Below are 144,179 nucleotides of genomic sequence, written 5' to 3' on the forward strand. Positions count from 1 at the left end.
AATGTATAATAACATATATAAAGGTATATTGGAATTCTTCTCCCTTGTTATTTACTCATTCTTTTATTTATGTCAGTATGAATTCATGAATAGTTATTTTATACTGTGTGTTATAATCCAAGACTACTTTATTTTGTTGCTCAAATGGTTCCAGCTTGACTACTGGGAGCACTTTCTTACTTTCTGGTGCGTTAAAATGTTCCAGACTTATCTTGTGCTGTCCCTGTGCCAGCAACAGACTCAGTCATTTCTGCAAGGAACTCTGGCTCCTTTTAGTGGAGAATAGTATTGAGAAGCAAGATCTGAGCACATTCATTGCTACTGGTATGTCTTTATATCTAGGTCTTCTCAGTGGACAGAGCTAAGATATAGATATGTAATAAAAATGAGTTCATAGTGATACTTCCAATTCCAATCCAACATGAAAGGGTATATTCTACTCTTTCCCTTTCCATACTTATAACTCCCTTCCCCAATAGTGGGAAACCTGGCTCCCATTACCTTCAATAAATTTAGTCATTTGCTTAAGCCTAAAATGCACAAAAGATTGTTTCAATGGAATATAACAATGCAGAACTCGATGAGTCCCATCTCTGCAACACAGGCGGTAGAGGAAGGAAGTTATGCATAGTTCTGGAGTTAGACCTTGAATCTATCATTTCCAAAGTGTTTAACTTTGGACAAGTTATGTCACTTATTCAAGCCTCAATTCCTCCATCTATAAAATGATATTATCTACCTTACTGGGTTGTTGTGAGGATTAAATGGGCCATTGGATGGTGGCTATAGTAGGTATTCAGTAAATGGGGGCTAAATGCTGTTTTTGGTACATTTAGGGAACCTTCTTTAATATACTGTGTAGAGTGAAAAAAGCAAGGAACAGAATGGGATAATCTTTAGGCCTCACTTGTGCCTAGACATTTTCTAGACTATTACCAAAGGAACTGTTAACATGGGGATAAAAATGAAACTCACTTTTCATGGCACAAACTTCCTGTGATGTTTAAAAGTTTTGCCATGTATTTGTGCTCCTTTTATATTTAGAAAGACAAACTTCATCTTAAAAGGTTATTTGGGGGCTTCTCTGGTGGCGCAGTGGTTGAGAGTTCGCCTGCCGATGCAGGGGACACGGGTTCGTGCCCCGATCCCGGAAGATCCCACATGCCGTGGAGCGGCTGGGCCCGCGAGCCATGGCCGCGGAGCCTGTGTGTCCAGAGCCTGTGCTCCGCAACGGGAGAGGCCACAGCAGTGAGAGGCCACAGCAGTGAGAGGCCCGCGTACAGCAAAAAAAAAAAAAAAAAAAAAAAAAAAAAAGGTTATTTGGTTAATTAAAAGTTTGATTTAATATCTCAAATAAAAAGTTTGAAGACAATGTCTGTGAATCTGGTTTTCCTGAGATGCAGTGCTGAGCACCCTCTGTGTCCTGGCCAGCCTGGGAAGTTGGCCCTGCATCATGGCCACAGTTAGGATCCATATCCTACTGTTTTATGGCATTAGAAAGAAATACTGATCTGCTAGTAATGTTCCCTTCATTATGTTCTCTCTCTCTTTGATTTACTTATTTGTTCACTCAACAGATGTTTACTGAGCACCTATTTGTTCCAAGTACTACTGGATACACTGGGGATACAGCAGTCAACAAAACCAGTAGATATCCTTGTCCTCATGGAGCTTACATTCTAGTATGGGAATGTTTCACATATCTATTGCTGCTTAATAAACTACCCCAAAACATAGTGTCTTCAAGCAAACTTTTTATTTCCTCACAATTCTATGATTTAGGAATTTAGGGCCTGGCTTGACAGTTCTGTTCATATCGTGTCAGATGATGGGTCATTCACTTGACTCCATTCAGCTGATGGCTATGATGGGCTAGAAAGTTCAAGAAGCCTTTGCTCAGTCTGGAGTAAGACTTTACCCATGTCTGGAGCCTTGGGGTACTCATCCATATGTGGCTTCTCTCCACTAGCTTGGCCTTCCTTAAAGCTTGGTGGTCTCAGGGTAGTTGGTTTTCTTATGTGGCCACTGGCCTCCAATGGAAGCATTCCAAACATGGAAGACAGAAGCCCAGAATCAAGTGGAGGGGAAACAGACTCCATTTCTTGAAGGGTAGGGGGAGCAGCAATGTCACATCAGAAAAGAGTATGTGAGATGGAAGTTAATGTGGTTATACTTGGAAGCCATCTATCTCAGAGGGATTGATAACTAGTAAGACAAATAAGTAAAAATGAATTCTAAGGAGAAAACTGAAGCAAGGAAGGGTGTAGAAAGTATGAGCTTGGGAATAGAGTAACAATTTTAAGTAGGGTGGCTAGGGAAGGACTCATTAAGAAAGTTACACTTAAATTAAGACTTGAAGGAAGGGAGGATAAGTCGGGCAAGAACATTCCAGGCAGAAGAAACAGCAAGTGCAAAGGCTCTGAGGCAGGAACATGCTTGGAATGTTCAAGACAGCAAAAAGGCCAGTATGTCTACAGCAAAGAGAGTGAGGTGTCTCAAGAAGAGCAGGAGATAAAGTAAGAGAGGTAAGGAGTCAAGATACCATGTAGAGTCTTACAGGTCATTTGGCTTTTACTCTAAATTGAATGGGGAGCCTTGGGATGTTGTTGGGGTTCTTTTTAATAAACGTATTTATTTATTTATATTTATCTTTGGCTGTGTTGGGTCTTCGTTGCTGCAGGAGGGCTTTCTCTAGTTGCGACAAGCAGGGGCTACTCTTCGTTGCGGTGCATGGGCTTCTCATTGCGGTGGCTTCTCTTGCTACAGAGCAGGGGTTCTAGGCACGCGGGCTTCAATAGTTGTGGCACATGGGATCTTCCCAGACCAGGGCTCGAACCCATGTCCCCTGCATTGGCAGGTGGATTCTTAACCACTGCCCCACCAGGGAAGTCCCTGGATGGTTTTTGAACATGGAAGAGATATAACTGAATTGTGTTTTCACAGGATGCCTGTCTGGTATACTGATTATAGACAACAGGAAGCTAAAGAGACGTGGGGAGAACAGTTAGAAGACTATTGCAACAACTCAGGCAACAGATGATGGTGGTTTGAACTAGGGTGGAAGCAACAGGGATGGCGATAACTGGTTGGATTCCTGATATATTTTTAACATATACCCAATAAGATTTGTTGATGGACTGGACATAGAGTAGGGAGGAAAGAGAGAAGCTGAAGATGATTTCAAGATTTTTGACCTGGGCAACTGGAAAGATGAAGTTGGTATTCACCAGATGGAGAAAACTGGGGACATCAGGATTGGGAGAGAACAGCAGAAGGTCATGTTAAGTTTGGAATGACTATTACATTTCCAAGTATAGCTATTTAATAGAAAGTGGAACATATAGATGCATGTGTGTGTGTGTACATGTATACACACACATACTTTAAAATGCTTAGAAAATTTTTTTGTAATATATATTAAAAACTGTTAATAGCTACGTCTGGGTAATGAGAATCTTCAAAAGTGGCACTGAGATGTGAGAGGAGGGAGTAATACATATCTTTTGTTTGTTTTTAAAATTTAACACCAAGACTTCCGGGTAAGATGGTGGAAGAGTAAGACGCGGAGACCACCTTCCTCCCCACGGATACACCAGAAATACAGCTACACGTGGAACAACTCCTACAGAACACCTACTGAACGCTGGCAGAAGACCCCAGACCTCCCAAAAGGCAAGAAACTCCCCACATACCTGGGTAGGGCAAAGTGGAGAGATCCCCACACAGAGGATCGGTGCCGAGCGGCACTCACCAGCCCGAGAGGCTTGTCTGCTCGCCCGCCGGGGCGCGCAGCGCTGGAAGCTGAGGCTCGGGTTTCGGTCAGAGCGCAGGGAGAGGACTGGGGCTGGCGGCGAGAACTCAGCTGGAAGGGGGCTAATGAGCCACAGCTAGCCGGCAGGGAGTCCAGGAAAACTCTGGAGCTGCCGAAGAGGCAAGAGACTTTTTCTTCCCTCTTGGTTTCCTGGTGCGCGAGGAGAGGGGATTAAGAGCGCTGCTTAAAGGGGCTCGACAGATGGGCGCGAGTCGCGACTGAAAGCATGGAGCCCAGTGACGGGTGTGGGACGCTGGGGCTGCTGCTGCCGCCGCCAAGAAGCCTGTGTGTGAGCGCAGGTCACTGCCCACACCGCCCTTACGGGAGCCTGTGCAGCCCGCCACTGCCGGGGTCCCGGGATCCAGGGGCGGCTTCCCTGGGAGAACGCACGGCGCGCCTCGGGCTGGTGCAACGTCACGCCGACCTCTGCCGCTGCAGGCTCGCCCCGCACTCCGTGCCCCTCCCTCCCGCCCTGTCTGAGTGAGCCAGAGTCCCCAAAGAGGCTGCTCCTTTAACCCTGTCCTGTCTGAGCGAAGAACAGACGCCCTCCGGCGACCTACACACAGAGGCAGGGCCAAATCCAAAGCTGAGACCCAGGAGCTGTGAGAACAAAGAAGAGAAAGGGAAATCTCTCCCAGCAGCCTCAGAAGCAGCGGATTAAAGCTCCACAATCAACTTGATGTACCCTGCATCTGTGGAATACAGGAATAGACAACACATCATCCCAAATTGAGGAGCCCGGAGTCAGTGCTGTGCCTCTGAGGTGGGAGAGCCAACTTCAGGACACTGGTCCACAAGAGACCTCCCAGCTCCACATAATATCAAACGGCGAAAATCTTCCAGAGATCTCCATCTCAACACCAGCACCCAGCTTCACTCAACGACCAGCAAGCTACAGTGCTGGACACCCTAAGCCAAACAACTAGCAAGACAGGAACACAACGCCACCCATTAGCAGAGAGGCTGCCTAAAATCATAAAAAGTCCGCAGACACCCCAAAACACACCACCAGACGTGGACCTGCCCACCAGAAAGACAAGATCCAGCCTCATCCACCAGAACACAGGCACTAGTCCCCTCCACCAGGAAGCCTACACAACCCACTAAAACCAACCTTAGCCACTGGGGACAGACACCAAAAACAACGGGAACTACGAACCTGCAGCCTGCAAAAAGGAGACCCCAAACACAGTAACATAAGCAAAATGAGAAGACAGAAAAACACACAGCAGGAGAAGGAGCAAGATAAAAACCCACCAGATCTAACAAATGAAGAGGTAATAGGCAGTCTACCTGAAAAAGAATTCAGAATAATGATGGTAAAGATGATCCAAGATTCTATTTCCAAGATCCAAAATCTTGGAAATAAAATAGACAAAATGCAAGAAACAGTTAACAAGGACCTAGAAGAACTAAAGATGAATCAAGCATCGATTAAAAACACAATAATTGAAATAAAAAATACTCTAGATGGGATCAACAGCAGAATAACTGAGGCAGAAGAACAGATAAGTGAGGTGGAAGATAAAATAGTGGAAATAACTGCTGCAGAGCAAACTAAAGAAAAAAGAATGAAAAGAACAGAGGACAGTCTCAGAGACCTCTGGGACAACATTAAACGCACCAACATTCGAATTATAGGGGTTCCAGAAGAAGAAGAGAAAAAGAAAGGGACTGAGAAAATATTTGAAGAGATTATAGTTGAAAACTTCCCTAATATGGGAAAGGAAATAGTTAATCAAGTCCAGGAGGCACAGAGAGTCCCATACAGAATAAATCCAAGGAGAAATACGCCAAGACACATATTAATCAAACTGTCAAAAATTAAACACAAAGAAATCATATTAAAAGCAGCAAGGCAAAAATAACAAATAACACACAAGGGAATCCCCATCAGGATAACAGCTGATCTCTCAGCAGAAACTCTACAAGCCAGAAGGGAGTGGCAGGACATAATTAAAGTGATGAAGGAGAAAAACCTGCAACCAAGATTACTCTACCCAGCAAGGATCTCATTCAGATTTGATGGAGAAATTAAAACCTTTACAGACAAGCAAAAGCTGAGAGAGTTCAGCACCACCAAACCAGCTTTACAACAAATGCTAAAGGAATTTCTCTAGGCAAGAAACACAACAGAAGTAAAAGACCTACAATAACGAACCCAAAACAATTAAGAAAATGGGAATAGGAACATACATATCAATAATTACCTTAAATGTAAATGGATTAAATGCTCCCACCAAAAGACACAGAGTGGCTGAATGGATACAAAAACAAGACCCATATATATGCTGTCTACAAGAGACCCACTTCAGACCTAGAGACACATACAGACTGAAAGTAAGGGGATGGAAAAAGATATTCCATGCAAATGGAAACCAAAAGAAAGCTGGAGTAGCAATTCTCATATCAGACAAAATAGACTTTAAAATAAAGACTACTAGAAGAGACAAAGAAGGACACTACATAATGATCAAGGGATCGATCCAAGAAGAAGATATAACAATTGTAAATATTTATGCACCCAACATAGGAGCACCTCAATACATAAGGCAAATACTAACAGCCATAAAAGGAGAAATCGACAGTAACACACTCATAGTAGGGGACTTTAACACCCCACTTTCACCAATGGACAGATCATCCAAAATGAAAATAAATAAGGAAACACAAGCTTTAAATGATACATTAAACAAGATGGACTTAATTGATATTTATAGGACATTCCATCCAAAAACAACAGAATACACATTTTTCTCAAGTGCTCATGGAACATTCTCCAGGATAGATCATATCTTGGGTCACAAATCAAGCCTTGGTAAATTTAAGAAAATTGAAATTGTATCAAGTATCTTTTCCGACCACAATGCTATGAGACTAGATATCAATTACAGGAAAAGAGCTGTAAAAAATACAAACACATGGAGGCTAAACAATACACTACTTAATAACGAAGTGATCACTGAAGAAGTCAAAGAGGAAATTTAAAAATACCTAGAAACAAATGACAATGGAGACACGACGACCCAAAACCTATGGGATGCAGCAAAAGCAGTTCTAAGAGGGAAGTTTATAGCAATACAATCCCACCTTAAGAAACAGGAAACATCTCGAATAAACAACCTAACCTTGCACCTAAAGCAATTAGAGAAAGAAGAACAAAAACATCCCAAAGTTAGCAGAAGGAAAGAAATCATAAAATTCAGATCAGAAATAAATGAAAAAGAAATGAAGGAAACGATAGCAAAGATCAATAAAACTAAAAGCTGGTTCTTTGAGAAGATAAACAAAATTGATAAACCATTAGCCAGACTCATCAAGAAAAAAAGGGAGAAGACTCAAATCAATAGAATTAGAAATGAAAAAGGAGAAGTAACAACTGACACTGCAGAAATACAAAAGATCATGAGAGATTACTATAAGCAACTCTATGCCAATAAAATGGACAACCTGGAAGAAATGGACAAATTCTTAGAAATGCACAACCTGCCAAGACTGAATCAGGAAGAAATAGAAAATATGAACAGACCAATCACAAGCACTGAAATTGAAACTGTGATAAAAAATCTTCCGACAAACAAAAGCCCAGGACCAGATGGCTTCACAGGCGAATTCTATCAAGCATTTAGAGAAGAGCTAACACCTATCCTTCTCAAACTCTTCCAAAATATAGCAGAGGGAGGAACACTCCCAAACTCATTCTACGAGGCCACCATCACCTTGATACCAAAACCAGACAAGGATGTCACAAAGAAAGAAAACTACAGGCCAATATCACTGATGAGCATAGATGCAAAAATCCTCAACAAAATACTAGCAAACAGAATCCAACAGCACATTAAAAGGATCATACACCATGATCAAGTGGGGTTTATCCCAGGAATGCAAGGATTCTTCAATATACGCAAATCAATCAACGTGATACACCATATTAACAAATTGAAGGAGAAAAACCATATGATCATCTCAATAGATGCAGAGAAAGCTTTCGACAAAATTCAACACCCATTTATGTTAAAAACCCTGGAGAAAGTAGGCATAGAGGGAACTTTCCTCAACATAATAAAGGCCATATATGACAAACCCACAGCCAGCATCGTCCTCAATGGTGAAAAACTGAAACCATTTCCACTAAGATCAGGAACAAGACAAGGTTGCCCACTCTCACCACTCTTATTCAACCTAGTTTTGGAAGTTTTAGCCACAGCAATCAGAGAAGAAAAGGAAATAAAAGGAATCCAAATTGGAAAAGAAGAAGTAAAGCTGTCACTGTTTGCAGATGACATGATACTATACATAGAGAATCCTAAAGATGCTACCAGAAAACTACTAGAGTTAATCAATGAATTTGGTAAAGTTGCAGGATACAAAATTAATGCACAGAAATCTCTGGCATTCCTATATACTAATGATGAAAAATCTGAAAGTGAAATCAAGGAAACACTCCCATTTACCATTGCAACAAAAAGAATAAAATATCTAGGAATAAACCTACCTAAGGAGACAAAAGTCCTGTATGCAGAAAATTATAAGACACTGATGAAAGAAATTAAAGATGATACAAATAGATGGAGAGATGTACCATGTTCTTGGATTGGAAGAATCAACATTGTGAAAATGACTCTACTACCCAAAGCAATCTACAGATTCAATGCAATCCCTATCAAACTACCACTGGCATTTTTCACAGAACTAGAACAAAAAATTTCACAATTTGTATGGAAACACAAAAGACCCCGAATAGCCAAAGCAATCTTGAGAACAAAAAATGGAGCTGGAGGAATCAGGCTCCCTGACCTCAGACTATACTACAAAGCTACAGTAATCAAGACAGTATGGTACTGGCACAAAAACAGAAAGATAGATCAATGGAACAGGATAGAAAGCCCAGAGTTAAACCCACGGACATATGGTCACCTTATCTTTGATAAAGGAGGCAGGAATGTACAGTGGAGAAAGGATAGTCTCTTCAATAAGTGGTGCTGGGAAAACTGGATAGGGACATGTAAAAGTATGAGATTAGATCACTCCCTAACACCATACACAAAAATAAGCTCAAAATGGATTAAAGATCTAAATGTAAGGCCAGACACTATCAAACTCTTAGAGGAAAACATAGGCAGAACACTCTATGACATAAATCACAGCAAGATCCTTTTGGACCCACCTCCTAGAGAAATGGAAATAAAGACAAAAATAAACACATGGGACCTAATGAAACTTAAAAGCTTTTGCACAGCAAAGGAAACCATAAACAAGACCAAAAGACAACCTTCAGAATGGGAGAAAATATTTGCAAATGAAGCAACTGACAAAGGATTAATCTCCAAAATTTATAAGCAGCTCAGGCAGCTCAATAACAAAAAAACAAACAACACAATCCAAAAATGGGCAGAAGACCTAAATAGACATTTCTCCACAGAAGATATACAGACTGCCAACAAACACATGAAAGGATGCTCAACATCTTTACTCATTAGAGAAATGCAAATCAAAACTACAATGAGATATCATCTCACACCAGTCAGAATGGCCATCATCAAAAAATCTAGAAACAATAAATGCTGGAGAGGGTGCGGAAAAAAGGGAACACTCTTGCACTGCTGGTGGGAATGTGAATTGGTACAGCCGCTATGGAGAACGGTATGGAGGTTCCTTAAAAAACTACAAATAGAACTACCATATGACCCAGCAATCCCACTACTAGGCATATACCCTGAGAAAACCATAATTCAAAAAGAGACATGTACCAAAATGTTCATAGCAGCCCTATTTACAATAGCCCGGAGATGGAAACAACCTAAGTGTCCATCATCGGATGAATGGATAAAGAAGATGTGGCACATATATACAATGGAATATTACTCAGCCATAAAAAGAAATGAAATTGAGCTATTTGTAATGAGGTGGATAGACCTAGAGTCTGTCATACAGAGTGAAGTAAGTCAGAAAGAGAAAGACAAATACTGTATGCTAACACATATATATGGAATTTAAGAAAAAAAAATGTCATGAAGAACATAGGGGTAAGACAGGAATAAAGACACAGACCTACTAGAGAATGGACTTGAGGATATGGGGAGGGGGAAGGGTAAGCTGTGACAAAGTGAAAGAGCGGCATGGACATATATACACTACCAAACGTAAGGTAGATAGCTAGTGGGAAGCAGCCGCATAGCACAGGGAGATCAGCTCGGTGCTTTGTGACCGCCTGGAGGGGTGGGATAGGGAGGGTGGGAGGGAGACGCAAAAGGGAGGGGATATGGAAACATGTATATGTATAACTGATTAAATTTGTTATAAAGCAAAAAATAAATAAAATAAATAAAATAAAATAAAATTTAACACCCTTCTATACCATGTATTTATACACACACACACACACACAAACACACAAAACTATCTTCTATATTATTTTTATGATTTAAAAATTACACAAAATTTGTGTGGTTGGTGAAATGAATCAAGTCACCCAAGTAAGTATCATCAGGAAAGCCCATGTTGGACCAGGTTATCAACAATATCCTTTCAAGCTCTGATATTGATTTCTACGACTGGGAATTAACTGCTAATTCTTACCCTCACTTCCTCCTTAAGCTTCTGTGAAATTTGGAGTGTGTAAACAGTCTCTCTAATTCACTTGCCTCATCTTGAAAACAGTACCAAGAGCTCTCAGCGCTTACCTACTTCACAGGAAATTTGAGGTTGGATTAGATAAGGTGTTCAAATACTTTGACTTACCACAAAGACAGGTGCTCAAGCAGGCAGGATATTATGAGTCCTGGAATATTAAAAGACATAGTAAAAAGAAGCTTTTTCTGCCTTTTGATCACATAGGCATTTTGATACTTTTGAACTATTACTTTTCATTTAGTCTGCCGTAGAATGAGGATTTCTTCCTAAACAGTATTCATTTTAGCATTTTTGTTCATGATTTCTGTCAAACAAGATTTCCTCAGCCTTTGATTTTTATCAAGATTTACTTGAGTTTATTCTTCAAAGTATTTAATTCTGTTCACTCTATCAGTGGGTAGATTAGTTGAGTAACTGAAATAGCAGTATTAAATGCCATAATAGTTTGTTATAATATTTCGCTTCACAGGAGATACGCTTACCAGAGTCATATACTAATGAACAATGAAGTGGCTGTGTAAATAGCAGACGTCTTTAAAAGAAAGTTACCTGTAAATGCTGAATGGAAAATAATAAACAGCGACAGCTCTACAAAACGTTCATTCAATGCCCCTTAAGAATTGTTCTAAAGTCATTATTATGTGTCAGGTACTGTATTAGGTGCTAAGAATACAAGAATAAAACACATGTCTTTTCCCTTATGAAGCTTATATTCTGCCAGAGAAATGCCATATTGTATTTTAAATTTTGTGCAGCCGTTTTAATATAGTATTTGAGATGCTATGTGAAGAGGAATTTGAAGACTGCTGGCAGTACCTGTTTCTGGAGATTATGTAGTTGATTATTATTTTGAAAAAAATCACCTTTACTCCCACAAAGGTGAGGAGAAAACCAGAAAGTCACTGCCAGTCAGAATCACAAAGGGGAGTCAGAGGAAAGCTGCAAGTTTCAAGAAAAATGAGCCATCAAAATATGTAAGATGACCTTCCTTAGAACTGGAACTTACAAGAAATCAGTCTGAATATTCTAAACACAAACAATCTAAAAAGTAAAAAACAAAAAAATCTTGTCAACTAGAAGCTGGCACACATGGATATTATGGGATAGGGAAATGCTTCTGCCTTGGGAAGGAGGTTGGAGTATATTGCCTTTGAGGTTCCTTTCCAGCCTAAGGAACTTAAAATAAGTACAGCGATTGTGAAGTTATATATTCTCTAGAGAAAGATTTCTCAAAAACCAAAGACACTCAAGATGTTAGCACTCTGTTTATATTTTATTATTTAATGATGATCTCAAACCAGAGATGAGTTAAGAAAACAAACAGACCTTGTTAATTACTGAAGAGAGAATAAAAGTATAGGTTTTAGCAGATGTTCTCTTCCCTCATAAGGAATCTTACCATTCACTGGCCAAACGCCTGTCAGATTTAATAGGTAAACCACTGGTCAATGGTCAGTCCAGGCTCCCCCACCATCACCATCCCCAACTCCCCAGAAATCTTGCTAAAATCTTTCCCATTGCTTTTGCCTCCATGTTCTAATTAATTTTGCCACCGACATATCTGATTTAAGTGTCAACTTCAGATGACTCTTGTTTTGTCTTATGATAATTTAACTTGCCATTTCTTGCTTCTAGAAGTTATCATAAATATGACCTCCACAGTAAAAATAAAAACTCACATTTTTGAGTGGCAGCCTCTCCAAGTTGACTGGCACTTAGGCACTGAGTCCTAAGCTAATAAGCATTTGATTCCATCAGTTCCTCCACCTCTGATTCAGACACTGCTTTTGGAGCAAAAATAAACAAATGGGACCTAATCAAACTTACAAGCTTTTGTACAGCAAAAGAAACATAACATAAACAAAACGAAAAGACAACCTACGGACTGGGAGAAAATATTTGCAAGTGATGCGACCAACAAGGGCTTAATTTCCAAAATATACAAACAGCTTATACAACTCAACAATAACAAAAGACAAACAACCCAATCAAAAAATGGGCAGAAGACATAAACAGACATTTCTCCAAAGAAGACATACAGATGGCCAACAGGCACATGAAAAGATGCTTCAAATTGCTATTAGAGAAATGCAAATCAAAACAACAATGAGGTATTACCTCACATTCATCAGAATGGCCATTATTAAAAAGTGTACAAATAATAAATGCTGGAGAGGGTGTGGAGAAAAGGGAACCCTCCTACACTGTTGGTGGGAATGTAAATTGGTGCAGCCACTATGGAAAACAGTACGGCAGGTCCTCAAAAAACTAAAAATAGAGTTGCCATGTGACCCAGCAATCCCACTCCTGGGCATATATCCAAACAAAACTATAACTCAATAAGATACTTACACCCCTACGTTCATAGCAGCACTATTCACAACAGCCAAGACATGGAAACAACCTAAGTGTCCATCAATGGATGAATGGATAAAGAAGAGGTGGTAGGGCTTCCCTGGTGGCACAGTGGTTGAGGGTCCGCCTGCCGATGCAGGGGACACGGGTTTGTGCTCCGGTCTGGGAGGATCCCACGTGCCGTGGAGCGGCTGGGCCCGTGAGCCATGGCCGCTGGGCCTGCGCATCCGGAGCCTGTGCTCCGCAGCGGGAGAGGCCACAGCAGTGAGAGGCCCGCATACCAAAAAAAAAAAAAAAAAAAAAAAAGAAGAGGTGGAAAATATATGCAATGGAATACTACTCAGCCATAAAAAATAATGAAATACTGCCATTTGCAGCAACATGGATGGAGCCAGAGATGATCATACTAAGTGAAATAAGTCAGAAAGAGAAAGACAAATGCCACATGATATCACTTATATATGGAATCTAAAACATGACACAAATGAACCTATCTATGAAACAGGAACAGATTCACAGACACAGAGAACAGACTTGTGTTTGCCATGGGGGAGAGAGGGTGGAGGAGGGATGAATTGGGAGTTTGGGATTAGCAGATACAAACTATTATATATAGAATAGATAAACAACAAGGTCTTACAGTAGAGCACAGGGAACTATATTCAATATACTGGGATAAACCATAATGGAAAAGAATATAACAATGAATTTATATATGTTTATAAATGAATCACTTTGCTGTACAGCAGAAATTAATACAACATTGTAAATCAACTATACTTCAATTTAAAAAAATTCTTTTGGTAAAGACTTGCCTCACTTTCAAACTGTAGTGAGACTTCAAAGGACGAGTTCTTGGGTTGGTTTTCAAGGAGGAGTCCAGGTGAACCTAACAAGAGAAGCCATGGTACCTGACCAGTGGCTCCTTACCTTGCAGCCACCCCAAGCTGTGTTGTTTCCTAAACAGTGTATCAGGTATTGCTCACGCCCAGAACCACCTCAGTGGCTGCTATACTAATAATAGCCTTAGTAGCTAACATTTATTGGACACTTACTATTTTCCTGGAACTTTACAGATAGCTTTACATACAATTTCTCATTGAATCCTTGCAACGACACCCTGAGGAAGGTTCTATTATTACCATTTTACAGGGTCTGAGGCTTAGCAGAGTTAGGTACTGACCTAAAGCGGGTCAGTGAAGGCAGCACCTTTGGGACTGGAACCCAGGGTGGTGCACTTTTAGCACTGCAATGGAAGTAGACTGTAAAATGTGACCAGCCACAGGAGGGAGCTGGGCCATCACACCTTTGCTTTTCTCCCCTCCATGCCTGACTGCCCTGCCTAGGGGATCTCACTCTCACCTATTCTTAACATACAAACTTTTATTTTGTGTTTGTTTTATTTTACATTGGGGAAATATTCTATAATTCAGTTAAAGTTTCTACTTAATGCATCTAGATATTGAGAAGTTCCCCCAAAAGTTCCTCTCTACAAACCCATGTAAAGTTTTGCTTAAAGGACACGTTAAGTGAGTGATTTACGAGAAACAGAATTGATGAGGGAAACTGTTCTTGACTTGAAGGGGACAAATATGGAGACTTTGCAACCATGGAGGCAGACAGGACACGGTGAACATCTTTGCATTCTTCTACCTGCTAACTGGAATGGGCATTGGTACAACAGGGAATGTGGCTACCAGCCCCGACAGAGAAGGACTTGTGTGGTTTAAGGAGATACGTTCTCTCCTTGATTCATGGCCCTGGGAATCAGGTGACGGCTACTGAGTGGGGAAGGAAGCCTTTGGAAGACTTCAAGCACTGAAAATTTTGGTGCCCTCTTCCCTCCACCCTATATAATTAAAAAACAATACTATACCAACCCATAAAATATAAATATTATACTTGTGATGGAATTAATATAGTTTCTTTTTTTCTTATTAAAAAATCTGGTCTCTTTCTTCCGTGTGTGTGTGTGTGTGTGTGTGTGTGTGTTGTTGGATTGAGCGTTGCTTATTTTTGCCTACTGAGTAATCCGGTACTGAGCAGTCAAAATGTAAGGTCCTAAAAGACCAATTAACTGCAAAAAGAAAGAAGAGTTAATCTATAGCTCATCAGCTTCTAAACTGAATGTCTAGCAATACTTCACCAAGACTCAAGCAATGCACTAGATCAGCAGTTTTCAAACTGTTCTGGGAAACCCCAAGGTCCTACAGAGAAGATTCTGGGACTGCTAGGAGGTGAAATGGGTGATGAAGTAGGATAGGAAGCCAAGGGCTCCTCACTCCCTTCCCACTCCAGACTAGCTCCACTTTGACCTGTTTTGTGTATTAAAAGGCCTACATAAAATTTTATTTGGAAACAGGGCTCTGCTGCTGAAACAAAAGTAAACCGTTGTACTATTGTCATTTCAATGCTGGTTATTGATCAGAAAAATACTTGTTTTTTTTCTGACACTGGAACTAAAGCCCATGAATCAATCCAACTAATCTATACACTCTGTGAGGACAGAGACTAGCCTTCATCTTCATCTTCATATGCCCAGGCAGCTAGCAGAGTCCTACCTATAATGGCGACTAGCAAAGTGTTGGCTGAATACATGTTGTTTTTCTCCCCAAAATAATATATAAACAGAACAAGTTATCAACTACTTCCCAGGAAGTTCACGGCAGAAAATTAAACAGACTATTTACACTGGAGTTGATAAGACTTGTTGTACATTTAGTCCTATACTTTCTGAGTTCTCCAGTCTCAGTTTTTTATTTTAGTAATTGATTTGGGTTGAAATCCATCTCAAGTGTAATCATATCTCCAAATTTTTACTGAATTTAATTTCTTGGGATGTTTGCTACATGACATCATAAAGGTGTTGAAGTACACCAGGCATGCTATTCTAATTTCCCTGAGAAACTCTGAGTGATTGATTTTGGGATGATAACAGCTCCGCTCTCATAATTGACTATTTAAAAAACACTTTTGGTATTACAAATGATAAAAACAAGCAAACAAAACCCCACCCAAACCAAACAAAATACACAGTTGAATTTCCCCCAGCAGGGAGCAGGAATCATGGAATCCACTCAAAGCCCTTGGCGTGGACGCATGCCAATGAGGTTTGCTCTGCGCCCCTGAATGTTTCCTCCCTTCAATCTGTTCACCCCTCTGTGTCACTCTTCACAGCCCTTCAGGCCTCTCCTTCCTTCTTGCCTACTGAAAAGAGAACTTGATAAACCCAGTCATGCTAAGATGCTGCAGGTGGAAGCAATTTAATGTGTCAACCTCCCCTTGCAAAAAGGCTGGCAGGTAAGAAAAATCAACTCAATGATGTCACATTAGTGACCTGGACACCTGTGAGAGGTTTCTCTCTTCTTCAAAAAAATTTTTATAAAGCCAGGGGAGGCCTGATCTTCTCAGCACCTTTATATTGACAAAGCATGACAGATAAAATGGCCCCTGCACTCCATGAACTTAACATGTAGTGGTGACATTTATAGGTTGTTTTTCTTCTTCTAGAGACAATTTAATGATGTTCATGAACCCCAATACTAATTGTAGTTACTTCTGCCCTTGTTACTCTAACAGAGAATAAGCCAGATGTGATCTGGATATACTAAGCCCATATGGCAGATTTCTTCAGCTACCAAATAAAAGGTAAATTCTTCAGCCTGACATTCAAGGCCTTCCATCATCTGAGTTCACCTGCCTAGTCAACCTTATTTCTCACTAGTTCCCAACCATACACAATTAAACCATTTCAAGCCCTTGGCATACCCCATGTGTATATATATATATATATTTGTGTGTGTGTGTGTGTATGTGTGTGTGTGTGTGGTACGCGGTCCTCTCACTGTTGTGGCCTCTCCCGTTGTGGAGCACAGGCTCCGGACGCACAGGCTCAGCGGCCATGGCTCACGGGCCTAGCCACTCCAAGGCATGTGGGATCTTCCCGGATGGGGGCACGAACCCGTATCCCCTGCATCGGCAGGCGGACTCTCAACCACTGCGCCACCAGGGAGGCCCTATTTTTATGCTTTTTAAAAATATATACTGCCATGGGAACAAATACCCCAAAACCTACTGGTTAAAATAATAAACATTTGAGAGACTTTCAAGATGGCGGAGGAGTAAGACGCAGAGATCACCTTCCTCCCCACAAATACATCAGAAATACATCAACATGTGGAACAACTCCTACAGAACACCTACTGAACGCTGGCAGAAGACTTCAGACCTCCCAAAAGGCAAGAAACTCCCCACGTACCTGCGTAGGGCAAAAGAAAAAAGAAAAAACAGAGACAAAAGAATAGGGACGGGACCTGCACCTTTGAGAAGGAGCTGTGAATGAGGAAACGTTTCCACACACTAGGAAGCCTCTTCACTGGCGGAGATGGGGGGTGGGGGTGGGGGTGGGGGAAGCTTCGGAGCCACGGAGGAGAGCGCAGCCACAGGGGTGCGGAGGGCAAAGCTGACAGATTCCCGCACAGAGGATCCGTGCCGACCAGCACTCACCAGCCCGAGAGGCTTGTCTGCTCACCCGCCAGGGCGGGCGGGGCTGGGAGCTGAGGCTTGGGCTTCAGAGGTCAGATCCCAGGGAGAGGACTGGGGTTGGCTGCGTGAACACAACCTGAAGGGGGCTAGTGCGCCACAGCTAGCCAGGAGGGAGTCCGGGAAAAAGTCTGGACCTGCCCATTGTTTCGCGGTGCATGAGGAGAGGGGATTCAGAGCACCACCTAAACGAACTCCAGAGACGGTCGCGAGCTGTGGCTATGAGCGCGGACACCAGACACGGGCACGAAACAGTAAGGCGGCTGCTGCAGCCACCAGGAAGGCTGTGTGTGAGCACAGGTCACTATCCACACCTCCCCTCCCGGGAGCCTGTGCAGCCCGCCACTGCCAGGGTCCCGTAATCTAGGGACAACTTCCCCGGGAGAACACACGGCGCGCCTCAGGCTGGTGCAACGTCACGCCGGCCTCTGCCGCCTCAGGCTTGCCCCGCACTCCGTACCCCTCCCTCCCCCGGCCTGAGTGAGCCAGAGTCACAGAATCAGCTGCTTCTTTAACAACATCCTGTCTGAGCGAAGAACAGATGCCCTCAGGCGACCTACACGTAGAGGCGGGGCCAATCCAAAGCTGAACCCCAGGAGCTGTGTGAACAAAGAGAAAGGGAAATCTCTCCCAGCAGCCTCAGGAGCAGCGATTAAATCTCCACAATCAACTTGATGTACCCTGCATCTCTGTAATGCCTGAATAGACAAGGAATCATCTGGAAATTGAGGCGATGGACCTTCTTGTGATTTTGTCTGCATAGCTTTGCTTTTACCATTTGTCCTAAGGTTCTGTCTGTTTTTTTTGGTATAGTTTTTTAGTGCTTGTTATCATTGGTGGATTTGTTTTTTTGGTTGGGTTCATCTCTTCTTTCTTTTTTTAAAATTACTTTTCAATTTTTAAAAATTTTTAATAATTTTTATATTTTTTATTTTATTAATTTTTCCTTCCTTCCTTCCTTGCTTCCTTCCTCCCTCCTTCCTTCCCTCTCCCTTTTCTGCTGAGCCGTGTGGCTGACAGGGTCTTTGTGCTCCACCTGGGTGTCAGGCCTGTGCCTCTGAGGTGGGAGAGCCGAGTTCAGGACACTGGTCCACCAGAGACCTCCCAGCTCCACATAATATCAAATGGCGAAAGCTCTCCCAGAGATCTCCATCTCAATGCTAAACCCAGCTCCGCTCAACAACCAGCAAGCTATAGTGCTGGACACCCTACGCCGAACAATGAGCAAGACAGGAACACAACCCCACCCATTAGCAGAGAGGCTGCCTAAAATCATAATAAGGTCACAGACACCCCCAAAACACCAAGGGACATGGTCCTGCCCACCAGAAAGACAAGATCCAGCCTCATCCACCAGAACACAGGCACCAGTCCCCTCCACCAGGAAGCCTACACAACCCACAGAACCAACCTTACCCACTGGGGGCAGACACCAAAAACAATGGGAACTATGAACTTAGAGCCTGTGAAAAGGAGACCCCAAACACAGTAAGTTAAGCAAAATGAGAAGACAGAGAAACACACAACACATGAAGGAGCAAGGCAAAAACCCACCAGACCAAACAAATGAAGAGGAAATAGGCAATCTACCTGAAAAAAGAATTCAGAGTAATGATAGTAAACATGATCCAAAATCTTGGAAATAGAATGGAGAAAATACAAGAAACATTTAACAAGGACCTAGAAGAACTAAAGAGCAAACAAACAATGATGAACAACACAATAAATGAAATAAAAAATTCTCTAGAAGGAATCAATAGCAGAATAACTGAGGCAGAAGAACGGATAAGTGAGGTGGAAGATAAAATAGTGAAAATGACTACCGCAGAGCAGAATAAAGAAAAAAGAATGAAAAGAATTGAGGACAGTCTCAGAGACCTCTGGGACAACATTAAATGCACCAACATTCGAATTGTAAGGGTCCCAGAAGAAGAGAAAAAGAAAGGGTCTGAGAAAATATTTGAAGAGATTATAGTAGAAAACTTCCCTAACACAGGAAATAATCAAGTCCAGGAAGCGCAGAGAGTCCCATACAGGATAAATCCAAGGAGAAACACGCCAAGACACACATCAATCAAACTATCAAAAATTAAATACAAAGGAAAAACATTAAAAGCAGCAAGGGAAAAGCAGCAAATAACATACAAGGGAATCCCCATAAGACTCACAGCTGATCTTTCAGCAGAAACTCTGCAAGCCAGAAGGGAGTGGCAGGACATACTTAAAGTGATGAAAGGGAAAAACCTACAACCAAGATTACTCTACGCAGAAAGGATTTCATTCAGATTCGACAGAGAAATCAAAACCTTTACAGACAAGCAAAAGCTAAGAGAATTCAGCACCACCAAACCACCTTTACAACAAATGCTAAAAGAACTTCTCTAGGCAGGAAACACAGGAGAAGGAAAAGATCTATAATAACAAACCCAGAACAATTAAGAAAATGGTAATAGGAACATACATATCAATAACTACCTTAAATGTAAATGGATTAAATGCTCCAACCAAAAGGCTGGCTGAGTGGATACAAAAACAAGACCCGTATATATGCTGTCTACAAGAGACCCACTTCAGACATAGGGACACATACAGATTGAAAGTGAGGGGATGGAAAAAGATATTCCATGCAAATGGAAATCAAAAGAAAGCTGGAGTAGCAATTCTCATATCAGACAAAATAGACTTTAAAATAAAGACTATTACAAGAGACAAAGAAGGACACTACATAATGATCAAGGGATCGATCCAAGAAGAAGATATAACAATTGTAAATATTTATGCACCCAACATAGGAGCACCTCAATACATAAGGCAAATGCTAACAGCCATAAAAGGTGAAATCAATAGTAACACAATGATAGTAGGGGACTTAACACCCCACTATCACTAATGGACAGATCATCCAAAATGAAAATAAATAAGGAAACACAAGCTTTAAATGATACATTAAACAAGATGGACTTAATTGATACTTATAGGACATTCCATCCAAAAATAACAGAATACACTTCTCAAGTGCTCATGGAACATTCTCCAGAATAGATCATATCTTGGGTCACAAATCAAGCCTTGGTAAATTTAAGAAAATTGAAATCATATCAAGTATGTTTTCTGACCACAATGCTATGAGACTAGATATCAATTACAGGAAAAAATCTGTAAGACATACAAACACATGGAGGCTAAACAATACGCTACTAAATAACCAAGAGATCACTAAAAAAATCAAAGAGGAAATCAAAAAATACCTAGAAACAAATGACAATGAAAACACAATGACCCCAAACCTATGGAACTCACCAAAAGCAGTTCTCAGAGGGAAGTTTATAGAAATACAATCCTACCTCAAGAAACAAGAAACATCTCAAATAAACAACCTAACCTTACACCTAAAACAATTAGAGGAAGAAGAACAAAAGAACCCCAAAGTTAGCAGAAGGAAAGAAATCATAAAGATCATATCAGAAATAAATGAAAAAGAAATGAAGAAAATAGCAAAAATCAATAAAACTAAAAGCTGGTTCTTTGAGAAGATAAACAAAATTGATAAACCATTAACCGGATCATGAGAGATTACTACAAGCAACTATATGTCAATAAAATGGACAACCTGGAAGAAACGGACAAATTCTTAGAAAAGCACAACCTTCCGCAAATGAACCAGGAAGAAATAGAAAATATAAACAGACCAATCACAAGCACTGAAATTAAAACTGTGATTCAAAATCTTACAACAAACAAAAGCCCAGGACCAGATGGCTTCACAGGTGAATTCTATCAAACATTTAAAGAAGAGCTAACACCCATCCTTCTCAAGCTTTTCCAAGATATAGCAGAGGGAGGAACACTCCCAAACTCATTCTACGAGGCCACCATCACCCTGATACCAAAACCAGACAAAGACGTCACAAAGAAAGAAAACTACAGGCCAATATCACTGATGAGCATAGATGCAAAAATCCTCAACAAAATACTAGCAAACAGAATCCAACAGCACATTAAAGGATCATACACCAGAATCAAGTGGGGTTTATCCCAGGAATGCAAGGATTCTTCAATATATGCAAATCAATCACTGTGATACAACATAGTAACAAATTGAAGGAGAAAAACCATATGATCATCTCAATAGATGCAGAAAAAGCTTCTGACAAAGTTCAACACCCATTTATGATAAAAACCCTCCAAAAAGTAGGCATAGAGGGAACTTACCTCAGTATAATAAAGGCCATATATGACAAACCCATAGCCCACATTGTTCTCAATGGTGAAAAACTGAAACCATTTCCTCTAAGATGAGGAACAAGACAAGGTTGCCCACTCTCACCACTCTGATTCAACATAGTTTTGGAAGTTTTAGCCACAGCAATCAGAGAAGAAAAGGAAATAAAAGGAATCCAAATCGGAAAAGAAGAAGTAAAGCTGTCACTGTTTGCAGATGACATGATACTATACATAGAGAATCCTAAAGATGCTACCAGAAAACTACTAGAGCTAATCAATGAATTTGGTAAAGTAGCAGGATACAAAATTAATGCACAGAAATCTCTTGCATTCCTATACACTAATGATGAAAAATCTAAAAGAGAAATTAAGGAAACACTCTCATTTACCATTGCAACAAAAAGAATCAAATACCTATCAATAAACCTACCTAAGGAGACAAAAGACCTGTATGTAGAAAACTGTGAGACACTGATGAAAGAAATTAAAGATGATACAAACAGATGGAGAGATGTACCATGTTCTTGGATTGGAAGAATCAACATTGTGAAAATGACTATACTACCCAAAGCAATCTACAGATTCAAGGCAATCCCTATCAAACCAACAATGGCATTTTTCAGAGAACTAGAACAAAAAATTTCACAATTTGTATGGAAACACAAAAGACCTCAAATAGCCAAAGCAGTCTTGAGAAAGAAAAACGGAGATGGAGGAATCAGGCTCCCAGACTTCAGACTATACTACAAAGGTACAGTAAGCCAGATTGTACGGTACAAAAACAGAAATATAGATCAATGGATCAGGATAGAAAGCCCAGAGGTAAACTCATGCACCTATGGTCACCTTATTTTTGATAAAGAAGGAGAGAATACACAATGGAGAAAAGACACCCTCTTCAATAAGTGGTGCTGGGAAAACTGGACAGCTACATGTAGAAGAATGAAATTAGAACAGTCCCTAACACCATACACAAAAATAAACTCAAAATGGATTAAAGAGCTAAATGTAAAGCCAGACACTATAAAACTCTTAGAGAAAAACATAGGAAGAACACCCTATGACATAAATCACAGCAAGCTCCTTTTTGACCCACCTCCTAGAGAAATGGAAATAAAAACAAATGGGACCTAATGAAACTTAAAAGCTTTTGCACAGCAAAGAAAAACATAAACAAGACGAAAAGACAACCCTCAGAATGGGAGAAAATATTTGCAAATGAAGCAACTGACAAAGGATTAATCTCCAAAATTTACAAGCAGCTCGTGCAGCTCAATATCAAAAAAACAACCCAAACCAAAAATGGGCAGAAGACCTAAATAGACATTTCTCCAAAGAAGATATACAGATGGGCAACAAACACATGAAAGGATGCTCAACGTCGCTAAACACTAGAGAAATGCAAATCAAAACTACAATGAGCTATCACCTCACACCCATCAGAATGGCCATCACCAAAAATCTACAAACAATAAATGCTGGAGAGGGTGTGGAAAAAAGGGAACCCTCTTGCACTGTTGGTGGGAATGTAAATTGATACAGCCACTATGGAGAACAGTATGGAGGTGCGTTAAAAAACTAAAAATAGGGCTTCCCTGGTGGCGCAGTGGTTGAAAGTCTGCCTGCCGATGCAGGGGACGCTGGTTCGTGCCCCAGTCCGGGGAGATCACACATGCCGTGGAGAGGCTGGGCCCGTGAGCCATGGCCGCTGAGCCTGCGCGTCCGGAGCCTTTCTCTGCAACGGGAGAGGCCACAACAGTGAGAGGCCCGCGTACCGCAAAAAAAAAAAAAAAAAAAAAAAAAAAAAAAAAAAAACTAAAAATAGAACTACCATACGACCCAGCAATTCCACTACTGGGCATATACCCTGAGAAAACCATAATTCAAAAAGAGTCATGTATCAAAATGTTCACTGCAGCTCTATTTACAATAGCCAGGACATGGAAGCAACTGAAGTGTCCATCAACAGATGAATGGATAAAGAAGATGTGGCACATATATACAATGGAATATTATTCAGCCATAAAAGGAAAAGAAATTGAGTTATTTGTAGTGAGGTGGATGGTCCTAGTGTGTGTCATACAGAGTGAAGTAAGTCAGAAAGAGAAAAACAAATACAGTATGCTAACACATATATATGGAATCTAAGAAAAAGAAAAAAAAAAGGTCATGAAGGACCTAGGGGTAAGATGGGGATAAAGCCACAGACCTACTAGAGAATGGACTTGAGGATATGAGGAGGGGGAAGGGTAAGCTGTGACAAAGTGAGAGAGTGGCATGGACATATATACACTACCAAACGTAAAATAGATAGCTAGTGGGAAGCAGCCGCATAGCACAGGGAGATCAGCTCGGTGCTTTGTGACCGCCTGGAGGGGTGGGATAGGGAGGGTGGGGGGGAGACACAAGAGGGAGGAGATATTGGGATGTATGCATATGTATAGCTGATTCACTTTGTTATAAAGCAGAAACTAACACCATTGTAAAGCAATTATACTCCAATAAAGATGTTAAAAAATAATAATAATAAATATTTATTATCTTATTATCAATTTCTGCAGGTCAAGAATTTAGGAGGTGCTTAGCTGGGTGGTTCTGGCTTGGAATTTCTCCGGAGGCTGCCATCATGCCTAGGTTTGTGGATCCGCTTCTGAGTGCTCATTCGAAAGTTGGTGCTGGTTGTGGGGCAGAGGTCTCAGTTTCTCTCCACATGGATCTCTTCCAGGACTGATGGAGTGTAGTTGCTGGCTTCCCTCAAAGTGATCCAAGACAAGAGTGCTTAGGTATAAACTCTCTTTCATATCCTAGCCTCACAAGTCACACAGCATCACTTACACCATACTCTCTTCATTAGAAGTGAATCCCTAAGTCCAAATTCAACGGGAGGAGAATTACATTCTACATTTGAAGAAGTGTGAAAGAATCTGTGGACATATTTTAAACCACGATGATCCTCCTGCCCCATTGTTCTTTCTGTTCCCTGTTCGTAATGCCCTTTCCCATATCTGCAGAGCCCAATCCTACAAGACTTAGCAGCATCCCTGGTCTCTTCCTGCCAGATTCAAGCAGCGCTCTGAACCTCCATCGGGGCAATCAAAAATGTCTCCAGGGCTTCCCTGGTGGCGCAGTGGTTGACAGTCTGCCTGCCGATGCAGGGGACACGGGTTCGTGCCCCAGTGCGGGAAGATCCCACATGCCGTGGAGCGGCTGGGCCCGTGAGCCATGGCCGCTGAGCCTGCGCGTCCAGAGCCTGTGCTCCGCAACGGGAGAGGCCACAACAGTGAGAGGCCCATGTACCGCAAAAAAAAAAAAAAATGTCTCCAGACACTGCCAAGTATTCCATGGTGAACACAAATTACTCCTGATTTAGAACCACAGTTCTAGATGTTAAGTTCTGTGATTCATTTTTTCACCCTGATATTAAAAAGTTTTAACATGTTGATGTAGTCACTACTTTAGGAGAATAAAACTTTATTCTTTCAAACTTTATGTTGCTGAGGACCCTGACTTGTCCTGCCCAACCTTCTTTAGGCCCCCTTCATTCCTCTGGATGATTCTAATAGCCTTTCAATAAAGTCCCCCACCAGTTTTGCTGTTGTTGCTTTTGCTTAAGTTATCACCTGTTGCTTTTTTACCAAAAAGATATGTAATTAATGAAAACCAACTCATACTACAAGCCTGGCTCAAATACCCATCCTCCCAGATGTTCCTGGATGGAACTTATCTTTTCCTCCCTTTCATATTTCTATTATAATGCTCTCCACAGCCTGCTAGTAGAGTCAGGTTTACATATACCCAAACCTCCCCCGCAAATGGCTCCCAGGGCCAGACATGATGCCCAGAATAGTACAGCCTGGATGTAACTGTGAATGAAACCGATTTTCATGGAGGGCTTTAATACAAAGAGATACTCCAAGTGATCACATCACTAGGGAAAGAGTTTTCAGGCTAGGCTGGCAAAACCTGCTCTCAATTTTTTTTGTTATTTCATGTTTATTAGAGGTTGTAGTACAATGAGGAGGTTGATCACTCACTTTGGATGATGACTGATTACTTTCAAATCCTGTCTCATTCACCATGAGACCTTGGGCAAGTTACTTAACTGTTCTGTGCCTCAAATTGCTCATCTGTAAAACGGTGGCTATTATAACACTACCTCATGGGGTTTAAAATTAAACAGATCAACTTGGAGCTGCTCTAGCTGATTCAGGAGGTTTAGGAGAGGGAGCCCCAGAGACTCACTCACTTGGCATCACCCCCACTGGTTGCAGCCTCTAAGGGCATCAACTCAGGAACCTAGGGCTCTCTAGATGAGCTTCAGACAAACACCAACAGCCATTTCAGTGGTTCTACTGATAATGAAGTTGAACTGGTAAATAACAGCTTACCCAAGGCAAGATGGCTAGTTAATTGTAAACCAGGGACTAGAATCCAATTCTCCCAATTCATAAGCTGCGTGCTCTTTCCACTAACTCTGCCAACTCTAGTCCTGTTGTCAACTACTCCTACTTAGTTTAACTTATGTTTTTGAACTGGCATTAAGGTCCTGCATGTGGTCCAACATACCCTACCTTTCCCCTACTGCCACTTTTACTTCAGCCATGCTAATCTGCTTGTTGATTCTTAACAATAGGCTAACTGCCTATCCAATCCATTCCTTTCCACAGACTTCCATGACAACTAATCTCCCTTAAATCTGAATGGTATAAAATTAAACTCCTCCAGGAGCCTGTTGGATAAATTGACTTCTATTTCACTTATTTCCTCTAGATTTGAAAAATCTTCCTATTATGACTTGTTCTCACAGCAAAGATATTCATAGTATATAATTTTGCACTGCTTAATTCATCATTTTAGTAGTAAAAAGATACAAGGCCTTTTGCTCTTGTCGAAAAATTGCTGTGTAAAAGTTCTCATACCCCTCACGGATCTCTCATAGCACTTAAAATCATATGCTTAATTGTGTTACACTGACTGTTCTTTTATATTGCCCACTGTTATTTTATGTATTATTTAATCTTTTCAACTAATTTTTTAAGTTCACTGATGGTAGGTAGGGATTGTTTTAAATGTCTGTATACAGATCTATTTATGTTATATATACAGGAGGCAAGTTTAAGCAGTAATCCGTATCGATATGTGAACTTCTCTGGAATAAGTATTCTTCTTAATCTTATAAACCCCAAGAGTGCATAACATAGGGTTTTTATATTAGGACAGTGAGTATATGGACATATTTTAGGTATCTCTTAAATTCTTATGTACTGTAATTCCAGTATGTTCTCATCAAGCAAAAAATAAAAATGGGACAAGGGTTATAATTTCTTTTAAGAATATATGTATGTATATACACATATCACACACATATATATCAGCTGTATCTTCTCATTCCTTCCTTTCTACATTTGTTTCATGCTACATGTCAGGTCGTAAAAACAATTGAAGGCCCTGGGCTATGTGTTACATGCATTATCTTTTTGAGTAATCACAACTATCCTATGAGGTAAGTACTAGTTCTAACTTAAAGATTTTTTTTAAAAAACAAAAAAACCCCCAAACTTAGATGAGGTTAAAAAAAACCCAGCCCCATCACACAGCTAGGTCATGGCAGAGCTAGAATTTAATCAAGGTCTAATTCCAGAAATCACACTCTTAACTACTATGCAATGTGACCCAGGGCAAGTCTCCTACATTACATTTGTTTAGTGGGGTTACTAGGAGGACTATTTTAAGGATTAAATGAGTTAATTCATGTGCTTAGCACAATACCTTACACATAATAAATACACAATAATCCTCCCTCATTACTATTATGACAGGGTTAAAAGTCAAATAAGACATGCTCCCTGCCCTTGAAAAATCTAACTAGCGGTAGGTGGCAGAATTTTTAAATGGCCCCCAAGATTCCCTGCCCTATGAATATGATATCATGCCTACGACTATGTTACATTATAGTCAAAAGAGATTTTTCCAGATGTAATTAAGGTTACTAATCAGTGGACCCTGAATTAATCAAAAGGGAGATTATCCTGGTGGGCTACATCTAATCACATGAGCCCTTAAAAGGCAGTTTTCTCCAGTTGATTGTGGATAGGAAAGTCAGACAGATTCAAATCCTCCTTAAGGAGAATTTGGATGTGTCAGGTTTAATGAGCTGTTACTGGCTTTGAAGATTGAGGGGGCCACGTACAATGACTGGAGGGTGGTCTCTAGGAGAGTGACCCTTGGCCAATCAACAAGCATGAGAAACTGAATTTTGCTGACAACCTAAAAGAGACTGGAAGCGGATCTTCCCAGAGCCTCCAGATTAGAGCCTAGCCTGGCTGACACCATGATATAAGCCTTGTGGGATCCTAAGCAGAGAACCCATTGAAGCCATCCAGACTTCTATTCCAAAGAAATGAGAGATAATGAAAGGGTGTTGTTCTAAGTTGATGGTAATTTGTTATGCAGGAGCAACAAATTCATAAAATTAATACATAGGGGAATACAAAAATACAAACAAGGACTTAGGCTATAGAGGTACATACAAAGCACAAGGAAGGAGTATAACTCCACCTAGATGGAGAAGTTGAGGAGGGTACAAAGTCTTTGTGAATTTAGTGGTGCTACCATTTTGAAGAATGAATAAAATTTGGTGACTGTGGGTTGAGAGGAGAATGCATGAAGAGGAGGAGCAGAAAAGATACTCTAGGCAAAGAGAGGACAGCATAAGAAATGAAGAGCAAGTAGAAACAGCACAGATTGTTGAGGCAATGTCCAAAAGATGAGAGCCATAAGAGGAAAGTGCCTACAAGGGTATGGCAGTCGAAGCTGGGTTGTGATGTTTCCTGTGAACTGTGGAAAGAGGTTTGGACTTTGACTCTGCTAGCACTAGCAGCACATTTTTAAAGAATCTTTTAAAATTAACTGAAAATATCTGGATTGAAGATTTGACAGGGTACATGTACGTATATGTATGTATACACTTCTACTTTTATATGTAATAAATATAAAACATATGTTTTAATACTTAAGGTGAATAGATGGATAACTCTTGATACTTTTTCTCCCCTTTAAGGTAAAATTAAAATTGCTGCAACTAATTAAGTTGAAAATATGTTTCTCAGTTGGCTAAATTCAACAAAAATATATCCATTCACAAAAAAAAAATTGTCTCCTTTTGAGTAAACAAAAATAAAATATATCTTGATACAACACTCAGAAAAGTATTCATTTTCAGCAAAATGATCTATTTTGATATCTTGCAACATGTTTATGATACAGCATAATTATGTACATATAAGATCTTTTCAATCTATCTCTCCTTTAGTAGTTACATTAAGAGATGGCCACATCTCTCAAAGCAAATTGCTGCAATTTAAAACACAATTTTAGCAAGATTTGGAATGACTTTGCCTATCAAACATGCCAGGATTGGTATTTTTTCCTTTCTTGAGATAAATCAAAATGTTAATATTTCTTTAATAGTTAAATTTATGTTATTTGAACCTTAAGGTATTTTGTTTATCTGAGCACATTAATTAGCAGTCCTCTCTCCCTAGAGAAAGGGACATTTCTTCTAAAAAGGAATGTTAAGTATTTCTGGTCACACTACAGATTTAGAAGTAAAATGCTGAAATAATATATTTGAACCAGGATTGCTCATTTCTCTCCCTCTTCCCTGAGGTGCTCCATGGGAATAAATTAAGTACTGAGGGAGGTGCATTAAAATGAGTCTCCTTGTGGCTAACAGCAACTGAGTATCCTAAGTCCCTAATTTATTATCAGAGTAACTTAAGCTCTGGGGAAATTATGCACCACTAACCTAAAAACTAAGGTTACATCAATGGATTTTCAGAAGAATACAGTGTAAGAGGATTATATACAACATTGTAATAAATGTAAGTTATACCAAGGCTATTGAATATTAGTCTTACAATAATTAGCACCAGCTGCTGGGTAGTATGTCTTTCTCTGTTTAACCTGATTTCACAACACTGTTTACTTCTATCAGTCTATAGCCCAGTCTGTTTTCCTTTAGGGGGTACCTAAAGGAAAAATCTAGAAAATGTTTTCATGAATCACTTCTTCTAAAATATAGAAGTTTTAATCACATGACCTTGGCTTCCTTTTCAATCTCTAATACTTAAAAAAATATATATATAAATATATATATATATGTATCCATGATATAATACTTTTTAATCCAGAAGCTTGACCCACATTTAATTAAAAAATAAAAATTATAAACAATGCCAATGATACAAGTATGTCATAGAAAATAACATATCTGACCATATTTTCAACTGAAATCTCGTCTCTTAAAAATTCAAAGGTAACAATTTTCTAGTATTAACTTAGAATATGCATGATACAGAATAAACCATTTTTATTATAACTATTATTAGCAATGAAGCAGTTACACATAAACATGTAAACATTTACAAATAGTAATGTCTTTGAAATGTAAATGCAAAAAGTCAACTCTATCTACATTGTAGTTTAAGACTAATAGAACACCAAAGACAACTATGAGAATATAAATGGTCATCAGTTAAAGTTTAAGTACTGTTCAATAATTCACTCTTTAAAAAGACAATGAGTTTTGGGCTTCCCTGGTGGCGCAGTGGTTGAGAGTCCGCCTGCCGATGCAGGGGACACGGGTTCGTGCCTCGGTCCGGGAGGATCCCACATGCTGCGGACCGTCTGGGCCTGTGAGCCATGGCCGCTGGGCCTGCGCGTCCGGAGCCTGTGCTCCGCAATGGGAGAGGCCACAACAGTGAGAGGCCCGCGTACCGCAAAAAAAAAAAAAAAAAAAAAAAAAAGACAATGAGTTTTGATAAATTCTAACCACAGGGACAGATATTTTTCCTGCCAAAGCACTTCTCTTGCTCATGGTGCAGCATTCTATCTCTATCTAGTATGGTTGTTCCTCGTTCAAGGTAACACAGGTGATTACATTCAAATGGCATTTAACATAAACTGCACCAAACTGCCCTATAATTTCATTTTGTACTGAATTAATTAACTTCTCAGTAGGTGGCTGAGGAGCTGAACATAAGCCTAAAGAAATACTTGACTGCTTAATCTACCTTACGTGAACTGTCTTTAAATCAAGGCAGCTTCCATTTTAATAAACAGTACCCGGTAAAATACATTTAGTAGGAACCTAAAGGGTAAAGATAAGGCATTTATAATAAATGGATTTAGTTTTCCACATACATGCACATCCATTTAAAAGAAGTCAGGGGGGCACTGCAGACAGTTAGGGAGGATTTAACAAAACTAACCAAGAGTTGGCATGCCTGATATTTTTAAAGACTGTTTACCTTAGGAGGTGTGCATTTATAATAACAAAATGCTTTCTTTGTCCTTGCAAGATGTTTAAATAAAAAGCTCATTACTTTGTAGCAATTAAAATACTATCTTAATGATGTTTTAAGTAATTTATATCCCAGAGCTTGAAATGTAATTTTCTAAGATATTATTATCAGATCATCTGAATTATAATAAAATACCTATTCTCTCTATTATGTATCTCCAATTATAACATTATTATCAAGATCTGACAGCTAACTCCTTGTTTCAAGTATATAGTCTTCATATATCAAGAAACAAATGAAAAGGACAAACAAGGAATGTAAAAAGCCAGCTCATAAAAAGCTGAAATGTTTTTATTACATGGTATATTTTTCTCTGTCATAAACTTCCGGTTTAGGAAATGAGAAAACAAATAGTTCTTTTGACAAGATCCTTGACAAAGTGTTTAACTCAGTATTTTTAGATTTTTGTTTAACTGTGGAAGGAAGGGAGAGAGGGAGGGAGGACAGGAGGGAAAGATCCTTAACTTTTTATTATACCTTTCGAGGGGAGTGGAGAGTGGGGAGAACTAACATCTAATGAGTACCATGTCAAAAGAAGTACAGCTGAAGACTACAGTCGGATTTTAAAGGCTTTGTAACATACAGTAAGATGGGACCCCAGAAACAGCCTAAATAATTTTGGGGGGAGGTGGTCCCTGGTCAGGCTTCGCCTAAATGTTTCTAGGAAGATGGGCTTCAGGCTTGTTTCAAAGTGCCCACTAAGGGCACAACTGCTAGGTAATTTCTCTAAGAACAAATTCTGTTTCCTGTACAACTTAAATCCTTCTTGATATAATACGCATAAGGAGAAATGACAAGAATATAATTTGGAAGTTTTAACACTGGTTTGTTCTAAGAAAGGCTTTAACTAAAAAATAAACAAAAAACAAAAAAACCAAGAATGCTTAGATGCTAGTTTCAGAAACAATTTTTCCTGCAGCATCTTCTAGCTCAATAATTTAATGGCAACGACAGTCAAAATGCTGTCAAAAACAGCAGTGAGGTTTAAAAAATAAACAAAATAATACCCATTAGATTTTTAATGTCATTTACTGAACTGGCAATCACAACTGAGATTTACGAGAGCCTTCTAGTTAGAAAAAACAAATTAATCCTACCTTTTTAGGTTTTCATACACTTGATTGTCTCTAAATTCTATCAGGCAAGCATATAAGATTTCCTTCTCATCAAATGCTATGTCTATCCTGGTGTCGACAGTCACAAGAGACCTTTTGTATCATTACTCCCTTGAGTCCCAATTCTTACTAGGAGTCCTGGGTAAACACAAAAGTAACCTGGCAGTTACATCATTCTACATAAATGAAAAAAGACTCCGCTATCTAAAAATAATGAAAGGCTCCATTTAAATTAATGTTATTTTTTGTCAAGTGTTCATTTTACTTTGAAATAATGTAGTTCTGATCCAAATAGAGTTCCTACAAGCTTTAAAAAGATCTCTAGAGATTATACACAGGGCAGTAATTTAATTCTTATATTTTCATTTGTTGCAATGACATTTAGGGTTCAGTGTGATTTGAGATTTTTAGTGCTGTTGCTGACACCTTATGGAAACTGTTTCATTTTACTTGGAAATTCTGATTAGATTTTTAAAATTGTCTAGCTGTTGCTTATAAGAAGCATAATTATTAAGAAAATTGATTTTTTTGTTCCTTTGAGGTATTCATTCTGTTGCTATTTATTCATCACTTGATTTCATAATCTTGTTTGTGTCACTATGATTAGTTGCTATGGAAATTACCTCCTATGGAAATGATTCCAATGTTATTATTGTAAGAGTATGACTTTTAATGACAAATATCAGTAGCAGACATGAACCCTTACTAGAAAAAGGAAATCTAATTAAAATTTTTTAGATGGATTAATTCTGAAAATTATTATCATGGCCAACTTTTCTGATATTTTGAATTGGCCATCTGCTTTTTAAATAAGTACTGAATGAATCTTAAGGTGTTAATCAGCTACTCACTTCCCCAAATGCCAAAGTCACAGTAGAAATTAGTACCATGCATAGAAAAGTGGGAGTAAAGTACATTTCATCTACCTGTTCCTTAAACTAAAAAATGTTTTGCTTTACTTATGAGAGTTAATGTCAATAGGATTTCAGGGCTCATCAAGGAAACAACTTTGAACAGCACAATACATATTCCCTTTAAAAATGAAGAATTTAATATTCCAAAATTTATCTCAGGAATCTGAAAGGTCACTGAGTTAACTAGTGAGTTAAACAATAGATGAGAGCCAGTGGACCATTAGATGAGAATTCCAGAATGCTAAGAAGAAATTTTCTTGGGTGGATTCTATAATTTGTGGTTTGAATAAAACTTTTGAAACATTCCATTAGTATTAAAATTCTCACAATGAGAATATGGCACTTATTTAACACATTTTAAATTACTAGACAGTCCCTCCCCAAAGAAATTTTAATGCTTTCTTCTGCCTAGTGCTTGTTCATTGCCTGGTACTAACTTAGGAATAAATTAACCCTTCCAACAATTGGGATATTGTCTAGAAACTGCCTCCTGCACTCTGTTAGAGAAATCCATTTCTTCATTATAAAACATTTTTTACAACTAATAGCTTATTAATTATTGATGTAAATCACTGTCATATTTACCTACATAATTACATATTACTACATCTATAGTGCTTCTGAATTAAGCCTCACAGTTACAGATTTTGTAAAATGTCTTAGACATTAAGGGTTTTCTACACATGTGCCGGCAACCATGATCTAGGGTCCAAAATGTGTTTGATAGATTTCTGCCGTGGAGCTGGCACTGGCTTGGCTTCAAAACTGGTTTTAGTGTCTGTGTGCTCACCATCAGTTAAACTATTTTTCCTGGGAGGAAGAAGTTTTCGAGGAGCAGCCATTGGTTTCTGTAAGTGATGCATTAGGGTTGATAATTTGGTATCCAAAGGCGAGGTCTGAGATACGCTTGTTTTTTCCCGGTTGTCCTTAACCAATTGATCTGTGTTGCTCTGTGTTTTTAAGCCGAAGGCAGCTTTACCAGAAGGAGGAAGGGGAGCTCGTCTCTTTTTCCCTTTCCCATCATGTAACTGCTTGCTTGCAGGAGATAATACCTTTTTCTTGATGACAACTTGGTGATTACAATCAAAGAGTGTGGCCCAAGGAGGTGGTGAGGATTCTTCATGCTGACCAATAAGGAACTCTCCATTTGTCTGTTCAAATTTTTTTTGTATTATATCAGTTAAACTTTCAAGTTTTATAGGTGAATCAATGCCTGTAATAATTTTAAGAAAAAATACATGGGAAAAAATTCAAAAGCAGTATATGCTTTGCCCAAGAAAGTTATTACAATGTTATCTAAAATAGTTATCAAAAACAGACTAGAATAAGCAAGTGCTTTTTTTTTTTTTTAATGTGTTTACTTGTAAAAATAACCGAACTAATGGAACCAAAAAATAAGACCAGGCTTCCCTGGTGGCACAGTGGTTGAGAGTCCGCCTGCCGATGCAGGGGACACGGGTTCGTGCCCCGGTCTGGGAAGATCCCACATGCCGCGGAGCGGCTGGGCCCGTGAGCCATGGCCGCTGAGCCTGCACATCCGGAGCCTGTGCTCCGCAACGGGAGAGGCCGCAACAGTGAGAGGCCCGTGTACCGCAAAAATAAATTAATTAATTTAAAAAATAAAATAAAATAAAAATAAGGAGATCATGTACTGTGCACTGCACACACACACACACACACACACACACACACTTAAAGATAAGCCTAAACAAATGTGTAAAATCCAGCTTTCAAAGGAGTGGAGCTACGTCAGAATTTTTTTGAATTCTACAGGTTAAGTATTTATAAAATATCTTTTGTTGGATTTAAAATCTATTCTGACTTCTAGGTAAGAGTGGATTCCCTTTTATAAAACTCTGATATGTAAACTGGGAAAATGTAACTGGATTAGTATTCTTTCCTGTAGACCAGCAGTCTCTGTAATAGGGGAAAAATCCGAAACAAAAAACCCATGGAAACAGAGTGAAGTCCTAATACCACTTTGGTTATGATCCTTGGGAAAAATAGAACACAGATAAACGTCTATTACATGATATATTCAAATGTGTAAACTCAAATGTTTCATTTTAAATCCAACATTTTAAGGTATATGTAAGTGCAGGGACACTGGTGGAAAAATACACGAGAATTTAGCTCTGACTGTGCTTGTTCACAACACTATTCACTGAGGCAATCCCACAAAGACAAATACCCTTCAAAGTGTGGGAAAATGGAATATTAATGAGTCTAGAAATTTAAAATTTTCCAAAGTATTAAACTTAACCAATTTTTTGGCCTGAGATGAAAGGGCCCATTTATTAATATTAATTTATCAATGCTACTTTAAAATAAATTTAATAAAATATGGAAAAAAATTACTGAACATAATTATATTTTAGAATCTCAAGTTTACATTTCAGAATTTTCATCAGCTACTCAGCTAATATTTATTTTCAGTGCACCCTTATTCATTTTGAAGCCTTAACATTTTTGTTTGATCTTAAGCATTCAAACTATGAAAAATGTGTATTCATTAATTTTGTATTAATTCATCTATTAAACATGAGTTCCTTAGACTATAATCATAGTCTTTTTTCATTCATTTTGACTGTGCCCTGAAAATTTTAGCATTTTAATGTCAACAGAATAAGCTGCTTGAGTAAGGACAATGTTGTTTTTGTTACCCTGCAGCTTAGAAAAGACAAACCCCACTTACTCATATCATGGTAGACTGAGGTTGCCTCTTTTGTCAAGAACAAAGGTGGTTTCCGTGGTGACATACTCTCAATTTTCATAAGTTCTTCACAACAATGCTTCCATTGGCCTAAGAAAGACAGAAAAAGGCACGCTAGTTTAAAACATAAATGTGAAGATGTATATTTAATTTTCAACAGACATTAACATATTTTTTGCTTTGAAAAGTAAGTGAATTTATAAAGCATTATCTTAAAGAAGCTATAAAATCCTAGTACTTCCCATGATTTCAAAGTCTAAGTCTAGGCATAAAAGTACTCTATTTTAAATATAAATCTCTATGAACAGATATTAAGCTAAGATCTGTAGGCTATTAAATACTATACTACTCCACTAGATGGTCAATAACTAAAATGTCTGTTTACAGCAAAGGTTGGTATAAATTCTCTCATTTTAAATATTAAATAAAAACATCCAGGGTGGGAGGGAGACGCAAAAGGGAGGGGATATGGGAACATATGTATATGTATAACTGATTAAATTTGTAAAATAAAAAAAAATAAAATTAAATTAAAAAAACAAACAAACAAACAAAAAAAACATCCAGTATTTAAGACAGTTGAAAGGTAAAAATTAACTGAAATATAGTTACCTAGAAGGAAGTAGAAAAAAACGTAAGGAGTAGTGGTTCTCAAAAATGATTTTAACTTTGAAAATTTTAATTAAGAAATAAGAGTTGCTTATAGAAAAATGACCTCTTAAGATGATTATCATGCCCTTTCAAAAATCAGGAAACTAGAAAAATGCTGTATTTTCATTTTAGTTAGGGTATATAAAAACCTGTTACTATAAAGACAGATCACTCAAAATTCTAACTGGATCTAATCTGTTTTAGGAAGGACACTTTAAATAAAGCCATTAGGCATTCAGAATAATAATAAAAATACTCTTGAATAAGTTGTTTCAATTAAGTTAAATTTTAAAAGTGTGGACAACATTAATTTTTCTTGTAATTATGTTTTACTATGTTCATCTCAAAATAAAATTCTCAGATTTATTTCTCCTGAGTGGGTGTAAAAAAAATTGAACCTTTCCGTCTTTATTGTGGACCTGCATGCTGGGTAACAGCTGTGCTAGAAACTTTGTGTCTATATATTCATTATAAAAGTAAGTTATGGAGGTTTACCATTCTTATATTCTATCTTACATTAGCAGAAAAGTAAATGTAATATACAGGTGCCTTTTATACTGATTTATGATCTATATTTCTCTCTTATTAATTCTCAACCTCCATATTCAATATCCAACTTATTTTCCGTGGCTTAAAAATTAAAGACACTTCATGTTTAGTCAAATTATCTATTTTTGTTGTTTTAAGTCCAATTTACTGTCATGTTAATAAGGTAATATATGCATAAATTTTAAATCCACCACCTAATAGTTAAGAAACATAAAAAAAACCTTTCAGTATGCTTAGAAACATAAAAAATAGTTAAGAAACATGAAAAAAAAACTTTCAGTGTGTTTTATTACAATGCTAAGTATAGAATATGGTAAAATTTTCAAAATAACTCACACAGCAATTTATAAAGGGAATAAAATCTTGAGTTTGAGGCTTCAGAGGTTGCTCTGTAGAATTTAAATCTAGTAGGATCTGAGATCTGATAACTTATTCCTCCTTTCTACTTTTTTAGATGAATATGTAAAAGCCAGCCTTTCCTTCTTGGGGGCAGGAAAAAAAGGCCTTATCTACTGGGAAAGTAATGAAACACTTTAAACCAGCAAACAATTCTCTGTCAAACCCTAGACAAGTTATGTAGTGCAGTATTTTTTTCTCTATTGATAGATGAAAGCTTCTCATTGTTAAACTGATAGCAGAATACTAACCATGTTGAAAACTGGAATATAAAGCCACATTATCCCATGTATTACAGAGTCATAGGTATAAATGTGGTATGTTCACTGGTCAAGATGTTACAATTAAACATTTATTTTACCAGTAAATAAATTTTACCATGCACAGGTAAATGTAATACTAATATGCTAACATAAAAATAAAGGCCCAATATGAAATATTAAATGGATACATTTTGTTCACATAAAATCTGTATATTGAAGATGTTTCCCACCATATTTATTGTTACAATGTTCCCAGTCAAGCTGCTTATTTAACTCAGTATTTATATTATTAAATATTTGAAAAAAATCTATCTTTGACTCACCATTCCTAGCTCTACCCTATTTGATCGTCCAAAGCAAGTGTCATTCCTCTTTTACATGTTTGTTAGCTCTCAAATATTAAAAATTAGCTATTACCTCCCCCTTGCCTCCCAACCTTCACTCCTTAGGCTGTTCTTCCACAGGCTAAACACACCGAGTTCCATTAGTGTTTTCTCATGATTTCCAGTTATCTCACCCTCACGATTTTATACTCTTAAGCTAAGTCAAGTAATTGAAATTTGTTCTAAGTATTAAATTACTGTTACTTTATTCTGCCCTGGATATCTATCCTCTACTTTGTTCTACACATCATATTTCACCTAAGATCACAAGAGGCTACACTTATCACTAGGAGGGTAAAAATTTTTAAGTACAAGTCAATCTTCAGGATAGTATAAACCCTTCCATCTTTGCTTCATACCTTCATATCTTACACAATGAATTCTAAACAGCAAATGTAATAGAACTTATACTTTAAAAATTAGATAGATTGGCAGATTTTATCCCCAAAGCATTAAATACTAAAAAAGTAGCCAGACCTGAGAACCTAGTCGTCATCACTTTCTTATCACTTTGACAGTATAAAAATGTCATGAGATCCTTATCCCTCTAAGTCCCTCTTTTAGCATGATAAATTATTTTACATAATTTGGGGAATGAAAACATGAGATCATCTAGTAGTAGTTGATATCCAGACTATAATATTCTGGCATTTTTACCTTCCTTTACTCCTCCTTCCTGTTTTTGTCTACATAAAAATTATAAAATGCCAGAATCATTTCTAAAAGTAACACAGTCTTTTATAAGACAGACTCTCTAAATCAGAGCATTTAGGAGAGCGGTTAAAGTTTTAGCTGTGATCAGCAAATGAAAGGAAGTTGTTGTCTTTTAAGTTACACACCTAAGATCAGCTGAAATTTTAAAATAAAGAAATGTAGCGCATGCTAATAAGCCTGGAAAAAATATTTAAATATCTACTGAGTGCCAAAGGACAGTACTTAAGGAAAACAAGTTCTAAAGAATCCAAGAAAGCCATGGAGAGAGTCCTCTGGTTCCCTGCAATAAACCTGTAATCTTTTCAGGCCTCAATTTTCTCATCTTTAGAGCAGTGGGAAAAAAATTCTACCTCACTGGGTTGTTATGAAAAATAAATGAAGCCATATGGTATGTGGAAGGTAATCAATAAATTTAGATCCCTTTTCTTCCCCCTCCTCAACCATCAGTGTAATAACTGACCAGGCCATGGATCAGAGAAGGCTTATAAAAATTAATCTGAGGACTGCAGATATTAACTGTTTTTAGAGTTCTCAGTAACAGCTCCTAAGATGTCCTAAAATATCTCCAGGATTATTTCTAGGAGTTGCAGAAATAACTTTCTATTGCTTGGAAATGGCTCTACTTTTCAGTTCTGTAGAAAAGTATTCTTAAGACATAAAATCCTGATTGAATCTACAGTAAGCTTAGTTTGCTTAGAAACAGCCATTATCAATAGTCTACACCTTCAATATACAATTTCAATATTTTCCTGTTGATAAAATTCCTCCTTAAATTGCGAATATTAGAACTTCACATATTTTACATACTAGGACTCTATTACGTTACTATCACATTGTTTTTATAATCCATGCCATTGAACTGTATTATTGAAACGGAAAAACCATATGTGCAGTTAAAAAAAAATCTCTTTGGATGATGTCCAAAATGATATAATAATGAATTGAGAGTTAACAGAAGCCTACATAAAAATGAATCTCCTTTTGAACATTTCAATATTTTATGATCATCACTACCCTAGAGAAGTTTTTTACTCCTCATGTAGTTTATTATCCCTTTGATCAAACACACTGCCTTAAGTAGTTTGACCGAATATTTTGAAAAAATGTGGTCTAGTTGTTTTAGGGACCAGAAGAACTTAAAAGTAACAGGTAAGTATACTAGGAATTCAAAGGTATACTATACTATAATCAGTCATGCACTGGGGAAAGATTGAGAGAAAAAAGCATCAATGCATTGATGATATACTACCACTTCATTCAAGAGCATAACAAATTCTTGATACAAACTATACAATTACAATATAATCTTAATATTTAGATTGCTATGTACATCCTTTCATGCTACATGAATATACTACTAGAAAATCCAAATGTCAACTTACTAAGATCAAAGAGATGCTGCCAGAAGGCTTCCATCCACTTCTGAAGATCTTCTCTGTTGTCAGCTGCAAAAATATGAGTTGTAGCCTGTCCGGCAACAGGGTTGATGACAGAGAAATTATGGATCCTTTTCTTTTTATCCTTATCCACTGCCCGAATTCTGGTTTCCTAAATATTAAGACAAAGCTGTTGTTTTACAAGAGACTATTTCTGTAATGATCGAATAAATGTTTTATTGCTTAGCTACCATATTTATACCAGATGCAATTACAATCTTATTGCTGATCGTCTGAAATTTAAAATATGTAATTTTGAGAATTTTCAATATTCAAGCTCATATCTAGAAGGTTATTTTTTAAATGCTTAATATTAAAAATACTGAGTAATATTTCAAAGTATACTACATATAGCACTTATGTTAAATTACATGAGATTAAAACATAATCTGTGTCTATCTCTTAGTTTAAGTAGGAGTTTGCTGTCTTTTATATATGTCTTAAAATTTGCAATAAAACAAGTACAGTATGTTATAACTCTGAGTTATGTTAACTGTATTTTCAACAGTAATATAATAGAAGAATCAGTAAAGTATGTTTCTTATTCTAATACTCATGCATAGTATACAGTGTTATCAATTAAAGCAGTAAAACCATAAATTAATGTTTACTACAGCAAACAGGCTTTCATCATTAACACTTATTTCATATGTAACATTCATCTACAAAGCTCATAGGTAAAGATCCATAAAGTAATATAACCTTTATAATGGTAAAAATTATTTTTTAAAATGATGAATGCAACATTTTACAACAAAGGCAATGGTTTCATACACGTTGATAGTCTAAACCTTTTTTCTGAGTGGTACTAGGTATGACGTTGTGTGATCCTTCTTGTGTCTATGTGCAGAAGAGACTATTCCCAAGTCACACACAGGCACTGCTAAGTCACATGATAAGCGAGCAACTACATGTAGTTTCCAAGGAATCGTGGAAAGAAAGTCTGGAATAGACCTATCTATTAAGCAAAGATAGTGATTTGGCTGCCTGGATAATGATTGACATGACATTTTCTACAGCAATGCTGTTTGTTAGAAATATAATGTGAGCCATGTAAGTAACTTAAGATTTTCTAGTAACCACATTAAAAAAGGTAAAATGAAACTGGTGAAAATAATTATGTAATTATTAATTAATATATTATTTTAAAATAATGTATTTTTTGTAACCCATATATTTAAAGTATTATTTTACCATGTAATTGATAAGAAAAATTTGAGATATTTTACATTCTTTTTTCACACTACACTGCCAAAATCCAGGCTGTATTTTGTACTTACAACATATCTCAACTTGGACTGGCCACATCCTAAGTGCCTAACAGCCACTGGTAGCTAGTGGCTACTGTATCAGGTAGAGCAGCTCTAGAGCAGTATGGTTAAGCTTACTGTAATGCATGTAGAAGAATACTTGGCTAGCAGTTACAAAAGCTGATTCAGAGTGGGAAGAAATTCTTCACTTCATTGAGTTTAGAGTGAAGAAAGTCTGTGTGCAGAGTCACACACCAAAATACACATTTAATGATGTCTATGTGGACACTATAGAAGTAGGAAAAAGTTTGGAAGAAAAGCTGTTCATTCCCTGAAAAACAGGTAAATATGGGCAGGTGAACACCATACAGGCTACATAAGAAGTTCTTTTCTGAAGGAAGGAACTCCTATTCAAAACTCACTTGATAAAAAATGTATGCTATATAAAGTAGCAACATAACTTTGAAATTTTCAAGTATTCCCAAATATAAGGATTGATAACTTAGAGACAGTCTATCCTGTCATTTTTTAAAAAGCAGGAATGTGAGTGTCTTCAGAGGATTGTTAACACTAATGGCCAACACTGTAATTTTATCATAATAGGGTCTTTTTATACTCCTTTATACTTTATACTCCTTGGTAATAAACTTTGTGAATTAACTTTTTAAAGTAATTACTTATACAGTATTTAAAAATGCTGCCTAAATGGCATCTTTGGAGCCTGATAACATGTAATCAACCTCTTTAAATATAAAGTTTATTATCACTAGCAGAGAATGACTTAAGCTCTCAGAAGAATCTTTGATATGCTTCTTTCAGACTAAATGAAAGCTGACTCAGAGATGGAGGGCTGGGGGGACAACCCTCTATTGCTGTATTAAAAAAAAAAAAACCTGAATGATAAAATATGAAGTATTCTTGTTGCTGAAATTGTGATTCCCTCCACCCAAATCCATTTTAATATAAATTTCTGACTACCTTTTGTATATAGAATTAGAATGGATTCAACTTTTAAATAAGTTGAAATTTTTACAGATGAATAGGTACAATTATTAATAATACCAGGATACCATTTCAAACAAAAATAACTATGTAGAAAATCTGACAAACTGGGTCATTTATATCCTTCTAATAGAAAATAATAAAACGGATACACCAGAAATACTGCTACACGTGGAACAACTCCTACAGAACACCTACTGAACGCTGGCAGAAGACCCCAGACCTCCCAAAAGGCAAGAAACTCCCCCACATACCTGGGTAGGGGAAAGCGGAGAGATTCCCGCACAGAGGAGCGGTGCCGAGAGGCACTCACCAGCCCAAGAGGCTTGTCTGCTCGCCTGCTGGGGCGGGCGGCGCTGGAAGCTGAGGCTCGGGCTTCGGTCAGAGCACAGGGAGAGGACTGGGGCTGGCGGCGAGAACTCAGCCTGAAGGGGGCTAATGCGCCACAGCTAGCCGGGAGGGAGTCCGGGAAAACTCTGGAGCTGCCGAAGAGGCAGGAGACTTTTTCTTCCCTCTTGGTTTCCTGGTGCGCGAGGAGAGGGGATTAAGAGCACTGCTTAAAGGGGCTCCACAGATGGGCGCGAGTCGCGGCTGAAAGCGCGGAGCCCAGAGACAGGCGTGGGACGCTGGGGCTGCTGCTGCCGCCGCCAAGAAGCCTGTGTGCGAGCGCAGGTCACTGTCCACACTGCCCTTCCGGGAGCCTGTGCAATCCGCCACTGCCGGGGTCCCGGGATCCAGGGGCGGCTTCCCTGGGAGAACGCACGGCGCACCTCGGGCTGGTGCAACATCACGCCGACCTCTGCCGCTGCAGGCTCGGCCCGCACTCCGTGCCCCTCCCTCCCGCCCGGACTGAGTGAGCCAGAGTCCCCGAAGAGGCTGCTCCTTTAACCCTGTCCTGTCTGAGCGAAGAACAGACGACGCCCTCCGGCGACCTACACGCAGAGGCGGGGCCAAATCCAAAGCTGAGACCCAGGAGCTGTGAGAACAAAGAAGAGAAAGGGAAACCTCTCCCAGCAGCCTCAGAAGCAGCGGATTAAAGCTCCACAATCAACTTGATGTACCCTGCATCTGTGGAATACATGAATAGACAACAAATCATCCCAAATTGAGGAGCCCGGAGTCAGTGCTGTGCCTCTGAGGTGGGAGAGCCAACTTCAGGACACTGGTCCACAAGAGACCTCCCAGCTCCACATAATATCAAACGGCGAAAATCTTCCAGAGATCTCCATCTCAACACCAGCACCCAGCTTCATTCAATGACCAGCAAGCTACAGTGCTGGACACCCTATGCCAAACAACTAGCAAGACAGGAACACAACACCACCCATTAGCAGAGAGGTGGCCTAAAATCATAAAAACTCCACAGACACCCCAAAACACACCACCAGACGTGGACCTGCCCACCAGAAAGACAAGATCCAGCCTCATCCACCAGAACACAGGCACTAGTCCCTTCCACCAGGAAGCCTACACAACCCACTAAACCAACCTTAGCCACTGGGGACAGACACCAAAAACAACGGGAACTACGAACCTGCAGCCTGCAAAAAGGAGACCCCAAACACAGTAACATAAGCAAAATGAGAAGACAGAAAAACACACAGCAGGAGAAGGAGCAAGATAAAAACCCACCAGACCTAACAAATGAAGAGGTAATAGGCAGTCTACCTGAAAAAGAATTCAGAATAATGATGGTAAAGATGATCCAAGATTTTATTTCCAAGATCCAAAATCTTGGAAATAGAATAGACAAAATGCAAGAAACAGTTAACAAGGACCTAGAAGAACTAAAGATGAATCAAGCATCGATTAAAAACACAATAAATGAAATAAAAAATACTCTAGATGGGATCAATAGCAGAATAACTGAGGCAGAAAAACGGATAAGTGAGGTGGAAGATAAAATAGTGGAAATAACTGCTGCAGAGCAAACTAAAGAAAAAAGAATGAAAAGAACAGAGGACAGTCTCAGAGACCTCTGGGACAACATTAAACGCACCAACATTCGAATTATAGGGGTTCCAGAAGAAGAAGAGAAAAAGAAAGGGACTGAGAAAATATTTGAAGAGATTATAGTTGAAAACTTCCCTAATATGGGAAAGGAAATAGTTAATCAAGTCCAGGAGGCACAGAGAGTCCCATACAGAATAAATCCAAGGAGAAATACGCCAAGACACATATTAATCAAACTGTCAAAAATTAAACACAAAGAAATCATATTAAAAGCAGCAAGGCAAAAATAACAAATAACACACAAGGGAATCCCCATCAGGATAACAGCTGATCTCTCAGCAGAAACTCTACAAGCCAGAAGGGAGTGGCAGGACATAATTAAAGTGATGAAGGAGAAAAACCTGCAACCAAGATTACTCTACCCAGCAAGGATCTCATTCAGATTTGATGGAGAAATTAAAACCTTTACAGACAAGCAAAAGCTGAGAGAGTTCAGCACCACCAAACCAGCTTTACAACAAATGCTAAAGGAATTTCTCTAGGCAAGAAACACAACAGAAGTAAAAGACCTACAATAACGAACCCAAAACAATTAAGAAAATGGGAATAGGAACATACATATCAATAATTACCTTAAATGTAAATGGATTAAATGCTCCCACCAAAAGACACAGAGTGGCTGAATGGATACAAAAACAAGACCCATATATATGCTGTCTACAAGAGACCCACTTCAGACCTAGAGACACATACAGACTGAAAGTAAGGGGATGGAAAAAGATATTCCATGCAAATGGAAACCAAAAGAAAGCTGGAGTAGCAATTCTCATATCAGACAAAATAGACTTTAAAATAAAGACTACTAGAAGAGACAAAGAAGGACACTACATAATGATCAAGGGATCGATCCAAGAAGAAGATATAACAATTGTAAATATTTATGCACCCAACATAGGAGCACCTCAATACATAAGGCAAATACTAACAGCCATAAAAGGAGAAATCAACAGTAACACAATCATAGTAGGGGATTTTAACACCCCACTTTCACTAATGGACAGATCATCCAAAATGAAAATAAATAAGGAAACACAAGCTTTAAATGATACATTAAACAAGATGGACTTAATTGATACTTATAGGACATTCCATCCAAAAACAACAGAATACACATTTTTCTCAAGTGCTCATGGAACATTCTCCAGGATAGATCATATCTTGGGTCACAAATCAAGCCTTGGTAAATTTAAGAAAATTGAAATTGTATCAAGTATCTTTTCCGACCACAATGCTATGAGACTAGATATCAATTACAGGAAAAGAGCTGTAAAAATACAAACACATGGAGGCAAAACAATACACTACTTAATAACGAAGTGATCACTGAAGAAGTCAAAGAGGAAATTAAAAAATACCTAGAAACAAATGACAATGGAGACACGACGACCCAAAACCTATGGGATGCAGCAAAAGCAGTTCTAAGAGGGAAGTTTATAGCAATACAATCCCACCTTAAGAAACAGGAAACATCTCGAATAAACAACCTAACCTTGCACCTAAAGCAATTAGTTAAAGGAGAACAAAAACATCCCAAAGTTAGCAGAAGGAAAGAAATCATAAAATTCAGATCAGAAATAAATGAAAAATAAATGAAGGAAACGATAGCAAAGATCAATAAAACTAAAAGCTGGTTCTTTGAGAAGATAAACAAACTTGATAAACCATTAGCCAGACTCATCAAGAAAAAAAGGGAGAAGACTCAAATCAATAGAATTAGAAATGAAAAAGGAGAAGTAACAACTGACACTGCAGAAATACAAAAGATCATGAGAGATTACTATAAGCAACTCTATGCCAATAAAATGGACAACCTGGAAGAAATGGACAAATTCTTAGAAATGCACAACCTGCCAAGACTGAATCAGGAAGAAATAGAAAATATGAACAGACCAATCACAAGCACTGAAATTGAAACTGTGATAAAAAATCTTCCAACAAACAAAAGCCCAGGACCAGATGGCTTCACAGGCGAATTCTATCAAGCATTTAGAGAAGAGCTAACACCTATCCTTCTCAAACTCTTCCAAAATATAGCAGAGGGAGGAACACTCCCAAACTCATTCTACGAGGCCACCATCACCTTGATACCAAAACCAGACAAGGATGTCACAAAGAAAGAAAACTACAGGCCAATATCACTGATGAGCATAGATGCAAAAATCCTCAACAAAATACTAGCAAACAGAATCCAACAGCACATTAAAAGGATCATACACCATGATCAAGTGGGGTTTATCCCAGGAATGCAAGGATTCTTCAATATACGCAAATCAATCAACGTGATACACCATATTAACAAATTGAAGGAGAAAAACCATATGATCATCTCAATAGATGCAGAGAAAGCTTTCGACAAAATTCAACACCCATTTATGTTAAAAACCCTGGAGAAAGTAGGCATAGAGGGAACTTTCCTCAACATAATAAAGGCCATATATGACAAACCCACAGCCAGCATCGTCCTCAATGGTGAAAAACTGAAACCATTTCCACTAAGATCAGGAACAAGACAAGGTTGCCCACTCTCACCACTCTTATTCAACCTAGTTTTGGAAGTTTTAGCCACAGCAATCAGAGAAGAAAAGGAAATAAAAGGAATCCAAATTGGAAAAGAAGAAGTAAAGCTGTCACTGTTTGCAGATGACATGATACTATACACAGAAAATCCTAAAGATGCTACCAGAAAACTACTAGAGCTAATCAATGAATTTGGTAAAGTTGCAGGATACAATATTAATGCACAGAAATCTCTGGCATTCCTATATACTAATGATGAAAAATCTGAAAGTGAAATCAAGGAAACACTCCCATTTACCATTGCAACAAAAAGAATAAAATATCTAGGAATAAACCTACCTAAGGAGACAAAAGTCCTGTATGCAGAAAATTATAAGACACTGATGAAAGAAATTAAAGATGATACAAACAGATGGAGAGATGTACCATGTTCTTGGATTGGAAGAATCAACATTGTGAAAATGACTCTACTACCCAAAGCAATCTACAGATTCAATGCAATCCCTATCAAACTACCACTGGCATTTTTCACAGAACTAGAACAAAAAATTTCACAATTTGTATGGAAACACAAAAGACCCCGAATAGCCAAAGCAATCTTGAGAACAAAAAATGGAGCTGGAGGAATCAGGCTCCCTGACTTTAGACTATACTACAAAGCTACAGTAATCAAGACAGTATGGTACTGGCACAAAAACAGAAAGATAGATCAATGGACCAGGATAGAAAGCCCAGAGTTAAACCCACGGACATATGGTCACCTTATCTTTGATAAAGGAGGCAGGAATGTACAGTGGAGAAAGGACAGTCTCTTCAATAAGTGGTGCTGGGAAAACTGGACAGGGACATGTAAAAGTATGAGATTAGATCACTCCCTAACACCATACACAAAAATAAGCTCAAAATGGATTAAAGATCTAAATGTAAGGCCAGAAACTATCAAACTCTTAGAGGAAAACATAGGCAGAACACTCTATGACATAAATCACAGCAAGATCCTTTTTGACCCACCTCCTAGAGAAATGGAAATAAAGACAAAAATAAACACATGAGACCTAATGAAACTTAAAAGCTTTTGCACAGTAAAGGAAAATATAAACAAGACCAAAAGACAACCTTCAGAATGGGAGAAAATATTTGCAAATGAAGCAACTGACAAAGGATTAATCTCCAAAATTTATAAGCAGCTCATGCAGCTCAATAACAAAAAAACAAACAACCCAATCCAAAAATGGGCAGAAGACCTAAATAGACATTTCTCCACAGAAGATATACAGACTGCCAACAAACACATGAAAGGATGCTCAACATCTTTACTCATTAGAGAAATGCAAATCAAAACTACAATGAGATATCATCTCACACCAGTCAGAATGGCCATCATCCAGAAATCTAGAAACAATAAATGCTGGAGAGGGTGTGGAGAAAAGGGAACACTCTTGCACTGCTGGTGGGAATGTGAATTGGTACAGCCACTATGGAGAACAGTATGGAGGTTCCTTAAAAAACTACAAATAGAACTACCATATGACCCAGCAATCCCACTACTGGGCATATATCCTGAGAAAACCATAATTCAAAAAGAGACATGTACCAAGATGTTCATAGCAGCCCTATTTACAATAGCCCGGAGCTGGAAACAACCTAAGTGTCCATCATCGGATGAATGGATAAAGAAGATGTGGCACATATATACAATGGAATATTACTCAGCCATAAAAAGAAACGAAACTGAGCTATTTGTAATGAGGTGGATAGACCTAGAGTCTGTCATACAGTGAAGTAAGTCAGAAAGAGAAAGACAAATACCGTATGCTAACACATATATATGGAATTAAAAAAAAATGTCATGAAGAACATAGGGGTAAGAGAGGAATAAAGACACAGACCTACTAGAGAATGGACTTGAGGATATGGGGAGGGGGAAGGATAAGCTGTGACAAAGCGAAAGAGCGGCATCGACATATATACACTACCAAACGTAAGGTAGATAGCTAGTGGGAAGCATCCGCATAGCACAGGGAGATCAGCTCGGTGCTTTGTGACCGCCTGGAGGGGTGGGATAGGGAGGATGGGAGGGAGACGCAAAAGGGTGGGGATATGTATATGTATAACTGATTAAATTTGTTATAAAGCAAAAAAAATTTTTTAAATAAATAAATAAATAATCAAAAAAAAAGAAAAAAAAAGACCAAACAACCCAATCAAAAAATGAGCAGAAGACCTAAATAGACATTTTTCCAAAGACATACAGATGGCTAACAGGCACATGAAAAGATGTTCAACATCACTAATTATTAGAGAAATGTAAATCAAAACCACAATGAGGTATCACCTCACACCTGTCAGAATGGCTATCATCAAAAAATCTACAAATAATGTTGGAGAGAATGTGGAGAAAAGGGAACCCTCATACACTGTTGGTGGGAATGTAAATTGGTGTAGCCACTATGGAAAACAGTATGGAAGTTCCTTAAAAAACTAAACACAGAACTACCATATGATCCACCAATTCCACTCCTGGGATATACCCAGAAAAAACAAAAACACTAATTTGAAAAGATATGTGCATCCCAGTGTTCACAGAAGCACTATTTACAACAGCCAGGACATGGAAGCAACCCAAGTGCCCAAGCAACAGACTACTGGGTTAAGAAGATGTGGAACATGTGTATGTATATGTGTGGAATATCACTCAGCCATTAAAAAAAAAAAAAGAAAATAATACAATAGTATATAAACACTGTACACTCCATTAACTCTGGTAACCATAAATACCGCTAAAGTTTTACAACACGAGAGGTTTTTAAAAGGTGCAAATGAAACACAGATCATCTGAATTAACCTCTATATTTTATCATCCAAAATAATTTAACTAATGGGAAATTTTTTCAACCAAAAAAACTGCATGTCAAAGAAAAAGTGAGTAAACAAAGTTTCTGATAATGTCAGAAAGTTAGTGCAATTTTTTTTTTCACTGTGGGCAAAGTATCAATAATAGTGCTCAGGTCTTCACTTCCCAAACAAGGAATGGATTAGAAAACACAAGATGAATTTTAGGACTGTTATCATTATGGGCTCACACAATGTATAGATAAGTATCTCCTCTCAGCAGGGTATGAAAGCAAGCAACTTGGTATTCTTGCCCCCTTATTTACACCAACTAAAATACTGCCTGGTACCCACTAAGTGATTGAAAAACATTTGATGAATAAATGAATAACAAAAGAATAACTCAGATAATGATAAAAAGTTTTACATTGATAAACTCAGATCCTAGAGATAATCCACCACCCACTCTTTAATTTATAGATGAGAAAACATGTTCTGAGATAAGCCTTCTCTCCAAGGTCAGTTTCTTGTTTTGCTTTTGCTAATTCCAAACCTTTTTAGTTGATTTGGGAGGCTTTAAAATCAACTCCTATTGATATGTAGATAGATTTGAGATTATTCACGATGAAATTTTCATCCTTGGCTGGCTCTACTTTTGTCAATCGGCACATATTGAACTACAATTTTCCACTGCATGAGACGATGGTTACCCCGAGAAGGCCAAGTGAAGTCAAGAAAAGTACAATCTGAGAAGTTAATTTTGTAACAAAATATAATTAACTCTGAAGTCAAAGGAAAGTTTCTTTTAGGTTTTTCATTATTTTTGAATTAAAACTGTATTTCAACCTCTCCATTTCTGTAGTAATGGAAAATTACCAGATCAGAACTAGATTTATAAATTGTTTCCTACTTTACTTTTGACTATATGACTTTAAAAATGTCTACTACATACCCAGATTATAGTTTCTAAATACTCTTTCCTACTAAAAGGAATCAGAACTCTTTAGAGAAATGGCTTATTCCCAGCCTGGGCCAGGAAATATATAGGATGAGCCTGGAACATCTTGTCCTACCAGAAATCAAAGATTAGTAGGGTTGTACCAAAAGGACTCAAAAGTAAACTTGAAGAGGCTTCCAGTAGCCAAGGATGGGACAATCTGAACATCAATGAGAATTACAATGGTAATGGACTGATGCATGACAAGTCTTTAAATCCACAAATTCATAATGATATTTAAAAACTAACTCATTGGTCACCTCTGAAGGATGCTAGGGAACTGCCTCATAGTTTTGGTAACTAGTATATAAATGCAAAAAATCAAGCCTTTATCCTGGGTTTCTTGTAAAAACTGTCCTCCAACCTAACAGCTGATGAAGTAGAGGTGTCCCAGCTAATAAATGAAGAAAGAATGTTAAAATAGCAGCAGTTTGCAATCCCTAATGAAATAAAGAATCTAAGCAATGTTCATCAGTGGATGTTAACATGAGTGGGAGACCCAGACGTTATTATACACCTCCTGAAAAAAGTACTAAGACATATTCTTACTAACCAACCAACAAACAACCTAAATCTGATTCAGAAATAGAAGAAAAAAGACAACTTGAAGATGCAATCAGCAAATTCTAGACTCCGAAAAACTCTGTAGGATAAATGACCAAATTTCTTCAACAAACAAATTGTGTGTAATTGTGTGTGTATATGTGTAGGGGAAAGAGAGAGCGAAAGAAAGAGGGGGGTAGAATAAAAGCCAACAGACTAAGAGATTTAAGAGAACTGATCAATCAATGCAATGTATGGTCCTATTTGGATCCTGATTCAAAAAGTTGCTTAAAAAATTACAAGACTGAGACATTTGAACACTGTCTGGATTTTTGATGATATATTGACTTTATGTATGGCTATAAATTTTAAGTACAGCAGTTGTAATGTTTACAAGTAAAATGATACGATTGCTAGGATCTGCTTCAAAATAATCTGACGGTGGAGGAAATGTGTGAGGGTACAGATGAGTTCATTTATACTATTCTTTCTATAGATTATCTTGAAATTTTTCAAAAAACAATTAAAAAATAAAATACAAGTACAAAAAACTAAGAGCCTGCTTTCTTATCTATAATGCAGAGATAATATTTCACTAATATTTCACTCACACCTTTCTCTCAAACATGTTGTAAAGATAAATGAGTTCTTTGAAAGGTGTCTGGTCTAAAGTCTTGTTAATCAGGGATGAAGACAAAATTGTTGATGGCTAAAAACAAGCTTTAGACCTTATATGTATTCTAATGACAAAGAAAGCATACCTTCTACAATATATGACAAGGAATGTTTGAAGTATATAAAGCATGACCATAAATTAAACCAAGCATTAGGTCTGATTAGTATTAGTGATATAATTATTTTCAATTTATGTCAATGAAATCAGATGTAAACTCTTAAAGGAAAAGACTGCTTAAAAAATTCTTTTTGCTGTATTTAATAAGGGACAATCTGAATAGGTGATACATGCATTAAGAGGACTAACATAATATGAAGAAAATCCCATGTACTTCATGGTAATTTTACTTGCTAGGGTCCATGATAAATGTAATGGTTAAAAACAATTTCAAGACAATTTAACAAAGGACTATCACACCAACTAGTGTTATTGACTTGTTTGGTACAGATTTTATTATTCATTAAAATGAAGTGATGCATACTATTTAGATCAAGAAAAGACTATTGATCTCAAAGACTCACATTTCTTTTCCATTCCACTCCCCACCCCACTGGCAATGGATATAACTTTGGCTAATAAAATGCTTTCTACAATGTATAGGAGATTCAGTGGCTCCAGTTAAGTACCCCTTATTGAGAATGTCTAGCTCAACAACATTCATAGGGAAGTTTTTTGAAGTTGAAGCAATCACTTTGAAGTAAATCATCCTTTCAAATTTGGATTGAAAAGAGGAGGGGGATAGCTTTTAGGCTTTTCTTTCCTTAATGTGACTATTTCCACAGATGGCTCCCTCTGAAAATTAATGAACTGACTTAGCCTTACAGGAAATGCCATTTAGAAGGACAAGAATTATAGTCAGAGAACAGATCCTATGATCAAAATAGCAGAACTATTATTTATATACCTTAGCAACTGTAAAATTCATGTTTTCACATAATTTTTAAAGCAGCATTAAGCAAAATTATTATTTTCTAAATCATGAGAGGAGAAATACAACCAAAAGAAAGAAACTTTGTATTTAATATTTAACATTATTAAGCATAAAAAGATCTCAGAGACCCAGCACTGGAAATACACTAAAAACTGAAACAAAAACACTATCCAACCAAGTTGGCATTTATCAATGATCCCCTTTATTTAAGAATACTCTAAGAGTATATGTCCCTTAGAAATTTACAAAGTAAGCAAAATAATTAAAACATCTACCTTATATTTAAAAACCAAGTAATTTAAAACACTGAGTAGATTGAATAGATTAAAATCTATGAGTTTATCATAATATTGGAGGTGGTGTGGGACAACAGAAACGACACTCATGTGCTACTTCCACAGGGGGTAACTCCACTCCAATACATATTGCCAATAACAATACAATGTCAACATGTAATAACACAACTCCTTACTCTGAAAATTGGTCATTAACATTAAACATTTACCCAGCCTTTTCAGGAAAGACTGTAATTCATTCCTAGTTGATAAGAAAAAGTCCTTTACAAAAGAATGCCAGCTAACACATACAGAAGGAAGGACAGTAGTAGAAAAACATGTGCAATCTCCAATGTAATGACCGATTCAGGTAAGGGCAATCAGTTCAGTAAAACCATTATGTGAAAGCTTGTTGGACAATAAAGATAGTCACGCTGTGTCTAGGCATCACCTCATTGACTACTCGCTAATTGTAAAGACAAAAATTTGCCTTTATAGTGGAGAGAGCTAGTGGTAACCACCTTAACCGAGTCATTAAACCTGGCATTGCCAATAGTAAGACACTTGACATCATATGCCTCTGAACAGAATTCTTCATAAAGTACTTGTAATTATCCATGAAATATTCTCATAATAATGTTTAAAATGAATTTAATCAAGCCCCTAGACCTAATTTACAGTTTAGAGGACGTACAAAGGATGCACAAGCTTTGAATAGTCCTAGATTGAAAACAAGAGCTAAAAGGACATTTTGGAGACAATGGGGAAACTTGACTATGGACTAGATATTAGATGATATAAGAGAATTACTGTTAATTTGCTTAGCTGTGATAATGGTATTGTAATTATATATATATATATATATATATATACACACATATATACATAATTTTATATATATATAAATTTACATAATTTGAGAGGCTCCTATTTTTAAAAGGTAGATGTTGAAGTACTCAGGGATGAATTATCAATGTTGGAGACTTATGTTCAAATGGTTCAGCAAAAAATATAGAGAAGAGACTTTATAAACTTTCAGCTAAACAAAACAAAACTTTCAGCTATAAGATAAATAAGGTCCAAAGATCTAACGTAAAACATGGTGACTATAGTTGATAACACTATTGAATAACTGACATTTTCTAAGAAAGTAGACTTAATGTTCTCATAAAAAAGATTTTAAAAACTATAATCCAATAATGATTATAGTAATGATTACACAACTGTATATTATTTGTGAAAGTTATCAAACTGTACCCTTAAAACTGGTGAATTTTATTTTATGTAAACCATACCACCATAACAGCCGATTAAAAAATTAAATAAAATATAAAGTGCTTAAACCCCTCCCAAAAAAAAGAAAAATAGATAAAGCAAATATGACAAAATGTTAACGGTTGAATCTGGGTGGTATACAAATGTTCACTGTAGTATTTTTTGCAACTTTTCTATAAATTTGAATAATTTTATAAGCTGAGAAAAATAAGTAAAAATTACTTTAATAGAAGATATAATTAGATAACAGTCATGTTTTTAGAAGTAACAAATAGATTTCTTGACTGAGATGGTGTTTGACATAGTTAAATAACGAGACCAGTGGCATTTACTATTAAGAGTGAAGTTTTCAGGTGAATGGAAGGGCTCAAAGGAAACCTGAGATAAAAGTAGGAAATGCTCCAACCACACATTAAAAGGATCATACCCTATGAGCAAGTGGGATTTATCTGAGGGATGCAAGGATTCTTCAATATACACAATGTGATACACCACATTAACAAATTGAAGAATACCATATGATCATCTCAATAGATGTGGAAAAAGCTTTTGACAAAATTCAACACCCATTTATGATTAAAAAAAGCTCTCCAGAAAGTGGGCATAGAGGGAACCTACCTCAACATAATAAGGGCCATATATGACAAACCCACAGGAAACATCACCCTCAACAGTGAAAAACTGAAAGCATTTCCACTAAGATCACAAACAAGACAAGGATGTCCACACTCGCCACTTTTATCCAACACAGTTTTGGAAGTTCTAGCCACAGCAATAAGAGAAGAAAAAGAAATAAAAGGAATCCAAATTGGAAAAGAAGAGTTAAAACTGTCACAGTTAGCAGATGACATGATACTCTACATAGAAAATCCTAAAGATGCTACCAGAAAACTACTAGAGCTAATCAATGAATGTGGTAAAGTTGCAGGATATAAAATTAACACACGGAAATCTCTTACATTCCTATACACTAACAACGAAAGATCAGAAAGAGAAATAAGGAAACAATCCCAATGACCATTGCATCAAAAAGAATAAAATACCTAGGAATAAACCTACCCAAGGAGGCAAAAGACCTATACTCAGAAAACTGTAAGATACTGATGAAAGAAATCAAAGATGACACAAACAGATGGACGATATACCGTGTTCTTGGATTGGAAGAATCAACATTATCAAAATGACTATACTACCCAAAGCAATCTACAGATTCAGTATAATCCCTATCAAATTACCAATGGCATTTTTCACAGAATTAGAACAAAAAAATTGTACAATTTGTATGGAAACACGAAAGGCCTTGATTATCCAAAGAAATCTTGAGAAATAAAAATGGAGCTGGAGGAATCAGGTTCCCTGACTTCAGACTATACGACAAAGCTACAGTCATCAAAACAGCATGGTACTGGCCCCAAACCAGAAATATACAGCAATGGAACAGGATAGAAAGTCCAGAGATAAACCCACACACCTATGGTCAACTAATCTATGACAAAGCAGGCAAGGATATACAATGGTGAAAGGACAGTCTCTTCAGTAAGTTGTGCTGGGAAAACTGGACAGCTACATGTAAAAGAATGAAATTAGAACACTCCCTAAACCATATACAAAAATAAACTAAAAACTGATTAAAGACCTAAATGTAAGGCTAGATACTATAAAACTCTTAGAGGAAAACATAGACAGAACACTCTCTGACATAAATCAAAGCAAGATCTTTTTTGAACAACCTCCTAGAGTAATGAAAATAAAAATAAAAATAAATGAATGGGACTTAATGAAACTTAAAAGCTTTTGCACAGCAAAGGAAACCATAAACAAAAAGACAACCTACAGAATGGGAGAAAATATTTGCAAACAACTGACTGACAAAGTATTAATCTCCAAAATATACAAATAGCTCATGCAGCTCAATAATAAAAAAACAGGGCTTCCCTGGTGGCGCAGTGGTTGAGAGTCCGCCTGCCGATGCAGGGGACATGGGTTCGTGCCCCGGTCCGGGAAGATCCCACATGCCGCGGAGCGGCTGGGCCCGTGAGCCATGGCCGATAGGCCTGTGCGTCCAGAGCCTGTGCTCCGCAGCGGGAGAGGCCACAACGGTGAGAGGCCTGCGTACCACAAAAAAAAAAAAAAAACCCAATCAAAAAACGGGAAGAAGATCTAAATAGACATTTCTCCAAAGACAAAGATGGCCAAAAAAGATGAAAAGATGCTCAACATCACTATTAGAGAAATGTACATCAAAACTACAATGAGGTATCATCTCACAATGGTAAGAATGGCCAACATCAAAAACATTTACTAACAGTAAATGCTGGAGAGGGTGTGGAGAAAAGGGAACCCTTCTACAGTGTTGGTGGGAATATAAATTGGTACAACCACTATGCAGAATGGTATGGAGGTTCCTTAAGAAAACTAAAAACAGAGCTACCATATGATCCAGCAATCCCACTCCTGGGCATATACCCAGAGGAAACCATAATTCGAAAAGATACATGCACCCCAATGTTCACTGCAGCACTATTTACAATAGCCAGGACACAGAAGCAACCTAAATGTCTACTGACATTTGAATGGATAAAGAAGATGTGATACATATATACGATGGAATATTACTCAGCCATAAAAAAGAATGAAATAATGCTATTTGCAGCAACATGGATGGACCTAGAGGTTATCACACTAAGTGAAGTAAGTCAGACAGAAAAAGACAAATATCATATGATACCGCTTATATGTGGAATCTTAAAAAATGGTACAAATGAACTTATTTACAAAACAGAAATAGTCACAGAGGTAGAAAACAATCTTATGGTTACCAGGGACGAAAGAGGGGGAGGAATAAATTGAGAGATTGGGATTGACATATACACACTACTATATATAAAACAGATAACTAATAAGGACCTACTGTATAGCACAGGTGACTCTACTCAATACTCTGTAATGACCTATATGGGAAAAGAATCTAAAAAGAGTGGATATATGTATATGTATAACTGACTCACTTTGCTGTACAGCAGAAACTAACACAACATTGTGAATCAACTATACTCCAATAAAAATTAAAAAAAAAAGAAGTAGGAAATGCAAAGGGAAAAGTTTCTAAAGAGAAGGGGCAGGAATCAGTGCTGGAATCGGCACTGGAGAAAATTAAGATGGAAATATTGCAAAGCTACAGAATGTAACACTTTGTCATCAGTTTAATCTTTGAGGTAAGCAACTAAATTATATTATTCTTCCCAACCTTAACCTTACCTCATGGTTTAATGTTAAAATTCTTTTTGGTAGTTTAGACAAAAGTCATATTAGATGGAAGAGATATTTATGTCATCAGTCCTCAGGGTCAAATACAGCCCACGCTGTCCCCCCAAGTCTAAGGTCAAGTCTATACAAATTACTAGACAAACCATTTTCCTGTGAATTTGTAAAGCTCAATAGTGGAGCCACCACTGGGATTTCTAGGTACACTGATTTCAGTCATCTTAATAATGGAGTTGATTGACTACAGAATCCCATCAGTTGCCAGGCCATCGGCCTTTATTACCACAAGGAAAAATGAGTCAACTGAAAAAGGTCAATTTAGTCAGGCCATGTAGATCCTGTTAACTACTTTTCTGGAATTAGACCCTTGTCATCAAATAATAAAATAAAGATGCACTGACTACAATAACAGAGGAGTTCTATTATAACTGTCCTCTTAAATTTAAATGGTAAAGATTCAATACATGCCTAAGTCATTGCCTACCGGTAACTTGGCTTTGGACTCAGAACTTCATTTCAGAGTTACTTTTTACTTTCAAAACTGATTCAAAGTGGATATGGAGATAGGGAAAAGTCTAATTTTGCCTTCCAAATCTAGTCTTGCAGTATGTCTATGAAGAAACAGAAAAACAATCCATGAATTTTTTTTTTTCTACCCATTAGGAAAGAGTAAGCCATATAATTTTACTTACTAGCTAAACAAGTTCTATCTGATCTCTGAGTATGTTTTGTCACTTGTAAAACAGAAATAAGATACCTGTAAATCAGGGCTGACCTACATGCTCTGCCTCCCTTAAAGGGCTGAGATAGGTAAAATGAACACTTTGAAGACTGTTTTCAAATCAAACTTTTAAAATATCATTTGCTTAGATTATGTTTTAATTTGGTTTATAGCTATCCATATTCCATTGTACATCATGCAAGAAAAAAATTGGTAGGATTCCATTTTTACTACCTAGTGAAAATAAGGTTAGACAAAATCATCTATGTAGAACTCCAGCCAAAAATACTTAACATGAATCTAGCGAAACAATTAGTCAAAAACAGATTTGGGGACTTGCCTGGACTTTTCAAAAATGTCAGTGTAATAAAAACCAAAAAAAAAAAAAAAAAGGCAAGAGAAGGGCACAATTTAGGTAAAAGGGAAACAAAAGTGATCAGATGCAATCTGTGACCCTTGATGGGGTCTTGGATGAAACAAAAAATAAAAATCAGAAAGAATATTTTGGGAATAACTGGGGCAATTCGCTCTGTATCTTAGATAATATTATTTTATCAACAATAAATTTATTGAGTGTGATAATAATATTATGGTTATGAAAGAAATGTCCTTGTTTTCAGGAGAAACATGCTGACATATTCTAGGAAAGAAATGTTATGCTGTATGCTGCTTACTTTCAAGTGGTTCGGAAACAAATTTTTTTTAACTATCAAGAGAGAAAGCAAATGTGGCAAAATGTTAATAGCTGAAGAATCTAGGTGATGGGTAGTATCAGGTTTTACTTTTCTATTCTTTCAACTTTTCTGTACATTTGAAATTTTCAAAAGACTCTGGGGTGGAGTGAACACTGCATAAACAAAACAAAACAATGAAAAAATTGTATCAGTTTTCCAATAATAAAATTATACTTTCATTAACCTAATTTTCTAAATGAAAATAAATTCACTATGTTATAATATTGAGGTATATTATTTAAGAGCAACATTAATCTTTCTTGTACACAAAACAGATAAATTAAGTGGACTTAATTACATAGTAAAAAGGTCTCACTGAAGGATTTCCTTTGAGTAAAAAGTAGTGTCATTTCTAAAAGTAGGATAGAAACAGATCAAATGTTACTATTGCAAAGATCATAGAAATTAATTAAATCCTTATACACTAGCAGACCAGTATCTACATGTTTTTTCAGGACATATAACTTTACATTTTTCCTCAAAAAATAACTTAAAGGCAAGTAGAACATGTATCTTACAGTTAACAGATGTGATGGCTCATATTTTATTATATACTTCACTTCAACCATTCTGAAGGCAAGCAAAGTAAAAAAACTAAAACGATTAATTACAGTCCATAGGCAGAAAACATGACATTCTACTCTAGAAATGCCATTTTAACTCTAGAGTAGGAATGCTATAAAAAGAGGGGAAAAACCTCTCTAATAAACACTAGACTTGGACGATAGATGAAAACAAATTTAAGATTGTGAGATAAAGAAAATAAGCCTGCCTTAGACTGAAAACTTTTCCTACAGATTTTTGGGTGAAAACTTTCTAACTAAAATTTTATAATCTCCTTTGTATCAAACCAGTATATTTATGTATATGTGGTATTCTAAACAGAATGTGAGGCTTTCTTGTTCTGGCAGAAGGTTGAACAACTGCCCATTAGCCCCATAAGAAATCAGAAAGTATACTCAGGAATTTCTTTTTATGGGTTCATTTAAGTATTAACTAGAAAGAGCGTCATTGTAACATGAGCTAACAATTTATGTTTTTATAATCTCTTAATCAAATAAATTCCTAAAAAATTTAAATACCCTGTTAATGTGAAGTTACATTCTCTGCTTTAAAATCTGTTTGCTAGTATAGATTCCTATTACTACCTTTTCATAGGAAATATATAGTATTTCCTTTACCAGATAAGCTCTATAAATGGAAAGAAAAATAAGAATATCTTTACAAACTAACCTAGTTTTAGCAGTCTTTCGTTTTTTGTAAATAAGATGACAACAGTGTGAATTGTAATAGAAAAGAACAAACTTCATAAAATGTTATACCTTTATTTTCAAAATAGCATTTTATTTACCTTGTTAATGGACACTACCAAAGCTGGTTCCACTTTACCTTCGATTTCTTCTGGAGTGTAAAAACAATAGAGTTTACCCCCTCTTAAAACACAATACAATCTTCTCCAACAAATCAGACCTTCTACCATTTGCTGAAAAAGAAAAATCAAGAAACTCTCAACTTTAAATCATTATTTATCATCTTAACTCTAAATTCAACAAAATACTTGAATTAGCAAAGTTAGTTTTTTGAAATGTTTTAATGTGATAGTTACCCATTGATTTACTATACAATAAGTCAATAGCCCAAAGTAAAAAAGTACGTACTATCAGAGAAGAAAGGTGTGGAATTCTCAAAAGGATTAAGCAAAATAGAGGTAATAATTATCACATAACTTTTATATACATAAAATCATAAATCAATGCAGTTTTAGAGAAGCTAGTCTATTAAAAATTAGTGATTGGAATTCCACAGCAATTCACGTAATGACTCAAGAGAAGTATAAAAATAACTGAATATTCAAAATAATTGAATATTCAAAATATTCCCTTACTGTTCTCAGAACACTGGAAAATGTTGACTTCCCTGTAAGAATGCAAATTTTCTTTCCTCTTAATGGAATTTTTTTTAAAAGCTATTGATTCATTGAAGCCCACAATTAATTATTTACTGAATACAAATAACTATGGTTATAAATAAATTAGGAGTAGGTGGCACAGAGGCAGCTTTGGAAGCCCAGAGGCCTAAACTGTGCCAAAAGCTGTCTGCCAGAAAGGCCTTCATGTGAAAGGTGTTGAGCAGTCCTCATCAGTTTCCACAAGGAGTCCTCTGGTACTGATTATCCTGTTACTGCTATTAATGAAGCAGAGGAACCTGGAGGAGGTAGCCCCTTAGCCACCAAAACTGCATCAGACCCCTCCCCTTCCCTACCTTCTCACTCCCAGCTGCACCCTCCCTCCACATTTGATGTCTAACAAGGAGAAAACTGTCATTTAGGAGAAGACTTTATTAAAAAAAAATACTTCACAATATCAGAATGCCAAACAACTGCCAGGATATTAAGATCAAAATTAGAGCTATAATTGTTGCAGGATATTTAAAGTTCTCTAACCTGCTGATTAAGAAATCCTGCAAACGCATCCTCATTCATACAAGCTGGTTGGGCGACTAATCGGCAGCACATGTTGCCATATAAGGGAAGCCAAAACGAAGACTCTTCTATTTAAGTGAGAAAAAAATCAAGTTATAAATATGTTTATTTAAGGTCATTATACATTTTGATTATTTTCACAATTTTTTTTGCTTTATATAAGAACATATGTAAAGGTTCATCCTGCTCAAATTACTGTATTCAATGACAAAATCAAATAAAAGAAAGCAGTCAGGACAGGATGATATTAAACTGATAGTTCACAGCATGCTATCACCTGGAGTAGACATGGAACTTTTAGTCTCTTGATCTCTTGTTCGATCTTAAAGTAATTAATCAATGGAGGTAGTTCAGGGCATATAAGTAAACTCATGTAATTTAAAAAACATCCTAATAAAGTGATTTTTGTTTGTCAAATTCTACTTTTTGCTCTGATTTTCACTATAATAATTAGCAAAGTGATGCTCTGAATAAAACACTTCAGGGCACAACTTTATGATAAACATTTCATAATAACCCTTTTGACCTTTCCCCTTGTCCCTTCCCTCACTGAACAACCTCAGGTGTAAGTCATCATGTGGAGTCCACCACAATGGGCATCTGTGCCAGGAGTTGGGCAGGAGGTGGGTGGGAAGCAGTAGTGTGCCAGAGCTGGGTGCTGGGGCCAGTCAGGATAAGGAGGTGAGTGGGAGAGCTGCCTGGCATGAGGAATCAGAGCCTGAAGGGTCTCTGCTCAGTGGCCAGCCTGGCATGGGGAGGAGGGGCCAAGGTAGAGTAAGGAGGGTATCTGTGTGCAGTGATGCCCAAGTGAGGTGTCAGAATTCAGGGAAATTAAGAAGAGTGTGGGGGGCAGTCCAGCCACGGGAGTCAGTTTGAGAGTAGCGAGGGGACCATTCACACATTTGGTGACCCAGAACAGTGTGTCAGAGCCCGGGGAGATGCAAATGCAAGCAGAGGGACAGCCGGGTATGGGGTGTCAGAGCACAGGCAGGCTGAGGACGGTGTTCACATGGGCTGAGGAGGGCAGCCCTGGGTGGGCTGTATGAGCCTGAGCAAGGTAAGGAGTATCCACGTGGGGCATGGGGCAGCCCAGAGGGGAGTCAGAGCCCCAGCAAGGAGAGAAAAGCAGTTATGTGAGAAAGATGGAAAAATGGTTGCTTTTAAGGTGACTGACCAAAGAATAAGAAGCATTAAAGATAATAGAAGACAGGTTTCTCACTGTCAGAGAAAGGAATTACGAATGTGCGGAATGAACTCTTTGGTATTGGATTAGAACTAGACATACTGGTGTGAACTCATGGTTTTCAACATACAGAGATTAAGAAATGCATGACATACAGAGTGAAGTGAGTCAGAAAGAGAAAAAAAATACCGTATGCTAACATACATATATGGAATCTAAAAAAAAAAAAAAAAGATGGTTCTGAAGAACCTAGGGGCAGGACAGGAATAAAGACGCAGACATAGAGAATGGACTTGAGGACACAGGGAGGGGGGAAGGGTAAGCTGGGACGAAGTGAGAGAGTGGCATGGACATTTATACACTACCAAATGTAAACTAGATAGATAGTGGGAAGCAGCCACATAGCACAGGGAGATCAGCTTGGTGCTTTGTGACCACCTAGAGGGGTGGGATAGGGAGGGTGGGAGGGAGATGCAAGAAGGAGGGGATAAAAAATGGGCAGAAGACTTAAATAGGCATTTCTCCAAAGAAGATATACAGACTGCCAACAAACACATGAAAGAATGCTCAACATCATTAATCATTAGAGAAATGCAAATCAAAACTACAATGAGATATCATCTCACACCAGTCAGAATGGCCATCATCAAGAAATCTAGAAACAATAAATGCTGGAGAGGGTGTGGAGAAAAGGGAACACTCTTGCACTGCTGGTGGGAATGTGAATTGGTACAGCCACTATGGAGAACAGTATGGAGGTTCCTTAAAAAACTAAAAATAGAACTACCATATGATCCAGCAATCCCACTACTAGGCATATACCCTGAGAAAACCATAATTCAAAAAGAGACATGTACCAAAATGTTCATTGCAGCTCTATTCACAATAGCCCGGAGCTGGAAACAACCTAAGTGTCCATCAACGGATGAATGGATAAAGAAGATGTGGCACATATATACAATGGAATATTACTCAGCCATAAAAAGAAACGAAACTGAGCTATTTGTAATGAGGTGGATAGACCTAGAGTCTGTCATACAGAGTGAAGTAAGTCAGAAAGAGAAAGACAAATACCGTATGCTAACACATATATATGGAATATAAGAAAAAAAATGTCATGAAGAACCTAGGGGTAAAACGGGAATAAAGACACAGACCTACTTGAGAATGGACTTGAGGATATGGGGAGGGGGAAGGGTAAGCTGTGACAAAGCGAAAGAGAGGCATGGACATATATACACTACCAAACGTAGGGTAGATAGATAGTGGGAAGCAGCCGCAGAGCACAGGGAGATCAGCTCGGTGCTTTGTGACTGCCTGGAGGGGAGGGATGGGGAGGGTGGGAGGGAGGGAGATGCATGAGGGAGGGGATGTGGGAACAGATGTATATGTATGACTGATTCACTTTGTTATAAAGCAGAAACTAATAAAAACAATGGAAAAAAAAAAAAAAAAAAAAAAAAAAAAAAAAAAGAGACATGTACCAAAATGTTCATTGCAGCTCTATTCACAATAGCCCGGAGCTGGAAACAACCTAAGTGTCCATCAACGGATGAATGGATAAAGAAGATGTGGCACATATATACAATGGAATATTACTCAGCCATAAAAAGAAACGAAACTGAGCTATTTGTAATGAGGTGGATAGACCTAGAGTCTGTCATACAGAGTGAAGTAAGTCAGAAAGACAAAGACAAATACCGTATGCTAACACATATATATGGAATATAAAAAAAAAAATGTCATGAAGAACCTAGGGGTAAAACGGGAATAAAGACACAGACCTACTTGAGAATGGACTTGAGGATATGGGGAGGGGGAAGGGTAAGCTGTGACAAAGCGAAAGAGAGGCATGGACATATATACACTACCAAACGTAGGGTAGACAGATAGTGGGAAGCAACCGCAGAGCACAGGGAGATCAGCTCGGTGCTTTGTGACTGCCTGGAGGGGAGGGATGGGGAGGGTGGGAGGGAGGGAGATGCATGAGGGAGGGGATGTGGGAACAGATGTATATGTATGACTGATTCACTTTGTTATAAAGCAGAAACTAATAAAAAAAATAGAAAAAAAAAAAAGAAGGAGGGGATATGGGGATATATGTATATGTATAGCTGATTCACTTTCTTTTACAGCAGAAACTAACACACCATTGTAAAGCAATTATACTCCAATAAAGATGTTAAAAAAAAAAAAGAACAAATGCATGACAGGACTTCCCTGGTGGTGCAGTGGTTAAGAATCTGCCTGCCAATGCAGGGGACATGGGTTCGAGTCCTGGTCCGGGAAGATCCCACATGCCATGGAGCAACTAAGCCCGTGCACCACAACTACTGAGCCTGAGCTCTGGAGCCTATAAGCCGCAACTACTGAGACTGCATGCCACAGCTACTGAAGCCCACGCACCTAGAGCCCATGTTCTGCAACAAGAGAAGCCACCACAATGAGAAGTCCACGCACTGCAACGAAGACCCAACACACCCAAAAATAAATAAATAAATAAATAATTTTTTAAAAAATGCATGACAAAATAGATATACATGTATGTCCACTGAGAGGGCCTAGGAAAAGTGACACCTAATAGTGACAGTCTAATAGCAATGAATACACCTATAGCTCAGATCATGTCTTCTAAATATTATTTCTATTAAAAAGAACCAGTCTTCCTTGGAGAAATGGATAACTCCAGGACAGGCAGGGAAAGCACATGATGAGCCTGAAATATCTTGTTATGCCTTAAGCAAGGAAGTACTCAATGAATGAGGACATGTAAAAAGACACAGAAGCCATCTTGAATGTGTTCCCATTGGCCAAAATGGAGACAATCTGAATCTTAAACAAGATATTAGCAGATTATAATGTACTGAATAAAACTGTAAAACATGAGTCCATGTTGATATAAATAAATCAATGAATAAGTTGAAAGTCTAATAAATATACTTAGTTTTAAAGTATCCCCCTCCCACACACAAAATATGTATTAAGTACAAAGAGGAAGACAAAAAGAGTAACTTAACAGTAGAGAAGCTTAACAGACACCGCCCTAATCAAGTGAACATCATCAGTAATGGGATGAATCAAAAGATGCCACCTGATAGAATGCAATGAGAACGCAGCATCACCTCTGTGATATTTCTGCCGAAGATGCATATCCTGAGTCTCAGCCCAAGAAAACATCAGACCAACCCAAACTGAGGGAACTTCTACAAAATAACTATGAAATTTAAAAATGTCAAGGTTATGAAAGCCAAGGAATGACTGGAGAACTGATCTAAATTGAAAGAAACTAAAGAAGCATGATGATTAAATGCAATGCGTGAATCTGCACTGGATCCTTTTGTCATAAGGGACATTAGTGGAGTAACATTTGAATGGTGTCTGTATTAGTAGAAATAATAGTAATGTATTAATGCTGACTTGAATAGCTGTAGTGATGTAGCCAGATGTCTTTTAGTAGGAACAGGTATTAACATATTTGGGAGTAATGAAGCATCAGGTAAACAACTTGTTCTCATGTATTTTTTGGAGGAAAAAATCTTGATATTCAACTTTTAACTGTTCTGTAAGTCTGAAATTGTTTTAAAAAGTTCTTTCAAAAAACATTGATAGGGGCTTCCCTGGTGGCACAGTGGTTGAGAGTCCACCTGCCGATGCAGGGGACACGGGTTCGTGCCCTGGTCCGGGAGGATCCCACGTGCCGCGGAGCAGCTGGGCCCGTGGGCCATGGCCACTGAGCCTGCGCGTCCGGAGCCTGTGCTCCGCAACGGGAGAGGCCACAACAGTGAAAGGCCCGCGTACCGCAAAAAAACCCAAAAAACATTAAGATAGTCCTTTAATGTAGTGTGCAGGTAGGTATACAACCTTTATAACTGTATGGAAGGAAAGCACTGCATAATTTATTCTGTGTATTGGGGTATAAATAAAAATGCAACATATGGTCCTATGTTCACACTGGACCACACAAAAAATGTCTGTAAAGTTTTCACTGCACCCATGTTGGTAAGTGCCTGTTAAATGACTAACCATTGGCTATTACTATCATTGACCAAAAGGTCTTAGTAAGTCCAGAAAATAAAACATTTTTTGTAAAAAAAGAATTATTTAATATATAGAAGCAGTGTAGCCAAGGCTTGACACATCAGTTAAATGAAAAAGACCAGCATAAGTGAAGAGCACAAAGTTAAAGCAAAAACAGTTTTTTAACAATTTACCTGCTCAACATTCTACTAAAGAATAGCATACCACAAATTGTCTGGGACTATTCAACTCTTTGTTAAAGCTGCTATCTTTTAGAAACAAAGGGTTTGATCTGAGATAAATAAGTGTATAAATACAATACAGTCAATGATTTAAAAATGCAGACACGGGCTTCCCTGGTGGCGCAGTGGTTGAGAGTCCGCCTGCTGATGCAGGGGACACGGGTTCGTGCCACGGTCTGGGAAGATCCCACATGCCGTGGAGCGGCTAGGCCTGTGAGCCATGGCTGCTGAGCCTGCGCGTCCGGAGACTGTGCTCCGCAACAGGAGAGGCCACAACAGTGAGAGGCCCGCGTATTGCAAAAAAAAAAAAAAAAAAAAAGGCAGACATAAATAAATAAATGAGAATCTCCTTTTCTAAAATAGGCAGGAAATGAAATAAAAATTCTATAAAAGCATGCATCTACATAATACAATTGAAATCACCCTTGTGATTTATGAGTTTAAAGTTTGAAAGCGAATTTCTTTACATAGCAAACCCAGATTTATGAATGGCTTGTTTTTAAGTTAGGATCCACCTCCTAAAGAATCAGAATCATAAATGATTAGTTTTTCAGACCAGTCACAATCAATAATGTATCTGGAACCTAAGTACCACATGTAACAGTGTGCTTCTCTAGTAAAATAAGTTCAGATTTCATGGGACACCAAGAAAAATAATTCCTTCCTCATTGCAGACCTTGAAAAGGGACACTGGATGTAAAATTCTTTGCTCTACAGATCACGTGCCACATACACTGCAATCAACTTTTACTTCCTACATAGGTTTCTCTACAGCTCATGACCACTGTAGAATAACGCAGAGTCACAGCTTCTTCTCCCTACTTCTGACAAGAAATACAGCATCTAGGCTATTTACTTAACTTGCCCGAGTATCAATTTCTCATTCTTAAAATACTACCTATTAAGTACTAGGGTTGCTGTGAAATCACATAAGATAGTGTGTGCATGACATTTGTTGCTGTGTCTGGCATGTAAAAGATGTTTCTCATAATTTCATATCCAGGGCACTCTCACTCCCCAAACCATATCCTTTCCATTTCTCAATGCTGTCTTTCTGCCCTTGTGCAACACATTTAATCAAAATACTTAATTCTTCTTTTCTAATCAAAGGTGGTATTAGGACAAGATGAAATGAAACAGGAAGTGAAAGAGCAGTTTGACTTTTCATTACTTAAAGATTTTATCTAATTCATCTGTAGTTTCAGATGGGGAGCAAAATGGAGTTTAAAAATGACAGCAACAACAAAAACAAAACACAGGCAAGAGAAAGAATCGATAACATCTCAGTTCCGTGTGAGTCAATCTTTACAATGTGGTTTCATTGTTTTATAAAAAGTATAAAAATTTCTTGATGACAAATATAAGCCTTAAGATATCATTTTGGCTTTTTCCTTAAACTAGTACAAGTAATAAAGTTGAGTTATAAATTTCAAAAATCTTGTATTTCCTCTTTATTTTATAGTATTTGGTAGACATTGATATAAATTTATTTAGGAAACCCTATTAAAGATAGATTTATTAATGAATAAATCAGAGGGTGGCTTTTTTCTGTATAAAATTTTGTTTCTTTTTAATTACAAGCTTTCCTTTTTTTCAAAATATAATTGATTTACGAGATTTTAATTTATACACATTTCTAGAGATATACCTATCACATCAAAAGGGTTAGGCATATAGGTTAGTGTTCTTAAAATTTTTTTCTGTGGAATCTACAAGTTCCAGTGTCAACAGTTTTTGGGTATTATTGCTGTAAGCACAGGTCTTTTCACAGTCTTTAACATGCTAGTCTTTATTGTGTTTCTCAAAGAAAGAAGTATACCACATAGTTCCCATGCTTATTTGCTCAGGAGTATTTTATTAAAGGAGAATCTAGTAATATCTTATAGAACACTGAAGACAAGTGACACTGCTAAAATCAATGATTTCTTTGTGAATTTTATTCCTTTCCACAACCTTCAGGTGACTTGGTTGAAAGAATGGGACCTTTCATCATCAATTCCATTATTCACACATCGATAGTATTTTGAGTCTTTAGGTGCTTTATCAGTAATCATGCCTAACCGGAATGCATAGCAGAAAGAGCCCAGCCTTTCCTGGATTACTTAAAGTCTGGCTCGACCACTGGCTAGCTACATAATCTGGTATGTTACATTCTCTAAGCTGTATTTTACTCATTTGTAAAATATAAATGATAACAAAATGAGGAACTTGTGAAAGCACAGAGCTAGCCAGTGTTAGAACTAGAATACGAATCTAAGGCTGATGGCTCCACAGTCTCCACTGTTAATCACTTCACTGTGATGCTCCCTTATAACTACGTCTCACAGAGACTAAGAATAAAAACTGCTTTAACAGTGTTCATTTATTTATTTATATTTTATTGTGGTATGAACATGTAATAGGAGATGTACTCTCTTAACAGATTTTTAGTGTACAATACAGTATAGTTAACAAATGTTATAATGTTGTACAGCAGATCTCTAGAACTTATTCATCTTGTATAACTGAAGCTTTAGATCTGTTTATTAGCAGCTCCTCCTTTCTCCTTCTCCTAGCCCCAGGAACTGCCATTCGACTCTCTGCTTCTAATAGTTTGTCTATTTTAGATACCTCATATAAGTGCAATCAGGTAGTATTTGTCCTTCTGTGACTGGCTCTTTCAGTTAGCATAATGTCCTCAAGGATCATTCATGTTGTCACATATTGCAGAATTTCCTTTTTCAAGGCTGAATAATATTTCAATGAACAATGTCTGGCACATAATAGGCACTCAACATATGGTGATAATATTGTTAATTCTAGAGAAATAACACAAATAGAATTAAACAAACTTAATTTGCCAAGTTTTCTGATAAAATTGACAATGCTAATACTATTGCAAACTTCAAGTTTTGGATGATAGAAGGCTTGATTCGATTGTTCAGACCTATCTTCCCACTGAAAACTACTAAAAATGCTGAACCAAATATATTTTAAAACTTTTCCCCAGAGCAACAAAGAGGTAACAAAACTATAATAAACTATCAGTACAAATCTGATGTGAGAACCAGTGAGTTAAATGAGCACAGAAGCTGTGTTTGTCCTGAGAGCATTTGCCAATCCCAGAAAATCTCAATTTATGACTTAATGATCCTGCAAGACGAGGGAAACAGAACAGAAATCACAGTCTAGGACCTGAACAATGTAGGCAGATTAATGGGAGGATTCTCCTCATATTAAACTGATATCCCAAAGGAATCACCAACAGAGTAGTGGTGAACCATAAGTAAACCAACTGAACTGCCCAGGATTCCCATTGCCTGGAGGTAGGGATGCAAAGAAACTCAGACATGGTCTTTGGATAAAGTGAGCCCAGAATGATAGTCTCACCAGGTGCCTGCGAGATGCAAACAGAGACACCGAGCATTAATTTATTCCTCTATGTAGACTTTCAATTACAATGACAAGCACATGAAGATAACTAGACATGCAAGGAATTGAGACATCATGAGTGAGAACCAGTTAAAAAAAAGAGAGAAACTGATCAAGAAAGACTTTATATATCTGAATCATTAGCCATAGACTATAAAACAGCTATGCCTACTCTTTTAATAAAAACCTAAAAGATAATATTAACAATATATGCAGAGAATAAAAAGTGAAAAGTGGCATAGCAGATTTGAAAAAGCCAAACAGAACTTCTAGAAATAAGAAGTACAATAAGTGAAATGAAGAACTTGGTATACAGATTTATCAGCAGATCAGACAGAGCTGCAAAGAGAATAAAGGAAATAGAAGATAGTGCATTAAAAATCCAGAAAAGCAGCAAAGACAGACAAAAAGATGAGGAATACATCATAAAGGGTATTAAATATAGAGGATACAGTCAGAAAGACTAGCATAGGTGTACTAGGAATGCTACAGGGAGAAAGGCAATAGAATGGATCAGAGGCTGCCTGAATAGACAAGTAAGATTTTGTCCAGAAATAATAAAAGACATCCATCAATTTAAAGAAGTTCAAGGATTTCCAAAAGCAGCAAAAATAAAATTAAATTCTACACCTATAGCATGGTGAAGCTTCAGAAAACCAAAGACAAAGAGAAAATTAAAAGTTACCTTCACAGAAGCAACACACTGACAAATGATTTTCGACAGACAGTACAAGATGCCAGAAGGTACTGGAATTATATCTTTAATATTCACAAAGTAAAATATTAAAGTGCTGAACTTCTACATCATGTAAAAAATATCTTTCAAGAATGAAGCTAAACAAAGTCATCTTCAGACATACACAAAGAAGAACTAAGAAGTATGATATTAGCAGAACATACTAAAATAAATTCTAAGGATTACACTTCAAGTAGCAGGAAAATAATACCAGATGTAAGGTATAAGACACAAGCAGTACATGGAAACATGCAGGCAAATCTAAACAAATATTAAGTGTATAAAACATCTTGTGAAACTTAAAAACCAAACAGAATTATATAACAACAGCACATAGGTCAAAGAAATGGAGTTTATTCTAAAGTCCTTGCAGGATCTAAGAAAAAGGTAAAATTATCTTTTAATTTTAGACTTAAGTATGATTAATAAAATTTCTAGAGGTAATGTCTAAAAGATGAGAAAAAGAATTATAACTTTAATTACAACAAGGAAAAACTGAAATGATAAAACTATCAATCCTTAAAGACACAAGAAAGGGAAAACCACCATGGAATAAGTAAGACAAACAGAAAACACAGAATATGATGGTAGATTTAAACTCAAATACTTAATATCATATAATATGGGTTATAAACTATTTGATACTGAATGCAAAATACTGGTTTATCTTGGTTTTTAATATACAACCATCATAGACCAGAGATATCTCTCACTAGCCAATGCTTTTGTCAGTGTTTACACATATACTGACGTAACGAGTGATCCACAGAATCACTCATGCCTACCTTCTGTTGGTAGCAAGCAGAGGATATACAGGAAGGTAGGGCTAAATTAATCTTAAACCTTTTTCTCTAGATGATAATTTGTAGTTATAATTTATTAAAAAGAAATATATAGCAAGGTGAAGAAGGGAGGTAAGTGATTAGAAGATTTGTAAAACAGCAGGAGCACTCTCCACGCTCCAAGATTATTTTTACCTATGATGAAAAATATAGAGTAGTGTTGGTAAAGTCGTTTGGAAATATGATTTGGGTTACTTATTCTTTTTCATTTTTTGAAGTATAATATATAAAATTATATACTACCTTCCTTATACCTTTTGTTGTAAAGATAGATGGCTCTGTACATTTTTTAAGTTTCGCACTAAAAAATTACATTCAAAATAGAGAAAAGTTCATAAAATATAAATGTACGGTTTAACAAATAACTATGAGATGAATATGTGCATAACCATCTCTGTGTCAAGAAATAAAACATTGGCAACACTACTTCTCCTCAGTTACCTAGGTGTAAATATGACCTAACTTGTATGGTATTCACTTCCTTGTGTTCTTTATGGTTTTACCACCTATGTGTGCTTCCCTAAAAAATATAATTTAGCTCTTACTGGTTTGAACTTGATGTAGATGGAATCATATTATGTCTTCTTAGTGACTTTTTGCTCATCATCAAAATTTTTTTATGTATGTTAAAATTTTTTTGTCAAGTTTTGGAGAAAAACATAAATTTTCCTGTGTAAACACTGACAAAAATATTAGCTAGTGAGAGATCTCTCTGGTCTATGTTGGTTGTATATTAAAAACCAAGATAAATCAAACCAATAAATCAAATGCTTTAAGCCTTAAACTTATACAGTAATGTATGGCAATTATTTCTCAATAAAACTGAAAAAAATACCCAAAACCAAGAGGCATTCTCCCAGGGAACAACATTCCATGCAGTATGCCATTGTTTATTAAAGAAGTGCGTGCATGCATTGCATTCCTGCTACATGTATATATATTTTTTGTGATAGAGATTTTATTACATATTTAGTAAGAGACAAAGAAGGTTTATGAAACATATCACCTGGCCCAATTAATAAAAATTCTCATCAGACTTTACATGGTAATTCTATTTTTAATTTTTTGAAGAATGACCACACTGTTTTCCACAGTGGTTGTACCATTTTACGTTTCCATCAGCAGTGCACAATGATTCCAGTTTGTCCACATCCTGGCCAATACTCGCTATTTTCTATTTCTTTTTATTTATTTATTTTTAATAATGGCCATCCTAATGGGTGTGAAGTGCTTTCTCATTGTGGTTTTGATTTGTGTTTTCCTAAGGATTAATGATCTTGAGTACCTATTCATGCTTTTACTGGCTTCCTCAATTTCAAATTTGAAAATAAGATACATCTTTGACAACTAGAAGAGTGGTAAAGTCACCAATTTCAAGTCAAAGACAAGGATTCAGAATATGCAAAACCTTTCTGTTCTCACCAAGCAAGCCTCACAAACAAACCTCTAGTAAACAGTAGAAAGAGAAAAATAAACTTTCTGCTTTTGGGGAAAAGGGACAGACATATTTTCAAGAATCCACAGAGTCACTCGTGCCTACATTATTTAAGCCAATAACCACTTCAGGGGAACATATTAAAATTAGAAATTATTACTGTCACCACACATATATTGACATAACATGTATAATAAGTAAAATATAGACTGTACTTACCATCCCCATTAATAGACAGATTATGGGTCTTGAAGCTATTCTCAGCACTTTCCAAGCTCAGGGTAGTATGAGCTAGCAAACTGTACTTTGCACCACTAATAGTGAGAAAAAAGACATGTTTTAAGTATCTTAGTATATTTTCCACTACATAAAATATTTAGATGTTCAACAACAACAAAATAAACAACCCGATTAAAAAACGGGCAAAGGTCTTAAACAGACATTTCTCCAAAGAAAATATACAAATGGCCAATAAAAACATGAAGAGATACTCAAGATCATTAATCCTTAGGAAAACACAAATCAAAACCACAATGAGAAAGCACTTCACACCCATTAGGATGGCCATTATTAAAATAAATAAATAAAAAGAAACAAAGCAACGAGTGTTGGCCAGGATGTGGACAAACTGGAATCATTGTGCACTGCTGATGGAAACGTAAAATGGTACAACCACTATGGAAAACAGTGTGGTCATTCTTCAAAAATTTAAAAATAGAATTACCATGTAAAGTCTGATGAGAATTTTTATTAATTGGGCCAGGTGATATGTTTCATAAACCTTCTTTGTCTCTTACTAAATATGTAAAAATCTCTATCACAAAAAATATATATACATGTAGCAAGAATGCAATGCATGCAGGCACTTCTTTAATAAACAATGGCATACTGCATGGAATGTTGTTCCCTGGGAGAATGCCTCTTGGTTTTGGGTATTTTTTTCAGTTTTATTGAGAAATAATTGCCATACATTACTGTATAAGTTTAAGGCTTAAAGCATTTGATTTATTGGTTTGATTTATCTTGGTTTTTAATATACAACCAACATAGACCAGAGATATCTCTCATCAGCCAATGTTTTTTGTCAGTGTTTACACAGGAAAATTTATGTTTCTTTCTCCAAAACTCGACAAAAAAATTTTAACAAAACAATGCATGAGTAGAATTTTAAGTTACATTCTGAATACGATTGGTATAATTCAGACTCCTATGTAGACTACTGGGAAAGTCCACTAAGTATCAACAAATCTCCACTGTTGCTAGAGCTAAGAGGCACTAGCCTCATTCTCAGTGTGGGCCATTCTCTGCTATTTTCACTTATCCTGAACAAATTTCTATAGTGTTTCCATAATTAGCTCTTATTTTTCCCTACTGTTACATAAAAAGTGCCCCCCCAAAGTGGAGGAAGTATTTTTAAAAACTGTGGAGAAAGAATAGGAGCAATTGAGAACAGCAATTTGAATGGAAGAGTAAATATTACTACACACAAAACTATTAACCATCATATGAGTTGTTTGGTGATCAGGGCACAATGTGTTAAACATGATCTCAACATGATAATTTGTCACTGATACATAGGTTTTATGCAACATTACAATTGTTCCTACTTAAAATAATGGTAAATAGACTCCCTATCAGCATTTTAGTGCAAAATATGTTACTTTCAGGAACAGATTATTGACAGTAAGTGGATAAGTGATGCTACGTGTATCTGACAAACAAGACGGCCGTGTGGCTGGAGTACAGTGAGGGAGAGTGAGACAAGATGTCTAAAAGGTAAGAAGGGGCAGACACTCTACACTGCAGTAGGGCATGCCCTGTAGGGCATGATAAGGACCCCGGATTTTATTCTGAGTGAGATGGGAAGCAAGTGGTAGATTTGGAGCAGAGGCATATGCTATGATATGACTTGTATTTTTAAATGATCCCTCTGGCTGCCATGTTGAGAACAGACCACAGAGGCCAAGAGTGAAAATGGTAATGCCAACTAGAAAGCTACTGCACCTCACCAGTCCAGAGCTGATGCAGGTCTGGAACAGGGTGGTAGTTGATGGGGTGGTGAGAAGTGCTAAGATTCCTGATATAGTCTTAAAGTTGACCCAATGTGGTCATGGGATGTAAAAGAAAGGACAGAGTCAAGGACAACTCCAAGGCTCTTGGCCTGAGCAACTAGAAAAAGCGAACTGTCATTAACTGCAAGGAGGCTGGCTGAGAGAATGGATATGGGAAGTAAGAGTTTAGTTTTGAACAGATTAAGTTTGAGAATGGGTTGTAGGGTAGGCAGGTGGATATATGAATCTGCAGTTAGGAGAGGAAAAACTATTCAAGAAATTAAATTTGGGAGTTACCAGTATATAGATGAAATTCAATGAAAGTTAGTTAAATAAAATGTGTGAACTGAATATTGGGACACAAGTACTCCATCATTTCAGATTAAGTTGAAGAGCAATGAACAAAGGAGAGAGGCAAGGGACAGTCACTGAGGCGGAAGAGAAACCCCGAAAGTGGTATCCTGGAAGCCAAGTTCAAAAAGTGTTTCAGGAGAGTGAGCAGTTGTGTTGAATAATGCTGAAAGGTCCAGGAGGAGGAATAATGATAAATGACCATGGTACTTGGCAACACGTAGATCACTGCTGACCTTGACAAGAGCAGCTTCTGAACGATGGATGAAACTTGACTGAAATGGTTCAAGAGAGAATGGGAGGACAAAAAGTGGAGATAGAGAATATAAAAAACTTTTCTGTAAAGAATAGCTGTTAAATGGGGCAGAGGAAATGTGAAGCATTTCAGCATGTTTGTATGTTTTTGGAAATGATGCAGGAGAAGAAAAACTGAAGATGTAGTAGAAGTGGGGGACATGTGCAGGAGCCTACTTCTGCGTACTTGAGAAGATGGGATCTAGTGTACAGGTAGGTGGTCTCAGATGGAGCAAAGGCAGTTACAAGGAAGGAAAGCAGCAAATAAAGATACAGTTGCAGGTAGGCTGATAGATTCGGTTGATGGAGGATATGCAAGTTCTCTTCTGATTACTTCAGCAGCAACAATGATATAGGAAATGAAGTCATCAGCTTTGAATAAGGAGTGGAGAGGAGTGGGTAGTGGAGGTTTCATAAGAGAGAGTGACACAATGTGAAATACTCTGACGAGAGGTAAAGTGGAGGGCTACAGACACTTAGTAGGATTGCACATACTGGAACTCACTTAAGGTTAGTGATCCCTCTAAAGTGAGACCAGTCAGTATGACTATTTTCTCCAGGTTCCTCATCTATTCCTCATGAGTGCAGGTGCAGAAGAGCTAAAGGCAGGATTTAACCAAGGTTGAAGTTTTTCCAAGGTAAGTATGACAAAAGGAGAGAAATGCTAGGAAAGAACAAAATGGTAAATCATAGAACTTTAGCCAAGTTGGAGTCAGAGTACTGAAAGGAGAAAGCTGGAAATGTGGGAGGTGGTAGATAGTGTGGGACACTACTACAGAGACCAGACAAGATCTAGGGTACAACTGTGGGGTGGATGGCTAAAATAGGCACGAGAACAAGATCACTGGAGACAAAGAGGTCATCAAACTTAGAGGTCAAGGTATTAGATGGACAGTCGATATGTATTTTAAATCCAAGAAGAAAAGTACCTGAAATAGTGAGAGGCAGAGACTGGGAGAGAAAGAGAATGAAGATACTTTGTGTTTTATTTTTAGGAGTGATGTAATTTATTCTCGCTGACCACTAAAAACATCAGAGTATGCGTCACTTCAGGAATAGCATCATTTCCATACACAGTGCAGTACAAAATACTGCTTTTAGTGCGCACAGGAAGTAGCTATGTTATAGGCTGTGCATATGCACTGAGTGCGCTGGAGAGGTGACAACCTGTGTGACAGAAGAGGCTAAAATTATGTGATGACCCAAGTATATGTTTAATTTTTTTCTCAGGCCTTAAAAAGTAATTGTAACTAAGACACCTTTTCCTCAACTACTTTAAGGTAAACATGTAATACATTTGCCTCTATTTCCAATGAATTACACATCTTAAAATAACAATACAAAAAAAGTTATTGATAACCTCCCCTAAGAATAAGCTATGAGAGAGACAGTTGATAGATAGTGGTCATTAAAATGATCATGTGAAGACTCTGTAATAACTCAAGAAGAAAATGTGTGTGTGTATATACATGCATGTATATGAATGTATAGTATAATTATGAATATCTATCCCCCAAGGCTAGGAATTTTAAAACCTGGAGGAAAAATATCAATTCAAAATTATAAAAAGTATTTGAGTTAGGGTGAACTATGAATACATTTTTTTCTCTTCTAGATTCTATTTCTCAAGTTAATATTACTTTTGTAATGAAATAATAAATGCTGTAGGATTTGTGAAGTGGTAGTAGGATGAAAACCTCCCCCCAAAATCAGAGACATGCAAAGCTTTGTAATACTACATCTACCTATGTGCAGTTTAAGGCACTTTAACACGCAATATCTTTAACAGTTCACAATAACTACTTAAGGTAGGCAGGGCAGATATTTTGGTCCATATTTTCAAATGATGAAACTGAAGTTCAGAGAATGTAATTGACTTGCCTATAACTAGCAAGTAGTACACTGGAAACAGAATCCCACTATACTTTATTTACTACCTTCATACTTCCTTAAGAATTTTGAGTGCAGGAAACATGACTTACTAACGTTTAAATCCAAAGTACCACGTGATATAACTGCTGAATTATAATTTCTAGGATGATTAAATGAATGAATAAACAAAATTATACCCAATAGGTGAGTAATTCCTTAGTTATTTTTGAACACTGCATTATCTTTCATACTACCAAACCATTAACACCACTGTTCCTCAAAACATAAATAATCCACTTATTCTGCACAAGGATATTTGTTTTGTAACTTCAATCTAATTTAAAATGTGGTATACTGGCTTATTTTTTTTAATACACATTTTTGTCCAGTAAATCATCACTCTCAATTTTACTAGTTTTCACAATTGTTTAAAATTACAATTTATACAATGAAGAATAATGTACTAAATGGTTCTCAAGGAGCATAAAATAGTTAATTCAGCTATTAGAAACAATGGGAAAATCTAGCTACAGGAATTTCAGTAAGCTAAATTCCACAAATAAAATGAGTAAATGAATCACACCAGGGAGCATGCTAAAAATTACCAAAAATGTTCACTGTCTTCTTTCAGATCAAACAATACTTTATGATGATATTTCAAGTTACTTCATTTTTAAACCATGACTAATTACAATGCCAATGCTTCCAAAATCAACAATGATCTCAGTTTTAAAACATTCTTGTCAGGATAACGTTTTCTTACTAAAACATTACTCTCATTCTTTTTAGCCAACCCTAATATTGAGTTCCCAAAAGTTTAATCAGCTACATTTTTTTAAAAAACAAATAGGCCAATTGTTGTAACATTTGATGGAGTGGGGGTTCCAAAAATGTTATGAAAAAATAAATGACTACCTTAAACGGTAGTCTGAAAAAAATGCACTCTTTTGTCAGGAAGAACAGCTATATTTGAGCACATGCCATATTATTAGAGAAGATATAGTTTGCCCATTTTGGTTAAAAATTAAAAGCTATATTAGGAATCTTCTCATTGAACTTGATCACTATGAAAGAAACAAAAATTGATCCTCTTATGCATTCTGATTACTAATGTTATTCTCAAACTCCTATCAGGGTGCTGAAGTGGTCACTTAAGGAAGTATCAGGTAAGAGTAGTCCTGGGCTATGAGTTTAACCTAGTATACTTGGTATTCACACCAGAAGCTCAAAAGAATGCTGGTATTAGAGGAATATAATTTGGTGAAGTGTTATAAAAGGTTTTACCCTATCTTTTGATCAGCTTTAATGGTATAAATAAGCAAATGGCAGGCAAGTTTCACGGGAAATGTTGATAAGGAAAACTGGTGTTTGGATTCAGGAATAAACCAAATAAAATGACAAATCTGAACAGGAGAATGAACACTTCAAGACAAATATGTCAGTCCCTATTACAAAGAGCTTAATAGCAATAATGTTATTCTCAAAAACACCTCTAGGCTTTGAAGAGGAGTATAGGTTAAACACAAGTTCCAACATCACTTAGAGTATCTTCTATGAAATGATAAACATTGTTTTTTCAATTTTAAAATATCTGTCTACATTTTATAATCCTATGAAGGTTTTTAAACTGAAGTGCTTCAGCATGAATTTGAAAAAATAATTCAGAAAAAGCACTGGTCTCAGAACAGTAAAAATAGTAACAATAATAGTAACAGCTACATTTATTAAATGCTTACTACATACCAAGCTCATGAACTACCTTTTTGAATCTCATAATAATCCAATGGAGTTAGATATTATTACATTATTATTATTCCCATTTTACAGAGGGAAAAATAAAAACCCAGAGTAAATTAATCTGTCTTGGGTCACACAAATAATAAATGACAGGATAAAAAAACCAAGTATTCCCTGCCAAACAATGAAATTTTAAACTGTTTGAGAAGCCCAGTCATTGTTTTTACATGCTTGAAAGGTATATGAAACCCTAAAACGTCTCTAAGGAGCCTTCTAAAAATAGATAATTATGTCTAAGCATCTTTACCTTTCATGAGAAAACTGAGGCCCAGGAAATAGTGTAACTTGTTCAGGACACTACTGGTCCTGTTTTTTTGTTTTTTTTTTTTTAACATCTTTATTGGAGTATAATTGCTTTACAATGGTGTGTTAGTTTCTGCTTTATAACAAAGTGAATCAGCTATACATATACATATATCCCCATATCCCCTCCCTCTTGCGTCTCCCTGCCACCCTCCCTATCCCACCCCTCTAGCTGGTCACAAAGCACCAAGCTGATCTCCCTGTGCTATGTGGCTGCTTCCCACTAGCTATTTTACATTTGGTAGCGTATAAATGTCCATGCCACTCTCTCACTTCGTCCCAGCTTACCCTTCCCCCTCCCCGTGTCCTCAAGTCCATTCTCTACATCTGCATCTTTATTCCTGTTCTGCCCCTAGGTTCTTCGGGACTTTTTTTTTTTTTTAGATTCCATATATATGTGTTAGCATACGGTATTTGTTTTTCTCTTTCTGACTTACTTCACTCTGTATGACAGACTCTAGGTCCATCCACCTCACTACAAATAACTCAATTTCATTTCTTTTTATGGCTGAGTAATATTCCATTGTATATACGTGCCACATCTTCTTTATCCATTCATCTGTCAATGGACACTTAGGTTGCTTCCATGTACTGGCAATTGTAAATAGTGCTGCAATGAACATTGTGGTACATGACTCTTTTTGAATTATGGTTTTCTCAGGGTATATGCCCAGTAGTGGGATTGCTGGGTCATATGGTAGTTCTATTTGTAGTTTTTTAAGGAACCTCCATACTGTTCTCCATAGTGGCTGTATCAATTTACATTCCCACCAACAGTGCAAGAGGGTTCCCTTTTCTCCACACCCTCTCCAGCATTTACTGTTTGTAGATATTTTGATGATCAGTGTGAAGTGATACATCATTGTAGTTTTGATTGGCATTTCTCTAATGATTAGCAATGTTGAGCATCCTTTCATGTGTTTGTTGGCAATCTGTATATCTTCTTTGGAGAAATGTCCATTTAGGTCTTCTGCCCATTTTTGGATTGGGTTGTTTGTTTTTTTTTGATATTGAGCTGCATGAGCTGCTTGTAAATTCTGGAGATTAATCCTTTGTCAGTTGCTTCATTTGCAAATATTTTCTCCCATTCTGAGGGTTATCTTTTCGTCTTGTTTATGTTTTCCTTTGCTGTGCAAAAGCTTTTAAGTTTCATTAGGTCCCATTTGTTTATTTTTGGTTTTGTTTCCATTTCTCTAGGAGGTGGGTCAAAAAGGATCTTGCTGTGATTTATGTCAGAGTGTTCTGCCTATGTTGGTCCTGGTTTTTTTTTTTTAATAAAGAATTTTGCTGCTTAAAAACGTTTTAAAACTACTAACTTGGTGATTATCTCTTTCAGTTCTAAAATCTATGCTTCAAACTAGAAATACAATTGTTCAATCATCAAAAAGACAGAGTTCCATTACCTTATAGTTGAATTAAAGCATTTTCCAGCAAATACTTGATATCATCTTAATCTAGAAAAGTTTTAAGATGGCCTTAATTCTAAAGGAAGAAAATTAAAGGGTCTCCCTTCCTCCTTTTTAACGACATTTATATTAGCAAAGATTTACATCTTCTATGCCTTCTTTTTTTCGGTGGATGGGACCCATTCAACAATCATGAAATCAATTTAATGATTCATAAATGGAATTAAAAGAAACTGAAAATAACTAGAATTTAAAAAGTCAAGTGACTATACTATAAATAGCAAGGGCTAAGTATTGCTTCACGAAATCTGTCTGCTTATGTTACTGTGCATTCAGTAATAATGTAAAATGTATTTCTTACTGTGGATCTCAATCAAAATAAACTGAAAGCCACAATGCTAGAGTCCCAAGTCACTTTCACATGTAATATATCTGATATGAAAAGAGTTATTTAGTTACATTTTGATGATTGATTTTTCCAGGATCTACACCTAAAATATTTTGCTTTTTGTAATTACAGTAAAATTACTTACATGCTGAAGAGCCAACCCTACCAAGACATGCAAAGGAATTCTAGGAATGCAGCCTGTACAACAGTTTTCCCAAGAAACATAAAGATAAAAATACTTGTAAAGAAACAAACATAATGTTTAAAGAAAGTATCTGAAAGAAACCAGGGCTCCTTGAAGAGATGGTGATTCCAACTGTGGGCAGAAAAACAAAAGATGAACATGGAACACGTTCCCTGGCCAGAAAGCAAAGAAGCTAATCAGAGATTAGGTTGTGTCAAAGGACACAGAGTCAGCTTAAAGGTTTCCCACTGATCAAAGATGGGACAAATTGGCTTCAAAGAGAATAACTGTAATAGATTGAAATACAAATATATAAAAATATGAGAGTTCAAATAAAACAAAACATTGACCACCTCCATGCTAGAACATCAACGTATTATTCTAAAATGAAGGAACCAAGTATTTTTTTCCTCCTTCTCCTCCACCAATTTTTTTGCATTTATATCCAGAGAGTTAATGAAAGAAAGTTCTTCTTTGAGAGAATTCTAGGTTTAAAAATAAATGCAGAACTTCCCTGGTGGCCCAGTGGTTAAGAATCTGCCTGCCAATGTAGGAGACATGGGTTAGAGCCCTGGTCCGGGAAGATCTCACATGCCATGGAGCAACTAAGCCCACGCGCCACAACTACTGAGCCTGTGCTCTAGAGCCCACAAGCCACAACTACTGAAGTGTGCGTGCCTAGAGCCCGTGCTCCACAACAAGACAAGCCACCGCAATGAGAAGCCTGTGCACCGCAATGAAGAGTAGCCCCTGCTCTCTGCAACTAGAGAAAGCCCGTGCACCACAACAAAGACCCAGCACAACCAAAAATAAATAAATAAATATTTTTTTTAAAAAAGAGAGAGAAAAGAATCAAGATAAAATATAAATAAATAAAGGACAAATTTAGAAAGTCACCAAATTATAACCTCTAATGAAATAATGAATGACCTGCAATAGCTGCTAACACCATTACACAGAAGATTGATAGGGAACTTCATAATGAATGGATCAGGCTGACAACACCTGAACCCACTGGTCAGTTTTAACATGAGTAAAAGTGAGACAAGACCTCCAAATGGGATACAGTAGAAAGTACATTGTCCTAAAAGAGAACCTGAAACTAATCAGTCCTCTAGATCTGACTACAAGTTGTAGGAAACACAGGGGATAGAAAAAGATGTTTAAAAAGACCACAAAGATGTAATCAGATAAATTCAAAATATGGGAAATGTATAAGATCTGGCTTCTTCAATAAATAATGGCAAGGAAAAAAGTAGATGGGAAATTGTTAAAGATTAAAAGAAACTTAAAAGACTCACCTAAATGCAATGTTGTAGACCTTGTTTGCATCTTGACTTGCACAGATCAGAAGAGAACTTCCTCAGAATTGGGGCAATTTGAACACAGACTGGACATCAGATGATATTCAGAACTTATTTTTTATTTTGTTAGATGTGATAATGGTATTGTGGTTTTGTTATAAAGAAAAAAATATTTTAAAAAATCTTTAAGACTAATGCATGACATATGCAGAAATCCAATTAGTAGACTGATATGTAGCAAACAACTTAACATGTAGATAGTCCCTTTTCAAGAAAAATAATTCATCTTTCTGCTAGATACTGGAATTCCAAATCACTAAAAGCACACTGTCACCCAACTTTCTACTTTCTTTTTTTAAATTAATTAATTTATTTATTTTTGACTGCATTGGGCCTTCGTTGCTGCATGCGGGCTTTCTCTAGTTGCGGCAAGCAGGGGTTACTCTTTGTTGCGGTGCGCAGGCTTCTCATTGCGGTGGCTTCTCTTGCTTCAGAGCACAGGTTCTAGGTGTGCGGGCTTCAGTAGTTTTGGCTTGTGGGCTCTAAAGCGCAGGCTCAGTAGTTATGGCACACGGGCTTAGTTGCTCCGCAGCATGCGGGATCTTCCCGGGACCAGAGCTCGAACCCATGTCTCCGGCATTGGCAGGCAGATTCTTAACCACTGTGCCACCAGGGAAGCCCCAACTTTCTACTTTCAAAGGAAGGTATTAAGAATAACTCAGCTGGGTAAATGTCAGACAACCAAGTTATATTCCTGCCTCAGGATGTTTTTTCCTATTTAAAATGTAAAGATATTCTCCATATAAAATACTTTAAAATGTCACAAATACATAATTATACTGTATCGCTGTAAATGTTGTATTAGAAAACTTACTGAATAGCAGAACTGAAGGACAAGCACATTTCATGATCTTCTCGAAGCACTGAACTTATTTTCTTCCCTGTAGCTTTGCTTATAGATGTCTTCAGTTTCTTAGCTAATTTTTTTGGTGTGTTGGTTATAGAAGAGTCTTCTGTACAGCAACTATATACTTCCACCTTTATCTGAAAGTCTGGCCCTGCTTCATTACTAAAAACAAGGACAATCATAATGTTAGAAATTTAACTCAGTACAAAATAAAATAACATCCTGTGATGTTTTCATAACATTTAAAAGCAGCATTTGGAACAGGTTTATGTTAATATATGTTAATGAGATAGAATATCCGTGTGTTTATTTAGTATCTAAATGACCTGAGAGAGTCACTGCAACTTCTAGAGCTACCGGCTTCTAAAGTAGGGCAATCTTAACTCAATGTAACCAATATTTACAGGCAAATTATTTAAAGGAAAAGAATAAAATGCCCTGGTCATTTTGTTGCCAATGATATTTCTCCTTTTCATTCCTATAATATAGCTGTTTTTAAGGTATTTACATTATATTATGATTTCCTGAAATCACGATTCCTCCAAAGGAAAAAGATTTGAAAACAAAAAACACAAAGAAGGGCTTCCCTGGTGGCGCAGTGGTTGAAAGCCCGCCTGCCGATGCAGGGGACACAGGTTCATGCCCCGGTCTGGGAGGATCCCACATGCCGCGGAGCGGCTAGGCCCATGAGCCATGGCCGCTGAGCCTGCGCGTCTGGAGCCTGTGCTCCGCAACGGGAGAGGCCACAACAGTGAGAGGCCCGTGTACGACAAAAACAAAAAACAAAAAACAAAAAAAACACACAAAGAAAATGAAAAGAAACAAAAGCTTTCTTCTGCTGAAACCTTTAGTTTTCATGTCTTTTTCATAAAGAGTCACAGTCCACTCAACACTGTGCCCCTCCTCCCTGCTCCACCTTTGTACCTAATAGCTCTAAAATAACATTTCACTATTTAGTTGTACAGGAGAAAACAAACAAACAAAATGAATATAAAGAGATATATTTCAAGGCATGAACTCCTTGAGGGGGAGTGATGTCTTGGTAATCTTTGTATTCTTAATCTAGCATAAAAGATATTCAGTATGTATTTATTAAACCAATATGCAGAAAATCTGCAATGCCAAGATTGGCTTTGCTCTTTCTCAGACACAGTGAACTATCTTTACTATAAATGATTGTGGTGATGTTACTAACAGTAAAATATACTTCAAATCGCAAAGGAGGTCCATCAGCAGTATATGCTGTCTGTAGAGGACAATCCATCAGCCTCAGAGATTTTAAAAACGCAGCATAGACTTTTTAAGATTTAAATAGCCAAACTATAGTTTGAATAAATCCAAGGAATAACTTCCAAATATTTTTATAGTTTATTATTTGGCAACTCTGAAACATACAGTATTCCTGGTAATGACTAACAAATGTCAATATTTAGAGAAAAACCAGAGATTCATAAATATTGAATACTTATTAAAGCAATCATAACAAAAAGCACATTTTAAAATAACATTTAGAACATCTGTGAGCAGTTATTTTTAGAACAATTTAAAATATTTACAGAATTTTAAAAAAATTATAAATCATGAGTTGTCTTCCCAAGTAACTTGCATTGTTCTTTCTGTGAAAAAAATTATGATTTTTGTCTTTGTGGTAAAAACAAACAATAGCAAAGTGATGTGAAGAAAAGAGTCCATTAACAGGATGATTTTGGCAGGAAAAGATGTACTAGTAATAGTTGATAATGGAAATAAGTATATTTAGATAAATAATAAATACTTATTTTTAAGTCTCAATTATGTAAACATTTGGCAATATCTGGGGCATCCTAAATAAATTCCTTTGGTTCAATAGAGCTTATAAGATGGCCTGCACTACTGCTGATAACTCAGAAAAATGTATTATATTTTTCTGTGCTGTACGATTACTTATGGGACACTGAACCAAAGCCACAAAACATGGTTTGCAATCGTTTTTTTAATGCTACATGAATGGCAAAACTAGTACTTTCAATCTCAACTGTATATAGCTCCATAGCTAAAGATGGAAAAAACATGTATATTGATTTTAATAGTTAAGTAGTTATTAATATTTGGATGCAAAGATACTGTCTTTGAAACCCTGTAAGAAATACAAATCACATACTGATTTAGGCCAATAGAAAAAAAGGCCAGGAAAAACTTATGTTAGTTAAAAATGATTTCTATGGCTACCTGAGGAGTTCTTTCTGGTTCTATATTATGACCACAATAAAATGAGCCTGTAAAAGAGCAGGGGCAATAAAAACAGCCCTGAGGATCACCCAATTTTTTATTGTTTTGGAGTGAAAACATGAAAGAAGTGCACCATAAGAAAAAGAACATCTCAAAATTTTACCAAAGTACTTTGCCTATGGTACATATTTCAGAACTATCTTATAAAGTTGTTATACTATTTTGGTATTTCTGTAACCAAATCTCCTATATGAGATGTAAGAACCTCTTTTATGTACAAATTCACTTTACATAAAATAATGTTATAATGAGATTCCATTGTATTCATAGTGTTACTACTAATATTACATGATTTCCACTTTATTTTACACTGGAAAAATCTCAAATGCAGAAATGGGCTTATTTTGAATAATGCAGTGTTCAAAATCAATTTAAACATTTAAAGATTTTAATGCTTCAAAAATAATCCAATAAATTTGCCTTCCTTTGAAAAAGGGAGAATTTTAGATTCTTTTCATTCAATGAAGATTAAAAAATACTTACAATATGGTCATATTTTCAAAACATATATCTGTGATTGTTTTATCCACAATCACCATGTCAGTATCAAAAACTTCAGCTCCCATTTTGAATAAACAAAAAATGGCATAGTGCTGTGATCCTAGAGAAGAAAAACAACATAACACAATGATTCATGTGATGAATCATGCCTATATTATGTTAAAATCTTCTTGAAAATGAAAATAATTAGTCTAAATATTTGCTAATAGATTCTTATTTTCATACATTGTACACTGTAATCCTTTAACTTTTTATAGAGACTGTTTTGCCAATATATATTAATAGCTTGCCCAACTAAAGCACAACAATTAAAGTAGGGAGTATCAAAAAATAAAGTTAAAAATATAGGCCTCTCAGCAGCCTAAAGTAACCACCAAACTCACAAATTTTATTCCTAGAAAACTCTTTAAGCTTTAATTAATAGCAAATTTATTATGTTATGTATATACTATTACCCCTGTCATTTGGTTTCCAAGTATATTTTAAGAAAAATAAGTTTTCTATTATGAGAGGTTAGGAGCAAGCACATTAACAGCAAAACATTTTCCATCAAACTGAAAGGGAGGAAACCACAAAAACAATATAAAGTAGACATGTGAACACAAAAACCATAGCTGCTGGGCCTTCTAATTTGATGATGTTTTTAAAAAGTATTAGGTGATTAAAGGACTGAAACCTCATTACTGAGAAAATGTACCTCTTCAGAAAAACTTAACTCTCTACTGTAATCAGAAAGATGTACTTAATAACTGCATGTATTCCTTTGTAAAGTAATTTATATTTCCTAATTGAATAACAAATATACTAACCTGATTTTGGATTTTTCATATAAAACTAATTGTGCTCAATGTGATTCAGTTTTTAAAGTATGAGGAACAAAGCTATCACAATAGACAAGAAAGATAAAGGATTATCATATCTTTTCTGCTTTGCCTCTAACAGCTAGAAATCATTTGAGGTTGACCCACAATGCATGGATTTGTTAAGACTATATGAAACCATAAAATGCTGAAGGGGAAAACAATCAGATCAAGCTAAAAATCTTTTCCTCTTACATCCTGTTAAATAATCTGAAGTAAGAAAACAAGGCAGAAAGATCTCCAAGATCTCTGGTCAAATAATGTTGCCTTTACCATGACTCCTTAAACATTTCCTTTTATTGCACAATTCCCTTCTCTACTACCTGTTACTCACCATCCTTGCACAGGTTCCTATCAACAAGATTCTGCTTATTCTGTCAAATGACATCCATTTATTTCAGTGGGGAAGCAGTTTTTTCTCCTAATAATCTCAAATTTACTACATATTACAGAAAATATTTCAATTACAATTAAAATCATACATACGTTCTTTATTGCTGAAGTGATCAGAGTCTTTCCACATTAGTGGTATACGAATATCTATAGAGGAGGGGGAAAAGAAATGACAAGTAATAATTTTGGTAAATTTCATTTCTTAGAGTGAAATAAACCTCTGAATTCCATAATGGATTCTGACCATTAAAGCCAATATTTATTTATTATTTAAATATTCAAACACAATGTTTTCTCTTAAAAGCAGCTTAGACTAGGAATATAAAATCTGTTATATTTATTTTACTAAAAAACCCCACCAACTACTACTCAAGAAATTAATTGATTAAGAAAGGTCTGTAATAAGCTTATGCCGTAAAATTTTCTTTTCATGATTTATGTTTTTGAAATAGGTGAAATTTGGGTAACCTAGTGTTCAATTTCTATTTTGGGTAAGCAGTAGCAGCAAATGTAGTTAAATACATTTCAAAATCATAGAATAGTAGAGGTAGAAATGACTTTAGAACTTTTGTCCACTATGCAAACTTTAAAGATGAAGAAAATTAAGTTGTCTAAGATTGACTTGTCTAAGATCATTGGTTTCTGGTAGAGACCCAGCTCTTGACAAACAAATCCAAGATCTCTCCATTAAGAAGATTTAACTTGTCTACAAAAGAATTTGCAGATCTTTGTATATTCATGTTACAAACTGTAGCATTTTCCTTAAGAAAACTAGGAAGAGGAATGTATTACTTCTTTCAGGCCAAGAAAAGGGCGTACTTTCTAAAAGTGAGCTAAACATATTTCTCTCATTCACACATTCTTCAAACTCCAAAGTGACTGTGTTAACAATCTTTATTCCAGAAATTAATCTAGAGCTTTGACACAGTCAAAATTTTGCCTTCCTAGTTTTCTCCATTCTTCCCTTTACTTTTAATACTAGATTAACATTATGTAGTAACAATTTTCCTCTGACATTCTTATGCTATCTGCATAGTTTCAAAGTTAGAGAATTAAGGTATTACCAAATAGATTAAGATGTGTCATTACAGCATAACACAGCACAGTAGAAATCTCAATGATAAAGTGAAGTTAGTTTTAATTTTTAATGTTGTACTCAGTATAAAAATGATATTGAACCTTTCTGGAAAATTTCTGTTTAAGACATTTCTTTATTACACTTAGGAAGTTTATTTGCATATTTTTCATACCTATTAATTATGCCACTTTCAAATAATTATAAATCTTTCTGAACATAAGCTATTTGGCTACCTTTATGATGTGCTTCACTTTTAGATTCCATGATCTTTTGTCTACATTTTTATTTGTTTAGAATTCTAAGGTTCTTAGTGCCTATTTCCAATTTCCTTTCTAGAACATCTTTGTATTACTCCATCCCTACCCTGCCCAACCAGGTAGAAATGTATGAGTGCTCTTCCCACTGCTGCCTCAGCACTTTTGATAAAAATATGACTTATTGAGCTCTCCGCATGTGCCAAGCTAAACACTTTACATACATTTCGTCCAACAATAATTTTTAAAATATATTTACTAATTTATGGTTGTGTTTTCATTGTCATTTGTCTCAAAGTATTTTTAAATTCCCTCTTCGATTTCATCACTGACCCATTGGTTTTTTAGTACCATGTTGTTTAGTCTCCATGTAATTGCTTTTTCTTGTTTCTCTGTGTGGTTTATTTTCAGTTTCATGCCATTGTACATGGAAAAGATGCTTGAAAACCTTTCTATCCTCTTAAATTTGCTGAGGCTTGTTTTGTGTCCTAGTATGTGGGTCTATCCTAGAGAGTGTTCCATGTGCACTTGAAAAGAATGTATATTCTGGATTTTTTGGATATAATGTCCTGAAAATATCAATTAAGTTTAAATGACTGTAAAAACACAACCATCCAAAATCTGTGGCATGCAGCAAAGGCAGTCCTGAGAGGGAAGTTCATAGCAATACAGGCCTTCCTCAAAAAACAAGAAAAATCTCAAATAAATAACCTAACCTACCACCTGAAAGAATTAGAAAAAAAAAGAACAAACTAAACCTAAAGTCAGCAGAAGGAAGAAAACAATAAAGATCAAAGAGGAAATAAATAGAGATTTAAAAACTATTTTAAAAAAACCAATAAAAATAAGAGCTGGTTTTTTGAAAGGGTAAACAAAATGGACAAACCTCTAGTCAGGCTCACCATGAGAGAGGACCCAAATAAACAAAATAAGCAATGAAAGAGGAGAAGTAAGAATGGATACTGCAGAAATACAAAAAACCATAAGAGAACACTATGAGCAATTATATGCCAACAAACCGAACAACCTAGAAGAAATGGACAAGTTTCTAAAAACATATAGCCCACCAAAATTGAATCAAGAATCAAGAAGAAATGGATAATTTGAACAGACCAATCACTAGAAGTGAAATAGAATCTCCAAAAAAACCCAAAACCAAAACCAAAAACTCCAGGGGCTTCCCTGGTGGTGCAGTGGTTGTGAATCCACCTGCCAATGCAGGGGACATGGGTTCAAGCCTTGGTCCGAGAAGATCCAACATGCTGCGGAGCAACTAAGCCCATGCGTCAAAACTACTGAACCTATGCTCTAGAGCGCACAAGCCACAACTACTGAGCCCGTGTGCCACAACTACTGAAGCCCACACGCCTAGAGCCAGTGTTCCGTGACAAGAGAAGCCACAACGATGAGAAGCCCACGCACCGCAATGGAGAGTAGCTCCCACTCGCCTCAACTAGAGAAAGCACGCGCCCAGCAACGAAGACCCAACACGGGCAAAAATATAACAAAAAAATAATTAATTAAACAAACAAACAAACAAACAAACCAAAAACTCCCTGCAAAACAAACTCCAGGACTGGATGGCTTCACTGTGGCATTCCACCAAACATACAAAGAACTCAGACCAATCCTTCTCAAACTATATCAAAACACTGAAGAGGAGGGAACACTCCCAAAGTCATTCTATGAAGCCACCATCACCTTGATACCAAAATCAGACAAAAGCACTACCAAAAAAGAAAATTACAGGCCAATATCTTTGATGAATACAGATGCAAAAATTCTCAACAAAATATTAGCAAACCAAATCCAACAACACATAAAAAAGACCATATGCCATGATCAAGTTGGATTTATCCCAGGGTCACAAGGATGGTTCAACAAATGCAAATCAATCAATGTGATATACCACATCAACAAAAGAAAGGACAAAAACCACATGATTATCTCGATAGATGCAAAAACAGCACTTGATAAAATTCAACATCCATTCATGATAAAAACTCTTACCAAAGTGAGTATAGAGGGAACATATCTCAACATAATAAAAGATATTTATGGCAAACCTACAGCTGACATAATACTCAATGGTGAGAAGTTGAAAGCCTTCTCACTAAATTCGGGAACAAGACAAGGATGTCCAATCTAACCACTTTTATTTTTATTTTTTGGTCGCACCTCATAGTTTGTGGGATCTTAGTTCCCCAACCAGGGACTGAACCCAGGCCCACAGCAGTGAAAGCACAAAGTCTTAACCACTGGACCGCCAGGGAATTCCTTCACCACTTCTATTCAATGTAGCATTGGAAGTCTAGCCACAGCAATCAGACAAGAAAAAAAGGAATAAAATGTATCCAGATTGGAAGGCAATAGGTTACATTGTCATTATATGCAGATGACATGATAGTATATAGAAAGAACCCTAAAGACTCCACACAAAAACTACTAGAACTGATAAACAAATTCAGCAAGGTAGCAGGATACAAGATTAACATACAGAAATCTGTTGCATTTATTTATAACAATGAAATACCAGAAAGGGAAAGTTTTAAAAAATCACTTTTAAAATCACATCAAAAAAATAAAATGTTTAGGAATAAACCTGACCAAGGAGGTGACATATGCTGAGAACTATAAAAACACTGATAAAGGAAATTAAAGATGATTTAAAGAAATGGAAAGATATACCATGCTCTTGGATTGGAAGAATTAATATTGTTAAAATGGCCATATTACCCAAAGCAATCTACAGAATTAATGTGATCCCTGTCACATTAACCCTTGTCATTTTATACCAAACTTGAATAATCCCAAAATTTATACAGAACCATAAAAGACCCAGAATTGTCAAAGCAATCTTGAGGAAAAAGAACAAAGCTAGAGCCATAATTCTCCCAGACTTCAGACAATACCTCAAAGCTACAGTAATCAAAACAGCATGGACTGGCACAAAAACAGACATATGGATCAACAAAACAGAAAAGAGAGCCCAGAAATAAACCCACACACCAATGGTCAATTAATTTTCAACAAAGGAGGCAAGAATATAAATGGAAAAAAGACAATCTCTTTGGCAAGTGATGTTGGGAAAGCTGGACAGCTACATGTAAATCAATGAAGTTAGAACACTCCCTCAACACCATACACAAAAACTCAAAATGGCTTAAAGACTTAAATATAAAACAGGATACCATAAAACTCCTAGAAGAGACCATAAGCAAAACATTCTCTGACATAAATCATACCAATGTTTTCTTAGGTCAGTCTCCCAAGGCAATAGAAATAAAAGCAAAAACAAACAAATGGGACCTAATCAAACTTAAAAGCTTTTGCACAGCAAAGGAAATCATAAACGAAGCGAAAAGACAATCTACGGACTGGGAGAAAGTATTGATATTTGTAAATGATGCGATCCACGGCGCCTTAATTTCCAAAACATATAAACAGCTCATACCACTCAGTAACAAAAAAAACAAACAAGTCAATCAAAAAATGGGCAGAAATCCTAAACAGACATTTCTCCAAAGAAGACATACAGATGGCCAACAGGCACATAAAGATGCTCAACATCACTATTTTTTAGAGAAATGCAAATCAAAACTACAAAAATTACCTGACCAGTGAGGTACCATCTCATGCTGGTCAGGATGGCCATCATTAAAAAGTCTACAAATAACAAATGCTGGAGCGGGTATGGAAAAAAGGGAACCCTCCTACACTGTTGGTGGGAATGTAAAATGGTGCAGACACTATAGAGAACAGTATGGAAGTTCCTCAAAAAACTAAAAAAAGAGTTGCCATGTGATCCAGCAATCCCACCCTGGGCATATATCCAGACAAAACTATAATTTGAAAAGATGCATGCACACCAATGTCCATAGCAGCACTATTTACAATAGCCAAGACATGGAAGCAACCTAAATGTCCATTGAGAGATGAATGAATAAAAAAGATGTGGTACATAAATACAATGGAATACTACTCAGCCATAAAAAAGAATGAAATAATGCCATTTGCAGCAATATGAATGGACTTAGATATTATCATACTGTGAGGCAAGTCAGAAAGAGAAAGACAAACACCATATGGTATCATTTATATTTGGGATCTAAAATATGACACGAACTTATTTACAAAACAGAAATAGACTCACAGACATAGAGAACAAACTTACAGTTACCAAAGGGGAAAGGGGGTGGGCGAGGGATAAATTAGGAGTTTGGGATTAGCAGATACAAACTACTATATATAAAATAAACAACAGGTCCTACTGTTTAACACAGGGAACTATATTCATATCTTGTAATAACCTATAATAGAGAAGAATATGAAATAGAATATATATATACACACACATATATGTATAACTGAATCACTTTGTTGTATGCCACAACACTGTAAACTGACTGTACTTCAATTAAATATACATATATTTACTAATTTAGTAGTCAAGTGACAGGATTTAATTGTTTACATTTTCTTTTCTTTTTTAAAATATGTATTTATTTATTTGGCTGCACCAGATCTTAGTTGCAGCACACGGGATCTTCATTGCTGCATGTGGGATCTTTAGTTGTGGCATGTGGGATCTAGTTCCCTGACCAGGAATCGAAGGCAGGCCCCCTGTATTGGGAACATGGAGTCTTAGCCACTGGACATTTGCATTTTCTTGACTAAGAAAAATGTTAATAAACTTACTGGCCAGTTCAGTAAATATGTTTGTATCCATGGCCCATTTTTCTTTTTCTTTTAAAAAATATATTTATGGTTTGTACTTTAAAAAATTAATTATTGGGCCTCCCTGGTGGCGCAAGTCGTTGAGAGTCCGCCTGCCGATGCAGGGGATACGGGTTCGTGCCCCGGTCTGGGAGGATCCCATATGCCGCGGAGCGGCTGGGCCCGTGAGCCATGGCCGCTGAGCCTGCGCGTCCGGAGCCTGCGCGTCCGGAGCCTGTGCTCCGCAACGGGGGAGGCCACAACAGTGAGAGGCCCGCATACCGCAAAAAAAAAAAAAAATAAAAAAAAAATAAAAATAAAAAATTAATTATTTAGGGACTTGCCTGGTGGTGCAGTGATTAAGAATCTGCCTGCCGAGGCAGGGGACACAGGTTCGAGCCCTGGTCTAGGAAGATCCCACATGCTGCAGAGCAACTAAGCCCAGGCGCCACAACTACTGAGCCTGTGCTCTAGAGCCTGCAAGCCACAACTACTGAGCCCGTGCTCTAGAGCCTGTGAGTCACAACTACTGAGCCTGTGTGCCACAACTACTGAAGCCCGTGAGCCTAGAGCCCATGCTCCACAACAAGAGAAGCCACCACAATGAGAAGCCCATGCACGGCAACAACAAATAACCCCTGCTCACCACAACTAAAGAAAGCCCACGTGGCAATGAAGACCCAATGCAGCCCAAGTAAATGAATAAATGAATAAATGAATGAATGAATGTATCTTAAAAAATTAATTATTTAATATTTGTAAGATTTTTGAGTATGTGAGGTAAACATATAAATATTCTTCTTATAAAAACAGTTCCAGCTCCATTTATATATTTAATAGGCCTCCTCTTCTTCACTAATTGAATGATGCCATCTTTATCATATATGCCGTTCTGAGTAAGTGTCCTTTCCTTGGCTATATGCTTTATAGATCTAATTGAATTGTTATCTATCCTGATACCAATACCATACCATCATAACCATTGAAACTTTATAATATACTTTACCATCTGTCAGAGATATATCCTTCCAAAAACATCTTATTCTCTCTTGCTAATTTCTTTAAGTAAATCTTAGAAATAATGTGTCAAAATTCCCCCTCCAATGTTTTATTAGAATTCTAGTATCCAAAGTAACTTGGGAACGGTTAACTTTACAATACACTATTTACATAGGGTAGCATAATACAGTTACCCTTATATATTTACTAAGGTTATTCATGGGGTATTTAATGTTTTTGTTTTTTGCTGCTTTTATTGTAACTAGTTCTTGCTGGTGTTGAGAGCAGCTACAACTTTTTATGTATATATCTTGAATCTAGCCACTTTTACTGAATTCTTTATGAATTCAAACAATGTTTCAGTAAATTTCCTTACATTTTCTAGGTCTGTAATCTATTATCTTCAAATAGTACTCAATTTATCTATTTCTTTTCAGTAGTTTCATCTTTTATTCTTACTATTTTAGCTAAAATTTCTAAAACTCTGTTGTAATATTAATATAATAGACATTGCTATTTTGTTCTTGATTTAATGGGATCACCTTTATTGTTTTATAATTATGACTTGGCTGATGTCCTGTCAAAGGGCCTGCTTCTTGCTTGACCAGAATTGCTGACTCACTGCATTTCACAACTGTTCTTTTTCACAGCTATTCTTTTTCTAGTAGGGTGGTATTAACTATTTACACTATCTTGGAAGGAACATGGACCCTTACTTCCTTTGCTGTACAACCATGGCCTATTGGTCAGTCTTGCCTTTTCCCATGCCTAGCTATGTCAAATCCTCAAGAGGAGAAGGTGGACATTTCTTATCTATTTCCCAGGTGGTCATGTACTGTTCAGATGGCAAAAGATGTGTAACTCATTAGCTACATTTTAAAATTCAGCCTCAAAGAGTAGAAATTCCTTCCAGCTTCTTGCAAATGGTTGACTCAGTTTTAATTTACAGTACTCTTACCTTTGTCTTTTTTTTAATGTCTTAATTGACACTTTAATGGTAAAGTGAAAGAGCCATAATAGGATAGCTAACTTGATGCTATTAGGTCCTAGAAGTCTATCGTTTTCAAAAGTGAAAACCGAGGTACTTTGTGAACTGATTTGGCTTTAGTCATCAAATTAGTAGTTAGTGAATAGGCTGAGACAATTACCATATGCAATTATTTGGTGTTGAGCAGAAACAATCGGGATAAACCTCAATTATTCTTTTTACTTTTATAAAGATCTGGCCAGTGAGTGGTGAAGCTAGAAATAGAAATCCCAGGTATCTCCTGGAAATCAATGTAATCTCAGAAACATTATGAAACTTTGTTGCAAATATTCATTTTGATCAAAACAAAAGTCACATTTTCATTCCCATGTCAAAAGAAAATGGATTTATAAAGGTGAATCAGTTTTTAATGTGCTTTGTTTTTATCTTTCACAAATATACAGACAAGATATAACTAAGTCTAAGCAAAGATGTAAAGAAATTACATATGTATCCCATTTTCTGAGACTTTTGGCTCCGTAATTTAATTTAAAAGTATCTTTTAAGAAGAAGAAACACATGCAGAAATAAGTTTAATTTCTATAGTCGAGTATTCATGGTCAAGAAAAGTTTTTTCCTCTACTTTAAATGCTTTTATTTAAACACTCTTCTAAATGGAGAGTTAATGCTAATTTCATGATTGCTGCAGTCAAACTATTATGAAATGACAGTAGAGGCTAACTTTATCATGGCATTCAGTCTTCAACAGCAATTTAACACATCTCATTTGTGTACTGAGTGGCACTACATCAGAAGCAAGGAATGGAGGATTATGTTTAAGTATTTTTAGAAAACCCCCTTTAAAGATCTATAATATTTTGTTTTTTCATGTTAAAATGTATGGAACATAGTGAACAACTAATATGTAAAAGTGCTATGTTTGGCATCAAAAGGATAAATAAGATATAAAACATGTTTTATTCCATTCATAACTGGAAAGATGAAAACATAAATATAAATAACTATAAAACAATCAATGGATTTTTATATATAGCTCAGTTATTTATCTGAAGAATTTTTGCTGAGGGTAAGTCCTCTGATTTAGGACAATTATGTCATACATAAAATTCAGGTATATCCTTCCTGTAGGAGAATTTTTAACATGAAGACATTTTTAAAAACAGTTCCTTGGGAAAAAAACAAACAAACAAACAAACAGTTCCTCGGGTAAGAGGGCCTGAAATACAGCAGCAGGCTCCCTGGAGCTAAGAGAACAAGGCTTTTAGCCAATGAAACAAACTAGTTATTACTTAAGGACCGCTGGAGGTCTGTAGTTTCCAATACGTACCAAATGAGATAATATTTATAAAAGGTACATTATCTAACTAGCATACACATGAGTCAGACATGTATTTATTCACTTCAATCTGTGGCATCTCCAAGCCATTGTCTTTAGCTTCCTTAACACTTTGGAGAAACTGAGACAACACAGCATAAGTGCCATCTAGTGGTAAAGTGTCTCCTAACTGCATTAAGAATTAGAGAAGGGAAAAACATTGCTAGCAGGGAACAGGGAAGGCTTTATTGATGAGCAAATAGATCCTGAAGATAATATAGTTATTTCATGAGCTAACTGGGTATTAGGAACATGGGGTGTGTTGACAGAACAGGGAGAGAAATGTCTGGCTAAAGCAGACAGCTTATGTATAGGAGTAGTGGAAGATATGACTAGAAAAATATTTGGGTCAGAATAGAAAACTCTAGGGGGAAGTCTAGTCTCTATCCTATGGGCAATGGAGTGTAGTCATCCTTCCAATCAATATTCACTGAGTAATAACTACGTACAAGCACTGTGTTAGCTCCTGGGCATACAGTGATGAACAAAGCAAACAGGGTCCCAACCCTTATGGAAATTCTGGAGTAGACAAACGTTAAACACAGTATTGAAACTTCTGAGCAAAAAAGGAATGGGTAGTCAAAAGACTTGAGTTTGCAGCCCAGCTCAACCAAAGTCTTTTAACCTCTGAGTCTATAGAAAAAGGGAACTACCCTACCTATTACACAGTGTAGCAGTGAGGAGAAAACTTCATAATATATGTAATATACATGAAACAGTTTTCTCAAATTATAAAATTCTACACAAATGTAGAGCATAATGATGAAAACAGTGTTTTAGAACAAATATTCTGATAGAGGTATGCAAAATAAAATGAAAAAAGAAAATGGACATAGGGAATTAAAAAGCCCCACTAACTCTAGGAAGTTACTTTATAGAATTTATTCAGCAATAGAAAAATGAACCATTACAGCCTACCTGATATGGCGATCTTTCCCTTACATGCTGTTCGTGCTTTACTTTCAAAATTCACATCACTGTCAAAAGAAAAAAAACCCTAATGAAAAAAAAGATCTTTTCTAATAAGCAATTGTTTTAACGAACTTTCACAAATGCCTGAATATTAAAAATAAACACATCCTTGAATAATAATGACTTCCAGTTAACATAAATTATTTGACTCAAACTTTATGATGTTTAGTCAACAGTTAGCTGGCTTTAAAAGAAATATATAGAGTCATTATCTTTGATTTTTTCATACAAGCTTTACATTCCCTGATGATTATATAATGGCTTACTCTACAATGAAAGGCTTTTGTGACCCCTTACATTTAAAAACAAGATGTGCAATATTTGTATAAGTCCTAGGAAGTATAATACCTTGTGTCACCATTTCATAAATTATATTTCTAGCTTACCAGATTACAGTTGCCTGAAAAAGTTAATGAACTTCCCAACCATGAACATGCTGCCCAAGAGTATCTTATCCTTATAAAATCTAACAAATATTTTAAAAATTACTCTCTGCTACATATTCATGTGCGGTAATATCATATTTCATTTCCTTGAAGTTTTAAAAAGCTAAGCATACACTGAAACAATAAATGAACTAAGTTGGCAAAGGAAGGGCGTAGCCCTCTAGAGAGAATAAGATGTGGAGAGGAAAACATTATCATGACAATAGAAAAGGTCTCAAAGGAAATTCTTGGGATATAAGACACTTCCAGTTCTGACTGTAGACTATACTATTATCATAAAAAATTTTTTCAGGGACTTCCCTGGTGCTGCAGTGGTTAACACTCCATGCTCCCAATGCAGGGGGCCTGGGTTCGACCCCTGATATGGGAACTGGATCCCACGTGCATGCCACAACTAAGAGTTTGCATGCCACAACTAAGGAGGCCACGTACCACAACTAAGAAGCTGGCGAGCCGCAACTAAGGAGCCCATGAGCTGCAACTAAGGAGCCCACGAGCTGCAACTAAGACCCAACACAACCAAATAAATAAATAAATACTTAAATATTAAAAAAAATTTTTTTCAAAATAGTTATCTTCTATTAGACCAAATCAATCCCATCTCTGAATAGTTATCCAATATCCTATTTCCTAATAACCTGCATTTAGAGATTAACATTCCATTTCTAGAGCAATGTATCCAGGAGTATTCTTCTTTGCACTCTTTTTTGGCCTCTATTTAATTTGGTTAGTCAATTAACTGCCAGTTAATTTAACTAGGTACTTCAAATAAGTGGTAAGATAGAAACTTTTCATTTGAATACTGTTTTAATTCTAAAAGGGCTTTTGGAGAAAGATTGGGTGGGAGTTTGAAGTGTATCTAAGTTTCAGGAGAGTATGACACACCTTAACACATTTCAGTAGGCTTGTTAAAAAGATTGCATATATATTCATTATCATGCATCCAAATTTGAAAACAAAATACATCATCCCATCTTTTTTTACTCTCTTAGTGGATTAAGCACATAAGTATTACAGGTGAAATATATTCTAAAGGAGCAAAAAGAATTTACTGATGTATTGAAGTCAATAAGCTTATATGGGACATTTATACGGCATTTACAGAATCAAGCACTAGGTGTAACTAAAGTAATGTAGTAGACTTAAAGCCATAAATTTTCAGGATCCTATCTAATTACCTTATGGTCACACTGGTATTTAAGTTAAAATAGGAAATTCACTCAGTGAAAAATAAAAGTACTCATTATTTCAAAATAATGTTTTGTTGAATCATAAATTTTAAAAAGAGTCAAGTTCAGTATTTTATACTAAAGTTCAGTTTGTCACGTTGGAAAATTTTAGCTGGCTTATTAGTTCATCAGAGTGAAAAATTCAATTGAATAGTCTACTATGTTGTGGTGAAAATAATATACTGAAAGGCCCACTAGAAACCAAACACAAATCTCAATTTCCTCAAATTGGTACAAGAAATACAATATAAATACAGTTGGTTGGCATTTGTAATACTTCTAAAAACACGTTCTATATGAGCAATGCATAATATAAATTCTTAAAATATTTATTTCAGTGAAAAAATACAAGGAAGCTCTAATACAGTGAGTAACTTGAGTATTATGGAATAGGTCATAAATTATGTTAAAATTGAAACCCATTAGGCATTATTAAATTGGATTAAACTTGAGGCTTTGGCAGACAAGTGAAATTCTAAAAAACTAAAATCACCAAAAGCAAACTTGCTGAATATTTACCAAAAAAAATTTTCCCCTCCAAACTATTCAACCACCTGGCAGAGTACAGCTTTCTTCCCTATAAGTATAAAATTACTTGCATAGGCATTTTCAGGACCTGTCAACAAACTTATTATATACAAATATTATCAAATTATAATATAAATCCAATTAACCACATAATCTTACAGAATGATTCTGTCTTTAAAAAATCCAGACTCATGTTTCAGAAGCTTGAATTATTTTCAATTCAAATAACTCCTCAACTGCTATTTAGGGTGCTAAAATGTGATGTTTTTCTAATTAATCTAAATTGACAATAAATTGTTAAACATTATCTGTTTAATAATGTGTTACTGTAGCTAATAGTTTGCTACAGTTAAATCAATAGTTGTTTTAAAATCTGCAATGTTAATGTCAGTTCTAAATGCTACAGTTAGAGAGCCAGTCTGAGGAAAAAGCAAATAACCACAAAATCATTCAAACAAAAGCACAGCTAAATAACAGTGTACCTTATTCTTTTTTTTTTTTTGTACCTTATTCTTATGAACCCAGTTTAGAGCATTATTTTGGTAAGACTTGTAATTTAAAAGATAGAGATAAAAATATATAAGACAAACTTTTAACTTTGTTTTATTAACTTATATTTCTGCCTGTAGGTAAATAAAATGACCAACAGAGGGTGCCAATCAGCCACTTTGTTGCTCAAAAATCTGTATTAAAATTGGCCAAGTATATACAGATTATTCTATTTTATATTGTTCCATATGGTAATTTAAAATAGCATTTCTTTTCCAGAATTAACAAGATACAATGAGAAATAACACAATGATGAAAGTATTTTATATTATCTTAACAAAGCATTTAGAAGAATTCTAAATACTATTCTATTATTTGAAAGCAGGTTATAAAATTCTTCACCTCTTGTGCAAATAAGTGAAAACTAAAACACACAGAAATGCTTAATGTGGACTTTTTTTTTTTTTTTTTTTTTTTTTTGCGGTATGCGGGCCTCTCACTGTTGTGGCCTCCCCCGTTGCGGAGCACAGGCTCCAGACACGCAGGCTCAGCAGCCATGGCTCACAGGCCTAGCTGCTCCGCGGCATGTGGGATTTTCCCAGACTGGGGCACGAACCCGCGTCCCCTGCATCGGCAGGCGGACTCTCAACCACTGCGCCACCAGGGAAGCCCTAATGTAGACTTTTAAACCATCCTAAAACTATGTGGTATAAAATTAATACCTTCATAACTGTGTTAAGCTGGGAAGATGAGTTTTCTACTTCAAACCTTGAGACAACAACCTCTTTTCAACAGACACCAAACAATATAAAGTTTAAAGAAATAAAATCAATAATGTCTTAACTATACCATGTTTTATTGTAGAAATACCAGGAGTACATAATTTTCACTGGCAATCTACATTTTTATTTTTGTTTATGTTATAGTATATAAGCAATTAAACTAGGCAATTGGAGTATGAGAAACTAGTTTTTGTGGCGTTATTAAAATCAGAATTATGTTGAATGATACCTAAAATTAGGTACTATAAACGTCTTTGACTAGTATTATTTTCACAAAGCCAAATACAGTTTTAAGAAGTTAAGGCAAGAGACAGACTAGTGGGTTGGGGCAGAGGAGAATATTATTGCTAAAATGTAAGCTCTGCAAGAATAGGGATTTTTTGGTCTATTCTGTTCACTGCTCAATCACCAGTGCCTGGTATACAGCTCAGTACATTCTAAGGCACTCAGTAAAGACTTAGTGAATACTAAATGAAGTAAAATAGGATAGGGTCTTTTTGGTGGAGCAAGCAGTAGATTTAGACTAAAGTCTTAGGTGTGACTCTTATCCATCAATAACTAGTTAACGAGTTGCTGTTAACCTCTTAGCCTCAGCAACCTCATCTGTAAAACGTGAGAAGTATCTACTTACCTCACAGCTACTGAATGAAATAATATTTTTAATGTATTCTGCATCATTCCTAGAAATGCTACACAAATACTAGGATTACTCTGTGAGTGTTTGTATTTTTGGCTTCAGTATTAACTTGGAGCTTATGTGGAAGAGGCACTAAATCATTTGTTAAAGTGATCAGAGTATGACTTTCCAGTTTGTGTAAAATAATGGTAGCCGCCTAAACTGGAATCTCTTCAGGAAATCCTACAAAAGGTTTCATGTCAACAAGGAAAGCAAAAACAAAGAAACAAACAAACAAAAAAAAACAAGGAAAGCAAAATCATCTACAGCCCACACCGACAGCATAACTAGAAAAGAGACTATCACAAACTTCAATTTACATGTAAGGGAGGAAATTGACAACTGAAAACATCAAAACCAGTTCCTGGAGGCCTTACCCAAGTAAAGAGTCTGGTATTGCAAAACGCAAATAAGATCAACGTATGATCTCCTCTAGAAGATCATAAGAAAAGAGAATGGATATAAAACCAGTGCTACCACAGCACTGGTAGGGGCTCCAAAATAATTCTGGTTCAGAAGTTGTTAGTCTTGTGGAGAAGACAGACATGCAATAGGGGAGGTATCCTTTCAAGGCTTGGCCATGAAAAAAAAAAGGGAGGAGGAGGAAAAGGGGAGAGGGATGGGGAGGGGTAGGAGGAAGAGGAGAAGAAGGAGAAAGCAGCTGAAGTTAAAAACCCTAAGAAACAAAACAGTATCAAAGTATCAGAAAACCAACCAACCAACATCCCAAAAGGAACCATTTATTAAAGAAACTACTTTTCATAGTTCCAATAATAGAAAACACTCTTGAACTAAGAAACCAAGTAAGCCTTTTTACCCAACCCCCTCCCCACCACCATCACTTGGCCCAGGAAAATGCTACATCCTACATATTTCATTTTGTTTCATTAGGAACAAAAAAAAAAAAGGATCCAAACACCCATAGAAAGCTATTATAAAGTGAAAGTAGAATCAGAATGCTTCACCTGATAAAAATACCCCACCAAAAACTTTCCAGGGCTTCTCTGGTGGCACAGTGGTTGAGAGTCCGCCTGCCGATGCAGGGGATGCGGGTTCGTGCCCCGGTCTGGGAGGATCCCACATGCCACGGAGCGGCTGGGCCTGTGAGCCATGGCCGATGAGCCTGCGCGTCCAGGGCCTGTGCTCCACAGTGGGAGAGGCCGCATCGGTGAGAGGCCCGCGTATCGCAAAAAAAAAAAAAAAAAAAACTTTCCAAAAAATATAGAATAGGTAACACGATACTCTAAAATAAATTAAGTGTAGCTAAGTAACCTATTGTAAATATGAGAGAAACCATGAATCTGAAATCTAACACCTCACATTAGTAAAGGATAAACAGCAGGTAAATAATGCAAAAAGAAGAAAAAAAATAAGAGAACAAGGAAAGAAGCTGAAAAAAATAAAATCATCTCTAAAATGAAGAGTAAATACAAGGTGCCCAAGGACAAAAATATAAAACTGAAAGTACACTAAGGGACACAGTGGATGAGAACCAAAAGAACCAAAAGAACCAAAATAAAATAAAGAGTTTTAAAACATCAAAGAAAAAGTGAAAGACATAGAAGACAGGCAAAGAAGATCCAACTTGTGTGCAACTGGAGTCCTCAAATAAGAAAAATAAAATAATGAGATAGGACAGAATTAATGTTTTCTGAAGGCTTTAACTCCAGGAAAACCTGAAAATAAAAGAACTGAATCTACATATTTAAAAGGTACTAAATGAGCTAAAATGCTCAGCCGTAGTCACATTCCAGTAAAATTACCAGCCTTTAAGATAAACAAAACATCTTTCAGCTTCCAGATAAAAAAACCAAGTCATTTACAGGGAAAAAAATCAGTCCACAAAGGAAAAAACAATTAGACATTAGATTTGTTGATAACACGACAACAATGGAGCAAGGTATTCAAGAAGCTCAAGGAAAGAAAGTGTTGGCCAAGGATTCTGTATCCAGCCAAGCTGCACTTTAGGTACCAACACTAAAGAAAAGCACTTTAAACATGCAAGAATGTGAAGAAAACTGCACTCAGGTTGTGGAATCTACTAGCTCATGAGTTTCCTCTAAACAAGAGATAATTTTGGAAAGTACAACAAAAGGACAGGTAGTGAACATTATATATATTTAATTGCAGATCAAAGACTAAAACAAAGGTGAAGTTACAAGCACAAGATTAGTATGTAAACACTATCCACCTACCAAAGGAGAAATACAACCCTAAAAAAAAAAAAGAAAGGTAGAGAAGGAAGAAATGGGAAAATAGAATAAGTTCATTGATTTCTACACAGAAAATAGTAAGTGGAAACAAAATGATATCATTTAAAGCAGAAAAACAAAATAGGAGAAGCCTAAGAAAAAAAGAACTAAGGTCATTATAAAGTTATCAGTATACAGTTTTTAAATATAAAGTTCTAGTAACTTCTATGACAAATAACACTCTTCTTAAATTAAATAAAGAAAACAGACTGGGCTTCCCTGGTGGCGCAGTGGTTAAGAATCCATCTGCCGATGCAGGGGACACAGGTTCGAGCCCTGGTCCGGGAAGATCCCACATGCTACAGTGCAACTAAGCCCGTGAGCCACAACTACTGAGCCTGCGTGCCACAACTACTGAAGCCCACGTGCCTGCAGCCTGTGCTCCACAACGAGAGAAGCCACCGCAATGAGAAGCCTGTGCACCACAATGAAGAATAGCCCCTGCTCGCCGCAACTAGAGAAAGCCCACGTGCAGCAACAAAGACCGAACGCAGCCAAAAGTAAATAAATATATTAAAAATAAAATGAAATAAAGTCACTTGAGAAACAGTCCATGCAAGAAGAACACCCTAACCCTCCTTTGCTCCCCTGAAAGCAGGAAACAAAGCTCCCATGGGAAGATATCCTCCCTATGCTGGAGGATGGAGGGCATCTTTATTACCAGAGATACAGAGTTTGGGGCAGAGGAAGCTGTATAAACAAACTTCATTACTTCTTCATTAATTTGCTACTCCAAGCCCAAACCCTTTTGTTTTGTCAAATCTTCACAAATAACTTACTCTTTGTCTAAAAAGGTGTATAAACAACATGCTTTGGTCACCTCTTGAGTCTTATACCTATGGGACCACCATATGTACGAAATTAAATTTGTTTTTCTCCTATTCATCTGTCTTGTATCTATTTAATTATTAGACCAGTCAAAAGAACCAAAAGGGGTAGAGCAGAAATTCTTCCCTCCCCTAAATAGACAAATATACAGTGCAGAATATTTTTAAAGGATATTTTTTAACGTCTAGACTCTTCAAAGCATCAATGGCAAGGAGTTTTTAGAAAAAGGTAAAATGATTAAAGAAACTAAAGAAACATAACCAAATGAATCTTAACTGAATTCTGGTTTTGGAAAAGCAACTATAAAGAATTTTCTTTTGACAACTAGGTAAAATTGAATGTGGACTGAATATTAGTGGATTATTATGCAATTACTGTCAATATTTTATATATGATAACCATATTTTGGTTATGTAAGAGAATGTTCTTGTTTTTAGAAGATATATGCTGAACTACTGAGATATACATGCCATGTTGTCTGTAACTTATTTTCAAATGGTTCAACACAGAAAAAGAAAAATGTGTATGTGTGTACATGCATGCATGCATATGTGAGCATGTGTCTGTGTGTATGAGTACCAAGATAGAGAAGGAGAGTGGATGAACATATATGGCAAACTATTAACTGGCCCTTCCAGGTGGAGAATATACATGATGTCTATACTATTCTTAAACTTTTTACATATGAAATTTCATAATAAAAAGTTGGTTTTAAAAAAGTGAACGAAGTAGAAAATAGTAAATGATAATCTGGAACATGTCAAGCACAGAGGCCAACAAAAACAGGAAGAACCTAAGAACATGGAAAAAAGTAACAAGAAGAAAAATGAGTAACTGCCATATAATTAACTGTTATTAAATTATAAGTCCTATTTGCTCATCATACACATGGAAGGGAGGATGAGGCAAAAAGTTATGAAGCACAAATTAAATTATTCTTAAAAAGTTATACAGCACTGTTAGGTGTTCTGGGGATACAAAGAAGAAAGAGAAAAGAATCAACATTAGTTGAGTTGCCTCCAAGCTCCAGGCACTAAATCCTCAAAAATGACCCTATGAAATGAGTGGTGATATCATCTCTATTTCTTCATCTAATAAGTAATAACCAACACTGTCCCTGCCCCTAAAAGTTTATAATTTAATTGATAATACATATTCATAAATGGAATATAGAATATTAGAATATAGTATACTACAGTGAGATATTCATGGTTCAGATGCCACCAGAACTAAAAGGAGGCAAATAATCATTTTTTGAGTCCTTACTATGAGCATAAAGGAAGAAATGATCTTTTTCTGAATACAATTTCAAAGGAAACTTTGATGATGCAAGTAGTGTATTGCAGAACAAAAGAGGTCTTATGAAATAGGGCACTTCAGTATAAGCAAAAGCACTGGAGACAGAAAAATTCAAGAACTGTATTGGGGATACAGATCAAGCATTTGGCTGAAATAAATCTGTAAAGTAGAAAGTTAAGAACTAATTTGTAAACTACTATGAAAGTAGTTTGAGATCATACCACGAAGATCCTGGAATGCGATGCCTACCTAAGGAATTTTAGTAAACAGAAACCATTAGCTGTGTTTTAAGAAGTGGACCAATATAAGCAAGTCTTTTAAGTAGGTATATATGGCTATAACATGCAGGGAAAAGGTAGGGAGATAGTCTCGTTTACCCGTTAAAAGACTAGCATATTGACAGACAGCGTAACCAAGCAATCCTACCCTTTGAACTAATAAGGCAGTCAGCTGTCCGTGCTCCACTCCGTACCCTCACTAGCTACTGTCTACTCAACCTAGAAAACTTTCCATATTCCACTTTTTTTTTGAGTCACCCTGACTCTATTATGAATTTTACACAAACCTGGGTATCTTTCGCATATTTAGATGTAAAAAATAGTATACCAGAAGGTGTTTCATAATTATGAATTTTACACAACTCTATTATGAATTTTACACAAACCTGGGTATCTTTCGCATATTTAGATGTAAAAAATAGATAGTATACCAGAAGGTGTTTCATAATTACATACATTTAAGGAGAACAAAGCTTCTGTTACATTATTAGAACATTATGGTAATGGAACATTTAACTAATTACCAATATTCTCAGATAGGTGGTTAAAAAAAGAATAAATGATATGACTATATCACTGATTTCTCAAGTGGGGTTCCTCAACTAAACCAGAGAATGACTATTTTCTCAATTCTCCCAAGAATGGTACCAAACTAGCACTATTCTAAACACACGGAAGTTAAGTCATTGTATACAATGCATGTCTTGGGGCATTAGGGCTTAACTCTTTCCTGGAACCCCAGTTTAAACAGGCTGTAAAATGAAGTAAGACTATTTGCTTACTTTAATAAACTCATAATAAATTGAGAAATAAGTGAAACTGTTTGCAGAATGGTTGTTACTGTATCAAGAGGACCTTGAGTAAACATCTATTTAAAAAACCCAAAACTCATGCACTAGTTTTTATCTCATTTATCTCATCAAAAGTTACTTATTTGATCACTTCTCTATCTGCCTGTTCTTAAATATTTTCCCTAAAAATTTATTATTTCAATTATTTTGTCTCACCATCCTTTTCAATACTCTACTGCCAGATAACCTTCCTAAACACCCATTTTATCATGCCTCTTTCTTACTGAAAATAAAATGGTAAAAGATAAACAATGAAATAAATGTAAAGTCCTATAACAACTTAACAGGGCAGCTTGGGGTAGTACAAAATACATGGGCTTCTTTGGGGAGGGTTAAGCGAGGCTCAGGCTTTTAAGTCATTTGGGTTCACATCCTAGCCACAGAGTCACTGTGTGCCCTCTGAAACAGTTATCTAATATTTTCTAAGTTCCTGTTCCCAAATCTTTAATAAAGAGGTTTATGCCTCTCTCAGTTTGTGATGTGGTATTTGTGAAACCCTAGCACAGTATCTGGCACCTGGAAAGGCTGTCAGTTAATACCAGTTAACCTGATGTCATTGTAAACTTTCTTGAATTTTGCTACCCACTTCCTTTTCAACTTTGGCTTGATCTTCAGTCTCAACCAAACACATCTCTTCAATGTTCTTGAATTCATGCTCATTTTTCACCCTAAGCTTTTATTTTGCTATTTTTCTTACTTTTAATCTGCTTTCTTTCTACTCAACAAACCAAACTCTACCCATCCTTTATGATCTGGAAGATTCAGACCCAATTCTTCCATTAGACCTTCCTCAATTCTACCATTTCATACTGATTTGATTTTTCTTTGAAAGAGTCTAGATGTATTGTCTGTATTAATTTTTTTTACATTTTATCATAAAATTTTAGAGAAGGTAGACTAGTGGTAGGCAGTAGACTCGTTAAAATGTTATTTTAATTCTGGTAGCAAAGTAAAAATGGAGCACTTTTCTATGTTAAAGACCATCAAAACCAAGCTAAGGAACAGACTACTGAGTCTCTAGACGTAAGGTATTTGACTGCTGAATATACAAATATACTCACATTTCGACAAATTCTGTTCTTTGAATTTGGATACAATAGCACAATAATAAATAAGTGTTCTACAAGTAGTAGATATTCAATAAATATTGGATTGACTAATCAAATGGCATAATTTACATAACTTTCTTCAAGGAACTAAAAAAACTATCATGGGATTCTCTTTTATCTTTAGATCATTTTTATGTAGTAAGAAGGAAAGTACTATCATTTCCAGTTACGTTTGATCAGTAACCTCAGGTTATATCTGCACATAACAAAATGAAGTTGTAAACAAAATAATTCATATAGAATATTCAGATTTTTTAAAGAAACAATTCAATAATTAATGGAGGCAATGAGTGATGAACAAATATAAATGTTCAAATACAAAACAAATATAGCATCAAAGCTATTTTCATCTATCAAAGATAATCAGTAAAGAAACTGAAAATTGTACACATCTTCAGTTGAGAGTCCCAGATAATTTTTCTTATCTTTGTTATATAAATCCAACAGGAATTAAGCTTATTTAACATTTTTCCAAATCAGCAACTTCAGGAAAGTTGTTAAAGAAAATGGCCCATTCACAATTCATTATAAATACTTAAAGAACATGAATATGAAGGGTAGACATGATTCCCAGAGGAACATTCCATATAACTGTGAGAAATGATGTGATATTGAGTGTTTAGTCCCACACTGTACTTAAACCAGTGCTTCTCAAATTCTTCCACTTAAACAGTCCCACCCCTTGACAAAATATTGTTATAAAGGCTGGGGAGAAGGAACATGTATCCCGATGAGTAGCATAATCCAAAACCATGCCACAATTCTAAATTTCTCATGCTTTATCTTAAAAATTCATGCTATAAAAAGATATGCCATATTTATTCTTTGGCTTTGCATATCTTGTGATACAAAATCATCTACTCTAAGTAATATATTTGACACAGTTGGTGGAGCACTGACTTAATCCAGTGTATGTATATCTGAAAAATATTTTCCTGGATTATGATACTGGAATAATTTCATTTTATAATGCCAGGGATAAATAATAGTGAAAATTGTTTGACATACGTTGAGTACTAATTACATAAAAGGTATTATTAGGTTTTTAATATATATCATCTTAATTTTCAAAATGTAAAAATTATTATGTTAACTGTAATGAAGGAAATAAGGCACAAAGAGATTAAATAGCTATCCCAAGGGAATAAAGCTAATAAATATTAGCCACTTCGTACATAAGTGTTTGTTATACGATTTCATCAATATTCTATTTTTACAAAACTCTCTTTCTCTGACCTGTGTTTTTATCTTACTTTTCAAGAATTTCATGGAGGTGTACTATGAACAGCCCAATCAATGGCCACTAATGTCTAAAAAGAAACTTTTAATTAGTGTTACAGCTTTAAGACTGATCAACAATGGTTAATGTGAAACCATTTATATTAAAAAGGAAACCAATATCTAGCCACTAAATTGAGTCAATCTTAAGGTCCAAATAAGACTTAGCATTGTAAATAGGATAGGATGTAAATTTCATACACAAAATCTAGACCTGATCCAAAAAGGCAGCACGTAGTGACAGAGAGAACAAGGACCAGAAGTTACTTAGCAAATGGTAAGTAACCTCTCATTAGCTTCTGTCACTAGTTAGAACACTCACTAGTGTTCTAGCATCACTAGTGTCACTCAAGTGTCCTCGAGTAAGTCACTTGCCTCTCTGGAACTTACACTCAACATATGAAAGGAATGTGTTAGCAGATTTTTAAGTTCCCTTCCATTCATATCTTTAATTCTATTCATAGCTTTAATCCCATTCATAGCTTTAATTCCATTTATATCTTTAATTTTGCTGCCCACTCATTTCAATTTCTAAGTTTCCATTACTCTCAGCTAGTACCTTTTTATCAGTTTATTTTTAAGCAATTAGTTTTTTTTTAAATTTACATTTCTATACACTCAGATATCAGTCTTGGTCCTTCTTCTTAAAATATTTCCTCACTCCTTGCTTCTTAACCACTTCATTTTACAATCTGGAAGTACTGAACACAACAAAACTGGCCAGTAAAAACTGCTGCCTTAATAGTAAGTTTACTCTGAGCCCTACTGTCAAAATGTTTATGATATCAGAGGCTACTTCAGTGTATTTTTTAAAAGCTTTGGTGATTTGACATTTCAGGTTAAATTATATGGTTTTTTTTTTTTTTTTTTTTTTTTTTTTTGCGATACGCGGGCCTCTCACTGTTGTGGCCTCTCCCGTTGCGGAGCACAGGCTCCGGACGCGCAGGCTCAGCGGCCATGGCTCACGGGTCCAGCCACTCCGCGGCATGTGGGGATCTTCCCAGACCGGGGCACGAACCCGTGTCCCCTGCATCGGCAGGCGGACTCTCAACCACTGTGCCACCAGGGAAGCCCTATATGGTGTTTTTAATGCAAATATTTAAGTACATTAAAAGCCATAGGTAAGCAATGTCACTAACCATCTTCCAATTTGATTTGCAATCTGCTCTTCTAATTTCTGCAGCTCCAATGTGTAAGCCATTATTCGAGCATTGCACACCATGAGATTCTTAACTGCATGCAAAATCTGGTCTTTCTGAGTGCTCAGAGAAAGGAGTTTCCATACCCCTTCTCGTATTCGAACTTCTAAATCTATTTTTCCTTGAATGCTGCAGTCCTTTAAAAAAAAAAGAGAGAGAAAAAGCATTTTTAAAAGGTAGCAAAACCCAAAATTATAATATTTCTTTTTACCCCTAATAGATGGAAAATGTACTATCTAGTATTATAATTTTATAATATATTGGGAAAGTAACAAAGTTTTAATGTATGATAGTATAAAATCTTTTAAAGGCTCTGTGCAAAATCTTAATTTCTTGCTTTATTAGGAAGTCTTTACAATCTACTGGATTAACAGAACAGAAACAAAGGTGAGAAATAATACATATTCTTACTGTAACTGTACAAGGTTGAATAGTGTCCCCCACATATTCCTGTCCTCCCAGAACCTTAGAATGTAACCTTATTTGGACATAGTTTTGCAGATGTAATTAGTTAAGATGAGGTCATACTGGATTAGTGTGGGCCCTAAATCCAATGACTGTTGGCCTCATAGGAAAGCCAAGTGAAGACAGAGAGGGACACACAGAGAACTCCATGTGAAGATGGAGGCAGAGACTGGAGTAATGAGTCTACAAGCCACGGAACACCAAGTATTGCTAGCAACCACCAGAAGCTGGAAAAGGCAAGGACAGATTCTTCTCTAGTCCCTTCAGCAGGAACATGGCCCTGCGGGTACCCTGATTTCAGACTTCTGGACTCCAAAACTCTGAGAGAACAAATTTCTGTTGTTTTAAGCCACTCCGTTTTGGTAATTTGTTATGGCAGCCTCAGGGAACTAATACAAGAATATAATAACCAATGTGAACAATACAGCACGTGCATGTATTATGCAAGTTGCACTGTGAGATGGCAAGATGTAACTGATGACACTAAATTAACCAAGGAAAAACTTTCTAAAAGAACAGATGCTGGGGGCTTCCCTGTGGCTCAGTGGTTGAGAATCTGCCTGCCAATGCAGGGGACATGGGTTCAAGCCCTGGTCTGGGAAGATCCCACATGCCGCGGAGCAACTAGGCCCGTGAGCCACAACTACTGAGGCTGCGCGTCTGGAGCTTGTGCTCCAAACAAGAGAGGCCAGGACAGTGAGAGGCCCACGCACCGCAATGAAGAGTGGCCCCCACTCGCCGCAACTAGAGAAACCCCACACACAGAAATGAAGACCCAACACAGCCAAAAATAAATAAATAAACAAACAAATAAATAAAAGAACAGATGTTGAATAAAGGAACTAAGGTTTAACAGCAGAGAGGTAACAGGCTATTTGTTAGGGTAAGCAATGTAAATAAAATCTCAGAAGCAAGAGAGTGAAAGAACTATGCTAAAAAATGTCAGAAGCTTTAGCTACCTGGAACAGAGATTTAGAACACAGTTTTGGATATATTTATTTTAGTTTTAAGAGTCATCATGAAACTACTAAATCATTTTAGTTCTGAAAGTCTTTCATTCTGTACAATGATCTTAAAATGGCCTGGCTCTATAAACAAGATTCATATGTAACATCAAAATTCTATAAACTGATATGTACTGCTCTGATTTAAATTCAGTGACTTTTTAAAAATTATAAATCACTAGATACTCTTTAATATACTACAAACATGTAATAATGCTTCAGTATGTCTATTTCTAAAAATGAAGAGATCATCCTAGCTTCTGCAGTTAAAAAAAAAATGAATGCTATAGTTTACCTTTTAACTGGAATAAAATTTATATTAAAAATCTGAATGAATCTAATAACAAAATTTCCAGATATTGAAAGAACAATCTTTTCAAAAAGAAAAGCTAAAAGAGCAATAGTCTATGACTACCCACAAAGAAAAACTGCAGATGATTTAACTTGGTTATCCAAATCAATCAAATGTACTATTCACATGCAGAAAACAGATCTGTTTAATTACCTTCTGTAATTACATCATGTAATCGCCACATAAAAACCTTCTTTTGTAGTATAACTCAAAACTGATGTACTATATAAATGTAGTCATTTGCTGCTTTTCCTTCTTTACACATGACTGAATTTCAACAACTCCATCTCATCTTTTTATGACTTGTCAGTCCCAAAGTAAATTCTTCTTTAATGTAATTAGTAATCAATTATAAGAAATATCTATGTGACCCATATGTCTATAGAAATAAACTCTGGCAGGCGGGTTAGTATTGGAGAGTCTACTTAGGGAGAAACTTGAAAGTGGGATGAATAACTTTACCCCACAACTCAAATATAAACGAATACCATCTGGTGCCATTAAATTCAAGTTTGCTTTTTAAATACTACAGTCAGGCAGACAGTTGAAGGACTAGCACAGTCCTTCTTTTTTTTTTTTTTTTTTTTTTTTTATTTTATTTTTTTTCTTTTTGCGGTATGCGGGCCTCTCACTGTTGTGGCCTCTCCCGTTGCGGAGCACAGGCTCCGGATGCGCAGGCCCAGCGGCCATGGCTCACGGGCCCAGCCGCTCCGCGGCATATGGGATCCTCCCAGACCGGGGCACGAACCCGTGTCCCCTGCATCGGCAGGCGGACTCTTAACCACTGCGCCACCAGGGAGGCCCCACAGTCCTTCTTAAAGCTGGCTGCACATTAGAATCACCTCAGGCAGAGAGGAAGGGCCTTACAAAAGTACCTAAGCTTATGACCTACCCCAAAACAATTAGGATCTCTGGAGGTGGAACCTGCTCTTTTTTTTAAAGTTCCTCTGGTGATTCAGTGCACAGCCACCGCAGAGGACCAGGGCTGCACTACTTGAAATTCCCCAGCCATCTGGAAAGTTGCAACAACCTTTAGAAACCAGTAGGTGGCCAGAGACAACATTAAGGAATCAGTTTGGACTTCTAAGGTTTCCATCTGGTAAATGAAGATTGTCTTTCTTCATCACTTATTGATAAAGACTTCATAAAAGTAGAGAGGCATGGGATATAGTGGAGAAAGGAAATGTAAAGTCAGGGTTTAAAAAAAATTACAGTATTTTTAAGATTAAATATTCAGTAAGGAAATGAGATATAGCTAGCAGATATTATATTAGAATTCTGTCCTTTAGAGCAGGGGGCAGCAAACTATAGCCTGGCCAGTACCTGTTTTTGTAAATAAAGTTGTACTGGAGCACAGTCACACCCATTTGTGTTGTCTATGGCTACTTTCAAGCTACAAAGGCAGAGCTGAATAATTTCAAAAGAGACTGTGTGGCCCATAAAGCTGCAAATATTTACTATTTGTCCTTTTACAGAAGTGGTTTGCTGATCCCTAACCCAGCCAAATGAACATACTTAGCAAACTATGACCTTACCTCCCCTGCTCTACAGTGAGTGGAGGTGGATCTGGGAGGGCTGACAGAAGAGGGATAAATTAAGTGTATGCATTTTTTTATTGGAGTATAGTTGATTTAAAATGTTGTGCTAGTTTCTTTTTTTTAACACATTCAGGGTGAAAAAAAGGACCATTGTATTAGCCAGTTTTGTGTTCTCCATACAAGTTCTTTTAGTATAGTATATACTATAATATATAGTACACATCTATACTTTACATGCAAAGAAAACATCTCTGGTCAAGGAAACTACTCTAGCCAAGAAAAACATAATGGAGTCAAAGGACTTGTCTTAAGTTAAAAAAGGGTACATACAAAGTGCTCCTAGGCTAGGAGTGATGTCTAGTGCGAACCACAGTGAGAACAATGATCATGTAATGAGGGTGGCATTCAATGGTGTGCTTACTGACCTCAAAGAGGAAGAGTAGGGAGCGAAAATCATCACTGCCTCAACCATAATGGCAGAGTCAAGACTGACTAGGGCCCGTGACAAAAGCATGTTTCCCTGTATGCATCCCTCTTAGAACTGTGTGAATTCAAGCCTCCAAGAAGAGCGGAGAATGGGGAGAGAGCCTTCCTTTTGTTATTTCTTCTTCAATTTTCTAAATAAGGGCTTGCTATCAGGTAAAACAGAACCCTTATCTCGCAGGTATTTAAAGTCAGGCTGGTAAAAATAAGTGGATACGGCAAGGCTAAGAATGAAACAGATGACTTAAATGTGCAAACTTAGATAATGTAGAAAATGGAAATATACTAGATTTTAAGAGCTAGAAGGGCACAAAGGAAGTACAAAGAAAATGGCTTTAGTGTTGGAATTAAGCACCGACTAAAAAAAAGAAAAAAAACAAAACAAAAGAAGTTGGTCTGCTGGTAAGAAAACTGTAGTAATCCAGATAGAAACTATCACCCACCTAATGGGTATAGTTAAACCATGTTAGCTAAGAGACCAAGATGAAAAAGATTGCAGAAGAGTATATACAGTATACATTCTTTCCAAAAGAAATTTTGTGTATTTTAAGAATTGTTTACATACAGAGAAAAGTCTAGAAGTTGTTAACAGTGCTCATTCTGGGGAACGGAATTGGAGAAAGAATTCTTAAATTCATGTTTCTGTCTATGTTTACTTTTCTGCAATGAGAAAATATTATTTCTCGAATTTTATTTTTATAAAGATTTCAAAAGCTTAAACATTTGTAAGAAAAGGTAGGTGGCTGCCCCAACTATTCAGATGAATGGGACAAAAGATAATAACAAAAATAGTCATCTCTCAAGCATGTATGAGTGCTAGGTACTGTGGTAAGTACTTTAAAGAGGTTCTCAAATTCCAACAAATTTCTGTGATAAGCAGTTTACCATTCTACAACTGCAGAAACTGCAACTTAGAAAAGACAGGTAACTTATTCAAGGCTGCACAACAGAGTTGGATTTTACCTTAATCTGACTCCAAAGCCAATATTCTAAGCTGTGAGTAGTCACAGATGACTCTAAGGTTTGAGTAGAGGTGTTACACTAGTGAGCGACCATCTCAAAATCTTTGGTGCTATCCCTATCTGATGGCAGGTTCATTAGGATCAAAGGAAACACAAATAAAAAGTCAGTGTTAGTCAAGTATAAAATTCTCTTACTGACCCTCAGTATTCCTGTTAGGTTAAAACCTATTACTATTTTGCAATTTTTCTCCAAGATCCAAACAGAAGGAATTCCACAACTCAATTATTTTAATTTGTTGCTGCCTAAGAATCTTTAAGTAATGTACTTTCCTACATGTAAATAATCCAGTCGTTATGTATATTTAAATATTTCTTTTCATTCCATGTAGCTAAACTTCTTTTATGACCTTATCCTCTTATCTCTTTTGTACCATACAAAAACATTTACTGGTGCACACAGCTCAAGAAATATACTTGATCGGCCTCACCAACACCTACGTGGTAAGTGCAAGAACCTCAAGATCACCAATTCACTAGAAATCAAATAAAAAAAAATAATTAGTACAATCAAAGGGAAACGGAGCAGGACCCTGTGGTCCTTGCCCGCCATGTCCTCAGCCTGCCTTTTTGCCCGTGGAAAAACTTGAGTCAAACGATAAGTTTAATCAGAGAAGTGAGAATATGCAGAAGCAAAGAAAAGCAGTCAAACGGGACAAAACAATAATAATTTAGTCAGTAAGCCAAGTCGAGGGCCTTCAGTTCCTTCTCAAGGGCTATAGGTAATATTCTGAGCCACATCCTGGGAGCTGTCTGATAGGTACTGAAACCCCCAGCAGGTGGACATTAACTACATGGCGACCAAACTGCGCCGTGACATAAGCTGCCAGAATCCGAGAACTGGCCTCAAAGAAATGGGAACAAACCAACCCTGGAACTGAAGGTTAACTGTGTTTAAAATAATCACGACGACGCTGGTCAGACCACTGCAAGACCAATTTCAAGACGGCTGTCAGAGCTGGCTGTGCCGTTTCCACATGTGGCCCCTCCCTCTGTCTACAGAAGCTCATGTCCAGCGGTTGGCAGCGGGGGAGAGTCAGCCTTTGGACAGGCGTCCACCACCGCACCCCACCACCCCACCCCAGCCTTTGCCGGCATCCAAAACAAAGCAAACTTTCCTTTCCACCAATCTTGCCTCTTTATTGGCTTTTGAGCAGCCAGCAGCCGGGCCCCAATTTCGGTAACAAAAGTACATAACACGATAGAACAGAAAAGAAACACTCTGCATCGAAATGTTTGAAATTTTTGAAAATGCTGGCATAACACAGCATAAATTACTGATAAAGTTACTACCCTCTTTGCATAACGACTCAAGGTCTTGCTTTCCTTTTCACAGCATTATGGAGACTTTCTAACAATTTTGTATCTGCTGAGGGTTCTAAGGTTTACAGAAAAGAAAATGGGTTGCTAAGCAAAGGTAATAGGTGGGACCATACAAAATTGCTAATATTCTACGAATTTTGACCTACAAAACTCGGAATTTCATATGGTTTAATCTACTTTAAAAATAGGGAAAACACGGTGGAGAGTAAACTGGAAGTGGAGATCCAGCTCAAAGACATCAGAGTTCTAAGTCCCATCTTTTAAGTTTTCTTTAAAGGTTAAGAGTGGAGAGTATAAACTTTTAATAACTGCCAAGAAATAATGTTGGACTATATTAAGTAGAAGGGTTCCTAACACACATTTTACATGGATAAATACCAAACACCAAACTTCTCTCCTATCCAATTCAAAAAGAATCCACTATCAGACCAACTTTTTCTCAAGTTCAGAGGTTGCAGTTTACTTCTCCACCCCTCTCCACCAAGTTTATACTGTGTAGACAAAGCTCCTACAGTGATTGTGCTTTGCATCAAATCTAGTAATAAGTCAAGTGTCCTCCACGGGCCTCGGGTGGGCTTCCGGGAAATCCCGGGGCTCCCATTCCCCCTGCGTCACCCACCCTTGCAAAAAGACAAGCGTCCCAATCCTGGGAGGAGGGGCGGCGGACAGGTGCGTCCCAAAACGCGCTGCGAGACTCCGGCGTCGCTTCCCCATTCCAGGCCTGTTTCCTCCCTCAGAAAATTGGGGGCGGGGGTGGGGAGACGGGAACGGGGAGATTTCCAAGCTCCATTAGGGCCTCAAAAAGTGCAGTCGCCTAGTCCTTTGTTCCTGGCCACGGCGGAATACGAGACGCGCGGGGGTGGGGGGGGGGGGGTTCCTGTCGTCCAGGCAAAACGACCGCTTGAGGACCTGAAGCCGGCTCCCTTCCTCACTCACCTGCTGAGCGGGAAGCCCCGCCGGGCGGAGCTCGGGTCCCCTCAGGATCTGCCCCTCCATCACCAGCGCCACAGCCAGGGCCGCCGCCACTTTTCCAAAGGTAAGATTTGAAAAGCCCGCCCCTGGCTGGAGCAGCGGAGGACGCCAACCGCCGGGACGTCCCGGCCGTACCAAGTCCCGGCGCAGGGGAGGGGGCGATGGGGCCTGCGAGCCGGCGCGCGCACGCGCAGTGGGCGCGCCCCGCGCCGCCCACGCCTGAAGGTTGCAAAGACCCGAGTTCTCAGTGCCCGCTGGACAATTGGGAGCTGCGGGCCGACTTAAGGCAACGCTTGGGGTGTGGGCGGGCCTGGGACAGGAGTGGGTGGGGTCGTGGGGAAAGCACTGGTCACTGAGCGCACCTGACCTGGTGCACGATTTCGGCTGCTGGTTTTCAAGGCCAGCGTTTTGCGCAGGGAGCTTTCGGCCTGCATCCCACCGTAGGCCCTCCAAAGCCCTCTGGGTGGGCTGACCCAGGCTGCAGTCCCTGGACTCCCACAGACAACCCGTGGTCTCACTCCCAGAGAACCAAATGACATTGCCCTCAGCGATCACTCTCACACACAGCGCAGATTGTCACCCGGGGTCACTTAGAGATCATGGCCTTATTAATCAGGCTGGTGAGACACCGTGTCAGGCATTTCACAAGCCCTTTTCTTTTGTCCACAGTGTTTCTTTGTAATTCCAGATGCCCCTCCCCCCAGCCCAGTAGTCTGTTATTTCTTGCAAAAAACCTCTTTCAGTCTTTCCCCACCAACATCCAAAGTGACAGCTGAATGAGGTATCATTTCCCCAGAGTCCCATTTCTTGCTGTCACTAAAGACCATTATTAAGACCCCTTTAATCATATTGGGAAACTAATTATTGGGAATTAAATATAATGGCAAAGCATGGAATCTTTAAAAATCAAAATTGAAGTGCCAAAGATTTTGGGCCTTTGTAAACTCTTTAAAAATTCCACAGTCCTGGACTTCCCTGGTGGCGCAGTGGTTAAGAATCTGCCTGCCAATGCAGGGAACACGGGTTCGAGCCCTGGTTGGGGAAGATCCCACATGCTGCAGAGAAACTACACCCGTGCGCCACAACTGCTGAGCCTGTGCCCTAGAGCCCATGAGCCACAACTACCGAGCCCATGTACCACAACTACTGAAGCCCACACGCCTGGAGCCTGTGCTCCGCAAGACAAGCCACTGCAATGAGAAGACCACGCACCACAACAAAGAGTAGCCCCCACTCACTGCAACTAGAAAAAGCCTGTGCACAGCAACAAAGACCCAACACAGCCAAAAATAAATAAATAAACAAATTTATTAAAAACAACAGCAAAAAAATCCACAGTCCTTCCCTTGAAAAGGCAACAGAAGTCTCTTTGGCTTCTGACATTTTTTTCTCCTGAGGGTAGAATCTATCAAATCAACCCTGCCAGCTCACCTCATAAAGGCCTAGGTCACTTTTCATTCCATATATAAAGTGACTTTATTTGCCTGAGACAGTCCTTGTTTGAGTCTGTCGTCCCAATGTCCCACAAATCTTGTCTTGTCCTAGGCAAAGTGGATATTAAGTTATGTGGTCACATTATCCACAAGGCTTTTTTAAACCAGTTAGTTTGGAGATGAATTTGTGAAAATGTAAAGAATGCCCTTTCTCTCAAAAGGGTAGTTTGCCTCTTCAAGGCCCTGGGCCAAGTGACACTAGAAGCTGCCCATCTAAGAATGGCTCTCCCCTTACATTAGGAATGTATGGGTCATTAGGGATGACCTATATCCTTACACACAACTACAAAATATGTAGAGTTCAAAACTACCAATACAGAGTTCAACTCATTCTCTCCAAACAGAGATCTGAATTCTAGAGTCATTAGGTACCCTTCTCCCCTTATGCACACCTCTCTCTCATGCTTACCACTTTGTGGTATAATTATCCCCTATTCAAAGTGAGCCTTATGAGCCTAGTATAGTACCTGACTCAGAAATACACACAGGGTACTCGTTATCAGCCATATATTATTTCTCATATACACAGCTCTCAGACTCAGAACAAAATACTTAGAGAAACCATCACTTCATGGAAACAGGATCAAGCCAACCATTTTTTTGTTTGTTTGTTTTTAAAGAATTGTTTATTTACTGAACCTGGGGCAGATTAGATACACAACCAATTTTAAATTTACATCTTTTATCTCAGTTTTAACTGTTTACACACACACACACACAGGCGTGTGCGTGCATGCAAATTGGCATGCAACAGTTGTCCTAAGGTAAAACACAGTCACCTTAAACTGATGCAAGTTTTTTCACCCAAGGTTGAAAAATCGTTTATCCTGAACATGAAAACCTGTAACAAATTTAATTATATAAAACTCGTTACTTGTAGTTTTCCCCTTGTGAAATTCCAAAAAAAAAAAAAAGAATGTACAAGTAACTAATATAGATCAGTCACAACGTAATGGTGGATCATCCCCACACCAAAACCAGATGCTCATTTAATTTTAAAGGAGACCATCATCAGAGACCATGAGAAAGTCATTTTGTTTTATACAAAACAAAATTCACACGTACCAAAAAAGCAAGACCCAAGAAAAACAAATACAAAAACCTTAGTACTGACAGTGATGTTCAGTACCCTAATTAAAGTAGCAAAAATGCCACTAATCAAAAATAAAATAGTAAGCCAACAAATTTTAAATTGGACACTGATGTAGGAATATTTGATGAGTAAATACTAGGTATATAATTGGAGATGCATTTATATTAGAAAAAAGAGACCTAGGAAAGGTCATATTTAGTAATTATCTGTAGAACAGACAGTTGCTATTAAAACTTTTCTCTTTGGAGAAGAAGATACAGTGAGGTTCTATCTCTTTATTATTCATCAAGGGATGTACCCAGGAAGTGCTTAAGATACAACTATTATATGGTGATTAAAATACCTCAGAGTAGGAATGCTATTTCTTTATTTATACTCAGGTCCTTTCTTATTACTGCTAATTTCATCAAACATAGTTTTCTCTGGTGTATGTGATGTACATAAAAATTGAATAATCTATGAAAACTACCAAATGATTAAAGTTTTCACATGCAGTAGTTTGATCAGCTTGAGGGTGAATGAATGAACGAATTTAACAACTCCCAGAAAGTAAGAAGTACTACATTTCACTGTCTCAAATGCTTGACAGGTAACACTTGGGCATCTCTCATTTGAGAGCTAACATCCCACCCTCTTGGGCTCCCACAGTAGGTGGTTTCTCACTCAACTGCCCAGGTGTAGGAGCTTCAGCCAGAGGTTGAGTGATGGAATTACTGTCCTATCAATATCACTTCCCATTATAAGTTCAACATGTAATACTAATTATAAATTATAGCTAATACAACAAATAAATAATATTTCATAATTAATAAATAAATAGAAAATCAGTATTTGACATAAATAGAACAGCCAATTTAGATAATATGAATAAATATTAAAGTATATTTTTCTTCTCTTTATTCACTGTATTCCTCTTTTTAACTCTCTAAAAGGCTGAAAGAAAGAAAAATATTGAATTTGAAATCAGCTTTCTTACATAATAGACCCATTACTTTCAAAAATGTGATTTGCCCCAGAACAGGTAACTGTTGTGGTTTCTAGTATCCTCCTGGACGTTCTTTTTTTAAAACCCTATTAAAAAATCATCTTGGTGCTTCCTTTACTCATCTGGATACCTACATTATCTTGTAGGTAATGAACTTAGAATGAACTTCATAGACTAGAGCTGTATCTTGAATTATAAACATAAAAAAGAAGGAACTGAAGTAAAGATGCTAAGCAAAAGTGCAGCATTTGCTTAAATGAATAAGCCAAAATCTATAAACTGCTGAAGCATCATATAATCATAAGGAGGATATGGAGTATAGAGTCTCAGGACTTATTAGCCCTATGACCTTGGGCAAGCCACTCAGTGTCCTTATCTATAAAACAAGTATAATAATACCCAACTTCTCTTTTAGAAGTTGTTGAGAGACTCAAATGAGATAAGATTTGTGAGAGTGCTTTGTAAACTGGTTATCCCACATAAACATGAGGCATTGCTACTGCAGGAAGAAAACATCAGTACCTATGAGCAAATGTACAGGACCTGAGGAACACTGAGAACTGAATGAGGAAAGCTTATGTGAATAGGGTTGGATATATTCAAGATATATTACCCACCACTGAAAAATAATACCTAGATTATATAGGGAGAATTCCTACAAATCAAAAAAGGTCCAAGTGGAAAATGATCAAAAGTTATGATAGGCATATATTACAGGACAGTAAATCCAAATGGCAAATAAAATGTGAAAAGTTGCTCAACTTTATCATTAGTTTTAACCTGTAAAATTGAGGTAATATTTTATAGTCACTAGATTAGTAATAATAAGTTTGATAATACTAAGGATTGGTGAAAATGAAAATCAAGACGATATTATATACTGGCAGAGGGGATGTAACTTTGTTCAATCACTTTGGAAAAAATTCAGAACTATCTTACAGAGTTGAAAATGTGAATACCCAGCAATTCCACCCTTAGATCTATATATCCTTAGATAAACTCTTGCAAATGTGCACCAGCAACACTGCTTGTAATAACAAAAATATTAAGACAATCCGAATGTTCATTTCAGGAGAATGGGTAAAAAAATTGTGGTGATTTACCCAATGGAATACTATATATCAACAAAAATGAATGAACCATAGATACATGTAACATCATGGCTGAATCTTAGAAATACTGAATGAAGAAAGCAAGTTGAAGAAGAGTACATAAAACATATAATTTTTATAAAGATGAATAAGAGAATCTAAACAATACATTGTTGTTTAGGAATACATACATATACTTATATATGTATTTAAAAGTTTATATTTAAAAAGGAAGAGAGTGCTAAAAACAAAACTCAGGATAGTGACTATCTCTGGGAGAAAGGCAGTGGGATGGGATGGAAACAGAGCATGCTTTAGTAATGGTAATGCTTTAATTCTTATGTTGGGTGATGGGTTCACATGTATTCATTTTAATGTTTACCTGGTAACTTACCTAAATATTACATATATTCTTTTGTGTGTCTTAAACATTTCATAATAAGAAATATTTCTAAAACATTTAAAATATTCTTGTACAAGTTAAACAATGGTGATAATGTATGGTATTTTAGAAGATACTTACTTGACAAAATAATAATACATTTTTTGGCTTACAAAATTTAATTTACATTTAATTCATTTCCAGTACATTTTATACTATGTGAAAGTTAGAAGTACAACCATAATGCATTGGTGCCCATGCCCAGTGAGAGACAAAAACTGGCCATGTGGATTTATCTGTGAACACTTAAGAGCCGCTGTTTAGGAGCTTGGGTGGGGGGTTGGGTGGGTGGAATCTGCAAAGGAGGAGAGGTTCTGTCAGCAGGTGGGGACGAAATTAAGTGCAATTTGAGTTATTACTGTTAACGTGACATGCATATTACACACAGGCCTAAGGACATTCGAATGGCGTTAAAATCAGAGGGCTCCATACTGAGAAAGCAAATCAGCCAGAGGAATTGGTTTTAGGACTTGAATCAATGAACCACAAACTATAGCACACAAAGACCTTTTCAGGGTTTATATAGGCTTGGGCAGTTTTAAAGGAATCATCATCATGATCTTCAACTTATGTTCCCCATCCTAACGACCTGCCTGCTCTCTAGGCTTCACATATGGCCCCTTTTCACAGCCACCTGTTCCCACTTGACAAAAGAAAGGCATCACTTTTACCCATTCCTACTGCATGCCCCAGGGTATAAAAGCCATCTGGGAGCCAAAGGGACAATTAAATTTATTGGTATTGATGTTTCTATAAGCAATGAACCACAAGCTTAGGGCTTACATTTATAAAAATGAAAACCAGATGTGGACTTGATGTTGAAAGCTGGCTCATTCTAGCATTATTTAATATTCACCCATGGATACATAAACTAATTGGAGGGAAGAAGAGGCTCATCCATCTCATTATGAGGTTCATTGCCAGGAAAATTTCACTTTTGATGTTTAATATTGATCCATTATAATTTGTAATATACTTATTTTGTTTTTATCAATTGTGTACTACTAATAATTTTAATAATGCAACCAAAAAAAACCTCTTGACAGTTAAATATAAAATTCCAATTAACATGCATATGTTTGCTGCAGAGAAACATGATAGGATGAGCAATAAAGACCCCTCAAGCATAAAAATATTTTATATGAGCATAAAATTCTGTGGAGGAAGTGGAATAAAAATACAAGTTCAAGTAGGAAAAGGAACACTAAAATTTCCAACTTATAGATTAAGTTGTTCATATATTTAAATGGTGGCTGGGTCTTTGACATTTTGGATTCCATTGGATACACTAAATAAATATGTTTTAAATTTTAAATTATATTTTTTCAATACATCAGCAATTACATCCTTTGTAACTATTTAGATGTATGCTAAAACATAACAGATGCCGCCTTGAAAAATATGTAAGGGGTAAAAAGTTTAAAAAATTCTTTTAAGTGTTTTGCATGAAAATGTTTGAAAACCGCTGACTTACATATCTAATAGCATCAAGCTACAATACTCAGACCCATCTATGTTTAACAGAGGGCATACCTGCAGACTCACTTCCTCAAATTTTTCTAATTCTGCTTCTTCCACTCCCCACCTTCCCTCACAGTCTCTCATATGCACCCCTGGTTTCCAGGACAAACCCAGCTCCTTCTCTAGGTAACTTTTTTCTTTAGGCGCATTAATGCCATCAGTTAGGCTAAAGACAAACCCTTCTCTTCCTGCTTTGGTTCTTTTAAGGTTCTCTTTATGGATATGCACCATTGTTTTCTTCGTCTCAAGAGTATCCAGCCAACATACTAGGCCTGTGCACTCTCACATAACATTTTGAATCAGCTTTTCAAGTTCCAAAGAGATAAAAAAGAAGCCTACTGGAATTTTTATTAGAATTGCACTGAATTTAGAAGGAAATGATATATTTAGGTTATTGGGCGTTCCTATCCGTGAACATCACATATGTTGCAAATTTAGATTCTTTAATGTCTTTCACTAAAGTTTTACAGTTTTTTCCACACAGGCCTCGCATATCTTTTGTTCCATTTTTGGATTCCATGTATCTCTTCTTGCTATTGGAAATAATGCTTTAAAAATATGTCTTCGATTTGTGGTTAGTATATAGAAATAAAACCGATTTTCATCTGCTGGTTTTATATCCAGATGCCTTGTTAAATTCTCTTATTATTTCCAATAAATTGTCTGTAGGTTTTGTAAATGTAAATGACTCAGTGTGAATGTAAATGACTCAGTGTGAATAATAACAATTTTGTTTCTTTCTTTTCTAATTTTCCTTATTCTTTTTATCTTAGTGCAGTGGCTGAGACAGGCAGCCATTACAGTGTTAAATGATGTGGTGATAGTGCGCATATTTGTTTTCTTCACGATTTTAAAGGAAATGTTTCTAATGTTTGACTCTTTATCTCACTAGGTATACACTGTTCACCTTGTAGCTTTGGATTTATTTTCTCCATTCTCAAGCATTAACTCTTCAAAAATTGCCTTTCCTCTGTTCTCTCTATTCTATCATTCAGGGACTACAATTAGACAGAGGTTAAACCTTATTCTATCGTCTTATTTATTGTGTTCAAATTCAGCTAATCTCAACTTTTTTCCAGAGAGGATTTGCCTATGCTTCTGCTTGGAGGCAAAAGGCTCTAGGTACCTAAGACCAGTCAGGCCAGATTCTTAAGTTTAATATAAGGTTCTCAGGTACAGGTCCTTCTACTTGCCAGTGACAAAGCAAAACCCTTTGTGTGTGTGTGCATATGCATGTGTGCAGGTTTCAACTCAAGGGTTTTTTGTTTGGTTGGTTATTTTTGTTGTTATTCTAATCTTAGTCCCTTAGAGATTTTTCTTCTTTCTGGAGATCTCAGCAATGCTACAAAAGTTATATTTTATGCAAAATTTATGTTTTATGCAAAATTACTCAGTAGTGAGAGGAATCATTATTCATGAAGTCCACCATGCTGCTGATATAGAAGTCCACAAGAAAGGGTATTTGAACACCACGAATATAAGAAATAAATAATTACAGAATAAAAAGCAGTCAAATTGCACATATTTGATTTTAAGGAAAACTCACCATATTATATTTGCTTTTCTCCTTCTGCACATGTAGCCACCTGAAGAAGCTGCTCTGTGTCCTAACAAGGTCATATTCTGATGCTCACTTTGAATGTGTCCAAAAAAGGAAAATGGGAAAGACAGCATTTTTCAAAGGTTAGAACAGAGAGCCATGGAGAATAAATGGACTGGGAAGCCCCTTCTGGGTCCAATCAAGGAACATTTCTCTCATCTTGGGATAAAGGATCCTTACAATATCTGCCTACTGGGATTTCACACCTGCTACACACCAGCAACTGCTGTGTCTCCTATTTTTCTCCAGGGAATAGTTATTGAGGTTACCCTGAACACAAGTTTACCAGTGTAAACTGGATGTTTAGGGAACTGATGACTTGCCTTTTTAGTTCGTAAGTTTTTTGGATCAAGCAGAGCCACACTCAGACATGAAGCATGTTTCTTCCTGATGTAGGGACTACACTGTATCACCCATAGATTCTGCTCTTTGAACTTGATGTTCTCATTGAAAGGCATTTCTGGGTTTTCTCCTTCAGGGACAGGTGAGTACATATTGCCTATAGGAAGAAGAGTGAATTGAATGTTTAGTGCCTAATAGGACTGACTTTTGTAATCAGTGACATTCACAAAATATTTTTGGTTTGGTTCCCTTGCTCCTAAGTTTGCCTGTTTGCAGTTAACTGTGCCTATGAGCCATGCTTTGGCTGATGAACCATGAGCAGAAGTGTCTGTGCAGCAGCTTTAAGAGCAAGTATGTGATTTGCTGTAATTTTCTTTCCCCCTGTCCCAGTGACAGGCAACCTTACAGATAGTGGATGGTACAAAATCCTGGGTTTCAGAGTGAGAGAACTGGAGAACCCACAGACATCTATTGATGGACATATATTAGGAGCAAGAAATACATCTTTGTTGTTTTGAGCCTCTGGATCTGGGGATTGTTTGTCACTACAGCATTACCTAGCCCATCCTGATTGATACAAGTACCAAACTAAGAGATGGTATTTAAACTATAGTCTTAGCCCTGCCACCGAATATCTATGCACCAAGTCACTTGACATCTGTAAATTTAAGTTTCATCACTTGTGATATAGGATTAATCATTCTTCCCTTGTCACGGGATTTTTTTTTTTTTTTTTGGTATCCAGTATTTGTGAAAGTGTTTGAAAAATGTAAAGCATGTGCAAATATATGCCAGTAGTATCATTAACAACACTGAATTGGTTTATTCTCCCCTATACAATCCTAATCCCAAGAAGAAAACATTAGGGAAGTTATGAAAACTCTAGATTTAAATCAGATAACAGTGGAATGAATGACTTGATAATTTCAGCATGAAGTAGTAATGTTTCCATCTAAAGTAGCTAAATAACTATGCACACCTTCTTTTACAACCATAAACTTCTTTAAAGAGTCTTTAATGCTTTTGAAATTTTATTGTAAGTTAAAAAGTTGTGACTAACAAAAGTAAAACCAAAGGTAATTTTAGAAGAAAAAAGTTTATTTTGACCTTAGAAAATATTACATTTTCGTTTTGTGTGATGTCAAGGTGAGCACTGAGTTGGCTTGTTCATCACAAATTGCAGAGTCAAGCTTATTAAACTGTTCTGTTTTCAAACTCCATCTGCCTTTCCTTCACCCCCGCATTCTGAGTTCCAAGGGCTTGACCCTTGTCTTCCATTGAGATCCTCACATTAGAAAGAATGAATCACAGAGTCTTGTAAAAATGCCGTTTCTATTGTTCTCTGAAAACCTAAAGGCAGGAGAATCCTTTGACCACTTTGCAAAGTGTGTGAGCCTGTTGAGCTGTTCTTCACTGGTTAACAACGACTGTAAACTGTTCACTAGAGCTGTCCGTGAGAGAGAATTCTGGGTCTTATGGGAATGTTATTTTTGGCTTGCCATTTGCTGTGTTATGAATGGCCAGGCAGGTAGGGTGGGGCTCCATGCTAATTCTATAAAGTGCTTGGTTGACTGGTGCTATCACAGTAATGATGATGATGTGTGATGAATAATTATACATGAAACGCTGAGTTACTTCTTCAAATCATTTCTCTGTTACTTACAGAAAAATATTCATTTTGTAAAACATGCACTAAACTCTTTAGTTGAAATAAGTAAAATATAGAATAGTATATAGTATAGCATCAACAAGAAACTTGTCACTTGTAACTCAAATAATTTGGCTCTGAGTTCTTGAAAGGACATTTGTGCATGCCAAAGCATATAGTCATTAGATGTACGTCTGTATTTTTTATGTCCTAACAATATCTTCATCTTTTGGAGTTTCATTTTGTTGCTTTGTAGATGTTAGTATAACAATGTCACTCTTTCTCCCTAGCATAGGATAAATAAAACCCGAGATTTTACATGCAGGTTTAATGTGAGTAGCTTCCTTAATGTGTAGCTCTAAATACTTTGAAGAATTCTATGTACTAATCATACACTTGATTTATACTTGAAAAATATCTAACCAAAATATTCTTTTAAATGTTGCTGTACTGAGAAAGGATATTTATACTAAATAGAAAAGATGAGGTAGTTTCCCTGTTGAAAGGATTTTCTTCCCAATGCCTAATACCTTATTTTTCTGCATAGTTTTTATTTAATTGAGTTCTACTTCGCATTTTTGCTTAATAGTTTCTTATGTTCAAGCTAATTATAGAAATTACATACAAAATAATATGTATTTTATTACCTAATGTGAAATTAGTTTCCCCTTTTGAACACTATATTTATTTACTGAAACTAAATTTGCCTCTGTTAACTGTGTTTCAAATTCATAAAATTTAAAAAATTAAAATAATGGTTAACAAAATCAGGATTAATATAAGTTACTTTTTAACATACTGCAGTTTTAACAAATATAAGTTTTATAAGTTGAAGATGTCTGTAGAATTTTCAAAATTCTTAAAAGCCCTTAGTGTATCTTTTTTTTTCTATGCCTTAATTCATTAATCGGGGAAACAAACTAATTGTTGACTAAGCATGTTAATCACCTTTTTCATTCAAACTGATAATGTCAATCACCTTTTATTATTCAAACAAAATATTTCCCCCTGATAAAATGTAGGTTGTCCCAGAAAATTCATCTTAATAGAATAGCAGATTAGATTTATTAAATAAATAGAAGATCTTACAATACATATTTTGAATATGAGAATGGTTTAGTAATTATCACCAGATGAACAAGATAGATGCTATACTATGTTTTTCTAAGGCATAGAATAAAATGTATTGTGTAACAATGTTAGCAAAAAAAGATCTGGATTGATGTCAATTCTTTATGGCTTATCAGGTCAGAATTTTTGTGAATATTACTAAAATGTACTATAGGACTTTCAGAGAAAAAAAGATTCAATCACAGAATTTTAGAAATTAGAACAAGCCTTAGAGATTATCTATCTAGTTCTATTCCACAATTTTATAAAAGAGGATAGAAACAATGTAATGATTGTAAAATGTTATAAAAATAACAAAGAATTTACTTCTTATTAAATACCTTTAATATGCTACTGAGGCATACTGGCAATCTCTTCCTAAAGATCTTTAGTAATATGATAAATTGCTAGCTTTCATTTATTATGTATTTGTATAAACACTGATATATACTATAAGGCATCTTAAGGTGCAATTCCTATATCTGACAAAAGAACATTTCATAAAGTGGTTTTCTGATGTGGCCTTTTTGATGATAACATTTACTGAAGGACATGAATTGGTTGTTAATGGTTGGCTACCACAATATTTTCCCATCACTTTAAAGTGACTGCTTACAGTATTGGTAAAGGTTTCACCCAGGTAGCAATTTATGATTTCCCCAATGGCCATCTCCTCATGTTCATCAACATCAACAGAAATATATGAAAGCCTCCTGCTATGGTTTCTCTTTCAGGCTGTGAGCCTAAAAGTTTACACGTCCTATTGGACATGTAAACAGTTAAATGGAAAGAAAAGAGTGAGAAGGAAAAGATGCCCAGTATTGAAGATCCTGCTGTGCCACTTGTTTTCCAGTCTTCCATATCCAATTGTCATAGTTTATGTAAGACTCATTAATCACCAGGAGCTCAGGGGTCGTGACAGCTGTAATGTCTTTTAAATAAAATGCTTCCTTGACTGCACTATGGTACAGCTGCACTAACCAAAAAACAAATATATTCATTTGTCCACTAAGTAATTTTTCTTCCTAGCAGTAGCAGCAATTTTTCTTTTCAAAAATAAAGCATAATCTAGCTTTTAAGATAGAGCTCTTGATCAGTAGTCACATCTCTCTCTCTCTAAAGTCAAGAGTCAGCCTCAGTGTTGTTGAATTCATTTTCAGGTTTTATTAGAGAAAGGTTTCTGTTAGAAGTATAACCAACATAGGATTTTACCTGCTCAATTTTATGTATTTGATTTTTCAGATGAAAAGTATAAGAAAAAGCCTTGCCACCTTCACCCTCAGCCTCAATTCTCCCATATACTTTATAAAATTCTGTATGTTGAATTAAATAATTCCTCAGGATCATTATTATTTATTTCTGTGGCTACAAACCCCAAATTAACAAGGTTAATATAAAAAGGTTATACAAAACTAGATAAAATGTCGATGTGATGCCATGGTAATCAATTTAAAAAATGAGACTACAAATCTGAATCTATTATTATGATCATCATATTTATGATTGTATGAATAACATTATTCACTCCAGAATGTTAACAAGATGTCTTTCATGTATCATTAAAATAACTTGTGTCAAATACTTGGCTAAATTATTGAAGTACTTTCAATGTTAATAATTTCATACAAATGTCTAGCAAGAATAACCAGTCAAAATTAATTAATGATCAATTAGGATAGATTATTTCTCTTGGCTCTCATTTGCTTTCCTAATAATCAACTTGCTTTTTTTCTAAAATAGGTCAATATGAAGTGAGTGCTAGTCATTTCACACTTTTAGTTTTTAATAAACCAAAGCTGTTTAAAGAAATGAGTGATTCTCTTGTAAGTTATTAATCCTTATGTATATTATAAATCATGTTTTGATCCTTTAAATTTGATATGCTCATTTTCTCTTTAATTATTATATACTAATATGATAATACCACAGTAATTTTATTAGTTCTACTTCTAATAAATTTTGTAAAATTGATTTACTCTAAAATTAATCATATTTGACTTCAGAGTACAAACATCATTCTCATTATTACACTATTGATTAGGGGAAACTTATTTTCAAGATGTTTAGCTAAAAGTATAAAAGGGGACATTAACATCCTTCATTTTTAAATTATTTTGTACTCTGGTTTGGATTTTTATGACTTCATGTTTGGTACACAAATCTGTCATTAATTTAGGCTAGAGTCCAAGAGATTAAGGATCAAACTCTTTGAATTTTCTTTTAGCAGAGGATATAATACTAGCAAGAGTCTTATTATCTAACAAGCTATAGTAAATAATACAGATCTGAAATGTTGAATGAGAATTAAACCTTTGAATCTTAGGCATGTTGAAGAGATGCTGGGTTTCTGACAGAGGCTTAAGTTCTTCCATAGTTTCTATATTTGAGAAAGGTCATTCCCTTTATGTATTTATAGAATTTACCACTTCATTTAGCAATTGCTAAGTTACAGATGAATAATAAAATGGAAAAATTGTGAAAATAATTGCAGGACAAAGATAAGCAGAATCATTATCCTGAAAACACAATTCTGTTTTGAAAATTCTACCAACCAATTCTTCTTTTTTTTAAATTAATTTATTTATTTTTGGCTGCATTGGGTCTTCATTGCTGGCATGGGGTTTCTCTAGCTGCGGCAAGCCGGGGCTACTCTTGGTTGTAGTGCACGGGCTTCTCACTGCAGTGGCTTCTCTTGTTGCGGAGCACAGGCTCTAGAGCACGGGCTCAGTAGTTGTGGCGCTCGGGCTTAGTTGCTCCGAGGCATGTGGGATATTCCCGGACCACGGCTTGAACCAAGTTCCCTGCATTGGCAGGCAGATTCTTAACCACTATGCCACCAGGAAAGTCCCCCAACCAATTATTCTTAATGTTAAGTTTATCATTTAACTTAATTGGGGCCAATTCCTTTCTCACCTACATTACTTAAAAGTAGCACATATTTTCCTAATGGCTTTGATTTCATGGCTTATTTTTCTACTCTTAAATTGTATCTATGGACCTTAGTATGCTGAATAAATGGTATGCTTAGGAAAACATGCCATTTTTCTAAGTGTTTTCTACATTATCTAAATATTTACCACATTTAAAAATGGAATTGGAGTCTGTTTGCTTAGATAATAACTTAATCATTTTGAGAAACTTACATAAACTATGAATTAAAGACTTTGCAAATAAGAATTAATTTGGAATTTAGAGTGTCTTTGATGGGAACTAATGGAGATTCAGGTGGGAAATAAAGTTCTCACAAGCCATTCGTTGGTAATGGTTCGGGCATACAGTTGTGAATAACCCAGATGTGATTCCTGACCTTATGGGGCTTCTAACTGGAATGAAATTTCTAACATGTAAGGCCTCATTTCTTGAAATGTGGTTCGGCCTCAGTTCTTGAAATGTGGTTCTGCCTCAGATGCATCTGGTATGTTTGCTCAAACCTGATGTCCAGGCCTCACTAGGTCTCCTGATGTTCTTTCCACATGGACATTGATATTCAAACTTCTTGCTCTAGCACTATTTTTTCAAATGTATAAAGTAAATGATACAGCATTTGATTGGCACACAATTATTTTAGTATAATTGAAAACACTTCTATAGTATTATACAATGATCAAGGATAAAAAAATTAATATTTGGATATTAGTATTGCAAGTTGCAGTCATAAGGTACTTTAAATATTTGCATTTGGGGAGGGTTACAAAACGCTGAGAAATTTTGAATTCACACAAACTAGTAATGAAAATTGTACTACTTTTCAACCACTCACCTTGCAATTGAAGTATGTTCTTTACTCAATTAAACAGTGATGGCAGAAGTAACTTCACTCTTCAGTGTCAGGAAAATCAAGTTAACTTTACTTATATGCTAACAGGTAGGTAAATCTCCAAGTTGGATTATTTTAAATGACAGTTTTTAAAAATAATTGGAAAAAGTGTTTAAAAAGTGAAATTTGAATCAAACATTTCTGAAAGTACTTCTGTGGGACCCCAGGGTTGAGGGGGGCACTACCTGAAAACTATTATACTGAGCATTGTGTCAGATTTTGTTCTGTCTACCTAATATAAGACAGTGATTTAGCAATAATTTTAAGTTGATCAATAGAGCCAACCAATATAGATTAAAGCAAATGCATTGTGTTTTTCTCTGGCCAATTAACTTATTAATTAATAACTCAGTACAAAAATTAAGCTGTTACTATAGGGATAGTGTATGAGGCTAAAACTATTCAAAAAGACATGTCTAAATATTTTAAAATTATTTATTATAGCAAATATTAAACAAAATCCAAAGTAAAAGAAACTAATTAAGTGAATTCTCATGAACCCATCACCTGACTTCAACGCTATCAACTCATAATCAGTCTTGTTTTACTTAAGTTGCCCCCTCCTCCCAGCCCCAGCCCTCCTGGATCAACCTTGAAGCAAATTCCAAATTCCATATCATGTCTTCTGAAAGTATTTCAGTAGGCTCTCTATAAGATAAAATCTTTTTTTAGGGACATGGCCACAATCTCACAATTCCAATAATTCCATACTATTATCAAATATCCATTCAGTGTGTTCCTAGTTCTCTTATTGTTGCACAATATTTTTATACTTTGTAGGAATCAGGGTGAAAATACATTCCATACATTGCAATTGGCTGATGCCTCTTAAGTCTCTTTTAACCTCTTTTTCTTTCTTTCTTGCAATTTATTTGTAGAAAAAACAAGGTCATTTGATCTGTAGAATTTCCCACAGAGTAGATTTTGTTGATTGCATCTCCTGTTCCTCTGTCCTCTGAATTTCTTGTAAATTTGTAGTTGGATCCAGAGCAGTGGTTCTCAGTGGGGGGTGGGGGGTGGCAATTTTGCCCCCAGGGGACATTTGTCAATGCCTGGAGACATTTTTGGTTGTCACACTGGAAGTGAGTGCTATTGGCACCTAGTGGGAAGAGACCTGGGATACTACTAACTATTCTACAATACATGGGAAAGGCCCCCTGCCCCAATAGGAATTATCTAGCTCAAAGTGCCAATAGTGCCAAGGTTGAGAAACTCTAGAGGCCCAGTCAAGTTCAAGCTTGATTTTTTCCCCAACTTTTTCCAGTTTGTCTAAATATTTTTATCATCTTCACATTTTAGGCAGTAATTGTTGGCATTAATTACATCAATTTTAATGATTTTTAACATGATTTGAGATATACCATAGATTTTTAAAATTTTTGAATGACTTTAAAGAGAGTTCAAAACTGCAATTATTAAAAAAAATTAAAACTGCAATTATTTGCATGCTGTGGTCTCCTGGAGGTTCATGGAAGCTGGTAAAAAAAAGCTCAGATTTTTCCCATGAAGTGTCATTCTGCTTCAAGTTATATTAAGTCTATGTGTATAGACTTTTAGATGTCTCTTTTTCTTCCATTTCTCAGAGCTTCTCGGTAAAAATGATCACCTACTCTTTCTGTTGTCAGGGTGTGCCTCAAACCAAATGAACATGTTTTGAAGCTAAACAAATAGCCCATCCATTAAATTAAGTTTCTTGGAAAAAAAAAAAACTGCAATTAGGATTAGCATTCACCTTGCTTCCCTGATCAGATTATATTTTTATTCACTAAAATATAATTATACTCATAAGAGTTTGATATCTCAATATAATTGTGATTGGGGTACAAGGCACATTTTTTAATACTACTCATTCCAAATTTGTCCAGCTGTCCTGCTGATATCTATTTTCTGAACCCATTATGAAACCTGAGAAAATTTAGTATGTATAAAATTGTCTGCAAAATTTTGAGAAAATTCATGCAAAAGGCAGTGACAAGTTTGCTTCTCATATGTACAGCTATAATTAAATTTGAAAATAAAAAGCCATCTGTCCTGGATTTTGAAAAAAATAAAGCAACATCATTAAGAAAAAAAATTGGAAAGAATATCTAATTTACAAATGGTTCAAGTCTTTAAAAGTTAGTCACTGAAAAATACACTAAAGAAATACATTTTTTACTGGAAGTAGCCAAGTTTTTTTTTTTTTCTTGTGAAGTACAGAAAACTTCTGAGTCCCAATTCTGCCAGTCAACTGAGTACAGCTTTTATGTCTTTACACTCTATGTTCTTCTTCTGTGAATTTCTTTTAAACAGTGAGCAATGGAATGACATGCATTTGCAGAATGTGTGGTGGATAAAAGAGCACACTAATCTTAAATTCTAATCTCAGAGATCGAAAACAAGATAACAGTGAATAATCCTATAAAATATTAACTGATTTTATGTTGAAATTGTACCAAAACCCTATTTGTGAGATAATAGCTCAATTATCTTCTCAGTAAGTGCATAAATGCTCTACTTAACATACATGAATGTTTGCATCTCCTGAAAATATGGACAGCAAAAAAAAATAGCCTTTATAATCTTTATAATTTTTTATTTCTTTGGAAATGGTATATAATTTATAAGAAATTTATCTTAAAAATTAAAAAAATTATAATAAAAATATAAATGTGTAAAATGAAATATTTTTTATACATGATTTGTTGTAAGGGACAGAAACTGATTCAAAGAGTCTTAAATAAATCAAATATTTTTCCTCATGTACCTGAAAAACCCGTGGAAAGTCAGTGTTGTAGATCCTGCTAGTGGTCTACCTCTCCCTACTACCATTTTTTTTGCTTGCTGGAAGAGCCTGTCTCTCACTGTGGAGGTGAAAAATGACAGATCTGCCCTTACCCAGCCTCCCTTGACCTAGATATGAGCATGTGACCCAATCCTGGCCAGTGAGACATAAGGAGAAGTCAACTTAGGGCCCTTAAAAAACTTTCCTTCTTTATAAAAAGAGAAAGTCCTTAAGGAGAATCCACTTTTCCTTCTTATCTTTGGACATGGTTGTGTGAAGATGTGATGCTGCAGTGATTGGACAAGATGTGTGGGTCAAGAGCCCTAGTTTGATCTATTGAGTCATTGCTAGAACAATCTACCCCTGAACTCTTTGTTATATGAGGAAAAGAAATGCTCATTGTAATGGAATGCTTTATTTATAGCCAAAAGCATCCTAATTGATACTGCTGATTTCAAGCATCGCAATGTTCAGAAGCTTGAGGGATATTAACAAATATTTATCTGTTCTTTTCACAACTTTTGTTTTCCTCAGTGTTGGCTTCATTATCAGGCTCCAGGTAGTGGCCCCAGGCAGGTTCAGACTAACATCATATTTACTGCTATGGTTTCAGCCTAAGGATAACTTCCTTCAAAAGAGTTCTGAAAGCAGTCCTAGGATTTAGTCAGATGAATCTGACTTGAGTTCTATATCCTTTCCTGGAACAATCCAGGATATTACATAGGTGCTGAGGATACAGAATTTCAGAACACAATACCTGTCATCCCAGTCTAGTGAGGGAGATAGATAAAGGGAAATCCATGATTACAACATAGAAGATAAATGCCATGTGCACTGCATGTCATGGTTTTACAAGAGAACGGCAAAGGAGAGGCATCAGTTTCTGCCAAAAAACTTTCCAAGAGTGGGTGAGATGAAAACCAAGTTTTTAAAAATTGAGATGATGAGAACACCATGAGCTAAGTCAGAGGGGCAGGTAAACTCTTGATGCATTTGGCTAATTCTAGGCTACTTCCAACTCTGCCAGTGGCCTTGGACAAGTGTTCTAGCCTCTCTGTATTCACATCAGGAAATTAACAGGGGGTGGATTGGGAAGTAGGGAAAGGGTGGATAGGACTTTTCCAAGGTTCTTTACAGATTTAGAATCTGATTATTATAACTTCTTGTTACAAATATCTCCAATTGATACAATAAAGACCTAAAAACAAAGAATTACTGATTTTGATCAATCATGAAATGAAGTGACAACTTACCCAGTTTTCTAATTATTGCCAGAAAAAAAGACTTAAACACTGAATAACATAATTAAAATGACCACATTTGGAAAATGTTCCCCTAAAATTAACTGCCTTATAGTTAACAACTAATTTCCCAGGGATACATTTTACTGTTTTTCTCTCAAGTGAGTTCTCCAAGAAGCTATGTTGTTAAAGCCAAAAGTTCATTTGGTGCTTTCCTGAGTTGTTTTGTTTTGATAATACATCTGAAAGCTAAAATTCTCTTGGCCTTCTTTTGAGGCTTCAAGGATCCATTCACACTCATTTACCTACATGCTGGAACGTGTTTACTATACTTACTGTGAAAAGCTGAATTACTAAGCCCCTATTGCACCACCACTGCACAGTACAGTAAAGTTCAGAAAGTGAAGAGGAGAAAGTAAGGAAGCAGAAATAATGTAAGGAGGTTAAAGTTGAGGAAAGAAAAGTTCTTCTGGGACAGATCCTATGGTGATAGGTTAAGAATACCTCAGTCAGATTACTGATCATCCTGAATTTATCACCTATTTATTCTTTAAAAAGAAAGAGAGAAAAGAGAGAGAGAGCATTTCATCTCTTAATACCTTTTGTTTAATAAATACGGATTTAGGAACTTCCCTGGTAGCGCAGTGGTTAGGAATTCTCCTGCCATAGAGGGGACACGGGTTCAATCCCTAGTCCAGGAAGATCCCACATGCTGCGGAGCAACTAAGCCCATGCGCCACAACTACTGAGCCTGCGCTCTAGAGCCCGTGAGCCACAACTACTGAGCCCACGCACCACAACTACTGAAGCCCGCGCACCTGGAGCCCGTGCTCTGCAACAAGAGAAGCCACCGCAATGAGAAGCCCGCGCACTGCCAACGAAGAGTAGCCCCCACTCACCACAACTAGAGAAAGCCCGCACGCAGCAACGAAGACCCAGTGCAACCAAAAAATAAATTAAAAAATTTTTTTAAATCATTAAAAAATAAATACGGATTTATTCTTCATCTTGACTATTGACTTTGGCCATGTTATCAAAGAAGGACTTTTGCAAAATAACCCTCCCCCCGTTTTTTTTTTGGCTACACCACACAGCATGTGGGATCCTTGAACCTGTGCCCCCTGCAGTGGAAGCACACAGTCTTTAACCACTGGACCTCCAGGGAAGTCCCAAGCCCCCCTTTTAAACTTATGTTATTCTAAAATGTGTCTTAATGTTAATATTAACTTGGAATAGACCTATATATTTATATACAATTTAAATTCATCATAGAAAACATCTTCCTCTAGAGAAATAAAGAAGATTCTCATCTCTTTCCCACCTTCTTTTCACTACTCTAAAACATCAACAGCAATGGAAAATCCCACTGTCTATTACATGGGACAGAAGCTAATGTTTGTTGGACAAATATTGAAAGATTTCAGTTTTGAGGCTTAACATTTTTAGTGTCCTATATTTCTCATTAGCTTCAAAAAATTATGTTCAAGAAAGGAGGAATTTATTATGCTTCTGTTATTCTTTCAGAAATTAGAATGGTAGGAATAGAAATAAGCTTTGAAAATATTTGAAACTGTAGAGATCTATTCTGCTGCCATGGGCCTGTTTATTCCAAAGTTTGATAGCAAATTTATAAGAAAACAATAATGCCATACTTATTAACTGTGTGATACATTAATTTGAAAATATTCATTATGTCAAATCATGAGAGGAACGGAATGCTCTATTTGTTTAAGTGATCAAAAAACTCATCTGGAGGAATAATGGACTTTCTCTGGGAATCTGACATAGGAAACTATGAGAGGGCGCACACAGCTTGTTTAAAGCACATCTTTGTGTTTGCTTTTATTGGAAAGTTTCAGCCTTTTGTAGATGAACCCAAGGTAATTATTTTGGAAGACAGAGTGTTCTTAGGTTGTACTAAGCTAATGGGATAGTCAACTTGCTGCAGCTGGTGAAGTGGAACACCCAGGACAGGAAAAGGAGAAATTACTACCATTTAATATGTGTTGGGATCAAAGAACTCATTTTAATTTACCACTCTGCACAAAAGGGACCTCCCCCTCCTCTGAATTCCATGCCATTAAGGGAAGTCTGTTAAGATGTCACTCCGTAAACCCCAGACAGTATTGTTCTAATCTGTTCTTCTCTCACCACCTTGGCTGCTATTCACATGCTTGGGCTGCACCTGGAGGGCAAGACCGTGATGGTGACCACTTAAGGTCACACAGGCCTTCCTTTTCTGACCCCTACAACCACCATCACAGACACCCCGGGCACCACATCGCCCTGAGGCCATCAGGGAATTTTTACCACAACTATTGCTTCAGCCATCTTTGGCGCACCACCAGCATCAAAGTTCTCTCTCAAATTAAAAACTTTTGCTCTGTGAAAGATACAGTTAAGAGGATGAAAAGACAAGTTACAGATGAGTGTGACATACTTTCAAATCACATATCCTACAAAAAAGACTTGTATCCAATATATAGAGAGAATTTCTTAAACTCAACAACAAGAAAATAAACTCTGTGAATCAAAAAAAAAAAAAATAAAGCTGAAGACTTGAATAGACACTTCACCAAAGAGAAGAAGGCAAATATATACATAAAAAGATGTTCAACATCATTAGTCACTTGGAAATGCCAATTAAAACCACAATGACACATCACTTCAAACTATTAGAATGGCTTAAAAAAAAAAAGACAATGTCAAGTGTTCTACCACTGGAACTATCAAACATTGCTAACGGGAATACCAAATAGTAAAAGCACTCTGGCAAACAGTTTCGCAGTTTCTTACAAAGTTTAACATACAGTTATTATCCCTCAGTCACACTCCTACGTATCTACCCTAATGAAATGAACATCTATGTTCACACAAAACCCATACACAAATGTTTATAGCAGCTTTCTTCATAATCAGTAAAAACTGGAAACAACCAAAATGTCCTCCAAAGGGTGAATATTTAAACAAACTTTGGCACATCCAAACAATGGAATACTGCTCAGTAATAAAAAGGAACATGCAACAACTTGGATAAATATCAAAGATAAATATCAAATAAATATTTCCTGAGTGAAAGAAGGCAGTTTCAAAAGGTTCCAAACTGTATGATTCCATTTAGACGAATTTCTCAAAAAAGAAAAACGCTACCAATAGAGAAGAGATCAGTGATTGCCAGGGGCTCGGGTGGGAAAGAAGGTGGCTGCAAAGGAACAGCATGAGAGAGTTCTGGGGTCATGAAGCCATCTATATCTGGACTTGGGTGGTAATAAAATGAATCTATAGTTGTGTTAACATTCATAAAACTGTATCCCTCAAAAAATTCAATGTTATTGTATGTTCATTTAAAAAATAAAATTAAAAACAAAACAGGAAATCCTTCAGCACCTCTCATCTTCCTAAAAAAAAATAAAAGAATAGCCAAGACAATTTAGAAGAAGAAGAGGTACAAGGACTTACTGTACTAGATATTAAGACTTATTATGAAGTCATGTTAATTCAAACAATATAGTATTATTGAGACAAGAATAAATAAACCAATGGAACAGACCAAAGCCTAGAAATAAACCTACGTATATATGGACATATAACTTATGAAAAAGGTGGCCCTGCAGATCCAAGGGAGAAAGGATGGTCACTCAAATCAATGGTGTTGGGACAGCTTGGGTGTCCTGAAAGAAAAGTCCACTATAGTTATATTGTAGATCTAAATATGAGGCAAAACAATAAAGCTTTAGATGATAATATAGGAGAATATTTTAATAACCTCAGAGTAAGGAAAGAGCTTTTATTATTTATTTATTTATTTATTTATTTTTGGCTGCGTTGGGTCCTCGTTGCTGCACTTGGGCTTTCTCTAGTTGTGGCGAGCGGGGGCTACTCTTTGTTGCGGTGCATGGGCTTTCATTGCAGTGGCTTCTCTTGTTGCAGAGCACAGGCTCTAGGCATGCGGGCTTTAGTAGTTGTGCCATGTGGGCTCAGTAGTTGCGGCTCATGGGCTCTAGAGCGCAGGCTCAGTAGTTGTAGTGCATGGGCTTATTTGCTCCGAGGCATGTGGGATCTTCCTGGACTCATGTCCCCTGCATTGGCAGGCAGATTCTTAACCATTGCACCATCAGGGAAGCCCAGGAAAGAGCTTTTTAATCAGAAAGGTGGGAATACTGATATTTTTCATCATATCATGATAGCAAGAAATTCGAAATAATTTAAGTGTTCAATAATTACTGAATGCTTAAATCATAAATGGAAAAATATTACCATGCAAGTAATATTTTCAAATAATAGTTAATAATATGGGAAAATATTAAGAGACAAAAGAATGATCCAAATTATGTGTTAGTTATTGGAAATATATTGGAATAAATACAGAAAGTATTGTCTCTGGTCTATCAGTCAGGTTCCTGACAGTTACGATTGGCACACTCAGACCAGGTATTTTGAGGAGAATTTAATAAAGGGACTGTTTACAAAGATGTAGAAAGGATTTAAAGAGAATATTTGTTAGAACCCAGAGAGTGGCTATGTGGAGAGTGACATCTAACAGAAGCTGAGGCCTTTTATAGAAAGATACAGTCAATCCATGGAGATCTAGCAGGAAGTGAAAAAGGAGAATAAATACCTCAATTTCTCTGTTTTCCATTCTTCCAGTCTCTGGCTGGTGCTTCCCATTAGCCAAGTCTAATAGAAGTCCAGAAGCCAAAGGGGGCTGGTTAATGCAGCCTATGCAGATCAGGCTTCCAGAGCTCAAAGTAGGGTGGAGAATGGATTTTCAGAGACAAATGGAGGTATCTAGGACATCAGGGTGATAGGATACTAGAGATGGTGATTTTCTTTTTTTGTAGTTTTTTCCTCTACATTTCAAGAAATAACATATATTACTTTTAAAATGTAAAAACGTGCTATTAAGCCCTAGATATACTTTCTTATTATCTAAACAAAGCGTGTGTTAGGTGTTAGCAGGGTATGGGTTTCCAAAGGAGATAGGAAGGTGTAGATATACCCTTTCATTATAAAGTCCTTTATCATAGCATTGGAAACACCTCAATGCTTATCAACAATCAAATGGATAAATAAAATGAATCCTGTATGGCAAGGAGTAGAATAAAGCCTAGACATCTTACCTCAGCTTACAAGGTCCTGGCCCTGCCCACCTCACCACCTTCATCTCCCTCTTCCTTTTTGCTTTAGCCATTGACCTTCCTGTTCTTCAAGTGTGTCACTTATTCTCCCTTAGAGCCTTTGGCCTAGGTGTTCCCTCTTCCTAGAATGAAGATCTCCTGACCTTTCTTTGGCTGGCTGCTTCTTAGATTTCATCTTAAATGACACCTCTTTAGAGATGGCTTCTTACCACCCAATCTAAAGTAGCTCTCAGGGGCTTCCCTGGTGGTGCAGTGGTTGAGAGTCCACCTGCCGATGCAGGGAACACGGGTTCGTGCCCCAGTCCGGGAAGATCCCACATGCTGTGGAGCGGCTAGGCCCATGAGCCATGCCGCTGGGCCTGCGTGCCCGGAGCCTGTGCTCCGCAACGGGTGAGGCCACAACAGTGAGAGGCCCGCGTACCAAAAAAAAAATAATAATAATAAATAAATAAATAAATAAAAAGAAAGTAGCTCTCAAATCTGCTTTAATTAGATATATAATATATATATTTTTAATATGTATATATTTTTCATTTCATCCATCATATGTTTTCATATATAATACAGTACACAGCATTCATATATATGTATGAATGCTCTACATATGTATACATATATAGCTTATTCATTTATTGTATGATGGTTATTTATAGTCACATCCCACCAGAATGTAACCTCCCTGAAAGCAGGCATTTTGTTGGTCTTGAACACTGTCATCTCTACCTACAGTGTCCAGCCCATAATAGACGGTCAGTTTCTGTCTGTTTAATGAATGTATGTACACCACACAT

The 144,179-nt window shown here is 36.6% G+C and overlaps 1 protein-coding gene across 8 annotated transcripts; it reads right to left on the reverse strand.

The window, feature by feature from the left end:
• Nucleotides 1-30,073: 30,073 nt before the first annotated feature.
• Nucleotides 30,074-119,307, reverse strand: RTKN2 (rhotekin 2). 8 transcript variants are annotated; one of them, XM_060108866.1, is made up of 14 exons: nucleotides 119,068-119,305; nucleotides 111,888-112,084; nucleotides 98,650-98,708; nucleotides 88,415-88,468; nucleotides 87,051-87,168; nucleotides 84,267-84,461; nucleotides 73,662-73,756; nucleotides 61,538-61,644; nucleotides 60,446-60,577; nucleotides 40,011-40,176; nucleotides 35,655-35,762; nucleotides 34,012-34,172; nucleotides 30,640-30,716; nucleotides 30,209-30,296 (listed from the first exon to the last, which is right to left on the reverse strand). In XM_060108866.1, exons 1-13 carry the CDS (start codon nucleotides 119,125-119,127, stop codon nucleotides 30,678-30,680), a joined length of 1,491 nt encoding a protein of 496 aa, XP_059964849.1. In that variant the 5' UTR covers nucleotides 119,128-119,305; the 3' UTR covers nucleotides 30,209-30,296; nucleotides 30,640-30,677. The 8 variants fall into 8 exon arrangements, 7 of the variants coding, with proteins under 7 accessions (XP_059964827.1, XP_059964849.1, XP_059964840.1 ...); XM_060108844.1 differs by lacking the exon at nucleotides 30,640-30,716 and having other exon boundaries at nucleotides 30,074-30,296; XM_060108857.1 differs by lacking the exon at nucleotides 30,209-30,296 and having other exon boundaries at nucleotides 30,340-30,716.
• Nucleotides 119,308-144,179: the final 24,872 nt, after the last annotated feature.

This window comes from Mesoplodon densirostris, chromosome 1 (assembly GCF_025265405.1).
Source record: "Mesoplodon densirostris isolate mMesDen1 chromosome 1, mMesDen1 primary haplotype, whole genome shotgun sequence".
Lineage (NCBI taxonomy): Eukaryota > Metazoa > Chordata > Mammalia > Artiodactyla > Ziphiidae > Mesoplodon > Mesoplodon densirostris.

Bases quoted from the DNA above. Each gene is read 5' to 3' on its own strand.
- RTKN2 (XM_060108828.1), bottom strand. From the start codon at position 119,127: ATGGAGGGGCAGATCCTGAGGGGACCCGAGCTCCGCCCGGCGGGGCTT. The intron at 73,757-84,266 runs GTAAGTTTTCTA...TCTCACTATTAG, and splicing joins TCCTTCAGTTCTGCTATTCA to TGGTGCAAAGTACAGTTTGC. The intron at 60,578-61,537 runs GTTAGAGAACTT...TTTCTTTTTCAG, and splicing joins CAGGATTTCTTAATCAGCAG to CAAATGGTAGAAGGTCTGAT.